The following is a 144179-nucleotide window of genomic DNA, read 5'->3' on the forward strand; positions in this document are numbered from 1 at the left end:
GGAGGGACTTAACCTAACTTTTGACGCATAAGACAGAAAGCCTAACCTCATGGAAGGACATAACCTCAGTTTTACGGCTGGATGCCCTTTCCGAAGCCAATTGCACACGATGCGGCTATACATGGCTGCTTATGAGACACCGCCTAACCTCACATCCGCTATCTTAGGGGTCTTAACCTAACTTTAAACGCACAAGACAGCAAGCCTAACCTCATGGAAGGGCCTAACCTCAGTTTTACGGCCGGATGCCCTTTCCGACGTAAATTGCACAAGATGGCGGCTATACATGTCTCCTTATGAGACACCTTAAGGGTGCTTGCGCAAGAACTTTTGACATGGAAGACAGCAAGCTAACCTCATGGAAGGACCTAACCTCAGTTTCACGGCCGGATGCCCTTCACGACGCCAATTGCGCAAGATGGCGCCTATATATGACTCCTTATGAAACGCCTTAAGGTTGCTACGCAAGATGGTGGCTGCAAGATGGCTGCTATACATAGGCTATTATGAGACGCCCTTGGGTTGCTTGCGCAAGATGGTGGCTATACATGGCTCCTTAAGAGGCGCCTTAAGGGCGCCTGCGCAATATGGCGGCTGCTCCTATGAGGCGGCATAAGGGTGCTTGCACAAGGTGGCTTGAGACGCCCTAAGGATGTTTGCGCAAGACGGCGGACACAAGACGGTGGCTATACACGGCTCCTTATGAGACACCTTAAGGATGCTTGCGCAATATGGCTGCTGCCCTCATCAAGAAGGCTAGCTTAGAGGCTAACGTGCCGTGCTGGTTCGATTCATTAAATTTAGGACTTACATGCAAAACGTTAAATATCTCGAAAACGGAGCGTCGTAGAGCAAAACGTACAATATTTTTCTGCCTAATACTTAGGTTCGCAGTATAAGGAACATGATACCATAAGAAGAAAGTAGTCTAATGATGGGATCAACGGTTCGGGTACTACTTAAGCCCTTTGGCATTTAGTCAGTTTTTAGCTTGTATTGAAGCAAGTTTTCGTAACTTGATTAGGTCTTGGTATGGTAGAGAGTATAACATGCGGTGCTGGTTCGATTTATTAAATTTGGGGCTTAAATGCAAAATGTTAAAATATCTCGAAAACGGTGCGACGTAGAGCAAAACGGACAACATTTTTCTGCATACTACGTAGCTTCGCTGTACCAGGAACAAGATAGCATAAGAAAAAGTAGTCTAATCATGAGATCAACGGTTCGGTTCCTACTTAGGCCCTTTGGCATTGACAGCTATCTAATTCTACAAGATGGCGGCTATACATAACTTCTTATGAGACTGTTTATGGGTGCTTGCACAACATGGCTTGAGAACCCCTAGGGATGCTTGCGCAAGATGGCGGACACAAAATGGCGGCTATACATAGCTTCTTATGAGACTGCTTAAGGGTGCTTGCACAAGATGACTGCTGCTCTTATGAGACTCCCTACGGATGCTTGCGGAAGATGGCAGTGACAAGATGGCGGCTATACACATCTCCTTATGAGACGGCATAGGGGGTGCTCGCACAAGATGGTGGCGGCTATTATGAAGAAAGCTAGCTTAGAGCCTACTGCGCAAGATGGCGGCTGCTGTTATGCATGCGGTAGAGGGCAATTTGAAATTCCATGTAATTGTGGCCATCCTTAATCAACAGAGCACCGTGCTGCCACCTTTAGCTACTACCTCTGAAATGTGGTGGCGGCAATTTGAAAAGTCTACGTGGTTTTGATGGCTATCGACCACCATCTTTCAACAACAACGCATCGTGCTTCTATCTTTACGACACTAAACCTCATCCTTATACATGTGGTGGTGGGTAATTTAAATTCCATTTTTTTTGACAGCACCCATCTTTAATCAACAGAGCATAGTGCTGCTATCTTTACAGCACTAAACCTCGCCATTGAAATGTGGTGGCGGGTAATTTAAAAAGTCTACGTGCTTTTTTGACAGCTGTCATGTTTAAAGAATGGCGGCTATACATAGGCTGTTAAGGCCTCATCATTCTCCTCCTCCTCCACTTCCTCCTCATCCTCCGCCTCCTAAGTCAAGGCATAGCTTTATCGAACAAGTTTAATCCTGCATCGCGAAGGCAAGAGTGTGCAGCGATAACATCATTGTGCATGTTTAGACTTGCAGATCACAAAAGAAACATAACAAGACTAGAATTAAACACTGTACTCGATGTCGTTAACCTCAATATGTGATCAGAACATTGATTGATGTGTTCAGAACACTACATAAGTGATTAAGACTAGAATCGAAAACTGTACTCGATACAACGTGTGTTTAGAACATGTTAGGGGATACCTTTGTTCTAAGAAGATCAGATTGAAACATAACAAGACTAGAATCGAACACTGTAATCGATGTTGTTAACTTCAACATGTGTTCAGAAAATATTTTGATGTGTTCAGAGCAAAAGCACAATTTCAATGATTTGCCTAGTGTAAAAATCAAAAACACACTGTGCACATATCGCTTAGCTAACTCGCTCAGTAAACGATTTTGCAAAGGTACAACATCAATAATTTGTCTAGTGTAAAAATCAAAAACACACTGTTCACACACAGCGTAGCCAACTCGCTCGGTAAGCGATATAGCAAAAGTACAACCTTCTATCATTTGTCTTCTGCGAAAATAAAAAAGCTACAGAAGAAACTATACTGCGTAGCCAACTCGCTCGGTAAACGTTAATCCGATTTAGTTACAATAGAAAGAACATAGATTCAAACCCTGTTCTATTATCGCAAACACGGAAAGTAAAATTAAACAGAACGATTGGTGCTATAGGAAATACATTGGTTACATTTAAGTCCCTAGCAGTCGAACAAGTTATCGCATAAACATGTAACATGAAATATCAGTCAATCTGTTGGCATTGGTTACAAGCATGTAGCTCATGTGTAAAGTAAAATTAAACAGAACGCTAGTGCTATAAGAAATACACTGCTTACATTTAAGTCCCTAGCTGTTGAACAAGTTATCACATAAACATGTAACATGAAATATCGGTTCGGAAACATATTATTTCAATCTTTTGGCATGGGTTACTACCATGTAACGATAACTTGTTATATGTAAGCAGCATATTTCTTATAGCACTAGGTGTTCTGTTTAATTTTTAATTTCCGCATAAGTTACATGCTTGTAACCCATGCCAACAGATTGAAACAATATGTTTCCGAACCGATATTTCATGTTACATGTTTATGCGTCGTTTCCAATTAAGGTTACGACCTATAAGTATGCCCAAGTAGGTATGTTGAGTAGTGAAATGAATACTGTATCCATCAAAGGTGGTAGGTGTATGATCAAACGAGCGTCAGTGTGTAAAAATCATTGCAGCGCACTTTGACATAGAAAGTTGTAAGCCGTGTGTGTTGAACCATGTTAATACGTTACTCATAACAGTTGCCATGGACTGTCAACATTCATCTATGCTAATGTGTGAGGTGTAAATGGCGAAATCATCCGCAAATGTTAAAACTCGAGCAAATAGTGTTATAATCTGTTCTAAGTCACTCGTATAGAGGGCAAATAATGTGCCGCTTAACATAGCTCCCTGTCGTAAGCCATTCGTTGCCTGTCGACTACGAATATGGTAATGTGCCGATTTAATCATTAATGTATCATAAGAAAACAATTGATGTGGCATAGATAAAAAATTAAAAGGCATTCCCTTTGCAACCAACTTTTCCCACAGGAGGTGTAACGGAACTGAATCATACGCACATTTTATGTCTAGAAATATAGCGATAGTGCTGTATTTTCTCCAGCGGGCTAATATCAATGAGAAGGATACTGATTGGATCCTGGGTACTACGACCTTTTAAAAAGGCATATTGAAACTTTGGAAGAAATGTAATAGTCCAAAGACCATATTAGTCCACGTAATAGAATCTTACAAAAAATTTTACGTAAGCATGAACCCAGGAATATTCCACGGTAATTCTCGGGGTCGTTGGGAGTTTTATGTGGTTTCAATAATGGTTTTAAGTGAAAATCATTCCAGTGAGGGGGGATGCGCGCCGTATGCGAAATATTGGTCTAATAGTTAAGTTGTACAAGTTGTGCTTGATTGAGTAGTAACCGAAGCATTGTGTACGTTACTGAATTTGTACCTGAGGAGGAACTGTTAGCAGTAGACAATACGGCTCTTAATTCAGTTAATTGTATAGGTTGTAGTAAAGTAGAAAATTTGGGTTGAGTTATGTAAGAGGGAACCGAGAGTTGTGGTACCATATAATCAGGAGTAAGGGAATTAAGAAAGGCACAGAGTATTTCACGAGATATAGGTTGCTGTTTTTGATTTTGTGAGGCTCTTGTAAGTATTCGTGCCGCATTCCAAAAATGGGACACCGGGACATGAGCGGTTAAAGACGATATGAATGCTCTCCAAGCAGCTCTTCTTTTATCATTAAATATATTTTTAGTTTGAGCGATATGACGCTTTATATTCAAATAATTCACTTGCGTTAATGATTGACGTTAAGTTTTAAATAAAATCGTACGCTGTCTAATCAGATCATGGCACTCTTTGTCCCACTATTGTATAATTTTAATGGGCCGGGGGAGGAGACAGGATTATTGGTTTATATGGATGGAAAGTAGAAATATAATTATTAAGGATTGTGGAAAGCATCGAGTATGTCATCGTTCGTCCGTGAAGACTATTAAAATAATTGTTTAGGTATGCGACGTAAGTATCGTTATCAAAGTTTCTAAAAGGTCGTATGTTACCGTATTGGCTTGTTCAGCTAATCGCATGGAAGTGCGTAGTCTACCAATACCATATGTAATGACAACTGGATAGTGGTCGCTAGAGTAAGTGTCTGATAAAGTATTCCAAGTAATCATGGGGGCCATGTAAGTACGACACAAGGTTAAATCCACGCCGCTGGGAGGAGATCCAGGAGGGGATAGTCTCGTGGGGGTCCATCATTGAGGATCGCAAAATTATGTTGTTGGCAAGTAAAAAGGAGGTGTGAACATTTAGGGGTATCATTTATACTTCTCCATATAGTATGGTGGCAATTGAAGTCCCCAAACACAATGCTATGTGATAATGAATCAAATTGAGTAAAGAAGGACGACCATTGTGTTGTCGAAATATATATATATCAGGGGGACAGTATAAGTTAACTAAATGTAAATTATTACGTGTAATACCAACAACGTAAGTTTGCGGGATTGTACGCAAGCAGGATAAGGGTTAATATGAAAATGAATTATGTATACTGTACCGGGAAATGATTGTGGGGCTAGAGCATGGGAAGGATCTCAGGTAGTGTTCGGTTTATTTTGGAGCAGGTACAGAGACGGATAGTATCGCAGGGCGAATAATAGATGGTAAACCTTTTTGATAGAATTTATTAAAATATTCACAGCATTATCACCCTGCAATTGGAATTTCAAATTTAAATTTCCAGCTAATATTTCACAAAAAGTGCAAAATTAAAGATTGATGTTACTATCTTCTGTGACGTCTATTTGCTTGAGGATGTCCAAAATAAATATTACTCTTTCATAGATCATGTAACCCAGTTCATCTAATATAAATGCAAACACAAAATATCACTTAGTACCTTGAATATTTTCCACTTCATCACTTACGGTGCTGACCTACAGTCTTTCTAATATTTTGAGCACAAAATGAACACACACTATCATAAAAATTTGATAGATTAAATAAAATATTTGATCACTTGCTGTATGTCTCTACAGTTCATTTGAATTGAAAAATGAAATTGATAGTGCACTTGTATACCTAAAGTTCATCTAGGTGAAATTAATTTTATTAATGAATTACTTTAAAAAGGAACTTACAGTTTAAAAGCAAAATATGAACTTCTCTTGAATGATGATAAATTATGAGTAGATATTCACACGAAGCATTTGTTAGAGCACTGTAATGAACTAAGTGCTTTGTAAAACGTCAGTCAGTTGGATTACTCACTCGGAATACGAGAAGATCTGCTTACAAGTGTTGGAGTTGTGCTGTACGGCGACTTGGTGTCTGGAACATTCCGCAGCATGCGGCCAAGGCTCGAACTCAGCTCCGGCGATGTTCAGTGAAGATACCACCTCAATCTTCCTCGTCGACGTCCCTCGATGGGTACCATAACTGAAGAAACCACGTAAATCCCTCGTTGGAAGCAACGTTCGATGTAGCAGAATCTCGCAGCACTTTGCCAAGATTTCTGTTGTTCTTGGAAGCAATGTCGGAACTCGGGAAGTTCAATTGGTACCTTAGAGCTCACGAATATCACGGATATTAGTACTACACACCGACATGAGTTGTAATGGACAGATATATTCTTATATTAATTTTACTGCGTTGAATTAGAATTCACAGTCCATGCTACGGAACACGCAGTTTTTATATACACAATTCATGGAATTGAGATTTAACACAGTTCATAAATGTCAATTGTTATGTCTGAGATTCGACTGTAAAGTAATGAACACAGTCCATAAGCAATTGAAAAATGTTATTTATAACAGTCTCTGAAATAACATTGTTCACGGATTAAGGCGATTTTATGGCTGCATTTACAACACACTAGTCTGTACTACTTAATATCATCATAAAACGTCCTTAATGTTCACTGGGTTTCTCACAGTGGTGATCGAAAAATCGAGAAAGTGCACAAGAAAATAGCCAATTCTAGCCCTGTTATGGGACGAATGTCGAGTGAAATAATGTCTCATACAGTTCACTGTTATACTATCGTAGGAGAAATACGTCTTAGATTGGTTGAAATAGTCTCTAATTAGGGTTTCAGTTCACCACGCGCAATGACTTAGAATATTATCACAGTTCAAAATTACGTGAAATTGGTAAAGTTCACGATGTCGTATAATGGTCAGTAAAATATTGGACACCTCAGTTTACACTTCCTATTATAGCTTCACTCAGTTGACAAAATTACAAGTATCATATCACGACAATTTAGTTTGAGAAACTTTCAGAATATTTCCGTCGTCGCGGCGCGGCAGAAATTTTACGTACGACGTCGTTGTACTATTTTCACAGCGTTCGAGTGTGGCCACAACTATGTCCTCGCGAATCGCAGTGGAGCATACTGTCCTTACGAAACACTTACTGCACACATATACTTACGGCGCACTGCACACTGGCTATAACCTTGGTCCACTGACCTATTTATACAGGTCTTGCGAGCAGCGCTCGGAATCAGGTGAAGAAGGGGCGAGAATTCCTTCCAAATGTTAATTTATTATATTTTGAAAACCACTGGACGGATTGACCTAAAATTTGCAGAGTTTTACTTCCAGAATATTAGCTAAAATTCAGCGTTGGTCTCGTGTTGATCGGCCCAGGCGTTAAAAAGTTCATAAAATAATTTTCGAGAATATTCCGGAGGGGAGGTAAGCTATAGGCAGCGGTGACGTCACTTGACCTTACTCGACTTGCACTCTCCCTCGTGCAGCGCAGTGGGAACGAGAACCTTCTCTCAAACAGCTGTTCATGCATCGGAACTCAATTGTATGCTCAAAAATGAAATTTATAACTCGTATGAGCCAGGGCCTGTGCCTTCTGGTACAATACATATCGCTACACCAGCACAGCCTGGCCCATCTTGTCACTCGTTATTATATCCCAGGGGAGAGAAGGTGGTTTGAGCGGTAAACCATGTTTCTTGAATCATCAGAATGTGAGCAAAAGTTTCTTGAATAAGGAATTGCAGTTCATATATTCTTTAGGAATTACACTCCTAGCATTCCATTGTAGGACTTTTATCATAAAACTCAAGGATATTAGATATAATATCCCGTAATTGATGAATGACATGAATAAGTTCCAGCTCATTGCCAAGTGATTGTAATAAAAATATTAAAATGTGGTGAATTTCTTTTTGGAGATGATCCTTCTTACTTTGTAGCTGGTGTTCCTGATGTGATGACATATCACTTTTGCACACATTTTGCGTAGCAGATGTTGGAGTTTGTGGTGTTGAAGGGGCTGATGCAGTAGACGGCATAGAAACGGGTCTTTCCAGAGGAATGTTTTCGTTACGAAGTAGAGCCATATACCCTGTTCTGTAGTAACGTAGGGGAGGAATAGGCTTAGGGGAGTCCATGATAACTTGTGTGAATTCTCTCTTCCTGTGATTTTCAGGAGGAGGATGGGTATTTTCTTGAGACAAAGGGGGGAAAATGTTGTGGAGTTTGTAGAGGATAATATACGGAAAGTGCTACTTTATACTCCGCGTCGTTAAAAGTGATATATTCAGTACTCAATACTTTTTCACTTGCAAATGATATTTATATTCTGGACACACTGTAGATCTAGTCAACTGGTCCCGTTTGCAATGAGCGCATTTTTTAAAATGTTAGGTACAATGGTCAGTAGAATGTTGTTGTGAACATTTAACACATCTGTAAACCTGTGCCTTGAAGTGTCTTTCGGTATGGCCATATCGCTGGCATTTCCGACACATAGCAGGGGAATAAATAAAAGGCTCAACATCTAAATAAACTCTGTACAAGGACACTTGTTGTGGCAAGTTCTGCGCACGAAAATTACTTTGATAGATCCAATGGGGAGGTATTCGATTTTATCGTTTTGTACTACTTTTCGATTTGGCATTTGAACTGCCTTAATCGGGACAGTCGATTCGAGGTGTTGGAGTATTTCTTCGTTTGTCGAATTCTTATCAACTCCCCGTATTAGTCCGACACGTAGGACGTTGGATGATGGAATAAAAGCCTTCACTTTAAGAGTTTCAAGAATAGGATTACGCTGGAAGCCATTTGCCTGTGCGGCTGATTGAAGAGATAACTGTATACGATTTTTGCCCTTACGTGATACGGATTTGTCACATAGGTCATTCTCGTAGAAATTTCTGCCTAGTGCCATGGGATGCAAATGATCGATGTTTTTGTCATTAAAAATTCTACGAACACTATGTATGGGCCATAATGAACCTTATTATAATACTCCTGCACGCTTATCGCCGGAGCCACTTTACCAAGTTGAACACTTTGTTGAACTGGTGGAAGTTCCTTATTATGAGGCGTTTGACCAAGCTGATCACTTTGTTGAACTTGTGATTGATCCGTATTAGCATGTTCTAGAGAAGAGTTATCCATGGATTCCTCGCCCATAGTAACCTCAATCTCTTTCCCTACTACTAATTGTTCACCCGTAAGTAGCCTGTTCCCCCCCGCTGGAGGCGGCCATCCTTCACTCGTAGCACCACAGTACACACGAGAGAACACAAGTAGCTAACTCGCTGTTCACGACGTCTCACATAAAACAACCTTCGTGCTTTACGGCGAGCGCAGAACTCGGTATTATTGCGTGTGATATTTTTCGTGCCATCCACTTTTTCTCCTTCCTTAAGGGTGTGGTTGGACCACTGCTTGTTCGATCTGCATCCGATGGCTGCTTATACTGCCTATTCATTACAACATTTTAACATGGCACTAAATGAAACACTCCGTTTACAAATACCACAGCAGGTTGCAGCACCAACCTGCTCCAGACCTGTCGAAATGAAATAGCGGGAAATAGGGTAGTAATATACCTGTTTTCAGTGAAAACGGTGTACTGCTGCGTGTCTTTCTGAAAATCAAAGAAAGCAAAACCAGAATACCTTCAAGGACATAATTGCGTCGAAAGTGATTAAGTATTCTATCCAGGGAAGGAAACAACAAGGTAAGTAAATGGATTCCTTCTGACTATTCTGTGGTTTGCAGTCTACATTTCGTAAATGACGATTTCAAAGTGACCAGCAAAACTTGAAAATTAAAATCAGGATCTCTACCCAGCCTTTTTCCTGATTATCCAGTTTATAAAAAACCGCTAATTTCGGAAGAGGAAGAGAAGGGATTCAAGCACAGAGACATCTAACAAGAGCTCTTCAAACATCATTGCAGAAAATGATAAGCGTTATATAAGGTTTGCAATATTTCATACTAAGTAATATAATTTCTGACACGACTTTATTCTACTAAAAATGACTCGTAATGGAATCCATGACAGCATATTATTCTGTTTTTCAGCTTCACATTAACAGTACAATTGCAGCATGGAAAGTCTAAAGAGAACAAATAAAAGTCTTCGTGTTGCGCTATTCAGAATGAAGAAGAAAATAGTAGATCTAGAAGAAAAATTACACCGATCAAGTAAAAAAGCTTGAAGATTATAATACGCAACTGAAACCACTGAACATTATAAAGAAAGCTGCAGGTGAGGGTGTTGAAAAGGCCATTTATCTTCAAGATCAAGTGAATAACTTTCAGCAACTGCGCCCCGTATGGTCTGAAGAAACTGTACGGCATTGTATTTGTTGACGGATTGCTTCTCCAAAAGGTTATGAGTATGGGCGGAGATCAAAATTAATACTGTCACCTTCACGTAGTACAGTGGACAGGTATCTAGGGACTGGAAAGTGTGGAGCTGGTATTTCGCCACTAGTAAAGGAAAGACTGCAAGCAGCTCCCTTATTTGAGATGGTGGTGGTGGTGATTATTGTTTTAAGAGGAAGTACAACTAGGCAACCATCCTCTATATAACACTAAGCAGAGGGAACATATGCAAGGGGTCCGACACTTCGAAAAATGAAGATATCGGTCAAAGGAAGACAAGGGCCACGAAGGGCATGAAAATGAAATACTCCCTAGCCCTCGCAAACCTAATATAATTGGGGTAGGAAGAGAACAAGAGTTGACCAATGGAGGTCGGATAGGATAGCAGAAAGCGAGGAGCCTGGCACAAGTAAGTGGAAGCAATGCCAGGACACAGCTGAGGGCCCCGTGGTCGCCAACCCATGCACCAAAGTTCAGAGCCTCTGGGGCCCCTTTTAGTCGCCTCTTACGACAAGCATGGGATACCGTGGGTGTTATTCTACCACCCCCACCCACAGGGGGACCTTATTTGAGACGAAATGGCGTTAAAGAGCGACTGCTATATAATAAAGAAGAGGACAGATTCTATGGACTGGTCGAAGCAGAGGGAATCTATAACGAAATTTATAATTACGGCTGCCTACTTCACGGTGAAGGCATTACAAAGACATGAGCTTTTCCTCCTGGTTCAGTAGGTTTTGAAAGCAGTAGAAGAGCGTGGTTTCCATGATTGTCCGTCACAAGACTTCACAATACTTCAATGTTTAAGAAATTTGGTGATGGAGAATTAAAGTCGTGTGTAGTTCATCCATGCAACGCCATGCGACAACTATATTTGTCTTTCGATTATTGTCATATTATTAAAAACATCACATCTCAGTTTCTGGAGCATGATATGGCAGATAAAGACGGCATTATCACTGCATCTTTCTTAAAAGAGCTGTATCGTCTTCAGAAGTATCTCGTAGTGAAACTGGTCCGGAATTTAACGAGGAAGCACGTTGAACTAAGTTCTTTTGAAAACATGAATGTGCTCTATGCTGTGCAAGTGTTCTCGCCGCCAGGCACAGCAGATTTACAGTTCCTAATGGAAAACTCATCACGTCTTACGGCAAGAGTCGATTTTTCGGAGGCTAGACCTACCATACGATTTATGATATCTGTGTATAAATTCTTCAGTGTCCATGATACTAGCGATAAAACACAGCACTTGAGGCAAAACAATCCGGACAAAATGAATTTCTTTTCTCCAACAGAAGAGCGTCTCCAGTGGCTGAAAGACGATTTCTGTCAATATCTTGAGGAGATACAAGGAGCGTCCAAAGCTCTCAATAAAATGGGACTTACCAAAGAAACACATCAAGCTATTATTTTTACTGCTTTATCTACTTCCTCGTGCATTGTTTATCTTCTGCAGAATTGATTATTTTATGTGCTGCCACGGGCCTTTTGAGGAGATCCAGTTGAAGCCAGGTTTAGTGCTATAAGAATGGGAGGAGGGTGCAATGACATGACTGACTCCCGGGCTGCTCAGAATTCCATAAAGATAATTCTAAAATCCGGTATGTTAATGTCCACCGATGGTGCTAACGTTATCCACAAGCAAAATTCAAAAATTTATGCCTCAGTATCCTCTCCCAGACTTGACGAAACAGAACCAGTGTTGCTCCCTGGGTATGTACTTGATTTAATGGAAGATATTCCTGAACTCCCTTAGTCAGTGCGTGTCACTTTGGAAACTGCTTCCCAGGCATTAGTGTGTAGTTATTTAGTGCTTGTAATTGAAGAAAAACAGAATGCAGCACGTGCTTGCATAACGTTTCCACCTCCGTTAACGCATCCCCATTGACGAACTTAATCAGACAGTCGGATAGAGGAGGCCTGCGCTAAACCCAGACACGAATTATTGGCCTAATTATGGGGCTACAGAAATTTGTTGGGGCCGCTGTACCGTACTGCAAGAAATCTGCAAGTCTGCTCCAGACTATAAAAAACTATGTTCTACCTTCTTTGTGCTAGTGTAACATTTTGAAGTGTTTTGGTAACAATAAACACCAGGAACTTGTGTCAGAAACTGTGGTGGCCAAATTCGTGAAACTTCTACTTAGTAATGTAGGGAAGTACCATACAGACGAAGTTTCTAGGTTTTCTTGTTCGTCGAAATCTCTTTCTCGAAAAGTCCCGAAGCTATAACTCTCTAGAGCACCAAATTGTACGTAAAATTTTCTAATTTTTCTGTTACATTAAGATTTTAAATTTTGCTTGTATGCTTATCTAGTTGTATTCACGCCATAACTGGGTAAGTCTGGTGCTGCCATCTAGCGGCAGATTGTTTGTAAGTCTTGTTACACGTTTGAATATGGAATGAGCAATGGTGAGCTTTGTCGTGTTGCAGTATGTAAAATAGTGACAATCCATATCGTTTTTAAAGCCATTCTGTGTTTGTAATTTTCAAATTGCAGTAGTTTACGGGCGCAGCATGATTTAGTTAATATATTTTACGTTGCACAGGTATGACAACCACAACTAAAGCTAGGCTTAATTTCAGATTTCCTTCGTGCTCCAGCAACTGTCTTTCTGATCAAGAAGGATACATTTCAGTGTTCAGATTTCCTAAGGGTGATGCAATGAATGCTTCGTGGTTGAAATGAAACCCTACTTTATCTAGTGTTGTCTGTGCAAAACACTTTGCTCCTGAAGATGTGGAAATATTTGAGACTTACATTGATCATGATGGTGAAAGTAAAACAAGGAAAAAAGGCAGGCCTACATTAAAGTCTCGTGCTCTCCCTAGGATTTTCCCAAACGTTTCCTATTACTTAACCAAACCCAGTCCATCCACAAGAAAATCTCCAGATGACAGGTGTAAAGAAATTCAGAAAAGAGAGGAGGAAGAATTTCAGAAACTTAAAAGATTGTAAAACACTCCTTGCTGACCATTTAGGAAACAAATAGTTGACTGAATGTAGTGAAAATGAATTTGTATTTTACACCTTGTCAATCAATGAGATACCATAGTTGAGGTAGCAATAAAAGTGTCAGTGTTGTTGGAGCTATCAGTGTTTGTGAAAGGGAAAAATGTAGGCAAGGATGATCCCTTATAAAAGGGAAAAATCACAGAAATGGTCACAACTCAGGGACATTCTGAACAATTATTGTTTATACCATGCAAATAATGAGCTGGAACCTCAGGTGCATTACAAGAAAATGGTTAACCATATCAAAGGTCATGTGTCAGATCCTGAGACTTTCATTTAATCTCACTCAGATGAAGAATTTCCAGACTCTAAGCAAGCAGTTCTTTTAAGCCAACTGTCTTAACTCCTGTCTGTGTTCAAGAAGTTATATTCCTGCCTTCTCTTTCTGTTTCCTTTTATAATTTATTAGACATCTTCTTATTATGATGCTATTTACAATCAAAATATTTTGTTCCTTCCTCACGATGATCTGGAAACAACGAGGTAACCTTTCCTTGTGTTGTACCCACTTCAATTCCAAGCTTTCTTCTCTTATTTCAAATTTTGTCCTTGCATAACCAAACCTGGATCCTGAAAACAAATTTCTTAAAGTAGAGGAATTTAAATGTGAAACCCTAAATAATTATATTATAGATAGAGTTTTAGAAAGTAGATCTGCGAATTGAAAAGCCTACACATAAATGCACAAATTTGTTCATATCCAAATTATCTTAGATCAGATTAAAGGATTAGATATTCTTGCAATATCCGAAAATTGGTTAACCAACAAACTAAACCACGCTTTTGAAACAAAAAACTGCATTTCTCACCATGTGGTAAGAGAGCAGATAGGTCGGGGTGTTTCGCTTTATGTTTCAAACAAATGTAAAATCAATATCATAAATGAAGTAAATAAATCTCATAGCATACTGCAAGTCATGATTACAAAAGGAAATCTAAGATATGAAATCATTACCATCTATAACCCACAGGAAAGTAACTTGCAAAGTTTTATGTTCAATCTAGAAAATATCCTAAATAGTAGTTCAGGGCATACTTCAATAATACTTGGAGATACAAATATAGACTTGCTCTCAACCTCCAGTAACAGAACTTTGTATGACAATTTAATAACAACTTACGGCTATATAACATCTAATAACAAATGCCCAACTAGAGTAACGAAAACAACCTCCACATTAATTGATCACATACTTGTCATAAACAGTAGTAAAAATGTCATGTATTCAATATAACAAATAACTTAAGTGATCACTACCTACTGGTGTTGAAATATCTAGTGAAAAATCAGTTCCGGAAGTACCAATAATCAAAGAAAGTGGTAAGCAATTTGTAAATTACAACAAATTAAATCAGTACATCCTACAAAATACATTTAACTGTACGGAAATGGACATAAACACTTATTATAATAAATATATGGAGTATATTAGCACGGGAATTGATACCAGCTTAATTTCAATAAAAAGAAAGAACCCCAATGACATTCCCCTAAAACTTGGGTTACCCAAGAATTTCTAACACTTATTCACACGAAAGACTCAGTGTTTACAAAAACTAAACTAAAAACCTTCTCTGTCGAAGTAATTGAAGAATACAAAAGTATCAGTAATAAAATGACCCAATTAAAAAGAAAGTTACAAAAAATGGTATTATGAACACAGATTACAGAACTGCAAAAACCAAAAAGAAACATGGTATGTATAAAATGAAGTGTTAAATAGGAAGCTTGGACATAAACATGAAATCAGCCATCTTGTGGTAAATGATGTCAGCATTACAAAGAGGACATGTGCAATTATCTAAATGAACTATACGTTAACGTAGCAGAAATTATAAGAAAAGGTCTTCCTGAAGATGAATAAGTTCATGGCAGCACAACATCTGAAAGTCAAACTAATAGTATTTTCATGTCTCCAACGAAGTGCTCAAAATTATCACTTCTCTAAAAAATAAAAATAATTTAACAGAAGATAAAATAACCAATGTGAACCATGCTTATCGCATGTTCCACGTTTTGACATTTAATTATATAAATGGCTTCCTTCAGTTTTGTCTTTCAATGTTTACATGTGTCAGTCTAATGACGTCCAGTAGGGAGCAGCACACGCTATGTTTTTATCTGTACCGGGCGAGTTGGCCGTGCGCGTAGAGGCGCGCGGCTGTGAGCTTGCATCCGGGAGATAGTAGGTTCGAATCCCACTATCGGCAGCCCTGAAGATGGTTTTCCGTGGTTTCCCATTTTCACACCAGGCAAATGCTGGGGCTGTACCTTAATTAAGGCCACGGCCGCTTCCTTCCAACTCCTAGGCCTTTCCTATCCCATCGTCGCCATAAGACCTATCTGTGTCGGTGCGACGTAAAGCCCCTAGCAAAGAAAAGAAAGTTTTTATCTGTGAGGTCGTTCGTTTTGCCGGGGGATAATTTTTTACTCTGTGGAGTTCTTCTGCTGTTCTATGTGGGACGGATACTAACAATGGCTGCCGCTATGTTTGGTGTGGCATTTTTATGCTTTAAATATTCATTTAATGTGTTCAAGCCTGGACCTTTCACGCTAACTGCTATCCGATTTTACCACTGATAATCGCCAGCCGCATAAAGGAGCGATTCGGGGTATCTGATATGGACTACTGTCTGAAGCAGGAAATCTTCCGTAGAACACAAGGAGTAGGTGAAAGCATCGACGACTATGCCACTGGGATTTTGACGTTATTTAACCGCATGAATGTTAAGGTGCCCGAAGACGAGACTTTCGACCAATTCTATAGAAATCTTGCCCCCGACTACAAGCTACACATTAAGCGGTAATTGAAAAAGGGTCTCTCTGGTTATGATTTGGTGCTTTAATACTGCGTGATCCTCATGATGTGCCCCTTGTCTCGACCACAGGAGATACCAATCCAGGTTGTACAAGGCGCAACATGCCAGTGATGTGAATAAAGTAATGTTCAATTCTGACCTTATGTGTAATTGCACGCCGCACGCAAACATTTGAGTTCGTGAGACCCGCTGATAATGACCGTGGAGTCATAATTTATGGTTTGTATAGCGCAGAGCTATATTTATTTATTATTCATGGCTGACGCTCGGCTTGAGTACCCGCCATGTTGGTTTCATATTTGCGCATGGGCGTACCTATTGTATTCTTTGGATCTGTCTTGGCTTTGATTGGTCCATGGAGGCTGTGCTCAGTCTCATCTGTCGTTATTCTTATCTGCCTTTTGTTCTCCGGCACGGCTTATTGTTGTGCTAACGTTTCTCATTGTTAGTTGCCTGATGTAAAATATGGTGCAGTGCCTTGGATATGTGTATCCTGGTAAAACGGGCGACCTGGTTGAATTTTTAACGATGGAAAGGAAGCCGCTGGTAATGTAAGAGTGATGTGTTGAGAGGCAGTGAGCATTTTAAATTACGTATCAATATTTTTTTGAAGAGTATTAGCTTGAGTTCACACAATGTTTCAACTATGTGAAAAAGAACAAGCTATGTCCATGAGTATTACGATTAATTTCCCTATTTATTTTGTGTGATTTTCTTTTCTTGGTTTAAATTTTTTTCTCTCATATTTATTTAATAAATCCCCTGGTTTAAACCATTTCTTCTTTTATTTCAAATAGATGTAGTCTTGCCCTTGTTACCTGATTACAAGGGGGGGTTTCCAGCTCAGGGTTATGTCTGTGCCTTGCCCATTCGACACGACCCGGGCCTCAAATATTGTTACCCATGAATATTACACTAAGGTATTGCTTGGATCACTGATTTATGTAGTGATAGATGGGGTGGGTGTGGCTCAGTAAATGGTAGCAGAAGCGTGCTCGACTGGGATACCTCCTCTGAAAGGAAATCGGGCGAGGTAGAGCTGGAAACCCATTCGAAGTCAGTTCTTGTCGCTTTAATTTAATCTCATGATTCAGTTAGTCTCTGGCCCTAATTTTAAGTGTGATCTATAATTTATGTGCATTGTTGAATTCAAATCCATTGTTGTTATATTGTGTATGTATCTCGTGTTCAAACCTTTGAAACTTGCGTTGCGATATGGATAATCAGAAGGCTGTAGAAATAAATAATCGTAACGATAGTGTTACTAGCGACATGCCTAACCGGGAAAGCGAAATGGAGCAAGGGACAAATGAACTCCATGCTACGTCCGCGGGAAGCAACCGCTGTAATTCATGCCCTGACGATATCAATGTCATTACCTTTCGTGGTCGTATTCCTGACGAAAATCGTGAGCGATTAACTTCCCTTTCTCCTAGGCCCGGTTCCGACCGTCATGCCGAAGTGAACCCCGTGTTTGAAATTGTGAGAAAATGGAGGTTAAATTTCTCTGGTGAAGGGAAAACCTCCGGTGTAATTGTTTTTTTGGAGCGAGTTGACGACATAGCTGAGTGTAGCTCGTTACCTCTCGATTTGTTTGTGCCCGTCATCCCGGGAATGCTAGAAGGGCCGGCTCTAAAATTGTATAGGCTTATTAAAGGGAGTATCATAGCGCGGAGTGAATTCGCCAGCCGCATAAAGGAGCGATTCGGGGTATCTGACATGGACTACTGTCTGAAGCAGGAAATCTTCCGTAGAACACAAGGAGTAGGTGAAAGCATCGACGACTATGCCACTGGGATTTTGACGTTATTTAACCGCATGAATGTTAAGGTGCCCGAAGACGAGACTTTCGACCAATTCTATAGAAATCTTGCCCCCGACTACAAGCTACACATTAAGCGGTCTCTAGTTCAGAGCGTCGACGACATCATCAACCTGGGTCGCGAATTCGAGGGCGTAGTTAGCCAAAACAAGCAATACCGTCCGCCTCCCATTCCATCCGAGTGCTCTTTTCCTGACGTCGCTTGTCGTACGCCCATCAAATCTGTTAGTTTTGGTACCTCCCCTCCTCCGTCTCGTCTCGTCCGTAGCCCCGAACGCAGGCCCAGCCCTCAAACTCCACCCCCGCTTTATGTCAATGCGACCCAACCATCCAACACGGCTCCTGAAAAGGGTGGTAGAGACAAGTCGTGCTCTAATTGTGGTAAATCAGGTCACGTCTCGAAGAACTGTTGGTCCAGGCCCCCTGCAAAATGTTCTCAGTGTGGTCTTGTTGGTGTCGCAGCGCGCGTATGTCCTAGTTGTAACCCTCAGCAGGGAAACTAGAGGCGCGCCGGCGTGATGGCCCGCCGTTGGCGCCTAAGGTCGGTCTCAATAAAGGATCTGGGGCCTTCCGTCATCTACCCCATGAGCCAAAGTTTATATTGGGTCTCGTGTATTGTATGGCTTGTTGGATACCGGCTCGTGTATTTCTCTTGTAGACAAATCCCTAGTGCTTTCTATGAAATTAGAGTATCTTCCTGAAAGTGAGAACCCGAGAAAGTACGTGTCTGTCGATGGTCGTGAGGTGTGTCCCGTTGGTAGAACCAAGTGCCATATCAAGATACATGGTTTGTCGTGGGATTGGACGTTTCATGTTGTGCCCAACCTGTCCGCGCCGATCATACTAGGCACCGATTTTATGTTGGCTACCGGCTTGACCCTCGATTTCATTAATCGATCCTTTGCCTTTCGCTTTAAATCTGATGTCAGTTACCCCTTTGAGACACCATTTCAGCGTCCCACTGTGTCCGCTCTGACGGAACCTCTTCTTATCAATGCCTCATGTGAGCTCAGCGAAAACCAAAATCTCATGTTGAACTGCCTGTTAGAGGAGTTTTCCGACGTCTTGAGCGATAAGCTTGGGTGTGCTAAGAATTTCTCATAGGCATCGAACTCAAAGATGACACTCCTGTGAGGTCCCCTCCGTTCAGTTGTTCGCCCCCGAAGTTGTCCGCTATGAGGGAATATGTCAACGACCTGCTAGATAAGAAGGTCATCAGTCACTCCAAGTCTCCTTTTAGTAGTCCCGCCTTCCTAATCCCTAAAAAGGACGGCAAACAGATTCGTGATAGACTACAGAAAGGTCAACAAGAACATTGTCTTCGACAGCTTCCCATTACCCACCATCGAAAGTGCCTTCCAGCATTTTCATGGCGCCAAGTACTTCACTGTATTTGACTTCAATTCCGCATATTATCAGATCCCCTTGGACCTTAAAAGTCGCCCCTGTACTGCCTTCGCCACTCCGTTTGGATTGTTCGAATTCAATAAAGTCCCGATGGGCATTTCTGTGGGAGGACAAGCGCTTAGCCGCGTGATGGACTCAATTTTCGGTGACCTCAAATTTTCCTGTGTATTTAATTTTTTGGACGATCTTCTGATCTTTTCGCCCAGCTTTGACGAGCACCTGGCCCATCTTCGCGAAGTTCTCAGTCGGTTGCGCAAGCACGGCTTCACGATCAACCCAAAGAAGGTCTCTCTTTGTACCAAACGGCTAAATTTTCTAGGTCACGTTGTATCTGATTCTGGCATCGCTGTAAACCCTGACCGGGTTAAGTGCATCAAAGATTTTCCCCCGCCCAAAAACGTTCGCGGTGTGCGAAGATTTCTTGGTATGGTAGGATTTTACAGCCGGTTCATCAAAAATTTCTCTCAGATTTCGGCCCCTTTAAGCCTGCTAAAAAGAAAAGGTTGTCGCTTTGTCTGGAGCCATGATCAAACCCAGGCCTTCGAACAATTGAAACAGGCACTCTGTGAAGCCCCTGTATTGCATAGTCCGGATTTTTCCCGCGATTTCATCTTGCAATGCGACTCCAGCGAGCTCGCTTTGTCCGCGGTGCTCAATCAAGCCGATGAGCAGGGTAAGCCAGTCCCCGTCGCGTACTTCAGTAAACTACTGCATGGAGCTGAACTGAGGTATTCCATTTACGAAAAAGAATGCCTAGCAGTAGTTTTGGGTGTCGAAAAGTTTCGCTCGTATCTTGGGCACCGCCATTTTTACATCCACACGGACAATCAAGCTCTCTCGTGGATGAGCGCTAATGTGAAAACACTTGGTTGAACCGTCAGATGGATTCTCCGATTATCTGCGTACAAATTTACTGTCGTACATGTCCGTGGAAAGGACAATGTTGTAGCCGACTGCTTGTCGCGCATGTTCGAGGGAGTGAAGGAGAGTGAGGTCGAACCTGAGGAAGACCGTGTCCCAACCGAAGAAGATAACACCATTAATATTTTGCAAAATTTCCCATGCTCCTTCACGGATATCTCCGAACACCAGAAGGACGACTCCGAGTGTCGTGAGTTGTTGAAACGAATCGCGGATGGCTCTCTCGAAGACGAGTCGTATAGTGTTAAGAGAGGATTGTTGTCCCGTAGTGACAAAATTTACGTACCCTTGAAATTGAGGCCCATGCTACTCCAGTTTTTTCACGACTCCTATCTGGATGCGCATTTAAGTCAATATAAGACTCGTGACTACTTCTGGCCTAATTTGAAAAGAGATGTTTTGGAGTATGTAAAATGTTGCGATGTTTGCCAAAGGGCTAAACCCGCACAGTCTTCTCTCGTTTGACCCCATTCTGCTGACATAGCGATATGCCCCGGGTAAAGGTTATACATTGACTATTTTGGCCCCCTCACCAAGTCCAAGAGTGGCAACGTTGGGATCTTGTCCGTCGTTGACGCATTTTCAAAATTTGTTTGGCTATTTCCCGTGCGCAAGATAAATTCGAATAACGTTGTGCATTTCCTATCCCGGCACATTTTTGGAATTTACGGACCCCCTAAAACGATAGTGACCGACAATGCGTCCACCTTTAACTGTCGTAAGCTCCGAAATTTATGCTTTGGGTGGGGAATCAAGCATGTGTTTTTGAGCCCTCACTATCCCAGACCCTCGCACGTTGAAAGGTTCCATGGAAATCTCAAAGCTTGTTTGACGGCCTTTAACAGCGCTGACCAGCGCAACTGGGACTGTAATCTTGATTTCTTTGTTTTAGCATTCAACAGCAGTGTACATGAGTCGCACCCGGCAAGCCCCGGCTGCTCTATTTCTAGGTAGAGATCTCGTCGACCCACTGCAATCAAGTGGAACATTGGGTATCTGTCCAAACCGTCCAGGACGATGGACGTAGAGGCCAAATGGAAAGAAGCAGTGGCTCAGTTAACCAAGGCTCGAGACCGTGTGGCCAAGAGGTACAATCGAAACAGAAAGAGAGTAAAGCTGGAAGTTGGAGACTTGGTCGTAGTGAAAGTTTTTCCATTGAGCTCAGCGGCAAATCAAGTCACGGCCAAATTATGTAATAAGTGGTCTCAGCCTAAAAAGGTAACCACATTCCTGGGACCTGTGACAGTAGAACTGAAAGATGTAGTAAGTAAGAGGGTGAGCAAAGCTCACGTCTCGATGGTAAAGGCTTACCATCAAAGAAGCCAGTAAACCTCGTATATTTACATATCTTACGTATCTGTAGTGGTGTATATTAACCTTCACCTTAATGAATTCCCAGTTTTCTAACATGCCTTTTCTTTCAGGTAAAAATCGTGTTCCATGAATGAGAACGGAAATGAAGGAAAGGAAAGAAAGGAAATAGAAAAAAAAGGGAAGTGGTTCGAATTGCTGGAGTTGAACTGAATTCACATCCAGATCCCTCAGTGCATGGAAATATTATACCCAACCGCCTTGACTTTTTGAATGCCTAGATTGAGTGCGCGAACGAAACAGTGTAAAAATGGACTGATGTAAGTCAGCGTTGCACGTGACAAGCTAATACGGACCTCCCGTGGGGCAAACTGTCTTATTTAAAATGTATAATATGGTGACTGTTCTTGTAAATTTCGTGTGTCTGTAAATAATTGTAGATATCAGTAGTTCATAAGTACCTAGGTTAAGTGGGCGCGCGCTCGTAGTTTTAAGTTATGGACCTCTTTTAAAATGCGTCCACCCGTCTGATCAACGAGTTTCGGAGCTTTTTAAAAGACGGTGCCGCTGGATATTTGAACCATGCTTATCGCATGTTCCACGATTTGACATTTAATTATGTAAATGGCTTCCTTCAGTTTTGTCTTTCAATGTTTACATGTGTCAGTTTAATGACGTCCAGTTGGGAGCAGCACACGCTATGTGTTTATCTGTGAGGTCGTTCGTTTTGCCGCGGGATAATTTTTTACTCTGTGGAGTTCTTCTGCTGTTCTATGTGGGACGGATACTAACAATGGCTGCCGCTATGTTTGGTGTGGCATTTTTATGCTTTAAATATTCATTTAATGTGTTCAAGCCTGGACCTTTCACGCTAACTGCTATCCGATTTTACCATTGATAATCACAGGTATGTGATAGTTCGGTTTACATTTAAATTTGGTGACGAGTTATTCCCGTATGTTACGGTCGATGGCATACAACTTTCCGCTCCGTCGTACGATGTGCTTTGAATGAATGTGTTCGTGGTCTTGTTGTGGTAATTGAAAAAGGGTCTCTCTGGTTATGATTTGGTGCACTGCGTGCTTTAATACTGCGTGATCCTCATGATGTGCCCCTTGTCTCGACCGCAGGAGATACCAATCCAGGTTGTACAAGGCGCAACATGCCAGTGATGTGAATAAAGTAATGTTCAATTCTGACCTTATGTGTAATTGCACGCCGCACGCAAATATTTGAGTACGTGAGACCCGCTGATAATGACCGTGGAGTCATAATTTATGGTTTGTATTTGACTACGAAATCTGAACGGCCGTTCGTGTTTTATTTTCCCGATACCCTCATTGTGTGTGCGTGAATGTGGTATGCATGTGAGTTCGGATGTGTGGGGGAGAAAAGGGTGATATGCCGATCGACCTGTTGTATTTGTCTTTCAAATTCTGCGCCTTGTTTGGTTTTCAGCGCAGAGCTATATTTATTTATTATTCATGGCTGATGCTCGGCTTGAGTACCCGCCATGTTGGTTTCATATTTGCGCATGGGCGTACCTATTGTATTCTTTGGATCTGTCTTGGCTTTGATTGGTCCATGGAGGCTGTGCTCAGTCTCACCTGTCGTTATTCTTATCTGCCTTTTGTTCTCCGGCACGGCTTATTGTTGTGCTAACGTTTTTCATTGTTAGTTGCCTGATGTAAAATATGGTGCAGTGCCTTGGATATGTATATCCTGGTAAAACGGGTGACCTGGTTGAATTTTTAACGATGGAAAGGAAGCCGCTGGTAATGTAAGAGTGATGTGTTGAGAGGCAGTGAGCATTTTAAATTACGTATCAATATTTTTTTGAAGAGTATTAGCTTGAGTTCACACCATGTTTCAACTATGTGAAAAAGAACAAGGTATGTCCATGAGTATTACGATTAATTTCCCTATTTATTTTGTGTGATTTTCTTTTCTTGGTTTAAATTTTTTTCTCTCATATTTATTTAATAAATCCCCTGGTTTAAACCATTTCTTCTTTTATTTCAAATAGATGTAGTCCTGCCCTTGTTACCTGATTACAAGGGGGTTTCCAGCTCAGGGTTATGTCTGTGCCTTGCCCATTCGACACGACCCGGGCCTCAAATATTGTTACCCATGAATATTACACTAAGGTATTGCTTGGATCACTGATTTATGTAGTGATAGATGGGGTGGGTGTGGCTCAAATGTCATGTTAAAAACCTGTGTTGAAAGTTTAGTGCTATATATTGTGGAAATTATTAACTGTTCAATTCTCAGTGGAGAAATAGCCCAATTACTCAAATGTGCCAGAATTGTACCTATCTTTGAATCAGGAGATAATACAGATCCATCCAATTACAGGCCAATTAGTATATTTTCTGCAATTGGAAAACTCATAGAAATGGTAGCCGAAATTAGATTGTTAATTTTCTGTGTAAAACAAATTACTTTTCCAATAATCAACATGGGTTTCTCCCAGTTAGGGGAGCTGATAATGCAGTATTTGATACAGTAATAGATGTTCAAAAGATCCTAGATTAAAATAAATTCGCAGCAAGGCTACTCATAGATCTTAAAAATGCATTTCACCTGGTTGAGCTCAATATACTGCTGAACAAGTTAAACATAGTAGGAATTAGGCGTTTAGCACACAAATTGTTCCAAAATTATTTCTTCTTCAAATTTCAGTATTACTTCCTACCCAAACATAGTACACTTTCAGTAGCTTTTGACATAGTGTCCCGTACACAGAATGCATTAGATAGTAATAAAATAGTAGCTGGACTTTTCATAGATCTTGCAAAGACATTTGACACTGTTAACCATACCGTACTACTTAATAAACTAGCAAGTGCAGGAATTATAGGAATAGCCTTTGAGTGGTTTAAAAATTACTTAACTGATAGGAGGCAATATGTTAATATCAATGAAACTAAAGGGCCAATCTACAATGTTAAACATGGTGTCCCACAAGGGTCAGTGCTGGGACCATTACTGTTTTTAATATTTATTAAAGATGTAGGTTATCTTGAGTTTACTGGTAAGATATTCCTGTTTGAAGATGATATATTTATATCTTATGACAGCAGTTGCGAACAAACGATTGTGGAGTATATGCAAAAAGATCTGGACATAGTCTACTAATATCATGGATGAACAAAAATAACCTAGTTGTAAGCACCTCAAAAACAAAATACGTGATATTTCATAAACCAACACAAATTATCAATACCCGCAATGTAGTAAAAATTGGCAATGAGCCAATTGAAAGAGTAAAGCAGTTTTCATATTCAGGCCTGGCTTTGGACAATAACTTAAGGTGGAATGAGCATATCTTAAATTAAAGAAAAATATTATGTAATTGAAGTACTAAAAATATTGAAAGACTATGGAATAAACAACCAACACTTAAGAAACATATATACCTCCCTCATACATTCACACCTTGTGTACATGAATATAATATGGGGAAATTGTACACAGGAAGCTATAAAGGGACTAAAAGTATTCCAAAAGAGAGCTTTAAAAATTATGTATGGATTTGATTTACTGACACCATCTGTGGAAGTTTTTCAGGAAACAAACACATTACCACTACAATGCCAGATTAAATACTCTCAGGCTTTATTTATATTCAGGTATCAAAATGATATGATTTCTGTTAATACAGAACTACGATACAGCAAAGACATTCACACCCATAACGCAAGATCAGCAAACCAGTTTTACAAAGATTCCACTAACACTACCAAATATGGTGTTAAGAGCATTTCTTATTCAGCAATCTACCTCCCAAATTAAAACAAATCAAAAAGTTGTACAGATTTAAGAAAGAAGTACGTAGGTACTTCCTTGAACAATATGTTGGAGAATAAATCGATAGCCACTGTATACCTATTTTTCCACCTAAGTTTAGTTTATTTTTAATATCTTCTCTTCTCCATGTAAAATAATATTATGATGTAAATCAATAATTGTAAAATATTCCTTGTTATATATGTAGGCCTATGCCTTATTTGTTAACTGAAACTTAAAGTTGCCATGCAGTGATTGTAAAGGGCAGTCCCTCCTTGAGCCACTAGCTCACTGGGACATTATATAACCAATAAATAAATAAAAACAGAACACAATATGTGATGATTAATGATACTAAAAGTTCTAAGCAAGAAACAAAAACGGAAGTACAGCATGACTCCATACAAGGTCGTATTCTATTTTTGATTTATATTAATGACATACAATCTTTAACACTAAAGGGAATATGTAAATTATTTGCCGACGATATCTTAATAACTTATAAAAGACTAAGTGAAACGCCAATTATGGAAGATACAAATTGTGACTTGAACAAGTTATCGGACTGGGCTTTATCTCAAAAAATTATCATAAATGTGATTAAAACAAAATATTTAGTCTTTCATTAAAACAGCCCATAAGATCACGGTGGCTAACACTGTTACCCTAAAGGACCCAGTACCGAAATAGAGCGAGTCAACTCAGCTAAGTATCTTGGTATAATATTAGAATCAGCACTTCCCTGGAAAAGCTATATTGATTATGTTATCAGCAAAATTACCCCTTGGATAGAAATAATGCACCGATTAAGGCACAGTAATTTCTCTCATCAACAATTGAAGTGTATATATTATGCAATGATCCAACCACATCTAACATACACAAGCTTTATTTGGGGAAGATTTAGGAAAGATTATATTAATAATTTGGAAATCCTACAAAAAAGAGCCATCAAAATCATGTATGGATTCCCCTTCCTCAAACCGCCACGTGAAGTTCGTTTCAGATTCAAATATTCTACCATCCCATAAACAAATTATATTTTCATATTCACTCTTTATGTATAAGCTAGACAAAAAATTAACCCACTCTACTGTTAACTTCTCCCATTTTAGTGAAATTCATAGATATGAAACTAGAGGATCATTAGAGATATATCCCTCTCACTCTAATTCAGTAAAGTATGGAGTGAAAGGCATAGAATCATCAATGTTTAGGGAATATGATGTGTTGCCTCCTGTTATAAAGAACTCTAAATCGGTTATATGTTTTAATATAATTTCTATATAACTTGATTTAATTAATATAATAATATATTGTCCATATTTAATAAATTATAGCCATGCAATATCTGAATGTACTTGTGAAAAACTATGATGCTAGTATGTTAAAAAGGGTATGTCTTAGTTATGAAAAAATGTACTTGTCACTTTACAGAAAAAGCTATTGTATATGAAATGTAATTATTGTGTCGTCTTAAGAAAAGCCAGAGGCTCATGGGACGTTTTGTCACAAATAAATAAATAAATAAATAAATAAAAATAAATAAATAAATAAATAAATAAATAAATAAATAAATAAATAAATAAATAAATAAATAAATATCTCAAACACCTAGCAAATGCATTACATGTGTCACCTGAACAAGGTAATGGCAGTTTTCTTAAGAGTATAGCACGTTGTCTTTCTGTAAGACAGCGATACGTAAATCTCCTTTTGGACGAAATCTACGTGAACTCATATTGCCAGTTTAAGTCAGATGCCCAATCCAAAGTGTGATTCTTTTATTTATTTTTCATTTGATGCTGTTCATCTCCTTAAATCTGCCAGAAATAATTGGTTAAATCTGTGTGATGAAGCTAAAACCTTCCTTTATCCTAAATTTGATCCTGTCGTCGGTCATGGTTGTTCTGTTTTCAAAGCTCAGTTTTCAATTTTGAGAGAACTGTACAAGTTAGATTCCAACAAGTTATTGAAGTGTGCCTCTGGGTTTAAGTACAAGTCAGTGCCCATCAGTCATAGAGAGGCAGAACGTGGCTCTTGATTGTAACATCTTGTGTAATGGGACGTTACAGCAGTGTCTACAAGGGGCTATATGAAATAGAAAATTTTCTTATCTTGATTAATAGATGGTGGATAGTTATGACCATTAAGAGCAAGTCGATTGGAATCAGAAAGAGAGAAGTGGATGCTTCTCCATCCACATCATGAGATGATAACATATGACAGTTTCTTGAAGAATTTGTGATTTGGTTAAGGACATGGTTTAATATGACCTTGCAATACGACCGCCTTTCAGTAGGCACTTTCAGGGCTCTCATAAAACTGATTGAGTTGATAAGCTTTTGTTTAGATCTATCTCAAGTGGAGTATGTGTTGCCAGTGACGATTCAAACCGATAACAGTGAGCAGAGATTTAGTTCTTATAGACAGCTGTGTGGTGTCAATTATAATGTATCTGTTTTACACGTTTTTGAAACAGAAGAAGATAAGAGTGCAGTGTTTGCAAAGATTAAGGTCTGCAAAGTATAAAGAAATATCTGTAAGCAAGGACATGTTTGAATTAGATTCCAATTCATTGAACATAACTGACGAAACAGATAAATGCAGTGAATTTTCCAGTGTGCTAGTTAAAGTAGGATGAAATAGAAGTAGACTTCTATAACATGTTTCCTGTAATTTACATTTCAGGTTATGTAGCTTTTAAGCTAGCCAGTAAACTTAATTGCAGGTACTGTAACACGAACATATAAAATGAAGCAGTGGAAATGAGATGTTTAATGGCTTAAACAGATATGGGTTATCGGTCCCATCAGAAGTGTGTACAAGTGTATATAAGATCATGCGGATTTTAATCCTTGAGGAATATGAAGAGGCATTCCTTCGGAGTAAGAATCAGAAGTTGTTGTTGTTGTTGTCGGATGACTTTTTGGGCTTTTTTTATTGAAGGAATTTCACCCAGTCTACAATCCCTTTTTTGATGAACAACACTGATACAATTGAACACATCAATCCATGAAGGGGTTTCTTTTTTGAAAGGAATACACTCCACTATATTCCACTATGTCACTATCACCGAATACTCCAAAAATATAATGAATCACCCCAATGGAATCAGAAGTATATGAATACGATCCAACAGACACCACATAAAATTTTATAACACAATATTTGCTTCATCCAAAAACGTATTTATGACTTTGATTATATCAGCAGAAGGATTATGTAGCAAACAAGAAACACTGGTTGGAAAACCATGCTTAAGGCGCATTAGACTACTAATAAGCTTTCCACGAGAAGGCATATATATAGGACACTGAAAAAATAGGTGATTCGCATCGCATCACTAGAAGCACACAAACAATTTGGCTCCTGCGTCAAATGGAACCGAAATTTATATTGGGGCGTTAGGGCATGATTAAATCGTAATCTTATGATGTTTGTAATATGTCTCCTGAAATATCATCCTCTCATATACCATGACTTCACCGGGATAGTTGTTTGTAGTTGGTAATAAAAGGTACCTTTGACTCGTGCAGTCTGGTGCCATTCGTTTTGCCATTCATTATGAGCAGAGTGTTTAATCATAGCTAAATAATCTGACGAAGGAACAATATTATTAGAAGGCGGAGCAGGGAGTCGAGAAGCTTGTTTTGCTAGGAAATCCGCTTGTTCATTACCCAAAATACCCATATATCCGAGCACCCAGACTAATATTATATAAATACCTGAATTATCCAGCAAGTAAAGAAGGCTTTTTACGTTATAAACATACACGTTATGAGGTACAGCATAGGAGGCCAGAGACTGCGAAACGCTCTATGCATCCGTATATAACGTAACTCGTTTATAGTTATTCCGCTGAGTAAAATGTAAAGCTTGTTTTATAGCGAATAATTTCGCGGTAAAGATCGAACAATCACTAGGTAAACTATATTGTTGCTTGATATTTATAGATGGTATACAAAATGCGGCTCCAACTCCAGTGGTATCCTTGGCACCGTCTGTGTATATGTCTATGCTTGGAAGAATACAAGAAATTTTAAATTTTTTAGCGGGAAAATGATCTGGTTCCTGAGTACGTAGACAGCAGAATAGCTACTGCGGAGAGGCCAGATTATCTGTGGCCGATAATGAAGAACAGAATACGGCAAAGTGTAGGGTATTAAGGTTACGCTTTGCTGTAGGCCTACTGTATCTTGTAGCGACTTTAAAGCTTCGAAAGCATAATATAAAGCAGGCAGTCTTCGCAAAATTTGACGCCGGTTGGGGAAAAACTCGTAGAGGAGTTGCAATTTCGGAATTAAAGGGTCCCTCCTAAGCGAAATTTTTAAAAGTAAATATTGCATGGAAAGCATTTTTCGACGAACATGTAAGGGAGGTTCGCAGGATTCCACCAAAAGCGCATTAGTAGGTGTCGATTTCAGAGCTCCTATACATGTGCACAGTGCTTTATGTTGACATATATTGAGAGTATTCAAATTCGTACTCGCTGCCATGTCAAAAATATGGGCTCCATAGTCCAGGAGCGATCTTATAGTGGACTTGTACAGTGATACAGCCACGCACTGGTCTGCTCCCCAATGTCTACGGGTGACATATTTTAGTATCTGTATATACTTATCACTTTTCGAGCGTAAGTAGAAAAAATTCTGCTTCCATGTAAGCTTATGATCTATAAATAATCCTAGATATTTATGTTGATTAATGATAAGGATTTCATACGCATCAAAAGAAATCGGCGAGCGATCATAAGTACGATGGTGTGTGAAGATCATCGCACGACATTTGACGATAGAAAGATGAAGTCCATGAGAATCCAACCAGGCTAAGGCCTCTCTAAACGTGTATGTGATGTACTGTCTATAGACCTGTAGATTCTCGTGCGTATAATAAATCAAGAAATCGTCTGCGAACGCCTGTATACGAGCATAGCGGAGAATAACTGTTTCAAAATCCTTCATAAATAGAGGAAAAAGAATGCCGCTCAGTATATCTCCCTGAGGCAGCCCTGTACTCACCTGGCGAGACGGTATTGTGTATTGGGACGGTTTGAAAGACAATGTTCGATATATAAGTAGGTGTCTAAGAATGGTAATAATCCCCACAGGTATTTTAAGAGATGCAAGTTTATTCCATACGATATTCAAAGGTCCAGAGTCGTAGGCCCGTTTGATATCCAGAAAAATTGCAATCGTGCTGTGCTTCCTATGTCGGGTTAATAACAAGTCAATGACAAACATATTAAATGCATCATATGAACTTCGTCCCTTGAAAAAGGCATATTGATATTGCGGCGTTAAACTCTAAGATCCATATGAGCCTCCGAAGTAAAATCTTTAAAAATACTTTACGAATACAAGATCCCAAAATTATACCGCGGTAATTATGCGGTTCAGAGGGTATTTGCCTATTTTTGAGAATAGGATTGAGGAGGCGGAATAAAAGTTCAAAATATATCATTATATATCTCTAATAATGCTTTCTTGGCTCGAATCGGTAATAGTTTAAGCATCTGATACGATGCATTATCAGGACCTGGAGATGAATTCGAACAAGATTGAAAGACCGCTTCTAATTCCTGGTGGTCGCACGGCTGTAGTAGTACTGAAAACCGTGTGTCATACGTTTCTTGTAAAGGGACATAATCAGAGACGACATAATCGGGAGTCTCACGAACAAGAAAATCTGATAACACCTGTCTTGGAATTGTCATTGAAGGGGCATGCTGCGTAACTCTTGTTAAAGCCCGTATAGCATTCCACAAAGTTGTGATAGAAACTTGACGAGTGAGTGAAGAGATAAACTCTCGCCAAGCTAAACGACGTTTGTGATGTAAAATTTTTCGAGTGTATGCTATATGATGTTTAAGCCGGAAATAATTTTGAGGTGTGGGGTGTTGCCTATATTGGTAGAACAAACGTTTGCGAGCTTGGATTAACATATGGCATTCTTCGTCCCACCATTTGATTTTCTGACGTCTCCTGTAAGTGGGGGAGGGGGATTCTATTATGGGATGATGCAAATTGATATAATCTTGCAAAATTTGAAGTAGTGATTGATAAGTTAAGAGGTCATTAGGTATTCGTCGAAATCTATCTTTAAAATATGTGGTATATAACTGCGAATTAAATCGTCGCAACGAACGCACAGCATTATTGACAAGTAATTGCGAGGTTGAGGAACTAGGTCGGCCTAAACCATATGAAATCACAATAGGAAAATGATCATTTGAGTAAGTGTCAGCTAAGGTGTGCCAGGTGGTAATAGACACCTTACTCCTCTTACATAGAGTTAGGTCCACCGCGCTAGGAGGGGCAGAAGGCGAAGTAAGGCGAGTTGGTGACCCGTCGTACAATATTGCAAGAGAATGCTTGTTAAAACAGCATTGAGGAAATAATTACCTTTAGGTGAATCCGTACTTCCTCCCCACGCCGTATGGTGAATATTATAGTCACCAAAAATAAAAAGGTGTGTCTCTGCGGCAAATTGCTGAAAAAATTGATCCCATTGCCTTTCGGTGATGAAAAACGTCTGGTGGACAATAAATATTCACAAGCATGATATGCTTATGATGAATTCCTATTACGTACGTAGAGGGTATTGTCTGAAGATGCGAATTAGGTCTATATGTCATAGAAGAGTGAACCAAAAAGACAACTCCTCCATATCCTGGCCCGTCGTTACGAACAATAGTATAATTAGGATATGCAGTGCTCTGCGAAGGGTCAAACCAGGTTTCTTGTAGTGCTATAACATGAGGTACCGTTTCCTGAATAAGTGTATATAGCTCGTGTCGCTTATTCATAATACTCCTAGCGTTCCATTGTGTGATTCTGATCATAGAACTGTATGAAATTGGTAACCTTGTCCCTTAACTGATAGATAGTATGGGCTATTGTTGGGTTATCACCCAATAATTGCACTAGTTGAGTAATAGTAATAGTAATGGTACGAGGTCTGGAACGGGTTCCACTCAGCCTCGGGAGGTCAGTTGAGTAGAGGTGGGTTCGATTCCCACCTCAGCCATCCTCGAACTGATTTTCCGTAGTTTCCCACCTCCTCCAGGCAAATGCCAGGATGGTACCTAATTTAAGACCACGGCCGCTTCCTTCCCTCTTCCTTGTCAATCCTTTCCAATATTCCCATCCCACAACAAGGTCCTGTTCAGCATAGCAGGTGAGGACGCCTGGGCAAGGTACTGGTCATCCTTCCCAGTTGTATCACCCGACCTAAAGTCTCAAGCTCCAGGACACTGCCCTTAAGACGGTAGAGGTGGGATCGCTCGCTGAGTCCGAGGGAAAACCAATCCTGGAGATTAAACGAACTAAGAACGAAAATAAATAAATAAATAAATAAATAAATAAATAAATAAATAAATAAATAAATAAATAATAATAATAATAATAATAATAATAATAATAATAATAATAATAATACTTGTTATGGGGATACCCGTGGAGCAGAAAGAAGTTAAAGAAGGTGCCGGAAGAGAAACAGGTTAGATGACTGGACCAAACACAAAATGAATGGAGGCGTACACTGCGCTCCAAGATAATGAAAACTTAAAAACCTAAAGGGATCTAGGCCGATGGAACAGGGGCTATTCCCAAACTACTATTCCCCTCGGAATAATTTCCGGAGGTAGCAAGAAAGAATGAAGTTATGTGGCCATTACCTTATAGATGTTCTGCTGACCGAAGAAAGAGTCCACCCGCCTCCTGCTTAAACACACACACTCAGAAACCCGACGATCAATTGGCAAGGAAACGTGAAAAGCCGCAGTTTATAAACCCTCAGGGAAGATTCGAGATCATTCAAGACTAATCAGGACACACCCTCTTGATTTTTATTGGCAGGTTCAAAGTGAACAAGAAATGCGGGATTGGTTGAAAATTAATTTCCGAAATTTATGATTGGTCCGATTCAAAACTGGCGGAAAGAAAAGGAAATGTTGCCAATCCAAAAATAAATGAACATAGATTCAGTTATGGACAACCTAGAAGTAAAATACTTCTTTAATTGTAAGCTCTTCCACCTTGCACCATGGCGCATGATCATAGTTTTTAGTAGTGTCATCTGCAGAAAACTGTTCAAACGTCTTGATGTATAGCAAACAAAACAAGGAGAAATTCAGTTAGTTTAGGAAACTGCACAATAACAAAATTAGTTAATATTTTAGTGGAGACATCTGATTAAAGTTCCAACTTGTTGTGTTATAAGTTTCACTTTTTGATCGATAGATGAGTAGAGGAGTTCCTTCAGGCGCTTATTTTGAATGCGCGGCGTTGAGGTGTACCTCCCGGTACAATAATAATAATAATAATAATAATAATAATAATAATAATAATAATAATAATAATAATAATGCCGCCTCTGTGGTGTAGTGGTTAGCGTGATTAGCTGCCACCCCCGGAGGTCCGGGTTCGATTCCCGGCTCTGCCACGAAATTTGAAAAGTGGTACGAGGGCTGGAACGGGGTCCACTCAGCCTCGGGAGGTCAACTGAGTAGAGGTGGGTTCGATTCCCACCTCAGCCATCCTCGAAGTGGTTTTCCGTGGTTTCCCACTTCACTTCCAGGCGAATGCCGGGATGGTACCTAACTTAAGGCCACGGCCACTTCCTTCCCTCATCCTTGCCTATCCCTTCCAATCTTCCCATCCCCCTACAAGGCCCCTGTTCACCATAGCAGGTGAGGCCGCCTGGGCGAGATACTGGTCATACTCCCCAGTTGTATCCCCCGACGAAGAGTCTGAAGCTCCAGGACACTGCCCTTGAGGCGGTAGAGGTGGGATCCCTCGCTGAGTCCGAGGGAAAAGCCGAACCTGGAGGGTAAACAGATGATGATGATGATGATGATAATAATAATAATAATACCTCCAATCTGCAAACAACAATAGCCACAAAGATATCAAAATACACAGAACTGGCAATAGAAATACAACGCCTGTGGAAACTAGAATCAGTCACCACAGTTCCAATAGTAATATCATGTACCGGTGTTATTCCAAAATGCTTGCACAGCTCTCTGGCCGCATTAAACCTGCATCATCACACATACGTAGAACTACAGAAAGCCACCCTCCTGAGCACTTGCCACATTGTGAGGAAGTTCCTAGGAACGACTTTTCTTCTGACTCACGCCAAACAGCATGAAGATCGAGGCCGCAGTTCCAGTAATACTGAAGAACAGATTCCCAAAACGGGGACATAAGAAGTCTGAAGTTGTTTGTATTTATTGTATAAATGTATATTTTGTAATTATTTCTATTGTAAATATTTGTACATATATGTACCTGTAGTTTCATAATCAAGAGGGCGACTCCTTGCTTAGGCCGAGTCAGCCCATTATGTTACCGGCACAAGCCGAGCCTTCCTAAATTGATACAAATAATAATAATAATAATAATAATAAAATACAGATTATTCCCTGATGCACCTCTGACTTCTGGCCAGGATGTAATAGTGTCGAGGATAGTAACAAACGTATGTTCCTGCAACGGTACAAATTACTCGCACATACACAAATAATGTTGCCTCAACATTGTAAGAAGAACTTGTTGTGACGCGTCGTCTTTGTACTGTACATTCAAATGTCCGGCTCCATGGCTAAATGGTTAGCGTGCTGGCCTTTGGACACAGGGATCCCGGGTTCGATTCTCGGCAGGGTCGGGAATTTTAACCACCATTGGTTAATTTCGCTGGCATGGGGGCTGGGTGTATGTGTTGTCTTCATCATCATTTCATCCTCATGACGACGCGCAGGTCGCGTACGGGTGCACCTGGAGAGCTGAACATGTCCTCGGACACTCCCGGCACTAAAAAAAAACCCATACGCCATTTTTTTTTTGTACATTCAAATGAAGTTATGGAGGCAGTCTGTATATTCTGGGGAGGCATTTGCAAGGAATCGTTGCACATACACAGATTTTGGCTGTCTCTAAATTGCAGATACAGTTTGAAGGGATTATAGGCTCAAAATATACAGAAGTACGCAGCAAACACAGGACGAGGCGGTATGGCCTAGCTCAGTAATCTAACACAGCCTTCTTGAGGTTTTTGGCTGATAACAAGCAAGCGGCTAGGTCGCCGCGTGCCCAGAACCTCGAGCAATGCTCGAACTTGTTCGAACTCTGACGTCATCTGTTTGAGCAGCTCGAGCCGGGCTCAAGCACATCGCTACTTTTTGGTTCCTCCCGATTGCTTGTTCCTGTAAGTATGACTATCACATTTTGAAAATTTAGGTTGGTGAATCTGTTGAGGATGATTCTAACTTCAGTGGTTTCGTTGTTGAAATGGTTGAGGTGTAGTTTTCGTCGGCGAAGCTTTGTTTATTCTTTTTTTACTTTTTGCAGTCGAGACTAAGGGAAGGCAGGAGAAGGGACTAACTTCATGATTCGGCTGGTGCTGGTGTGAAGTGAACACGCGATTAACTGATCAGTGGTGAAGTGGAAGTGGATCTTGCCTGTAGATAAGTTGTGGCTGTTTTTTGTGTGTGTGTTTTTGTATTTAATTAACATATAGAGGGGAACTTAAATTGGTGGAAAATGTCATTCGACAATTTAGGAGCAAACCTATGAAGACCTCTCAAAAAGGTAAAGTTTCGAAGTGTCGAATTATTAATGGATGATACAAATACGGATACCCAATTTTGTATTAAGAATGCTATAGTTCAAATCAAATATTAAACTAAAGAAGTTCAATTGAACACGTACCCTACACATCACTTAGGTCCGTGTAACATACAAATCAAATCAGATAATTCAAATCATAAGATAGGACATCATCTCATGGTGGGTCCGGTAAGATTACACAAGCCGACCATTGCCAGTTCGAGCTTCAGAAATTTTGTAACCTAAAGGGCGAATTCTGCAATGTCCAAACCCTGTAAGAATATTTATAGCTGAAGATGTTCAAAATATGAACGAAACATGTCCTATGATTTAATATTTAAGCAATAAAATAAGGATGAGATCCTAATTTGGTATTAATCCAGCCCGGGAGGCACTACATTTGTAATGTTATAAGTGAGTGGAAATTAATGCAATCTTACTTGGAGAGCGTCCGAGAGGAGAGATGTGTTCATTGCGATGTCCAGGAACCCGCCAACCCACCCCAAAAACTACATTTACTTTTATAACCTAATGAAGATTATTACACGCCATATTCATTTCTCAAGTAGCTTCTTGTATTCCTATTGGGCAATGTAAACTGGCACGTGATCTCCTTCCCGAGAAAGAACTTCATCATAATGTGTTACCAACCGCAGCACAATAAAAGCACAAGTAAATGTCTCTGATGTGTCGTCGTCCCAGTCCATGAAACTAGAGGGCTAGGGTCGCGTTCAGGAAAGTAGGGGCCTAACGCCGCTTCGCGGCTTCTAACCGTCCAGACGAATGGTCTTGTCCACGGCAAGAATCCTAACTATCCAGACCAATGGTTTTCTCCACGGCAAGAATCCTAACTGTCCAGACCAATCGTCTTTCCTCACGAAACTAGGGGCCTAACGCCACTTCGCGGCTTCTAACCATCCAGACCAATGGTCTTGTCCACGGCAAGAATCCTAACTATCCAGACCAATAGTCTTGTCCACGGCAAGAATCCTAACTATCCAGACCAATGGTTTTCTCCACGGCAAGAATCCTAACTGTCCAGACCAATCGTCTTTCCTCACGAAACTAGGGGCCTAACGCCGCTTCGCGGCTTCTAACCATCCAGACCAATGGTCTTGTCCACGGCAAGAATCCTAACTATCCAGACCAATAGTCTTGTCCACGGCAAGAATCCTAACTATCCAGACCAATAGTCTTGTCCACGGCAAGAATCCTAACTATCCAGACCAATGGTCTTGTCCACGGCAAGAATCAAACTAATAATCACCGCCACCACCACCACTACTACCAGCTATCGAAGCAAGCATAGTTCCTAAGTACAGAGGTTGGCAGCGCTGAGCACTGCTAGAGAACATCCTTTCCGAGTAGGCCGCGAGCGAGGAAACAAACGACAGTCGCTACGCGTGAGTGCCTCCCGGGCTGGACTAATGATCCTAAGTTTATAATTGCTTTTAATGTATTGAGTCATGGTCAGCGCTAAGGATGTTTCTGCTAACAGATACACTAACATTAGTAACTGTAGAGAAGAGGAGGTCCAATGTTGCCAGATTTCAGGTGAGTTTTAAGCAGAACTGATGTAGATGAAGACCGTTTATGAAATTCGACGGAATGAATGAGTCCGTAGGTTTGGTTACTGTTCCGTTGGTTGTAGATTGCCAGGATATGAGTGAATTGAAATCACCGACTTGCACAATATCGTTGGATTTATTCAGAGCCAAAACTGTTGAATTAAAGCAATCTTCTAACGCAGTGATATATCCGGAGGGTGGGCGGTAGAAGCAGCCAACTAACAAGTTTTTACTTCTGGAGATCGTCATTTCGACCCAGGTTATCTCACATTCGGTTTCTAGATCGGGTCTGTGACGAGCTTTAAGTTTATTACTAACTGGAATAATTACACCACCGCCATGCTTACCGGTACCTCTGTTTATACGGAACACTGAAAAGTTAGACGAGAATGGAAGTTCGCTGTGTAAGATAATATCAGGTAATCAAGTTTTGGTGAAATATAAGATATGAAACTTGCTAAATTCAGGTTCACTGAGTACACAGTCAGTTAATTTGTTTTTCAGACTCTGGGTATTCTGATAACAAACATTAAGCGGTCCTGGATTTAAATGAACATTGCGAGAAAGAAGAAGTAAGAAAATGAACACAGCATGTGAGGAAGCATGGCAACCTTTTGTCCTTTCACTAGAAGAGACAGGGGCATGGCAAAGCACAGGGAGATCAGAGACAGACAAAGCAGAGAAAATATAATGCCGTTCAGTGAGGCACTATTGTAGTATTGAATCACATGACACTTCACTTGCTGCAGGGATGCTTGTAGATATGAAAGCACAGTATGACACACTTCTGTACACAAGAAGGACTAAGAAAAGAAAGTAATATGTTGAGGTACAAAAACATGACTGTTACCAGTCATCTTGGTATGAATGCAAGTCTGAATCCAAATCTTGCTATACAAACTATGTCTCCAAATGTGAAAAAAGTAAGACTTCCAATCCACAGAAATTCTGGCAATATCTAAGTTCTGAAAGGTCATGTAATAATATTCCTTCAACAGTGCATCTTGATGAAGTTACAGCAGATACTGGAGGAAACATTATTCATCTTTTTACTAAACACTTTAAATCTGTTCATTCTTCTTATCAGAAGAGTAATAGTCTGTCGTATGCTTATTCTTTCTCTGTCAATCTGTCAGTTATAAACATTAGTAAGCATGACCTGATGGTGTTTCATCTTGCCTGATGAAGCTCATTTATTTTATGTGAAGAATACCAGAAAATTGGAAAAATGCTGAAGTGATACTTCTCTTCAAGAAAGGTCATAAGGAAAATTTAGAGAACTATCGTCCTGTTAGTTTGTTATCACACCTTTACAAGCTCCTGACTAAAATTCTAACCAACTGCCTCACAAGAGAACTGGATTTTTATCAACTTGCCGAGCAAGGAGGATTTCGTAAAGGTTTCTCAACTGTTGAACACATCCAGACTCTTTGTCGTCTTCTTTAAAAAAACCGCTGAGTACAACATCAAGATTCATCTGGCCTTCATTGTTTATGAAAAAGCTTTTGACTCTGTGGAGATTTGGGTAATCATGAAGGCACTTCAAAATGCCATGATAAACTCGAGGTATATAAAGTTCATGGAAAACATTTATGATCAAGCAACAATGGTTATCAGAGTGGACGAAAACCTCATCACCAATAAAATCCCAGTTGGCAGAGGAGTTCGACAAGGTGACACAATCTCTCCAAAGCTGTTTACCCTTGACTTGGAAGATGTATTCAAAACCCTTCATTGGGATAATAAAGGAATAAAAATTAATGGGTTATATTTGAACCAGCTGCGTTTTGCCGATGACATTGTGCTCATAAGTGAAAATCTAGATGTGCTAGAAAGCATGATCCAAGAATTAAAAACTGCCTCTGTTAAGATTGGTTTGGAAATTAACCACTTGACGTACTTTGACGGATCTCTCCGTCCGCGCGTAGTGTTTATTTCCGGACCCGCTCCAAGCCGGTTTCCTTTGTGAAAGGATTTGATATTAGTAAGGTAACCTCTTGATAGATGGAATCACTGTTTAATTCCATTGATGTATTCAATAAACACGTCTGTGCAGTTATTCCGCGGAAAGAATAACCAGTATCTTAAAAGGCCGGTCTCCACTGATTAACAATTAACAACAACATGTTAAATGTTAAAAGAGTTAAAATGTTAACTGGTGACACTATCAACATGTTAAATGTTGAATACTGTTTCATTTAACATTGTGTCCACACTTAATAAACATGTTAAACTTAACTTTCTTTGTTTATATGTAGGTAGTTCATCATATCAGTTTGCGGTATTAAATTTAGGTGGTGTCTAGTATTTTCAAACAAGGACAATGGACTCAGATGAAAAAGATTTGGCCTTTGTTATTGCCACTGTTGCTTCTTGTTATGATTTACAAATGCAGTTTTATTAGACACATTTCCTCCCCTCATCCTGCTCATTGCTTCAAAAGCAAAACACTATGAAGTATAAACTTCGTCCGTTCCCGCCCCCCCGACTTCAGACTTTTTCTGAATTTTTGCAATACTCGACTGTACTGGGAGCGGAGGTACGCTAGGTTTTTTTGATGCACTCGCAGGAATAATTATAATATAGAGTTCCTGGAAACTGTCGTCTTTCTTCGCTTTATGTCTGTATTCCTTTGATGAGACATCCCACAAACAAGGCCTTTCTATTATATCATTAATTAAGTCCAAAGGAATCTTGCTCACCTCCATTTCTGACTATAAATTTTAGTATAGTGCAGACAGAACGACACGCGTACCGGTATTGTTACTATATTTGTAGCTTATAACAAAGAGAATGACTGTTGCGGAGTGTTGTAACTATATCCTAGTTAACGAGAAGCACGTCGTTTGCATCGGTTGGCTATCTGTAGACATGGAAACGGCAAGGAAGTTGCCGAAGCTGTGCTAACATCTCACGAACAACGAATTGACTTGACATGTTTTCCACTTGGAGCGGAAAACACGCCAACATGTTAAAAGTGTTAACCTCAACATTCTGAGTTAACATGCAAAGTCAACTGGAAGACACAAACACAATATACATGTCAACTGTAACATGTTAAATTTAACATGTTGGTGTTAAATGTTAATCAGTGGAGACCGGCCTTTAGCAATCTCATCGTAAGCGAAATCATGGCTGCCTCCATGTTGAGTGACGAAGCGATTATATGGGAATTTTTAGAAGAGAATGACATTGATATAGATATAAGCGACGAATAATTTGGTGGATGTGGAAAGTAGTGAAAGTAGTTTGTGTGATAGAAACTTTAGCGCTGGTAGGGGTGAACAAAGTGCTGTTTTGTCGTCAAATATGTCACTGAATTTTAGGCCTACAACTGATGCCGCACCAGTGGCTTCTAATCATGTTTTACGCGATAGGGAATGGAGCTGGGAGCATGTAACTAATACTCCAGAGTATCATTCAAGCATCGCAACTGGTGAAATAGTGTTTTCCAGAGGCAGCTAGGACAATGCCCGAACGAACTACAATTGTGAACGAATTTCTAACAGCAGACTTTCTGGAACATCTAACCAATGAGGTAAATGCTTATGCAGGTAAATGTCTTGTATCGGCTGCGGAGGATATAAATAGGGTAATGTCATCTGGAAAGGAACACTGGTTTCCTGTATCTGTGGATGAAATAAAGGCCAGATTACCTTGAAGTGGTAATGTATGATGGAAAAAAGACGTTCAGACCCAATCTTGTTGTTGATTACAACTGCGGAAAGGGTGGTGTTGATTCCCATGACCAGGGACACGCATCATTCCCCTTGATGAGGAAGTATGTAAAAGGATACAAAAAATATACTTCTACATGCTAGACATGACACTTCTGAATTCCAACATCATTCATCCTGTCCTCAACCCTGAAAAGAATCAAGTAGGCTTTACCACCTTCCGTATCAATTTGGCCGAACAGCTGTTGGCAAGTGTGACCTTGCCTGACTATCCAAAATAAGGCACCCAAGCCCTGGGGATACACCACTGAGACTTCAAGATAGGCACTGGGGTCACTTTCTGACCAAAATACCCCCAACAACGAAGAAGGTTATCCCGTCACGGAGATCCAAAGTCTGTGTAACAAGGGGTCTGAGGAAGGAATCTTCATTTGAATGTCACCGGTGTAAGGTGACAATGCAGGAATATGACTGTTTTATGATATACCATATTCATAAAGACTTCACAAAGTACATCTGACAGTAGTTGGGATATTTCCTCTCATTACGTTGCTGTAAAGCATGCTTTTTCAGTGTCGGTGATAATATGATGTAAAGTAATGAAAATAAATGGTACACCAAGGCATAAATAAGTTCAGTTAAATGGTATGTGAATGGGTTAACATTAATAAAACAAAATTTTTAACAAATATTTGGGTTGCACCAAAATTTCTGAAAACAGATATTGGCCAAATAGAGAGGGTAAAAAAATTCAAATATCTAGGGGAAATAATCCAAGAAAATGGTTTAGAAAAATCTGCAGTAGAGGAGAGGGTACATAAAATGGAGAGAGCTTATGGTGTCACCAAAGATATCTACAATAAAAGATGCCTATCCAAAAATGCAAAAATAAGGCATTACAACACAGTAGTGAAGCCAGAATGCCTATATGCAAGCGAATGTCTGGCATTAAACTATAATTTAGATAAACTAGAAATACTAGAAAGGTGAATCATGAGGAAAATATTAGGCCCACAAAACACAGCAGAAGGTTGGAAATTACAAAGTAATGCTGAAATATATCAAAAAATAGAAAATATATCAGATGTAATGAGGAAAAGGAGACTTATGTTTTTTGGACACTTATATCGAATGTAAGATAGTAGATTAACCAGTAAGATTTTCAGATATTTGTGGGGTAAGAAATCAACGACAATCTGGGTCAATGAAGTAAGAAAGGATTTAGAAAAAAACAATATAACAACAGAAGAAATAAATAATGGAGAAGGCTTTCGGGAAAAAGTATTGAAAATAGAAGGATTCCAAGGTAGGAAAGTAAAAAAGACTGGTTCAAAGTGGTCTGAAGACAGAAAGAAGAAACATAGTGAACAGATGAAAGCGTACTGGAAGAAAAGGAAAGAACAAAGAAGAAGGAATTGAAATTGGCACGTGGTCCTCTGGTGGCCCATTCGAAAGAAGAAGAAGAAAACAAAAATACTAAGCCCAGACAGTCAACCACTTAAAATGGGAAACCAATACACAGAAGCTGTCAATGAGTACATCTATCTTGGACATGAGATAAAACTTGGAAAAGACAACCAACTTGCAGAATAGGCATGAGTTGGATAGTATTCCGAAAACTAAGATTCATCCTGACCAACAAGGATGTTCCAATTAACCTGAAGACCAAGGTTTATAATATGTGCATGGTGCCAGTTATTACTTATGCTCTGGAAACGATGACCCTGACGAAGGAAAGTGCTCGCAAGCTTCAGCAAACATGAGCCATGGAGCGACAGATGCTAGGGATCAGCCTTAGGGATAAGATCCATTCAGAGGACATCAAGAGAAGAACAAATGTAACAGACATTCTAGAGAGAGTAGCAAGACTAAAATGGCAATGGGTGGGACACGTAGCTCGACAAGACAACAGGTGGACATCTAAGATTGTTGACTGGAGACCATGGGAACACAAGAGAGGCATTGGAAGACTCCAGAAGAGATGGCTCGAAGACTAAGCTGTTGGCTGGAACACACACATTCCAAGTGGCTCAAGACCGAAGACGATGGAAGCATATGGAAGAGGCCTATGTACAGCAGTGGATTGAAATAGGCTAGAAAAAGAAGAAGACTTTTATCTGCTCAACTTATCATGAAACCTAGGTGTTTTCCCAGAGGAATGAAAGAAAGAATTTGTTAGTCCAGTTTTCAAAAATAGTGGTAAATCTCACATAAAACAATATGGACCAGTTACAATTTCTTCTCATATTTCCAAAATTTTTGACTCAATAATTCTTGACAAGATAACTCCTCTCTTTAGAAACATCATTGATGAGCAACATGGATTCTTTTCAGGACAGTCAACCTTCTTTTATTCTATCAGTTCCTCTTGGATGCAATAGAGAACCACTCTCAGGTGGACTGCATTTATACAGACTTCTCAAAAGCTTTTGACATTGTTGACAATAATATCTTGCTGCAAAAATTAACAGGTTATGGAATTTTTTGCTAGTTGCCTTACGTTGCACCGACACAGATAGGTCTTATGGCGACGATGGAACAGGAAAGGGCTAGGAGTGGGAAGGAAGCGGCCATGGCCTTAATTAAGGTACAGCCCCAGCATTTGCCTGGTGTGAAAATGGGAAACCACGGAAAACTATTTTCAGGGCTGCCGACAGTTGGGTTCAAACCTACTATTTCTCGAAGGTTATGGAATTAATGGGGCTCTCCTCTCCTGGTTTGAATCATATCTAAAAAATTGCCTGCCGATTTTTAAAATAAGGAATAATTTTTCTGCGCCTATTATTGTTACCAGTTGAGTACCTCAAGGGTCTCACCTTGCACCCTTACTTTTTACTCTCTACATCAGGGTCATCCAGTCATTGTGTTCCGAGAACATGCCCACACTTTGGGAGCACTGGGCAGTCAGACTAGCGCTCCTTCTCCAACCACCACTACGTTGTGGCAACGAGGAGACCTGAGACAGACAGATGATGTTCGGACTGCGCTGCCTAGATACGTACGTACAGTCGTGCGGCCGACGGCTTTTGTGGGTTTGTTGATATATTTATAGGGCTGTTTTGCCATAACAAATATACTGCGTATACAAATCGAAAGGTACTCTGATGTATAGAATGTGCAGGAAATGAAATCAAGTGTTAAGTAAAGAATAATGTGATTTATTCAAAGCTGAAATTTGAACATATTTGAGAGGAAAATTCAACAAAATTTCACCAATATGAATAGATAGTACAGACCTTGAGTGACTTTCACTCAGTCATTTTTACGAGCTTTTAGTTTTGGAGCAAACAATCTTCTCCAAATTGGGTATAGTATTTCTGGACACAGCTATTCTTAAACAATCTTGCAAGTTTCTATCGCTCATTGTTGCATGATGTTTACTTTTTGTAAGCTTAAGAACTGAAAAGAAACGCTCACAAATGTACGTTGAGCCGAACATTGACAGAACTTTACATGCATGTTTATACAAAAGGGGGGGTATTCTTGCGGAAAGCCACTGTAAAATTATTCTAACGTCATGACATTAGAAAGCGGTCTTTAAGATGAACATTGCACTGCAGTTAAATCAACTCTAATTGAAATACCTGTGGAGCACTGTCTGCACTAAGAGAAAATGGTCAAACAAATACATCTAACACCGCTTGGAGTTCTGATAATTCTGAAAATCTCTTTTCAAACTCTTCTTGTAATTGGCGAATTACCTGCAAGTACTCATCAAAGTTCACATCTTCTTTCACTGTTTCAAGCAAAGGAAAATGTCTTCTGTTCCTTCCATGCAACTGGTTTTCCCACAAAATCAATTTCCTTTTGAACGCTTGAAGTTTTCCCACCAAATCGCAGATATTGTGCTTTTTGCCCTGAAGCGAAGTGTTCAAAGTATTCAGATGGGCAGTAAAGTCACTTAAAAATGGCAAGTCCACCACCCACTTAGGAGCACGCGAAAGAACTTCAGGTATCTATTGCGTTCTGCAAGCAAAAAACATGATGAAACACCTTTGCCATGCTCAGCCATCTTACTTGTGCATGGTACGAGATATCCGGATACTCCGCTTCGATGTCATCCAAGAACTCTTTGAATTGAGGGTGCGTGAGTCCATGGGAGTGAAGAAAATTTACCATTTGCACAACTGTTCCCATTACATCTGCTTGGTGACTTTTGCACAGATTGCCTCCTGTTGTATCAAACAATGGATCGCCGCCATTAGGGTACTACCACTCTCAGCCATTTTAAATTTTACACAGCTGAGGAACCCTGTGCATAGACCACGTAAAGCAGGAACTCTGTCCATCGTTACACTCGCCAACCGCTCCCATTTTAATCCCATTGCCTCAAAAACACCCTCAACAGCTTGGAAAATATTGAAACTGGTAGCAGTGTCTTTGAGAGCTACCAAGTCTAGGAAATCCTCGGTGACCCGAAGATTGTCATCCACTCCTCGAATGAAAATAACGAGCTGAGCTGTGTCCGCAATCTTGGTTGATTCGTTGAGGACGATAGAAAATGATTCAGTATTTGCTGCCTTTTCCATTAATTGCTGTTCCATATCAGCGACCATACAGTCTATTCTGCGAGCCACAGTTTGAGGAGAAAGAGGGATTTCATCAAATTTCTCAACTAGCGCCTTAGGACAAATGAAGGGTTTCCCAGCGTTGGCAATTTGCAGCGAACATTTGTAGCTTGCTCGTAAAATGGATTCACCAACCTCACTCCCCTCAATGTCCTGTCGGACAAAAGTACAGCAAATCACAATTTTAGTGTTTTTCAGACAATTCAATCATTTCTTTATTCCCGTTTGTATACAAGCATTTAAAAATTAAAACAATAATACTTAGAGAATACTGCTGCTTGAAATTTTCTTTCAATTCTTCCAACTTTGATTGGTGACTGGCGCCTGTCAAATCACCGTAATCATCCCTGTGGTTGGCTCTGTAGTGCCGTTCCAAATTTTTTTTTTAAACACATTAAATCTTGGTGGCACACTAAACATTTGGCATGCCCTTTGTAAGCTGTACAGAAAAATTAAATTTCCCATTCTGCTTTAAAGGCTGCTGCTTCACCACTCCTGTTTTAGTATGATGTTCAGTCATGACAGCTGCAAAACTGATTTAGTTACACGTTGTCAACAAAGCGCATTGGACTAGAGTAGCGACTGATGGATCAGCTGCTCGCTTCAGCGCGGCGGACCGCTCGCTAAGCAAGCCAAGCTCTTCCCACCACTACTGAAACTACCTTCCCCCAAAGCGCTCAGAGCACTGGCATAGAGAGCGGCCAGAGCACTGTTTGGGTGGCCCTGCTCTACATAAATGATATTAAAAATATACTTAAGAATTCTGAATTGCTTTTGTTTACTGACAATGTAAAATTTTTATGCAAATTAATTGTTCACTGATTGTTTAAAACTTCAAAAGGATTTACATCATCTGGAAAAGTACTGTATTCAAAATGGGTTGAAATTTACATGAAAAATGTAAAATAATGTCGTTTTTAAAAAAAACAAGAAGAAAATATCATTTCAGTACAAATTTAGTAATAACATTCTAACTCCTGTTTCACAAGTTAACGACCTTGGTGTTTTATTCAGTTATAACCTATCATTTAATGAACATAATGTAGACTGAGTTGCATTACTGGATATTCCAGAGAATTTTCAAACTTAGCTAGATATCAATTGCTGTTTGTATCTATGGTACGCCCTATACTAGAATACTGTACACCTGTATGGAACCTTTCTCATCAGACCTCTATCCATAGATCACAGTTAGTACAACATAAATTTCTTCGTTTATATTCTTTTAGAGCAGGATTCTCATACAGTGCTACAACGGTCTTTAAATCTGTGTAGTCTGTCACAATGCTGTGATTTTTGGACACACTTTTCATTTTTAAAGTGCTTCACTCCTTGGTGAATTGCTCACAATTCCTTGAAAAAATTAACCTACATGTACCAGACAGATGCACGAGGTTTAAGAATACATTGTCTATAAATTGGCATAGAATTAATTATGCATTCAATGGGCCAATTGAACGAATGTCAAGATTTCTAAACAAAGTGGATATTGATATATTTAACTGCTCATTGTCAGAATTTAGAAATCACTTACATAATCTTCAGAAGTGACTATTACTTTTCTGTGATTACTTGTAATATAACCTGTGTATACATCTTTTTCTTCTTATACTCCACTGATCTTTCTCTTTAGTTAATGTGTTTTGTTTTGTTTATTTTTCTCTGTTGTATGTAAAATGGTATTGCCGTTAATAAAGTATTATTATTCCTCGGATTAAAATCATCCCTTTGAATATACCATTTCAATTTCGTTATCTGCAGTTCCTTGTTTGTTTGAGTTATTCTATGTGCATCAATAAGGTACAAGGATAATCTTGTTAGAGTAAGCTAACTTGACTCGTGCTCTTAAATTGCTATTCAAGAATGAAAACAGTAAAAAGCAATGATTTATTGTTAACACAGCACCACACACAATTAACAACCCGATATAAACAAACCTACATAAAACATACATTCTACAAGGAGGTTATACAAACTTAAAAGGAGCAAAGAGAGAATGTAAAGATTGGTCACTAAGACTTTGGAGTCATTTTAATGTAGTTGGAGCCACCACATACTCTCTCCCCAGTGATAATGGACAGGTATTTAGCTGGAAAGTGAACAGTTCGTCCAGAACGGGTACACTTCTCTTCTATTGCAGGAGATGGAGGGTTGTTGTTTTCTATTTTGTGAAGATAATTTGTCATCTGGAAGGAAAGCAGGTTTCAGTCTGTCTATTAATACAGTCTGTTCACCGTTGGGTAATTGAATCACAAAATGTTTCTTTCTTCTAGTAACTACTTTGGAGGGTCCTTCGTAGATTGGTTGTAATGGTTTACAAACTGCGTCATGACGAACAAATACATGAGAACAAGTTAGAAGGTCAGAGAGAATGAATCTTTCTCACTGAGTGTTGTATTGGTTGAACTGGACGTAAGGACTTGATGTTCTCTTTGAGTTTCAAGACAAAGCAAGGTACATCTGTCATTGGTGGCATCTCCTCCACGAAGTCTGCTGGTAACCTCACTGGTTCTCCATAGATAAGTACACCAGGGTAGAACCTAAGTGAGGTATGATGTAGATGGAGCCACCAAAATCTCTTAAAATTATAGGACCGTGGTTCTCTGATGGTCAATTTTAGGTGGGTTATTCAAGAGTTAGGAGCATAAAAAATCTCAACATCTTAGCTCCGAATGGATGGACACTTAGGCCTAATATAGTTTGTCCAGCAGCTCTGTAAGGAAAAATTAGTTTGTACTTTGTATATAGTATAATCTATATTAATATTATAAATAGGAAAAATTTGTAAATGTGTTTGTAATGGATAGACTAAAAAAAAACTACTGAACTGATTTTAGAAATTACTTCACTGATAGAAAGCTACATTGCCAGTGAGTAACATGGGCTGTATTTTATTTTCAAAACAATTCGAGAGGGGATGGGGGAAGATAAAAAAATATGAAAATAATAGGCTAATACAGGCGAAATCGAATTTGTCATACAAGGACGAGACAGAGCTCATTTTAAGCCCCTTGACACTAAGAACAAAATTCAACAAGCCCTACGGGTCTGAAAACCATGTTTTAAGGCCCTAAAGCCAACTGTTATGGAGAGATTGGCACCACACTACCCCTGCTCTAGGAATCGGATAAAGATATGAACTGCCGTAAGCATGGCAACGTCAGCTCCAGGATTCTACAGCAGGAAAATTATCTACAATATATCACAAAAACATAACATGTTACAGACATGAAAATTGGTATTTGGAATCTCCTTTAAAATAAAATAACAACAATTTTTGTTTTCAGAATATACACTTAAGGGGAGGGGGGTGAAAAGATGTGAGGAAGGAGTTGAATTATTTATATGAGGATACGTATATCTCAGAAACTGAAGATGTTACAGATGTTAAAATTGGTACTTGGAATCCCCTTTAAAAATAAATGAACACACTTTTTTTTTTTTTTGAAAATCCAGGTAAGGGGGTGAAAAGAATAAAGAAGCAGGTGAATTTTTAAAATGAGTATCTTCTTCTTCTACTGCTTTTCCCACACCTGTGGGGTTGCGGGTGCAAACTTTGTCGCACACACACACACACGTGGATTTGACCCTGTTTTACAGCTGGATGCCCTTCCTGATGGCAACCTTGTATGTAGGGATGTAATTACTATTGCGTGTTCCTGTCATCGTTGGTAATGTGGTGTGTTGAGTGAATATGAAGAGGATAGTATTGGGACCAACACAAACAACCTGTCCCAGAGCCAGAAGAATTAACCACACGCGATTAAAAACCCCGACCCAGCCCGGAATCGAAGCAGGAATCCTGTGAACCAAAGTCCTCAACACTGACCACTCAGCCAAGATGTGGGGCAGTTTTTAATATGAGTATATCTACAGTATATCTCATAAACTTAACATGTTACAGATGTGAAAATTGGTATTTATAGTCACCTTTAAAAATAAAGAAACATGTACTTTTTGTTGTAGGGAAATCAACTTCAGCTGGAGATCGAAAATAAGTGAAGGAGTTGAATTCTTTTTATGAGGATACTTATATCTCAAAAACTAAGATGTTACAGACGTGAAAATTGATATTTGGAATCTCCTTTAGAAATAAAGATTTTTTTTTTTTTTTTTTTTTTTGTCGACATAAAAGAGGACTGTTTTTCACATATAGAGTTCCATATCGCATGTTCTAGATTTAGGTCTACCAGTAGCCTGGTCATCTTAGCCCCGAGAGGCAATGCCAAAAACATGGTTTACAAAGAGTTTCTGGGGTAAACGAAATGCATTTTTTCGGTGAGTTTTTATACTTAAGGGATTTACAGATAATGTCTTAGTGCAGTACCGAGGAATAAGTAATGTTTATCAAATTACGAAATCCCCACAAGCGAAGCTGTGGGTAACAGCTAGTCTTTTATATATTTTTAATATTATTTGTACCATCCACCAACAATATAATTAAAAACAAAGTAATGTGAACTACTTTACTTTTAAATAAATAGTTTAAACGATTAAATTAATGAATCCAGGTGGTGCTGTGGGTACCTGCTAGAATAATATAAGCTTAATTATATTTCAGTATACTTGGCAATAATGCACGAACCAGAGCACATCAAGTGTGAGCCTTTGTCTCTGCCTGAAGAAGATGAACCTCATGCTCAGGTGAGTGACATGTTTTGTTTAGTGTATATGACTCGTTATCACCGGCTGTGTCCATTACAGATGCCAGAAACCCCTCATTTACCCTCGCTTGTTTGTTCCAAGACAAATTAATTCATAACAGTATAAGATTTAACTCTAAGAAAGAAATGGATTGATTTCATTTGATACATTGGTGGTGCTTTAATAGCCATTTCTTTTGTTTGCAATCATAGAAATATGAATTTTTATGTTACATGAAGTAGCAGAGAGGAGAGATCTTTCCTCGATGCTTGCCAGGGACTCACCAACCCACCCTGAAAAACATTCTTAAAAATGAACAGCCTGAAGGTACAAAATGCAAATGTTTTTTTTTTATTTCTATTGGTCAGCTGTGACCAACTGTGATCAAGGTAATGTTCATATTGTCGCTGATAGGGTTGGTATGATACGTGGCCACAGGGTTTCCACATTCAGCAAAAATGCACTTTGAAACAGTTACAGCCACTCCACCAGTTTTTTTGCTTGGAGCCAGCACATGGTATCCCCCGCACTGATAAAGGCAAGTCATTCATTATTAAATCTCATTTTGTCCTGTGTCCACATCAATCTCGTCACAAAACAGTGCCATTTGAGAGGCTATTTCTATGGCCGTGGCGCATACTGTCTGAGACGTTATTAAAGAACTTGGATTTCTTTGGCAAATAATTTGAGATTCGTGTCACGTTCTGAATAGAAACGAGTGTGCATCCCTGCGCACTCTCTTGGCGTGTCTCGTTAATAAAGGATCGCCCAGTTGGTGGCGCTCCTAGCGGCTGCCAAAATAAACTGCGACAATATAGTAATTATTGAGATGGACAAGTGAAAAGTGCTGTGATTACTCGACACTTTGATGGAGTCAGCATCAGATGGAATGTTGTGTTTCTCGCTAAAAAGGATGGCAAGAAAAAAGAAATATGATCCTGGTTAAGGATCACCTTTGGATTATGGGTTGAACACCCTTTCTGGGATCGGCGCCAGCCGCCGAAGTTATTTTTTCTTCAGTATTTAATGTGGGATAAGCTTTTTCTTCTACGTCAATTTTGATGGTGATGATGATGCTTGTTGTTTTAAGGGGCCTAACATGGAAGGTCATCGGCCCTACGCCAATTTTAGGCCTAGTAGTGTTTTAATTTACATTATTCTGCTGTGTTTATTCCAGAACCTCCAACTAAATGAACTGATATGTAACGCTAAATTTGGTGTCAATTTTATTGCACTGTGAACTATATCTGAGATTCAGTTGACTCAATTTGAAATCAGTGAAATTAGCTAAAATCTATGTTTTCTTATGCTACATCATTATTAGAAAAGTTGAAAGGCTGTTTCCTTGTTTAATCTTGGTAAAGTTATTTTTAAGGCCTATTAACGTCCTTGTATAAGTGAGGTTAGATCTAAAATGGATCGTATTGTACAGCCTCACATTTATTTCTTCTTATGTAACTGTTACCTAAAAATTATTACGGTGCCTTGCCTTAGGCTTGTTTTTCGATACGTTACATTTGGTCTTGGCTATTGTTCCTGTTGTTGCCAGGTTCTTACGTTTTTTTGATGATAATTTGTTTTTTTATGCCTTCCCTTGTTTTTTTTGTCAACAATGAGTGACTTCAGATGTTACCAAAAAGATGATGACTGGATAACCTTTTCTTGTGGTCCTTTAGCTTGTGACTTCGTGGCAGAATCCTAACTGATCATCAAATTAGATCTGACTCAAACTTAAATTATTTTCACCTGTATTCTTGAACCTTAATTTTGTGATATTGTTTCCTTAATTCTGATATTATATTACTAGTCTCACTGAACAGAAATAATTTTGGGGTTCCGAATATTATTTTCTGTTTAGTAATAACACTAGCCAACATGATTTTGCGGTAAAATAGAAAATATGTAATTCTGATGGAAATTGCTGCCCTGATTCCGAAAATGATGCTATTTTTTTCCTATCACGTCTAGTTTTGACGCAATTCAGTGTTTTAGTATCTGCATGAATTCGTACGATGTAATGTTGAGAGATGTTCTCGCGCAACTTTTTTTAGAATACAATTATGTGATTTGATTTGTTATTGTTTGCATTTTATTATAGGTTTATTGCTGTCTAAATTTTCATTTTGTAGTTGGGGATTTCCTGGTAAATTCATAACAAATTCCCCCAGATACGCAATAGACCACGAGGTATGTAGGATTGAAGATAAGACAGTTGAGAGTTTGTCTTTCATCTTAGACCACTTGAATAATCAGACGTGTTTATGATGGACTGATAAAGCAGTTTCCATTCAAAGATAATAGTCCGAAAGTATTATACTCAAGAAGATGAAGTTGTATTTTGTACAGATGTTTCAAATCTTCTACATCGATTGGGAGAGAAAGAGTATGATCCTGGTAATTGGCGTGTTTTTATTGACTCTTCCAAGATAAGTTTAAAGGCTGTTTTGCTTCATAATACAAATGTTCTGGCATCCATCCACTTGCACACTCCACAAAAATGTCTGAAACATACGAGACCTTAAAGTTGGTGCTTGAAAAAATTAAATATCATGAGCATGGGTGGCAAATTTGCGGTGATTTGAAGATCATTGCATTGTTGCTGGGACAACAAAAAGGCTATACAAAATTTCCCTGTTTCCTATGCGAATGGGATAGCAGAGCACGGGATAAACATTGGGATACAGTGAATTGGACAGAAAGGAAACAACTACAACCAGAATCCAAAAATGTCTTGAATGTAAGTCTTATTGACCGTGAAAAAATTCTACTTCCACCCTTGCACATCAAATTTGGATTGATGAAACTGTATGTCGAGGCATTAGATAAAAGTAGCCTATGCTTCCAATATTTATTCACTAAATTTCCCTCATTATTAGATGCAGAAATCAAAGAAGGCGTATTTGATGGACCACAGATTTGTAAACAGATGAAGGATAAAATTTTCACAGACACGATGACCAAAATTGAGAAAGAGGCATGGAACGCATTCAAAGATGTAGTGACTAAATTCCTTGGCAACATTAAGGACCCTCAATACAAAGAAATTGTAAGGAAAATGTTGGTAAAGTTTAAGGAACTCGGTTGTAATATGAGCCTTAAGCTTCATTTCTTAGCTTCGCATCTGGATTATTTCCCTCTAAATTTAGGAGTTGTCAGTGAAGAGCAAGGTAAAAGGTTTCACCAGGATCTCAAAGATGCAGAATGACGCTATCAGGGACGTTGGGATGTGAATATGATGGCCGATTACTGTTGGTCGATTGCACGAGACGACCCTTCTAGAGATCATTCAAGAACTTCAAAGATCCGGAAATTCCACGGAAAACAGGAAAAGACGGAGGTGTGATCTAACCCGCACATAATGTAACAAAACTATGTATGTTTAACTATGTAATTTTTATTCAATGTACGGTTATATTAATTTAAAATCAACTGTACAGTCGAAACTAAATAGGCGCTTTATGCTTCAGTTTCACGAATTTCAATATACATTAAAAATATAATACATACTATCTACTTGCTTACAAAGCAGCATTTATGTGTATTCAGTGCATGAAAAATATGATTACGTTTTGCAAGCTGAAATTTACATTAATACATCAAATTTAATCAATACTAAGTATCAACAATTTTACGTAAGAACAAAATAATATTTTGTAAAATTGCCACCAAACCAGACGTGATTCGCCAAAACTATTTTTTTCTCAAATTCTGCGTTAAGAAATTCATAAAACCCACCTAGTTTCGTTTTTACTGCACAAAAAAGTTTTATTTTGCAGGCTAGTGTAATCTATTTCTTCTACTTGTAATTTAAGTAAATGTTTTGTTTTTTGGATTGAGAAACCTCACTGAAGTTTTTTAAATTTTGATTATCAGCAAACTTAGTATCCCTAGTTAATCAGTTGAGCTCACTAATTTTATTTATCAACAGATATTAACATTTAAAGCTGTTCATCTAACTACATATGTGATACTTAAATTCAAATAGATTTATGAAGATTATTTATTTCAACTGTTGTTGCTCATTTCATGAGACATAGGCAAGAGAGCTGAAATTTTAATACTAGTTCCAGGTCTTTAATAATCCACTTTTGGAGTGGGCTTCTCCTTTCCACGATAAATTATTGCCACTGGTGAGTATATTTCTTAAGTGACACTGTCTGCATCTTTCGTGTTTGTTATTCAGAAGTTTTTTTAAACAAAATTCTCTCAAACGAAAAATATGCATATTTTCCACTCATTCAATACCAATACCTTATATACTTACCTTTTAACAAGTTGAAGTTCTTAATTGTTATTTAAGAATTCCAAACAGTAGATGTTTCAACTCATTTTAGTCATCTGCAGCGGCAAAAAAGCATGAAGTACATACATTCAGGGTTCATCAGAACAATAATCTAGTTAAATCTTCTTGTGACATTTGAAGGTTAATAAAAGATTCATGTTCTTAAAAAGACACAGAGATAAAATATTCTTTACAATGAAGAAAATCTGTGCTGATGACTTGACTAGAATATGTTTATGATGTGAACGTCCAAGAAAAGATTGTTCAGCCATCAGTAGAAAATTAAGAGTGATTACATAAAAAATATAGCTGTATTATGCATTTTTATTTTATTTTTAAAATTTGCTTTACATTGCATGAACACAAAGGTCTTAGGGCAACAGTGGGATAGGAAAGGGTTAGGAGTCTTTGTCAATCAGTCCCAGCAGTTGCATGGTGTGAAAGTGGGAAACCACGGAAAACTATCTTCAGGGCTGCCGAGTGTGGGGTTCGGAGCCACGATCTCCTGAATACAATCTCTCAGCGGCGTGACTCAAAGCAAGCAACCACTTGCTCGGTGCAGGTCCAGGTTACAATCAGGTGGGGAATATGGAAAAAAAAAGTAGTACACAGATATTTGTTTTTATACAGTTAACAATTTGGAAGTAATTCTGTACAAATTTGATATTGTCAGTAAGTCACCAACATTCGCAGTGTTATTTTTTCATTTGGTACTTCAATTTGAGATGGAATCCTGTGTTTCTTCGGCAGATTGCACAGAAAAATGACTTCTACCACCCTCCACTTTCCTGTCTGAACATATGGCACAATCCTTTGTTTTTTGTTCACTCGGGCATTAGTAATGTGTTCGTCCCTTTGAGATGAAAAATAGACATGAGAATCACTATCACATAACTGGGTGTAGATATTGTTGGTTCATCCCATGGCATAGAAAATGCCATGTTACTGCAGAACGTAGACATTATTCCACAGATAACTCTAAAACAAAACAAATGAAGAGAGTAATATTTATGCTGTAATGAGTATAAGGAAACAGTGTTATCACTTCCTCCCTTATCTATGGTTATTAGTGGGTCAGCTGGCAGTTAGCAATACTGTTGATCCCCTGACATGAGTTTGCATTTCCTGGTAATAAGTTAGTGCACGAGATGAAGGCATGAAGTACGTTCAAGCGTTTTTCTATCCAAATCAAAATACAAATACAGCGATGGTAATGTTTCTTGTGCATGATATCAAGCAGTAAGACTGTTATAAGTGTCTGTTAATAATAATCATATTAATAATAAAAATAAAAATGGTGTTCTGTTTTGTTTTGGATTGTATATTGGGATACCATAAAATGTATTTTTTTTTTTGCTAGCTGCTTTACGTCGCGCCGACACAGATAGGTCTTATGGTGACGATGGGGCAGGGAAGGGCTGGGAGTGGGAAGGAAGCGGCCGTGGCCTTAATTAAGGTACAGCCCCAGTATTTGCCTGGTGTGAAAATGGGAAACCACGGAAAACCATTTTCAGGGCTGCCGACAGTGGGATTCGAACCTACTATCTCCCGAATACTGGATACTGGCCGCACTTAAGCGACTGCAGCTATCGAGCTCGGTATAAAATGTATTGATCAGAACTTGTGTTTAATACACAATGAAGAACTAATGAAATTAGCATGTAATTTGTTTGCCAACACATCATTTTGTCTTTAAGAGTCACAATCAGAGGAAGCTGTTGCAATCATGTTTGCTCAGGGTAGTCCAAACTCCAACTACAATGTACGTAAAAGATATGAACTTTAGAAGAAACTGAATGACAGGTCTGTAATGCCATTATGATGGGTCTGTTACTGGATATTAGAAATTTTCCAGCTAACTCATTCTTGGTTGCCAGCGTTTTGCTTCAGTGTGCCAATTTGGGCTCATCAGTTGGCAAACAAAAATGAGTCAGCTGGAAAATTTATGATGTCCAATAATGGACCAATTATATTGGAATTATGAATTTACTTGTTCAGGACAAATATTTTAGGTTCTCTTTGGGATATTTCTGTGATATTTCTGTATTATGACAGGTCTGTGTTGGAAGAAAGAGCAATAGAGAGACAAGACGAGTACAAAAATGAAAACACAAAAAGACAAGGACAAGTTTTTCTGAGCACACAGATGATGAATAATACTGTGTATTATTTTAGGAGTGTGCAGATGATGGAGCTTTGGAAGATACAGTTGTTGTCAAGTGTGAAACTGTGTGGCTGCCAGAAAATGAAGGAGCAGTTCCTTCGGTAAGTTACTTCATTGTTTGTTTTCTTAACCTGAAGACTTATTGAAGTTTACACAGCTTCAACAACGTTACATTTCTGTCTAGTGGAAAAAAAAATTCTGAATTGGTACTCTGATTTAGAAGCCCACTCTACCTGTGATGGTTATGTTTTTAGTAGTGGGGGGCGGGTGGGGGGGGGAGGGTGATTATTGTTTTAAGTATAACTGGGGAACTTTCCTCAATTAATCTTTCCAGTGACATGCCTGATAAATTCTTGGGTAGAGTGCGCTTACCTGTAACATGATTGCCTGAGAAATTCTTGTTTCTTCGCGATGGTTCAAAATTTCCTCAGGTATTGTTTTCTCTTTGAAAATATTTTCCTCTATTCTCTACAGATGGCAAGAGGTTTTTTTAGCTGCATTCATGAAGTCTTTGGCCTAAAATATGCCTTATTTTCACAGTGGAAGTACTTTTTTACAGCTTAAGTCATTAATCCCGGTCACTCCATGTGAGATTTGTGCTTGATAAAGCAGAGGCAAGACAGGTTTTCACTCCTTTGCATACAGTGTCTGACTAGCTGAGGAGGTAAACAGAAATGGTGCATGTGAAATGAAGAGTTGTTCGTTTGAAGAGGATATCAGGGATTGCATGGAATACGGATATCTAAGTATTATTTCTAAGTAATATTTCTGATATTAGTTATATTGATTTAAATGATTCTACTTTGTTCATATTTATAGTTAACCCATCCACGTCATATGACGAGCTGCGGTTGCGCGAGGTGTTTTGGAACATGAATCAAATGACAAGCTCAGCTCGCAATATCGCAAAGCTACGCTCATGTTCGTATATAAGATTCCCTTTGCAATATCATTTCTAACAATACTCACTGTAGGCAACTAGATGCATGTACTGTTGGTAAACAATGCTGTCTGTATTTCTGTGTGACACTGGAATTGTTGAATAACATTTTATTTTCATTGGTATTCAGTATTCATTACGCAGTAGAAACGGTTTCGTGGTAATGTGGACGACATTGTTTTAGATAAAATAATTTAGAAGCCTCCACCTTATCAATACAATATTTATTTACTATAAAGTAGTAAATTCAGTCAGTACCGGTTTTAATCCCTATGGGGTCATCCTTAGCTGACACAAATTGAATTAGTTTCAAAAACATCATATGTAAAACATTATACCTTCATATAACTGACTCAATTAAACTAAACATTAAAAAGTTGCTTATTAACACGTTGAGTGCCGAGCCGATTGTAGCACACTATTCCACTGGTGCCAGGCATGTTTTTGAATTGCATTCCGCTGGTGCCAAAGCAATTGTACGCGTTGTAGCCTGTTTATATAATCTTGGGATGTATTTATATGATGTACTAAGTAAATTTTATCTCACCATATCATGGTCATGTGTGATGCCATATGGTGTCACATCAGTTTTTAGGAAAGATAAAATATAGCGTGATGCCATATGGTGTCACAGAATTTTTTGTCATGGAATGTGCAATACGAATTTCAAATACGGGATATTTACTTGCTAATTCAAATTAACGCAATATTTATGAAAACCTAGTAAAATGCAAAACAAGTACTTATATTACATTACATATTGTTGTGAACAGTTTTCTGATAACTCTAAACAATGAAAGTATGCGTCTCGGCACGCCCGAGTTCTTGTTACTCGTTGTAATTTTTCAAACCTTATTGGCATCGTTGTACAAACATCGTCCTTTGTACACTTGTTTCATGTGCTATTTTCATATTTACATTTTGCACATCTGATCGGAAAGTTAAGGGGAACGCGCTAACTATACGCTACCTCGCTGCTAGCGCAGCTCGACGCAGCCCGGTTGGTTCACGTCCGCTGCTTCGCTCCTCCCTACCTCTCCGCCACACCCCGATACTCCCGCGGCACTTCTAATTTTACGACTATTTATTTGTTCAATTTTGGCGTTTAAACTTGCGCTGGGTACATGCAGTTTTCACCTGAGCATTCTACTGCATCCCACGAATATTCCTACCAAATTTCAACCGAATCCGAGTGTAACACATGTATGTGTTCCCTCGTAAGATTATTACCAATATCTTCCATTATTTATATTTTTGCACAACTATATAAACTGAGTGATAATACGTAGGTAAATGAGGAATAAACAATGCCTGGTGCGCTTTCACCTGTGACAATGATCACTGGCCAGTCAGTGGCTTCGGAAGAATACTGTGGCGCCACATAGTGGCATAGAGTAAAAATACATAGCTGGAATAGACCCTGAAGTTCGCCCTTCACGTAGTACCAATTTTACGCGCATAGATGTCACAGCTGATTATCTATGGTGCATCGCCTGAAACTCAACTGTGCCGCCATATGGCATCACGCCAACTCTGATTTCAAGAACGGTGTGCTGCCATATGGCGTCACGCCAACTCTGATTTCAAGAACGGTGTGCCACCATATGGCGTCATGCCATCTCAAATTTGAAGACCACCGTGATGCCATATGGCGGCACGTGGCACCCAACGTGTTAAAGTAGTGAATGGATCTTATTCTTTGGCTTGAAAAGTACTTGTTATGTGAGACATGTGACCTCATGTACCTAATCTATTAAACATCAAATGAAGTTTACACTTGTTTACACTAGTGTTTGTAAAATTGTTACATATTTACAGCATTATCGTCTTCAAGATATATATACATAAAAAGTTTTAGACCCGATGTAACAGGCCAGTTGAAAATAAATGAAATGGTAAAAACAAGTAAAATGGGTTCAATTTTTTTGATTTGTACTGTTTGTTATTGCTGCATTGTACTTGTAAATTGGTGAGTACACGGTGTATTTATGCTAAAGTTGAGGCTTGTAGTTGTTTTCATTCGTTCCAATGTTCCTTAACAACTGCTAGTATGCAGGTGATGAAGTTTCCTTGTAAGTTTTCACACTAAAAGAATGTTCTTCGCCACATATAATATTTTATCGGACTTAATTTAATTATTATTGAAATATAATTGAGGCTGTGTTCCCAAAAGCAGGCCAACCTTCTTTAAAATGCTAGTCTACGACAGAGAATAAACAGATGTTGAAAATCTGAGTTTTTTCAGTGGGGGCTCCAATGTGTTCTTGTAGTGTTCTCTTCGTACTCTACCTACACTGGTCTCGTTCTTGTCTTTAATGGTGTACATTCTTTGACTTGTTTCCTTTCTCGCCTTTGCTGATGGCCCTTGCTAAGCTCGAAGGCTTGCAGATTACGCAGTGACACGTGGTGAGGATGGTGAATCCTATTGGCTGTTATTCATTGTTTTCCAGAGTATTGCTGCCATGTGACTGTCATTTAGTTGTTCTCACTTAGGCTCAGCCCTCATATCCAGGTTATAATATCCTGATCTGCCCAGGAATCAAATCTTCTTGTGTCTGGCAGACTGATTATCCCAAGATGTCAGGGTCAGCTGTATCAGAGGAACATTGTTGAACTGTAACCTATGGTGGTGGTGATGATGAACATTGTTTTTAGAGATCAAACAATGTGATGAACAACCTGAGAATGTGGTAGTGGTGATGATGATGATGATGATGGCTTGTTTGTTCCAGGAAGAGGCAGAAGAGAAGGTAGCTGCAGATGATGTCAACAAAAATGTTAAGTAAGTTTTCATTTACCCTGCATTATGTAGAGAACCTCTCAAAAGTTTATATTCTAGGTATAGTGGGCACCCTATTGACCAGCCTAGGGTTAAAGCAACCAGATGAAAAATATCGCTTCTAGTTCCTCATGGTCATAAGCAGATCATGTGTTAGAACAGCCCTTTCTGTGATGTCCCTGGTATTTGTAGATGGCGGATTAATAAAATCTCTGTGGAAATTTATGGACACTTTCACTGACTCCATAGTTGTTATCATTGGGTTAATAGCTGTGCCCAGAACCATGTATTAGTTCTAGAAATTCCTCTTCCAAGTGACTTACCTTGTATACAAGCAAAGTGTCTGATTCCTCAGGATGACACTTCCTTGGAGGGGGAATAATTTCCTGTGCTCTGCTCTCTGCAGTGCATACACATTCTCATTATATTCGGAACATTCTTCCACAAGATTAATGGCAGCTGTAGAGGACAGATTGTACGGAATATACCTAATTACAGCGTAACACTAACAATACAGTCTTAAAAGAGATAATGAAATGTCGCTTAGCAATTTCATGTAGAACTCATTGTGGTATTTCATGGTTTTATCTCATAGCCGACTGATTCAGTACTATTTAACCAAGATAAAAGGGATGACACTTAAATTTTTCTGTAATTTTAACTTTTAATATTGTATTAAAAAATACATTAATTTACAAGAAATTTGGAGTTCCATTCTGTACACTCCAGATTGTGCTAATAAAACTAATATCCAAAAGTTGGCACTTAGCCATTTCATGCATAATGCTGCCTGATTGTACTGTAATTGAAGGTGCCATTGTGGCTCTGCATATATTATCATACACAAATAACCCAAGTACCAACATGAAAGAATTGTGGGTTAGGTATCTGACTGTTGTCTGCTACTCTCATACCATTCTCCACTATTCTTAACTTAAATGAGTTTTATCTGCTACAATATTATTACAAGTTAAAACTTTCTTCAATGGTGTTTGTATTTTATTACCACAATGAAATAAATTAATCGGTCGGTCAGAGAAGGAACTGTGTTCAACTAACTATACCTGGCTACTGCATTTGGAAGACACATCAGGTGGTTTCACTGTATACTGTAGAGAAAATAAAGATGTCTGGGAGATATGCGAGGTGATGTTGCTCCATGCTGAGAAGGAAAGACTAGGGAGTGGGTGAGAAGTTCCTGTACACATATTTCCTATCTACTACACGTACATAATTAGTGTGTTCTTCATCAAGCCTTTTTCTTGATTAGGACATCGTAAATTCAAAGTCCCGATTCCCATCTTATTAAATACATACATTATCATTATAGACTGTTATGCCTTTCCGCGTTCAGTCTCCAAGCAGCTGTGAATTTATTAAACGTCGCCACAATCCTCGATTTGCAACTACTGTTGTGGCCTCATTTAGTTCTATACCTCTTATCTTTAAATCGTTAGAAACAGAGTCTAACCATCATCGTCTTGGTCTACCTCTACTTCTCTTACCCTCCATAGGAGAGTCCATTATTCTCCTAGGTAACGTATCCTCCTCCATTCGCCTCACATGACCCCACCACCAAAGCCGGTTTATGCGTACAGCTTTATCCATCGAGTTCATTCCTAAATTAGCTTTTATCTCCTCATTCCGAGTACCATCCTGCCATTGTTCCCACCTGTTTGTACCAGTAACCATTCTTGCTACTTTCATGTCTGTTACTTATGAATAAGATATCCTGAGTCCACCCAGCTTTCGCTCCCGTAAAGCAAAGTTGGTCTGAAAACAGACCGATGTAAAGATAGTTTCGTATGGGAGCTGACTTCCTTCTTACAGAATACTGTTGATCGCAACTGCGAGTTCACTGCATTAGCTTTACGACACCTTGATTCAATCTCACTTACAATATTACCATTCTGGGAGAACACAACCTAAATACTTAAAATTATCGACCTGTTCTAGCTTTGTATCACCAATCTGACATTCAATTCCGTTGAAATCCTTACCTACTGACATCAGTTTAGTCTTCGAGAGCCTAATTTTCATACCATACTCATTGCACCTATTTTCAAGTTCCAAGATATTACACAGCAGGCTTTCGGCACAATCTGCCATTAAGACCAAGTCGTCAGCATAGGCCAGACTGCTTATTACATTTCCACCTAACTGAATCCCTCCCTGCCATTTTATACCTTTCAGCAGATGATCCATGTAAACTACAAACAGCAAAGGTGAAAGATTACAGCCTTGTCTAACCCCTGTAAGTATCCTGAACCAAGAACTCATTCTACCATCAATTCTCATCGAAGCTCAACTCTCAGCATAAATGCCTTTGATTGATTTTAATAATCTACCTTTAATTCCATAGTCCCCCAGTATGGCGAACATCTTTTCCCTCGGTACCCTGTCATATGCTTTCTCTCAATCTACGAAACATAAACACAACTGCCTATTCCTCTCGTAGCATTTTTCAATTACCTGGCGCATACTGAAAATGTGATCCTGACAGCCTCTCTGTGGTCTGAAACCACACTGGTTTTCATCCAACTTCCTCTCAACGACTGATCACACCCTCCCTTCCAAGATGCCAGTGAATACTTTGCCTGGTATACTAATCAATGAGATACCTCGATTGTTGTTGCAATCCTTCCTGTTCCTTTGCTTATAGATAGGTGCAATTACTGCTTTTGTCCAATCTGAAGGTACCTTACCAACACTCCATGCTAATTTTACTACTCTATGAAGCCATTTCATCCCTGCCTTCCCACTGTACTTCACCATTTCAGGTCTAATTTCATCTATTCCTGCTGCTTTATGACAGCGGAGTTTATTTAACATCCTTTCCACTTCCTCATGCATAATTTCACCAACATTATTTTCCTCCTCCCCATGAGCTTGGCTGTTCGCAACACCACCAGGATGATTTCCTTTTACATTGAGAAGATGTTAAAAATATTCCCTCCACCTCTCCAGTGATTTCCTGGGATCTATTATGAGTTCACCTGTATTACTCAAAACACTGTTCATTTCCTTTTTCCCTCCCTTCCTAAGATTCTTTATTACTGTTCAGAAAGGTTTCCCTGCTGCTTGACCTAGCCTTTCCAGGTTGTTACTAAATCTTCTCATGACTTCTTTTTGGATTCAACAACTATTTGTTTCGCTCTGTTTCTTTCATCTATGTACAAATCCCTGTCTGCCTCAGCCTTTGTTTGGAGCCATTTCTGATAAGCCTTCTTTTTACATTTACAAGCTGCTCTCACTTCATCATTCCACCAAGATCTTCACCTTTTCCCATCTTTACATACAGTTGTTCCTAGGCATTCCCTTGCTGTTTCTACTACGGCATCCCTGTATGCCACCCATTCACTTTCTATATGCTGAACCTGCTTACTGTCTACTGTTTGAAACTTCTCACTAATCATATCCATGTACTTCTGTCAAATTTCCTTCATCCTGGAGATTTTCTACCCTTATTCGTTTGCAGACAGATTTCACTTTCTCTACCCTAGTTCTAGAGATACTTAGTTCACTACAGATCAGATAGTGGTCTGTATCATAGAAAAATCCCCGGAAAACTTGTACATTCCTAGCAGATTTCGTGAATTCGTAGTCTGTTAAGATATAGTCTATTATGAATCTGGTACCCTTAGCCTCCCATGTGTAGCGGTGAATAGCCTTATGCTTGAAGAATGTGTTTGTAACAGCTAAACCCATAATAGCACAGAAGTCCAGCAAACTCTTCCCATTCGCTTCCATATCTTCCCCACATTTACCAATCACCCTTTTGTATCCGTCAGTTCTATTGCATTGAAATCGCCCATTAGCACTATTCTATCCTTGCTGTTGACCCTGACCACGATGTCACTCAATGCTTCATAAAACTTGTCAACTTCATCCTCATCTGCACCCTCACATGGTGAATACACGGACACAATTCTAGTCCTAATTCCTCAAACTGACAAATCTACCCACATCATTCGCTCATTTACGTGCCTAACAGAAACTATGTTGCTTGCAATGGTATTCCTGATAAAGAGCCCTACCCCAGATTGCCGTTCCCTTTCTAACACGCGTCAAGTACACTTCATAATCTATCTCTTCCTTGTTATCTCCTCTTACCCGAATATCACTTACTCCTAGCACATCCAAATGCATCTTCTTTGCTGACTCAGCCAGTTCTACTTTCTTTCTTCCACAAGCCCCTTTAATATTGATAGCTCCCCATCGAATTCCATTTCGTTCGCCAAGTTGTTTCCAAGGAGTCTCTCGCCTGTCAAATGGGAGTGGGGCTCCGTTACTCCCATAGGTCCGAGGCTTGCTTAAAATGTTCTGAGCTTGATAAATTCATGAAGCAGGATGCTACCCTACTTGCACATAGTCCAAGTAAGGATCTCTCCTCTGACGGGTTATGGACCACCCGTGAATTGTATAGTCCTAGCCGCCTGAGCACAAGGAGGGCCATGACTCAGAATATGTATGAGATGCCCACTCCCATTCCATAGCAACTGGTATCCTGACTCTCGGGACCACTTACTAGGCCACTCAGCCATTGCCCATGGTTCACAAACTAGGACGTGACTACAGTAACCCACAAACATGAGCCATCATCTTATTAAATCCGTGTAAAAATATCTCACATATCATGTTACTAAATTTTGCTGTCACCTTTTAGTACAGTCATATTTGTCCAATCCTGAATATGTTGTTTGTCTTTGTATGTAATATGATTTCCTACTCAGATTAGAACCTCTTGAGTCTGCAAACAAGGTAATTATCTAGTTCTTCTTTTCAGATGGTCCGGTGTAGGGTGAATGAATTCCAGTAATTCTCCGCAAGTCCTTGTCCCATTGGTCCATTGGCCTTCCTCTTGCCATCTGATATTCTCTAAGGCTTCAGTCAACAATAAGAATGTACAACATGTCCAGCCATCTGCCATTTTATTGTGTCCACCCTTGAATGATCTCAGCAACCTTAGTAACTCAGTGTATGTCATCTGCTCTCTTCTTGAGAAACCAACCATTAATCTTTCTATGCCTCTTTGAGCTTTTCAGAGTTTTTGATTGTCATATTCATTCAGTGTCCAGGTTTTAAAGATTTGATTAGGCTGACGTTAGGTCCCTTTAAATAACAGCCATGATCAAAGGTTTGATACAGGTTGTAGCTAGGAAAAGCCCCTGTGTAGTGAAGTGTACACTAAGGAACCTGTTTCAGGAGATGGGCAGAACACCCCTGTAAGGCAGGAGTGCCTGGAGTACTGTAAAGAGTGAATTTGCCCCATGGTTTTTATTCCTTATTAAATTGTATATTCAGGAGGTTGATCTTTATTCATCCCACAGTTCTAAATTTTTTGTATGGATTGTAGTAAAAGATTTTAATACATGGAGAGTAGAAAGGAATATGTTTTAATGTAAGAATTTTGTTTTGCAACTTCATTGATTGCAAGCTTTTGCTTGTGAACATTACATACTAGTCCGAGAGTTTGAAGGCGATGAGTAGACAGATTTTGTGACATGGTGATATATGTTTGATACTGGATATAGTAGAATTTTCCTGTATAGTTTGAATCTTCACTTAGTGAACAGTTACATTAGAGGTAGTATGGATGCTCGTTGGTAATCATTGGCAGTTGAAATAGTGTGATTTGTTAGATGTGACTGTAGTTTCATTGATAGTGTTGGGATATTATAAGTTAATTTCTCAGTTTTACATTTCATTTTAAAGTTATTGATTATTAAGTTACTGGGCAAGTTAGCCATGCGGTTAGAGGCGCACAGTTGTGAGCTTGCATCTGGGAGATAGTGGGTTCGAGCCTCACTGTCGGCAGCCCTGAAGATTGTTTTCTGTGGTTTCCCATTTTCACGCCAGGCAAATGCTGGGGCTGTACCTTAATTAAGGCCACGTCCGCTTCCTTCCCATTCCTAGGCGTGTCCTATCCCATCGTCGCCATAAGACCTATCTGTGTTGGTGCGACGTAAAGCAAATAGCAAGAAAAGAAAAGATTATTAAGTTCATACAGGGAGTGAATATTTAATGTATATTTCATTTTCACAGTCGCATTGTACTCGAAATAAGCTTTCCAGGCCTTGTACTTACAGAACGTAAAACATTGAAAGTTTACTTCTGGTACAGGGATGTTACTCTGATCAAAACTATTCTCTTCAGATCTCTGGAATTTTAAGACATCTGAGTACCTCGCATACACTTTCCAACCCAGCTTGATGTGATGACATATTTCTGGCCTTAGATCTCCCTTTTATGTTGAAAATTTGACCAAGCTAGATGTATTCATTGACATTCAAGCAGGATGTTTTATACTTTCAACATCCCTTGTTACTGTTGGGACCCATTTGTTACCCATAATTTTAATTTGTGGAAGGTTTATTGTTAAACCTACTTCTCAGCATATTGATGCATGGTCATTGACTAAGGAATGGAGTTCCTCATCGCCATTGGCCAGTAGTACAATGCCAGTTGCAAACTTTAAGGTGGTTTAAGTTTTCTCCATTGATTTGGATTCTTTTGTGCCAAGTTACTTTTGACATAGGCATTTCTAACATTGCTGTGAATAGCTTGGGTGATATATAATTGCCTTGCTTCACACATCTTTCAATGGGGAACTCATCTCCTGCTCAGTAAACATCTAGGGAGGCTGATGAGATTTCATAGGTGTTATGGAGGACTTTGATATAGCCTGTTTTTATGCAATGGTAATTAAAAGCTTGTATCACAGCTGCAAGACAGAAAGAGACAAGTGCCTTTATGAAATCAACAAAAGCTAAGCAGAAACGTATTTGATATTCACTTCCTTTAATAATAATTTTCTTAAGGATAAGGTTGTGGTCAATTAATAAATCTGCTGTGGAAACTAGTTGGTTCAATAAGTTGGCCTGAATGAAGGGTAAAACTGATTGGTGGTTGGTTTATTTATTTATTTATTTATTTACATATGGTGAAGTTAAGATTCACGGCTCTCTCTTACACTTAACCACTATGTATAATACATAGTCACATAATTTGAAAAATAACACTGTATACAATCTCTAGAAACTACCTAAGTAGGTGGAATAAAATAGTATTACAATAATTAGTTTGCAAGATCTTAGCACAAAAAGCAACTGGATAGGGCAGTAGTTCTTAATGTTGTGAGTACTTTCCCTTTTTATTCAGAAGATTTACTTTTGTTCTAGGTTTGTGGTATTGATGCTCTCTGTAAGCCGGAAGTGAAAATTTTAGCCAAGAAAATTAGTTTTCTCAACAACGAACTTCAGAATATTGACCAAGAATCCACCATATCCAGCAGCTATTTGTTTTTCATGCATTTGATTTTATTTCAGAAGAAGGTATTTCTGCAACTTCAGGTACCTTGTCCAGATTAGGTATTGACCCAAACAGAAATTTGTTTGTTATTCCCATCTATTGCTATTATTTGTTTTTTGCTGGTTGTGAGCATTTGTTAGATTGTTTTCAAGCATTTCTTGTTTTCAAGAGTGGCTCTTGAAATATCCTCTTTAAAGTTCTTGAAATCTGCCTTCGTTCTCTAAGTAAATCTTTGCACAGTTCAGAATTTTCTATCCTGTTATAGCTGGATTGAATTTGTATTTCTCTTTTCTTTTTCATAAGTCCCTGGTTTCATCACTCAGGTTATTCTGTTGCCTGTTGCTACAGCACAACCCATCAACTTTCTTTGGCAGTTGTAATAATAATTCTGTCAAGTCGTCTTCACCTATTTCACCTAGTTTATATCAAGGATTGCTGTTAGTAAATGATCTCAATAGGCCTAATATTTTTCATAGTATTGTTTAAAATATGATGAACTACCATAACCTTTAGAATGTTTGGTACATGTGCGTGAAGTGCCAGCAACAATATATCGTTGTTTGAACAGCGCCACTTACTATCAGCATTTAGCACGACTGAACAGCAGATGGCAGTAGCTTGCATTTTGTTTCCTTGGAGTAAAGGGGTCATTGTTCATTTATATACGCACATTAGATTTCTGAATTTCATATGTTTCTATGGTAATGTGAGCGTTGGCAGTCATGTAATGGTAATTACCTACTGAATTACCAGAAAATACTTTTAAAAATTTTCTGTGCTTATTTACTTGGATGGATGAATTGCAAATGGATTACCTCATTTTATCTGCAAGTTTATTGCTATTTTTTAAATTTGATGTTTTGTTTTCAAAGTGTTCAGGAAATAAAAAAAAAGTCAAACTTTACAGTATTCTCTACCAAGGTCAACTAGATAGACAGGCCATAAGGCTCCCCCTCCACTTCGGGCGCTACGTCACACAAGTAGCCAGCCGCTTCACTTCTCGCCAGTGACTTGTAGGCTGATCTGAACCTCGCAGCAGTGAGGCTATCAATGGTGTTGAATGATTTAAACGTGTGTGAACATTGTGAATTATGGCCATGTCGTGTTGTATACCTGGTTGTAGAATCAACTACAATTCAAAACAGATAAGACAGTCAACGTTTCTTACAATGCCTCACCCGGTTATTTACAGTCTTTTACTGCAAAACTAGGCACGGGAAATTCGGGTATTGATGATTCACATTGGAATTACTTGAAAAAGAAACTAAAGTTGTTAAAGGAGCATAAAAGATTTTGTAACTTGTTGGATGGAGTCTACGTAAAACGTGAGCTGAACTATAAAGGATGAAAGGTTTTTTTTTTTTTTTTGTGTTTGCTAGTAGCTTTACGTCGCACCGACACAGATAGGTTTTATGGCGACGATGGGATAGGAAAGGCCTAACATCTGGAAGGAAGCGGCCGTGGCCTTGACTAAGGTACAGCCCCAGCATTTACCTGGTGTGAAAATGGGAAACTATGGAAAACCATCTTCAGGGCTGCCGACAGTGGGATTCAAACCCACTATCTCCTGATGCAAGTTTACAGCCGCATGCCCGTAACCGCATGGCCAAATCGCCCGGTAGGAGGAAAGGTAGAGGGAGTTGCTTTTAGTAGTAAAAGCGGAGAAAATAACACTGCATTAGCTACAACTGCACAAACTTTTATGTTGTCATCCAGTCTTTAAAAAAATAAAGACGTTGTTGATTTGTTTCCATGTAAGAACCTAACATGAAATTTCTCAGAAGAACTAACTTTGCAAGTCTTTAAAGTATTAACAAATAGGCCTATAGCTTATAAGGTAGCATGCATAATTTCTAATGATAACAGTGTTAGTAGGAACATGTTTGAAAAGCTGTGCAAAAGCAATTTACAAACCACTTTTCAAAACCCATTTGACGAAATGCAAAAAATAAATCATTGTTTGATAATGGTCATTTATTTAAAAGCTTAATAAATAACTGGCTTAATCAAGCTGGCAACTTATCCTGACTTTGACAACCCTGACTCAGACAAAAGAATGTATATCTGAGTCTATATAGTACGGCCTTGGCTTGCTCCTGCCCGGGACCAAAAGATGTTGTACCAGACTCTTTTAGAGCTATAAAATGTAAACCTGTATACGAATGTTTTTACATGAGGATTCTCAGAGAAAAATTCTGATTTCGCTTGTCAACAATGTTCTGGAAAACGAAAACGTCATGTTTAAAACATGCAGTGATTAAATAAATTGTTTTAAACATTTCGTTGACAAATGTATATACCGTACATCTTTTGTAATATAATATTGAATAACAATAGAAAAGTTACCGTAGACAAACTCATGGCTAAGAAGAAGAAATCCTGAGGAAAATAAAACTGTATAAACTGAAACCTTTGGAATTGTTATGTAAGTTTTAAGTTGCAGCTTAATTTCTAAGAAAGGTTTCAGGGTATTGTTGTGAATTGCCATCATGTATTTTCCTAGTAACATTACAACTATTTGTATACGTATTATGTGTTCTAATCTTTCACATGATACCGTGTTCAGTTACAAGTGACAGATGTCAGCATAATTTTATGTAAAGAAATGTACATATACTCCCCAGCCAGTTTTTTCCCCGTATAAAACTCGTGTAGTATACAAGCCTAAGTAAAGCCACAACTGAAGGAGTGTTCAATTATGTCATTAAGGTTGAAAAAATTAACAATATAATGGTGAAAGTCAGAGCGGGCCCTACACTGCTATGCTGAACGCCAGCCACTCTTGTAACGTCACGATCCGAGCCTTGTGGCCTGTCTATCTAGTGCGGCCTTGGCTCTACATACCATCCTTAACATTTCCTGCAATTTTAATGTCAAAATATTTAAAAATTGTAAATTATGTGGCACTTTAAACAGAGACTTGCAAAATGCTAATGATCATCCTAACATTCTCAGCATGAGAGCATGGCAAAAAGAGGGTCAAGTTATATTTACATTTTATATTGTTTATTTAACTTGCTGTTTTGTTATCAAACCAACAATCTGGTCCCGAGCAGGCTGGTTAAGACGGTGCCCACTGAATTTGACATTCTCAAACTGCTGTTTTAAACCCCTCTCATTTCCCTTTTTCCTAGTGCTGAGGAGAACAGTATGTGCCTCATGACACCAAAAGTGAAACGCTTCACTTGCAAAATTTGTTCAGCTAAGTTCTCATGGGAAGAGGACCTCAGTCTTCACTTACGTCTGCACATGGGAGAGAAGCAATTTGTGTGTAAATTATGTTGCAAGAAGTTTTCTACGAAAGGCAGTTTGAGCAATCATGTTTTGAAACACAGTGGTGAGCGACCTTACGAGTGTACGATATGCCGGAAAAAATTCTTGGAGCGTGGTGCTTTGAAGACGCATGCATTAACTCATACAAGAGAGCGGCGCTTCGTTTGTCACATCTGTATGAGGACGTTTAGTCTGAAGAGTAATTTGGTAACTCATCTGATCAGACACTCAGGTGATCGGCCATATCAATGTAATATATGCCAAAAAACTTTCTTTACTTCGAGTAATCTCGCTAAACACGTGATTATACATGTTTTGGCCAGGCAATACCAATGTGAACTGTGCCTGAAGCCTTTTTCTGAAGTTAACGACTTTAGGAAACATTTACTTCTTCACTCAGGAGTCAAGGATGCCCATTCGGCTGTGAATGTGTATAAATGTCAGACATGTTCTAAGGTGTTTTCTGGTCGTAGCGGCCTTTATAAACATGTTCGAAAACACGCTGAGAAAGATCGGTAGTCATGATGGGAAAGTTACGGATGTAAGGCTGTAGGATTTGTTTGAGTGAGCATTGTACACTGAATGGAATAACATTTATTTCAGTCAAAGTTATGGAACTTTGGTGGTTTTACTTTGGATTTCTGAAATTTGATTACTATACTCAGTTCACAAAAAAAAGTGATGCAGGGGTGTGCTTGCCCCTAGTCCCACTGGTAGTAACCAGTTGGCAACAGTTTGTGTTGACACTTCTGTGCTCACAAACCTCACTGCTGCGCTTACAATACGAAAATCTTGGCAGATGTCTGTCATTGTTCACACGATCATTGCCACCAGCATCATTGCATAACTGACATAGCATGTCCAACTCCGGAAGGACCATCCCGCCACTGGGAAGGCCTCAATTTGACCCCTGTCAAACTTGCTCAGTTGGCTGTAGGAAGACAAATGCATCTCCATGATATGGCACCTGTTAGCTTCACACGTTTACATCACTCTTAGGCTTATGGCAGTAGGTAAACATTCCCTATTAAAGGATACATGCAGATGGTGCTCTGGCAGCTATGTCACTATGCTATCTGTTGCTGGACAATGTTGAAACCATTAGCAGTACATCTACTATCCCCCAGGTGGCATCTGCCCTCATCGGATCAAAACTGATGTCGTCTTTCCATGTGTACTCATTTTTTTCTGGCAGTGCAGTAAGTGAGATTGTATGAAGGTGCAGTAAAGCTAATGCAGTGAGCACACAGTTGCAATCAACAGTGTTACATAAGAAGGAAGTCAGCTCCTGGATGAAACTAACTTTACACAGGTCTGTTTTCAGACCAACTTTGCTTTACGAGAGTGGAAGCTGGGTGGACTCGGGATATCTTTTTCGTAAGTTAGATGTAACAGACATGAAAGTAGCGAGAATGATTGCTGGTACAATCACGTGGTAGCAATGGCAGGAGGGTACTCGGAATAGGGGATAAATGCAAAATTAGGAGGCATAGACCAACTTCAGTGGTGGGGTCATGTGAGTCAAATGGAGGAGGATAGGTTACCTAGGAGAATAATGAACTCTTTTATGGGGGTAAGAGAAGTAGAGGGAGACCAAGACGACGGTGGTTAGACTCAGTTTCTAACGATTTAGTGATAAGAGCTATAGAACTAAATGAGGCCCCAGCACTAGTTGCAAATAGAGGATTGTGGTGACATTTAGTAAATTCACACAGGCTTGCAGACTGAATGCTGAAAGGCATAACGGTCTATAATGATGTATGTATATTGTAACCGTAAAAGTTTATTTTGATGGCTAGCTCGAACATAAGACTCGGCCCAGGTGGTGACCGGTCACTATCTGAATGGTTACAGAGGAGAGGGAAGTCAGATAAGTATAATGGAACACTGATTGTTTAAAAAAATGTATTCATGAAAATACAGTCAGATTCCCCACATCACCTCAGTGTAGTAGTTATGAGTTCTTCTAGTTGTTTCCATAGATAGTCCTTGTGAAACGGAGACCCACCCATGGGAACATGATACCTCAAAGGCAACAATCAAACCATGGAAACACGATCCTTCGTGTTCAGCAACCGAACCATGGAACACGATCCGTTGTAAGCTGGTCGTCGTTGATTCTAGAAGGTCTTGGTTCGAGGTAACCACTCACCGATTATGTTACGCGAGTGTCCACATTTGACAGTCCGAGTAATGGAATGGTTTCGCGTAAATCACAGCACTTCGTAATCGTGACGTAATATTTAATAATTGATTATGCTCTGACTTAGAACAAAAATGTTAGTTTAGAAAAATAGCATGTACTTCTGTAAAAAGATTGTGGTCGTTTGCTTACACACAAAGGAAAAATCAAGTTTGAATCCCTACACTTGCGTGGTGCCTTCCCATGAAACTAGAAATTAACACTGTTTCTTTACACTAATAAATACACAGTTTATTCTTAATCACATCAGAAAATATAGCGTCCGATGGAATTACTTCATTTTGAGATAATTCCTGAATACTCTAGAATGAAATTAAATGTCTGCAGCGACCGACCAAAAGCACTTGTGAGATGACGTGACAATTAGCACATCACAGTTCAAAATGGAAATATCACTCGTAATTACTGTATTCTATACTAATGTCTAAAGCGATTTAAGACTGCATTCGTGTCATGGAATGTCTATTCGTAAAGTGTAATTCACACGAAGCACTTTTATTATTCTTCTTCTTATTATTAATATCTCCTGTCAGCAGAGTTCAATTCACTAAAACATGTCACTTATAAGTACTGCATTCTTCTCAATGTCTGAAGTGAACTACTAGAACACTTGCAATACGTAAAGTCCATTACAAAGTACCTGGATATTCTATCACTCAAGTTGAAACGTCAAAGTTCAATTAAATTCACTTTGAAACTGTTCTGATATATGTAACATACGTAAGTGTTGGTTATACTATGATTTACAAGTTTCTTTAATAAAGTTCTACTCACTGCAAATGTAAAAGTTCCGTAACAACGTAAGTATTCTATGTCCAAAGTTCACGCTTCACTCGGACAGAGTCCTGTCTTGAAAATACGATTCAGTGAAGCAACATCGTCGAGGTGTAGACTGTAGCTGAACTGTTGATGAACTGGCGGCTAACATCACCAACAGCCGACCGACCGGCCTCGACTGTGGCACAAGGCAGACTCATCTGACAAGCGAAATGCTTGCCTATTTATTCATTATTCCCTGGAAACCGTAATTGCTAATATCTTTCGTACATTTTAACGGATCTCCATGAAATTTAGGGATTATGACTATAAAAAGTCAGGCTACGCAGTGATGTTCGTTTTTTTATATCATTAATCCGTCTGAAAGAAATTAACGATGGAAGAAAATGGAACATTCCATCTGATGTAACACAATGTTGGTCATGTTACTCAGTCGTGACGTTTCACTTCCCCGTTGCTCGCAGCTGACATGGTCGCAGGGGAGCGTGTTCAGCGGGTAGCATAACTCCGCATACATCGGGACTTTGATTGAGAACCGTGTTACGGGTATAATATGTAGTTATGCTAATGGTGATTACATGTGCATGATACTACATATGGTAAGTTACTGTGGAATACCTCACCGATCTTGTAAGAACCTTGTTCATTTTATATTTTGGTTATGAAATTGTATTCTTTCATGATTCTTGCTGTTTCTATTTTTCTGGGAGCATTGTTAAATGATTTCTGGTGTTCCTCTCATAGTGACTTCTTTTGAGTGCCATTTGGTTTTTAAAATGTGATATTGCATTATTGTGGTTCGGCTTAACTAAATTTTACTTCTACTTTTTAATCCTGTTTGGCTTGATTATCCATGATTTCAGTTTTATTTTTCTGCCTTCAAGGTTAATATTTGTTGATTCATTTATATTTGGGGGATGGTATTCCTTGCCCTCGTGTATCTGATTTTTTTACTTTTCTTCCTCCCTTATTTTGATTTTATTGTTAATTCTTTCCCTATATTTGAGACTGTACTTTGCATTGTTTTTTTAATGCATTGGGTAGTCATCATTTGCATCGCGATACTAAGCTTTATATTTTATTATTATTAACATTATTATTTGTGATTTCTCATGTATTTTGAAAATTGTCAGTTTTTCTTATTCCTGGTTTTACTCTGTTTTCCATTTTTATTATTATTGGGTTACGTAACTTTAATTGCCGTTATTAAATAGTTTTTGATGGAGTGTTGACGTGTTTAAATTCCTTCTTTGGTCTTACATTGTTGCATCCCCTCTATGTTCTTTGTTTTTTGCGTGTTTCGGTTTCTGTTCTGGTCTTTGTCGTTCCTTTTTTGTGGGGATGCTAATTTGTTTTTGTGGGTAATTGTTACTATTCTGAGAGGCGCGCGGCTGTGAGCTTGCATCCGGGAGATAGTAGGTTCGAATCCCACTATCAGCAGCCCTGAAGATGGTTTTCCGTGGTTTCCCATTTTCACACCAGGCAAATGCTGGGGCTGTACCTTAATTAAGGCCACGGCCGCTTCCTTCCAACTCCTAGGCCTTCCCCATCCCATCGTCGCCATAAGACCTATCTGTGTCGGTGCGACGTAAAGCCCCTAGCAAAAAAAAAGTTACTATTCTGGTGAATGTGAAATTTGGCTTTCTGTTTTGCTGCATGAATTATTGTTCTCTGTCCATGTGATGTAATATTGTCAGAATGCTGTTAGTTCTGATTTAATATTTTTCTCTGTGGCTTTTCTTGATCAGTTTTCTGGTGTTTCTATATTATTTATGGGGTAAGACCTTGCATCCATACTATATATTTTGGTTTCCTTTGTCTACCATTTGTGATATTATTTCTGGTGTTTCTTCCTCCACTGGGAACTGTAATGAATTCCTACAAAACCTTCACCCAAATTTGATGTTTTTCATTGTGATTTGACTGCACAAATTTGCTATAATGTTCTTAAAACAAATCAATTAAAGATCCTGTCAAGTTTGTTAAATTTTGTAATTTTTGTTTGTAAGCACATACTTTCGTAAATTATATTTTATTTCTTAAAGGAATATGTGTGTTAATCAGTATTGATGCTGCACTACCCAAGGGTAACTCCCTTTTTTCATGTGGGTGGGTTTCAGTCCACTTCCTGACAGACTTATTGTTTCCTGGGTAAGTTTATTTCTATGTTCCTGTGTATTATCTATTTGTTTATTTTGTTTTTCGCTATCTGTCATTTATCCTCGTACCCCTTATGATGTACGTTTCGAGCGTTATATAATGGGTGAAAAGGGGGGGTTACGTTGCAAAACGAAATCGCAAATAAGTCACTCTTAACTCAGAAATTACAGGTGGTGAAATGACTTTTTCCAGTAACCCTAGAAATTATTATATGCTTTAAAATACTGGGACACCCTCTCTCCAGGGGTCACAAATATTGAGGGCCCAAGGTATGGGTGAAGACCCCAACGCATCAGTGGCAGAGAATGTGGACTTCGGTATGGCATTGGTGGTGGAAGAGGGAAACTTGCGTCTCTACTCCAGAGGAGCAGCTACAGAAGGCGTCTGTACTCCTGTGGAGCAGCCTAAAATTACATCTGGCAGTAGGTATAAAATTATTTTGGAAGTAGTGTCCCCATCGTAATAATAGCCTATATATATAGTATGGTATTAGGAAATCAACCTCGGAAAAGGCTAGGGCGTTCCCTGCTTAAAGCGACATGAAGTTTTCAGGATACTGGGGGAACTGTGAGAAATGGACGACCAGTAACCAACATTGAGATAGCAATAGTAAATTTTATGACTATGACAGGAAGGTGGAGGAAGTAGTAGATTTCATGGAGAAGGAGAAGGTGGAAATGATGGGGCTGAGTGAAGTGAAATGGAAAGGTAATGGAAGGAAGAAATTGAGGAAAGGATACACATTATACTGGAGTAGTGGCCAAGAAGCAATTAAAGGAGTTTGACCAATCATTTTGAAGCAATTGGAGGAGTATGTTGAAGTGGTAGAATGTGTGAGTGACAGAATAATGAAGATTAGATTAAAGATGAAGAATGAAGTGATGGACTTCATACAGGTGTATGCACTGCAGACGGGAAACAGGGAAGAAGATATTGAAGGATTCTTGGAGAAAGTAGAAAAAGGAATTTCAGATGTGGATGTGGTTATTATGGGAGATCTGAATGCACAGGTCAGAACTGAGAGACAATGAAAGGAAGAAGTCATTTGATCACATGGATATGGGAGAAAGAATCATAAAGAAGAGGAATTATTGGACTTCTATGAATGGACTTTAGTGGGAAATACATGGTTTCGAAAGAAAAACAGCTGGGAAATACAAAATATGGGTGGGGTGACAGGAGAACAAAATCAGTAATTGACTACTTTTTGGTGGACAGGACAAATCACAGGAGGTTGATGGATGTGACAGCTTTACCAGGAGAAGCATTTAATGGGACCATAGAATTGTAGTGGCAAAATTACGGTTGGGAAAAATGGAAAAACTAAAAGAGAGAAGAGAAAGCAAAATAAAAGTTAGGAAATTGAAAGACAAAAATATACAGGAGTAATTTCAGGAGAGATTGAAGCAACAAATCCCAGTTACTGAAGTGGAAAATGTAGAAGAGGAGTGGGCCAATTTTAGAAAGGCATTTGTTAGTGCAGCAGAGAGTGCTTGTGGCAGGACATCTGCAAGAATGAAAGGAAAGGAGATACTGTGGTGGAATGAGGAAGTGAGGAAAGTGGTGAAAAACAAAGACAGCCTGGCGAGAATGGAACCGAGATCAAAGAGAAGAAAGCAGAAGGATGCATCTCAACAGTAAATGGAGATGTAAGAAGGTGGTAGGAGAAGAAAAGAAGAGGAGTTGGGAAGAATTTACACAAAAAATGGAAGTGGATATATTGTAACTGTTCGCTTTCGTAAGCTTCACACTTGAGGAGACGAAAGTTGATAGCTGGAGACACATGAATATAAATATAAACTATATGTGGCTTGCCCGCAAATTGCCATGCAAATAGAATCAATTATCACTCCATGCTTTCCCGTTTCTCTATGTAATGTTTGGGCACCCGCTTTACAGTTTTAAACAAAACTGTAGAGCAAAATTTATATTTACTAGCATAACGATTTATACTTAAATCACAGGGGTAGGATTTTGAATAATTAACCATTATGTATCGCTTTGAGAACGAAAATTAACGCAATATCTGGTCAAATGAATTTATTAAACAAAAAATGAGATGAGTCAGAAAAGTACCTTTTAGCTAGGAGGGAATTAAGAATTTAACGTTACTGTAATTTACTGTTGCTTGCATTGTCTAATTGTGGCTCACCAATTTGTAGCTTCCGTTGAGGCCATCTGTATTCCGTGGTTACTCGTTCCCCTTTGCTCGTTGCAGACTGGCTCCTTGAACATCCTACCTTCCTTCTGCAATATGGTTTGGGCTATCTGGACTAGCATTCCCTAACTGCCTAGTCTTTAAATTAGACATTGGCCCTATACTTGTGAAAATGGATCACCGCTGATCATATACACCCCTGCGTCAGTGGGTAGGGTCTGACACGTCCCACTCTGAAGAGTCTAGTGTCAGACCTAAGACGAAACGCTGGTTAATAGAGCAAATGCCTGAAAAGCCATACATCTAATTTTTGATCTGATTTTTTGATATGCTCTATTGGTGGAAAAATATCTAATTCCCTCCACGGGAACTTAGAATTTCCATTTACACAATATGAGATGAAATGCACAAACTCGGAGTCAACATATTGTCCATATTTATAGTATATAATGAATTCCTATTTTATAATTTAAATAATAAATGATGTTCTAACATATACAATATGATTCCAAAAGCCTTATTTACAATTGATTGAAGTTAAATTAATATTTGTTAATGAATAATTGCCGATGGCAGATAATCTTGATATTGAGTGATATCACGTAATAGGACTGTGCAATAAATTAGTATGGCTGGAGAAGCCTGGACAGTTACAATATTTGGCAGTAAAAGGATGCTGTATGGACTTATAAGAAGTAAGAGGACAGAAAGAGTTACCACTAAGCTAGTGAAAAAGGAAAAAGGGAACTGTTAATACACTCAGAAGAGATCAAGAGAAGGGAAGGCGTATTTTGATAAGCTATTAATTGTGAACAACTGTTCAGGGGAGATAGAAGCAATGCAGTGTGAGTACTCAACAACAGAGGATGATATAACAATGTGGGAGGTGGATTTAATGGTACAAAAATGAAGATGGGAAAAGCAACATGGATGGATGGATGAAATCAGTGTGAAGATAATAAAGGCTGCTGGACCTGTTGGTATGCATTGTTGATACCAACTACTAAAGTGTATATGAAAACACAAATGTGTACCAGAAGACTGGAAAAAGGGATAAAATACCAGTATTTAAGAAAGGGGACAAGAAAGTTTGTGGTAACTATAAAGGCATCACACTTATATCGCAGGTAGTTAAAATAATGGAAAGGATATTAGAAAGAAGAATGAGAAGAAAGATTGAAGGAGAGTTACAAGGGGAACAATATGGCTTCAGGAGTGGAAAATCTACAGTGGACCCAATCTTTAGCATGAGACGGTTGATGGAAGAGAACTGGGAATTTTGAAAGGATCTGGTCATGACTTTCATAGATATAGAAAAGGCATTAAATAATGTACCCAGAGAGAAGGTTTGGGAAATCATGGTTAAAAAGGGACTTGGAAGAGAAATGTTAGAAATGGTGCAAGCAATGTACAACAAGTGTGTTAGCAGAGTACTGACCACAGTTGGAAAGGCAGAATAGTTTAGGAATAAGACTGGACTAAGACAGGGTAATGTGCTGTCACCTCTTATGTTTATTATGGTCATGGATGAACTTTTGAATGAAACAAAGGAAGCCTATGGAGATAAAGAGATGAAGATACTGCTATTTGCAGATGATGTTGTGATCTGCGGAAAGGACAGCAAGGAAGTGCAACAACAACTAGATGTACTGAACAAAAAAATTGAGAAATAAAACATGGAAATTAGTACAGAAAAAAGCAAGACTCTGGTGATGTTGAGAGGGGGAAGGGCAAGGAAACGGCACTGTGATAATTGGAAGACAGAGGCTGGAAATTGTGGACAGCTTTAAATACCTAGGAAGTGAATTAATGCAAAATGCTAGGGTAGATATGGAAATTAGCAGGAGGGTACAGCAGAGTAATGCTTTCTACCAAAGTGTAAGAAAACTTGTTTGGAGCGAAGAAGTACCAACGAAAAGTAAAGAGATAATGTACAAGATGTACTATGCACCCATACTGACTTATGCAGCTGAGACTTGGACTTAGACTAGTTGGCAAGAGAGTAGAATTCAAGCCAGTGAATGACATTCCTAAGGAGTATGATAGGAAGAACAAGGAAATACAGGGTGAGAAATGAAGATGTTAAGAAGGAATTTGGGGTAGGAAAGCTAAAAGAAAGAGTTGAATAGAATAAACTAAGGTGGTTTGGACATGTGAAGAGGATGGAGGAAAATAGAATTCCAAGACAGATGCTGGAGGCAAAGTGCGAGGGAAAAGAGCAAGAGGAAGACCTAGAACAAGATGGATTGAATCAGTGAGGAGCGGCGTATGAGGACGAAATTTAGAATGGGAGAAGATCGTGGAAGATGAATGATGGAAGGGAGGAGGAAGATGGGAAGTACCATAAATACCCCGAGCCAGCAGGAACTGGATAAAGGGAAATGATGATGATTAATTGCATCATGTGTACAATTATTTCTACTATCCACAAATCAGTAATGTAATGCATGTTTATTTATTACATAATGATAATATAGTGAAATAATTGGACGTTCCAATACAAAATGTCTTTAAGTCCACTTTTTGGCCAAATGAGTTTTTGAATGATCTGTGCAGGGGGTCAACCACTTGTATACATATTTCAAACATTAAACTGCCATGTCCACTTTTGAGCTATTGACAAATTGTGACATTTCAGCATTTTCAGTACAAGAAGTCAGTAAATCATATTACCAATCAAGAAAGTAGGTAAGTCCAGTATATCCAGTAATAAAATTGATAAGTCCAATAATGCAATCGCTCAGCCACTTTCCTCCTTTTCACTGTCACTGAAGTCTGGGAACAAGAAGCCAAAAGATAAGCAATAGAAGGGTGTTCACAGCCAAGAATAAATGGTATGAATTATACCAACATATGTAAGAAAATAATTTAATTGAAATTGCTGTTGTTTGAGTCATCAGTCCATAGATAAGAGTGCAGTCCCACAACAATGGTACTGGAGGTAGTTGCTTCTCTGATTTTTAATTTAGCTGTCCTCAGCATACGAGGGTCATTTACAGGTCTAGTCAGCATTGTGGATCAACATGAAACACCAGGTACCAGAATAAAAAGAGTGCACCTGCCCAACATCACATTATATAAACGGTGTATACAGTTACTTTTATTGAATAGTTCCATTAAGGATAGTTAAGGGAAGCACACAGACAGAATGAAGATAGGAAGGGTATGAAGCATACCACCATTTATTTAGTTTTGCTGGTACGGTATTCGTTATTAATGTAATATACTGGTCTCTTTTTTGGTTGTCATGGCAACAAGTATTGTGAAAACCATGCTCTGGTACCAATTACTTCCTGTGGTGTACCAATAATTGAACACTACAGCAGCAACACTATTGATGGTTCTCAGCACAACCGTATGAAAGTTTGGTAACCATCCCAGAGCAGAAACACACCAACTACTGAGTGAAGGTCCCGAAGTACACGAACAGGAACTAGAATTCATTACAAGATATTAGAGTCATTCCGTATTGTCGGTTTTTCACTTTACAAAGGAAAATTTAATTTGTTGTCCTATTCAATAACATAAATCCATCATTAGATGGGGTAATAAAAGTCAAACATGTTTTGACTCGATTGGGCCATCTTCAGTTAAAAAGGGGGTTAATGTTATTTACGTAATATAAACTAAAATGTGTTAAAACATAATGAAGGAAGAAATGAAAAACAAAAGAGACATGACTGAAATAAAACAATACAGTTTCCATCATTAGATTGAGTAATAAACAACTCGTTTGAGACATCTTCAGTTAAAAATTTAACTTTTTATATAATTGAATCTAAAAAGTGTGTTAAACCTAAGAAAAAGAGAATGAAAACAAAAGAGAGAAGACGGAAACGAACAATAAGTGTTTATAGTGAGGCTGAGGACCTCTTAGTGTAAAACATTTGCAGTGTGATACTATTTTAAAACAGGACGAAATCACCGTCTTAAAAATTCAGAATTGACAGTCTGTCTTTATAGTCACCATCACCACGAATTCATTCACCTTATGCCGCTGTCGCTCGCTTAGCACCACCCGGGGGACACGTGCAGGGCAATCAATAGTTACAATCCTGTGGACGTGAGCAACGGTCATTCCCATACGTTCAAATAAATAAATCACCACGAATGCTTAAGAGGGGAGCGAAAAACTTGAAAATCTAAGTTTGAGAGGGGACACGTGCCGGGTGAAATGTATGCGACACGTGATGGAAAAATGGCAATGAATTTCAAATTTTAGAATAGCACCCTTGAAACTCCTGATCTCAGTTTTAGTGGTCCTGTTCTCGATGATTGTTTCCAATGTTGACTAGGTGTGTTTGCCTTATTTTAAATAGTCGGGATGGCAGCGAAGAAATTGAGTTATAGTCGGGAGGCAGGGAAGGAATTGAGAAACTGTGTTAGAGAAGATAGGTTCAACACACTTTTTAGATTCAATTATATAAAAACTAGCTGATATACCCGTGCTTCACTACGGAATTCTACATTGTATACATAATTCTAGGTTAGGTAGTGTACACGTGAGTAAGATTCTATTAAATTGCATAGCTCTTAACGTAACCCTAGAAACGCAACGGGGAGGTCACCAAACGTCTTTTCTCATATGAAGGCTGGATTATGGAATTATCATTATAATGCTAGGCCTGCTTGTTTACCATCAGTCACAATCAGGTTGGGGAGTTTTCATTATAATGACAGACACTAACACTACACCTGCCTTTTTACACCCTCAAACATATCTTTTAGTGGGTTTCCCAACTGAAATGAACATAGGTCATTACAATGACGTCAGTAGGAATGGCGCACCGAGCACAGAATAACATAGAGATGGCAATGCCTACCGCAACGCATTGGCTCGCTGAAGCCGAGTTTTGCGCGCATCGCCATGTTGGTATTACCCGCAGTATTAGTTAATTCTTATCCGAGTCACGTTAATTCCTATCAGAGTCTGTCATTTTAAAAGATTTCTGTAACATTATTTCATTGGTTAACATATCTAACGCAGTAGAGAAGCGCCTTAGTCATAATTATAAGCACGGGACAATCCAGAACACTGTTTTAATCGCAGTAATGGTAGTTAAAAATTCGGAAATATGAGCACAAATAGCCTGTTATTATATCAGATTGTATTCAGCTCAAACGAATCGCCGATTTGCAAGTTGCAGCTAAAAATAATGGAACATTTTCATAAAGACCTATTTTAGAGATACCATATACAGTATACATCCACACACAATATCATACCCAATAAAAATATACACAGTCTGTCGGCCTATAAACAAAATAATACACGGTCAATAATAAAGATATCCTGGAAGACCAGAAGTATGAGGTAAATAGGCCTAATCATTATAGAATTGTTGAGCCAAGTAAATCATATCAAAAACAGGGAAATATTTCTCATTAGTACACTTGATGAAATGAATTCATTCATCTCATGGATTGAAATGGAATTGGCGTATGGCTTTTAGTACCGAGAGTGTCCGAGGACAAGTTCGGCTCGCCAGGTGCAGGTCTTTTGAATTGACATCTATAGGCGACCTGCATGTCGTGATGAGGATGAAATTGATGAAGACGACAGATACACCCATCTCCCGTGCCAGCGGAATTAACCAATTATGGTTAAAATTCCCGACCCTGCCGGGAATCGAACCAGGGACCCCTGTGACCAAAGGCCAGCACGCTAACCATTTAGCCATGGAGCCGGTCATCTCAAGGATTATTTTGTAATGTATACACACATACATTATCATTATAGACCTATGCCTTTCAGCGTTCAGTCTGCAAGCCTCTGTGAATTTACTAAACGTCGCCACAATCCTCTATTTGCAACTAGTACTCTGGCCTCGTTTAGTTCTATACCTCTTATCTTTAAATCGTTAGAAACCGAGTCTAACCATCGTCGCCTTGGTCTCCCTCTACTTCTCTTACCCTCCATATCAGAGTCCACTAATCTCCTAGGTAACTTATCCTCCTCCATTCGCCTCGCATGACCCCAACACTGAAGCCGGTTTATGCGTACAGCTTCATCGAGTTCATTCCTAAATTAACCGTTATCTCCTCATTCCGAGTACCCTCCTGCCATTGTTCCCACCGGTTAGTACCAGCCATCATTCTCTCTACTTTCATGTCTGTTACGTCTAACTTATGAATAAGATATCCTGAGTCCAACCATCTTTCGCTCCCGTAAAGAAAAGTTGATCTGAAAACAGACCAATGAAAAGATAGTTTCGTCTGGGAGCTGACTTCCTTCTTACAGAATACTATCGATTACAACTGCGAGCTCACTGCATTAGCTTTACTACACCTTGATTCAATCTCACTATATTACCATCCTGGGAGAAAACACAGCCTAAATATTTGAAATTATTGACCTGTTCTACTTTTGTATCACCAATCTGACATTCAATTCTGCAATTTTATACCTTTCAGCAGATGATCCATGAAAACTACGAACAGCAAAGGTGAAAGATTGCAGCCTCGTCTAACCCCTGTATGTGCCCTGAACCAAGAACTCATTCTACCATCAATTCTCACTGAAGCCCAATTGTCAACATAAATGCCTTTGATTGATTTGAATAATCTACCTTTAATTCCATAGTTCCCCAGTATAGCGAACATCTTTTCACTCGGTACCCAGTCATGTGCTTTCTCTAGATCTATGAAATATAAACAAAACAGCCTATTCCTCTCGTGGCATTTTCCAAGTAACTGGCACATACTGAAAAACTGATCCTGATATATGGTCTGAAACCACACTGGTTTTCATCCAACTTCCTCTCAACAACTGATCGCACCCTCCCTTCCAAGATGCCAGTGAATACTTTGCCTGGTATACGAATCAATGAGATACCTCGATAGTTATGATGTAATGAAATAAAATAACCATATCTTAAATAACTATATAACTATATGGACTTCAAGTGAGATAAAATAAGGTACATACAACACTCACAAATATTACACTTTCAATGACATTTACATCATATAAAATAATGTACACATGACTAGGCCTAATATTTTACTGGTCAGAACACACAAAATACATTCTAATTAAATATATTTCAGTATGTGTGTCGCATACCAGTAGACAAAGAATTCATTTTTCCCTATTGTCCAGAAAACAATACCAGTTGGGTAAAATATTGGCAAATTTGAGAGGGATGCATTTGATCATTGTAGTTTCTACAAAAGTGGTGAAACCTTATGGTCAAATATCTGTTGGCAACTGCTTCAATTAGCAATGGGAAATGATTAGTTTCAAGTTCCTGGTCAAGAAAATGGCTTTTAATATCCTCAAAAATGTCAGTTCCTATGCACTCTTGTAACACTTTACAAACCAGATGCTTAACCTTAAATGAACTCTGAGCAAAAGGAACTTTAACATCCCTAATACTCATACTTTGCCTGAATGCAATTTCACAAAATTTACAAATTTTGTAAAAATTTCTTGATGGTTTCACTAAACCACCCCTATCTTTGACTGAAATAAGGCCATTTAACTTGTCACTAGTGTCTATAAGGATGCTGAGACATTCTGGACAGAGAATCTTACTTTCTAAACTCCTGACTACAAGCCCTTCAATGTACTCAGAGATGTCCCACGTTATGTCATTGTAGTTTGTTTTTCCAGGTAATACAATATAGTCATGATCCAGAAGGCAATGTTGAAGAGATGTTTGGGACAATACCTCAGATGAATACTCTAGCATTCTTGCTTTAAGGAATGATGCATTTTTCACATCCTCTGCTCTGAGCAGTCAAAATACTGATTTTTGTCCAGTGGGAGAGCGTTGCCATTTCTGAATTCATGTAACTCAGAACTAATTAATATTTTCTTCAATGCAGCAGTGAATTGCCTAACAGCGGGGTTATTATTATGTGCACCCTGAGATCTAAACTAAGCAGTCTCTCAAAATGGTCTTGACTTACTTTATACAAAGGAAAATACTTCAGTGGAAAGTTTTCTGATGAGTACCCTACAAAGGTATCGTACATTGAAATGGTGCTCTCAATATCAATTAGAAACCCCAAAAATCCTGTTTTTCTGGTAGATAAGTACACGGGCTTGTCACTGAATCCCTCCTGTAGCTGCATAATGTACTGTTTGGCCCTCAAAAGGAAATCTTTGATTTCAGAAATATTCTGTAAATTCAGAGCTTTCTTAAAGTATTTATCCCTTATACTCCTAGAATTTAGAACATCAAAGAGAATGTTAAATATCTGTATAAATTCTGCTGTAGCCTCACAACTCTGGAAACCTTCAATATGTTTACTTGAACAATACAGCAGAGCATCACAAACAGACTGACTTAAAACTTGTGCAGCTAATTTGACCTTCATTTTCATTTTCCTATAATGTATGTGTGAATTCCTGACTTTGTTCTCTAGATGCATACCTTCCTTTTGTTGCAACTCATTCAACATCTCAATAAAGTTCCACTCTATTACCTCACCTGACCCATTACGTAAGTATTTCTTGTCACCTAAAGTATTCCTAACCAATTTCAACATGTGACAAGCATCCAGAAAGAAATAAACTGGCTGTTTGGTAACTGGGTGGAGGAAATGAGTAACCATGTTATTTACATCGAAGTTACAACCCAGGTTTTCAGCTGAAGCAATATTTGTTGCAGCACCATCACAAGTCAACGAAGTCACTGTCACACCAGAATCATGCAGCAATGTTAAACACTGTTCTGTAAGAGCACTTATTTGTGCAGCTTTTATGCCATGCACAAAAAAGTATCCTAAAGGAATCTTCCAGGAATTGTTCACAAATACTAAGTGAAAAGCTAAGGCTTCTGAAGCTAATGGTGCTGTGTCATCTTCATTATTAATCCCAACATTTACAGACCCATGAAATTTATTGCCATCCCATTCCAAATGTTTCCTTATAGCCATGGAATCAAATAAAAGGGAACAAATCTTAGTGCCGGTGTATGATTTAAGTACCTGAAAAGCTTCAGCACAGAACCCAGGATTAGCATCTACACTTTGATACCATCGAGATAATGTTCTATCTAGGGTGTGGAAGACAAGTGTCAAAAGTGTTTCTCACAAATGAATATGCCTTTGGAGAAAGAAAATGAAGAGTAATGTCAAATGCTTTTAACTTCTCATCATACTACTTTTACACTTTGTTACATGAAGCCTTATCTTGTTGTCGTTTATACAAACACAATGAGGTATCTGACAAACCACTTAACATTTCACAGTACTCATTATCTATCAGAGCCTTCTTTTTAAGACTATCTACAACAGTACTTAATTCAGCCACCTTTTTCTTCATTCGCCTCTTTTTCTGGTGCAATAATTTTATTTTCTTTCTGTACGCAATTTCTTTGGTTTTCATATGATCTATTTGAGCACTAAAACAAGTTTCTGCACTTTTATTACAGATAGAGTTTTCCACAACAGGTACTTCCTGGACTGCTGTAGAGGAGTCTAATGAAGGCATTTCCACAGTCTTTATGATTTTAAGGACCCTCCTCTCCTGTAAAATAAATTGAAGAAATAGTAGGCTTACTCTATAAATATGTATTTCGACATATTTCTCAATCAAATGCTAAAATGAAGAGAAACTAACCTTTGATTGTATTTGTAGGTACTTTGGGAAAGCAGCAAACACAGATGGCACAGCCCATTCCCTCAGCCTTACGACACACAATGAAGTACGATCAATGCTTTACTTCTCGCAGCCCAGCACTCGCTACATTCAGCTGTGCGCGGAACGACTGTCGTTTGTTTACACGCTCGCGGCCTTCTCAGCTATGCTCAGAGCTGCCAACCTCTGTACGGAGGAACTAATGTGTGAGGTGCTTCGATAGCTAGTGGCAAGACGATTAGTCTGGACGGTTCGGATTCTTGCCGTGGACAAGACGATTGGTCTGGACGGTTAGAAGCCGCGAAGCGGCCTTAGGCCCCTAGTTTCATGTGAAAACACGATTGGTCTGGACGGTTAGGATTCTTGCCGTGGACAAGACGATTGGTCTGGACGGTTAGGATTCTTGCCGTGGACAAGACCATTGGTCTGGACGGTTAGAAGCCGCGAAGCGGCCTTAGGCCCCTAGTTTCATGTGGAAACACGATTGGTCTGGACGGTTAGGATTCTTGCAGTGGACAAGGCCATTGGTCTGGACGGTTAGAAGCCGCATTGTAATTTTACATGGTGTTCTTTTTTGTGCTTTTATTCAGCCGGGGTTGGTAACGCAATGTATTTATCAGCATTGATGGCAATGACGTCACATTCCGTTCACCATGACCAATGAGAATGCAAGAAACTACTTGAGCCATGGACGATGGCGGCTACTGTTCTTTATTAGGTTATAAAAGTAAATATATTTCTCGGGGCGGACTGGTGGGTTCCTAGACATGGCAATGAACACATCACTCCTCTAAAAGCAATTCCAAGTAAGATTTACATTATTTTCACTTCCCTATAATGTTATAAACGTTGGGCTGCGAGAAGTAAAGTTTTACCTGAAGTACGATCAAAATCACGTTCAGTAAAATGAGCTGAACATATAGTGCTGAAAGGTGTGGGGGACCAATTTTCCCTTCGTATAGCTCTTATCCATTTCTTCCGTCGTTCATTATCTTTAGGAAAACTGTAAATGATAAAGGGGCTTGTTAACGTATACTGCATGTGCAAGGGGAAAACAATTCGGCACTGAATATTCGCAAAAACATATTGCTTACCTGTGAAAAGTTATCCCTGGTATTTTCTTTGAAGCTCTGTTTGCACATCCATACGCTACACAAGTCGGCATTTTAAAACCATAACACAAACTTCCTTTATTTACTTCACACGTTGTGCACTGTTCACTTAGTTACACCATCGCCCTCTACTATAGCTGCGCCAAGGATCGAGCTGCGCTAATACGCCTTCCCAATACAGCGATATGAGCGATATGGGCCTAGTTCCCATTTTTACCGCCGAGCGCTGCTTCGCTGGCATTGAAACACGATTGTTCATTACAGCACACGTTAAGTGTTTTGTAAATTTCTGTTTAAATATACAGCCAATCACTCGATAAATACATTTGAATCACACCTTACACCTTAATAAAGAAGTTCAGTGAAGAACGTATCCCTCCGCAGCGGAAAAACCGTACAAAATAATGTTAACCGTAGGTAGTAAATAGGGGCTGCCTGGTCGAGGCGGTAAAGGCGCGCTCGGTTCGCCCGGAAGGATGTGGGTTTGAATCCCCGTCAGAAAGTCGTAAAAGTCGGAGGTGCACATGGCCCCGAGGTTCACTCAGCCTACACCCCTACACCAAAAATGAGTACCAGGTTAATTCCTGGGGGCAAATGCAGCCGGGCGTAGAGCTAACCACTCTACCCCATCACGTGCCGAGGTTAACAGTGGTGGAAGCCTTTACCTTCCACTCCCCCAAGGGCCTTCATGGCCTGTACGGAGGTGACTTTGCTTTGCTTGTAGGTAGTAAATACTGTAGAAATAAATAATTGCACACACTTTTCTGTTTAAGTGTTTTGCATTCTCTTTGTTATTTATGTGGTTATTTAAGAATAACTTCACTCATTAACTGTGAATGTCCGATTTTAGGACAACTGAAGTGAGGAAAATCACGCAACAAGGACATTAAATAGTCACCATAGACGCAACAGGATTTTTATGAACAAATGGTTGAGCTTTCAATACAAAATCATGAATAACTTTCAAAATCCACATTGGCAAATCAGATGGATACTGCAGCCTGCTGTTTTATTCTCTTTTATAAATCAAGTCCATTAGCACTGTTGCACACCTTGGTCTTGTCAAAAGAATCAAGCATTTTGTCCGGATGCAATGTTGCTACATTTGTGCTACTGACATGTATGTCGAATCATTTTCTTATGATAACATGTATTTGACAGTGGTACCTCCATTAAAAAGTCGTGTGTATCTGTATACGAATGGTCTTTTAAATATTCTAGGCCTGTTATTACTTCAGTCGCGAAAATATATTTCGCGCACCGCACGTTCATTTTCTTACACTTAGACGGTTCGATATTTTTGCGTGTAAGAAAAATGAACCGGTTTCACAGTTTCATTTGATTGCATCTGATACAGTTTCTTGATAAAATCACCATTTATATCCTGGAAACCATCAAACATAGATTTTTTTTAGTACATAATTTCTTACTTCTTCAGAATGTACGATTGGTCGAAAGCAAGAAGAGGCATTTCACTATCAACAGGATGACAGATCTTCGGTTTAATGTGTTTTGAAGAAGACATTCTTCTTATCATGCTAACATTAGTCTTACGATTGTCACTCACAATGCGCAACACGAAAAAACCGCAAGCTTCGACTTCCTTTATTGTTGTGTTAAAGTATGTAGCTCTGTCCCTAAAAGCCTCTAAAAAATAGTGCTGGTAACCTTTATTTTGTAGCCACAGCGGAAATTATAAAATGGAGAAGGTTATTGACCAGGGTAATTCGATTTCTACTTTCGCTTGCATGACAGTCATCTTTGAGTAGTTTTTATTTGCTCAACATGGAACGAAGCGTCTTTCTATTCAAAGAAGGTGTCCAGTTTCTTGTCATATAACATCTGCTGTTCGATGGACTACCAACACAATCTCTCTGCTTCAGTTAGGCGCTGACTTTCTGCTAAAAGGCGCTCCTTTACTAAGAGGGTTATTCCAGTCTCGCAGTTTATATCTCCTACGTAGCGTGAAAGTGTGGATTTATTCAGTGTGGCAAACATATGACTTCGAATTGAAATTAAGAGAGAAATTCTTTCTTGAGGTACCATTCAGCCATTTATGAAGTTGTTACTCGTTGAAAGGAAATTCATGAAACGAATCCCACTTCTCGATCTGCTTTTCATCTTACATCAAGGCACACAGCAGTAAACAATATTATGTACATAAACATTAAAACGATTCACGACCAAAGAAACAAGCCAAATAAGGCAAACAGACAGTGGCGGCCGGTCAGTACGTGCTACCGGGCTCCAGCACGTAGCTTGGAACTGTAAGGAATATTATTTATGTACAGTACAATTATCCTGGTGCCTTTTCGTTGTTTTGAGTACGATATGAATTTGTGTTTTGTGAAAATCAGGACGAGATCTGTCGAACACCTAGCGCCGTTCTCCCGGGGAACAAGGCTCGTGCTCATGTGAAGTGAGCCCTTGCCTGTAGCCTGAAGGAAGCAATACGCAGGCGCAGCCAAGCTTGCAACACTCCCCCTAGCCGGCGAAGTATACCGTAAACCGGGATCAACTTTCACTGATCCCGTCTATAGTTACTTCCTCTCCCGCAAGGGGGTAGAATTACTCGATGTCTCCTGCTACCCGGAGCGCAGCGAGGGATCCAGTCGGCCGTGCTTATGTTGAACGTGGTAAGCGAATCTGCCACTAGAGAGTAGCATCGTCTGGGTTCGAAAGTAAAGCGTAAGTGGAGGCAATCTATCTCACACATGCTTATTAAAATATCCATCTTCCTTTTGTGTCAAAAATAAGGAATTCGTAGGTGAGTCAAAGAATCTTTGACTGACCCTAAATGTTATCCCGCATTACAATGTAATTTACTCTGGTGAAATGAAATAGCGTATGGCTTTTAGTGCCGGAAGTATCCGAGGACATGTTCGACTCGCCAGATGCAGATCTTTTGATTTGATACCCGTAGGCGACCTACGAGTCGTGATGAGGATGAAATGATGATGACGACAACACGTACACCCAATGATGGTTAAAATTCCAGACCCTGCCGGGAATCGAACCCGGGATCCCTGTGACCAAAAAGGCCAGCGCGCTAACCATTTAGCCATGGAGCCGGACATTTACTCTGGTAACCTAATAAGGGAGGTCTCAATGAATCAGTTGGCAGCTCTTTCAGTTGCTTTGTGCAGTTTTTAATCTCGCGGTTATATTACTGGTGCGTGTTTTTCCTGTCATTGTGTTAGTGCTAAAGTTTATACGAAGATTTATCAAATTATTTATCCACTGCAGTGTATATAAAGAGAAATTAAATTAGTGTTCTTAGTGGGGATCTATATTCCCACGATTCTATTTGCACTGATGTAAGTTGCGCCATTAGGTTAGTAAAAACAATATTTCTTCAATGAATTATTTATCTCGCAGACAGTTGTCGAAGAATTCATCTGCTTCCAAATTAATGTTGTTTTTGTTTGTTCTGAGTAATAAATTGCGAGAAAAGTTGTATTATTATTATTATTATTATTATTATTAGTAGTAGTAGTAGTAGTAGTAGTAGTAGTAGTAGTAGTAGTAGTATTACCAAGTTTGAAGTATGCGTTGTTCATCATGGCAATATGCAGATTTAAAACAGCGTATTTAGCTTGTTTTTTGTAGCACGTAGGACGATTTTTTCACGAGCCGCCACTGCAAACAGAGGCTCAAATTACGGCAGCAGTCTTAGCAATGCCAGCTTCCCAGCGCTCCAAGCGCCGGAACTGGTAACTATGACGTGTTCGCTCGTTTACATGTGTGACCGGACGAATGGGAAGGCGTATTAGCGCAGTCATAGTAGAGGGCGATGGTTACACTAACTGGTCTCCAATGTTTTGGTACAAACAACATGGCGGCCGCTTTTGTCCACTGACTTCAACTCAGACGTCACATTGCCATCTCTATGTTATTCTGTGCTCGGTGGAATGGCGTAACTAAGAATATGTCTCAAACGTGTTGTTTATTACTCCATCTAATGATGGAAATGTGTGTATATCGTATTGTTTTGATTTCCATCATATCTCTTTTGTTTTTCATTTGTTCCTTCATTACTTTTAACACATTTTTAGTTTCTGTTATGTAAATAACTTTAACCCCCCCCCCATTTCACTGAAGGTAACTCAAACGAGTCGAAACATGTTTGACTTTTATTGCTCCATTTCATGATGGAATTATGTTATTGAATAGGAGGACACATTCAATTTTCCTTTGTGAAACAGGGATTAGGAAGCGATGGGAACACTGGGAAGATTACCAAGGTCGACTGGAAGATAGGTGTGGATCATGGACAAACAAGATAAGAACAATTCATCTGAAAGAAAATTTAACACGTCATAATTTGAAACCGAAAATAACGTTTAATAAAATGATAGAGGTAAAACACTTACAAATAAGGTTTGCAACCCAAAGAACGTTAAAATGGAAATCTTATAAACAGAAGTACAATGTAATGCGAAAACTAAAAATGAATACATTCAATTTTTAATTAGATGATATTAAATATTCTATGTTAGGGTAACTAACGCCCCTTGTAAGAACCCAGTAATATAGAGCTCTTTTCGGACATGAATTTCATTGATGGCTATTCGCTAATAGCATAATCTAGTAACCACAAAGAGATTGTGCTCCATGTCTCACCCAGAAAAGAGTGAGGGTGTACCCTCAATTCAAGTTAGTTAACTATTTGAAATGAACGCTGAAGTGTCCTTAAAACCATATATCAAAATCTCGGAAATAGGCATTAAGAAGTATATAAAGAGATTGTAGAAGTAAAAATACCCAAAGGAGGGTAAAATTGAAGGAAATCAAATTGTGGAATGCAACAGAGCAAGCTTGAAATATTAAAACCACATATCACGGCCCAAAGAGGCATGAGCGACAATTTAAATAAAAAGGAAATCAGCAAACAACATAGGAAATGAAAATTACATAGTCACAAGGTATATAACTGAGACCCATATCCTTTAAAATGTAAATAATTTCCATGAACACGATCTAGCCAGTGCAACACCTAATTAACAGTCACCATCATAATAGGTTACTGGTACCCAGTGTTATCATATCACATGGAAAACAATGCATCAACGTTCATAAGTCATGCCATAGAAATAACAATGGCTAGAGCAAGCTATATGACAATAAAATGTCGCATAAAATATGCAAAAAATTCAATTTAAAATGCACGCCCCAAAAATAAATCAACTCCAGTATCCAATAGACATGAATGGGATATATTAAAACCTACCTAAGGAACTAAGTTAATACCCATTATTTTCAGTGGTAAAATGCATAGTGTCTTGAGCAGCAAAAAGATTTGGCTGATGGTCATGAACATTTGAGTTTTAAATTGGTGTAAAAATAAATTCTTTTACACATTCAAGATTTCAATAATTTCCCTTAGAAACCTCTTGCTATATTGAGGAGTCTTTAAACATCTTAAAATATGGTTGAATACAATTCAGCTTGAGTTAAAGATCCACGAACACGTTTCCAAAAGTTCAAATATTTGGAAGTTTCAGATTTTGCTATGAAACTTTTTAAAAATCCTTACCTGAGGATGGTATCACTGATATCTTCAGGGAGTTAAACATCAGCAATATATTTGCAATGGGGAAATAGTCTTTCTCAACATACTAGTGATTGAGATATCCAGCAAAACAAAGTAGTCTAGATGTAGTGTCGGGTGACATGTTTAGACGAGACAGTCACCACGTGTCGTAGCAGCACAGTCAAGAATAAAGGGTTTCCATAAGTTCAAATGTTGAAGTAGTGACTTACCAATTTCAGGATACATTCAATACTGCACAGTTTAAGACACATATTAATAATACATACTTCACGAACAATAAATTCAGTATACCGTAATAAGTGACGTAAAAGGCACACGAGTTCACTGAAGATGATTACACAGATACTGTTAGTTTTGAATTCCACCATAGTTCAGTTCATAAATAACCAAAGGATGAGGCTGTAAAAGCCTGTTACACTCCGTTTTACGGTGGTCTGAAGTCGTCCTTCCTAGCCATAAAGTTCTGGAAGAAGAACGACATCAGGCTCGCTATGCTCGGCAGACGCCGGTCAAGTCCAGTTTACAAAGAAGCCCGCTCAAGAGCGCTGCGAGAAACAGTAGAACGTCTAGAAGCGGTAATCAAGAAGTTAACAGGTACACCTTTTAAATGGTAGGATGTAAGGATAATGGCACACTGTAATTTATAAATTACAGCCAGTAGCTGGTTAACGGTCAATAGTGTATTGTGAGGGCCGTTGACTTAAACAACAAACATCAGCAACAACAAGCAATAGTGTATTGTTAAGTTCCAATTAAATATTGGTGGGAAATATTACTCACGAATATAATAATAATAATAATAATAATAATAATAATAATAATAATAATAATAATAATAATAATAATAATAAAAAATAATGTTATTTCTCTTGCTGTACATTCATTATCAGAGCAGATTCATGCATAGGATTATGTATTCACACTAAGCCTGCTTTTATGAGGAAAATGAAACTAAAGATGTATTAAATTGATTTCGGATGAGGAAATTAACACGCCTATCACGCTCGCAAACTTATTGCCTGTAAGAGTACCTTCAACTACAGAATGAGGAGAATAATAAAACATCAGAAAAATCAATATCCAATAATTAATTTGTTTTCCTATTCTTTTCATTTAGGGCCATTAGAGACCACGTTGTAAGGCATTTCTAGAAGCCTTTCTTGCAGCCCAAAAACTTTGCATTCTTTCTCTGGCCGTCTGTCTTCTGTCCAGCCGGTGTTCTCCTTTTGACTAATCGTGGAAGCCATTAAATAGGTTGATCACTCATCTGTATTTCGATCGGTTAGAGATATCCTCCTGATTCTGTCCCATGCTCTTGAGGTCCTTCCTTACTTCCTTGAACCATTTGTCTAAGACGTTAGGTGTGTTGTCCAACACATTAAAAATTTGCTTTGTTAGTCAGACTGCATCCATCATTATCAGATGTCTGTAGAACTTCAGTTGTCGTTTCCTTATTGATTCCATCCGCCGTTCATTATCCCTGTAGATTATGTAATCTCTCCTCGGGAGTCTATACCGTCCATCTGACATCTTAGGACCCATTATTTTGCAAAGGGTCTTGCGCTCATATTATTCTGCAGTAGGCTCTCCTTGATGTTATAACATTTAAAAAACATACAGGTTCAGGTAGGGTGTCCCTTAGGTCACTGGGCAACGAATTCCATGTTCAAATTGTAGTGACAACAAAATAATTGTTGTAGGTGGATCTCTGATTTGATATTTTGAGAGTTAGGTTAGCAGCTCTGATCGGGATTTTATGAACGGTTGAGTGCAACTGGAAAGAATCTGTTAGATACGAGGGTGTTTGCTCGCATATTATTTTGTGGAGTAGGAGCAACGAATGATAGCTACGATGCTGATTTAGTTTAAGCCAATTTAGCTAATGGAATGCAGGAGTTCTATGAGGAAATTTTGGAATATTCATTACAAAGTGGACGCAAGCATTCTGAGCTCCGTGAAGTCTGTTAGAGAGGGTGCCATTTAGGCTGCCGTACACGAAGTCACAGAGGAATTATTAGTTGTTGAACCAATAGCTTTCTGACTGTGAAAGGAAGTAAATCCTTCATTCTTTTAACTGAGTGAAGGGAGAAAAATACTCCCTGGCACAATGCGGTTTCGTGTTCTGTCCAGTCAAGAGTTTTGTCCAATATTAATCCTAAATCTTCAACTTTGTTTTCCAAAGAGATAATGATTCCATTTAACATTCTTGGGGGATATGTACGTTCGAAAGTGATAATAGGTCCTGCAAGTACCTATCATTATAGATTGGTATTTCACGGGGTTCATTCCGAGTCCATTTAGTCTAGTCCACATTGGAATACGCGCAAGGTTTTGATTAAATTTTACATATAGCTTCGTGAATACCGGTTACTTTCGTTACAAGAAGAGTTCTTCATAAAAGCTATCCAAGTTAAAAGCTGGACAAATTTCAATGAATTAATCATTTCTTGAAAACCAGAAAGTGTAAAGCTTCTAGTTTCTTAAAAATATTGATGTTACTAAAGTCAAAAACTTTTTCCAGATAAGTAATTGCTGCATTGTAAAAGCTCTTTAGGTTAGATTTCCATTCTTAAGTTGCGGAAGGATTTGATCTATTATGGACATAACTTCCCCACGAAAGAAGATCATCTTTCCAACAAACTAACTTGGATCTCAATTTTGACATTTTATCATAAGTTTCAGTAATAGCAAGTTCATTTTTCAAGCTCAAGTACTGCTTCGTTAAAAAAAGTACAGACATTTTAAGGAAGGGCAAATAAAGCTTAGAAGGGATTTACTTATCGCAGTTGTCTGCATGTGCCTGAGAGTATTGCTGTAGAAATATGGGGCAATCCGGATCTCATAAACTTTTGAAACAATCAGTTTTTCCATTCCAGTTTCGTAAAAGCCTGTTTTTAACTTTGCCTTAAGATATCCACCTTGTAGGGACATATCTAAGAAGTTCAGAAAACTCACCAGACTGCAAATTCAAAATAAGGATATCAACTTTCGTTGCCGTAGGGGAAACAGTTTAAGTTTTAACTGTTTCATCATCCACATCTAGAATATCACTGGCATATTTACATTATTTCCATTTCTTCTTGATCTAATTATTTTCTAGTCCATGTTTTTGTTCCTTTCAAGCTCTTTACACTAGGCCTATCCAAAATTTGTCAGGCCTTCAAACTTGATACCATACATTCGCTCACTGGTCTTCTTCCCATATTTCTCCCCAATCGAAAGGCACTTTCAGTATTTCATTCCACTTGACTTTCGATTTCTCCCTGATTAATGAAAATATTCTGTCTACCATATCATTAAAGTTCTCTTTGACTGTACCAGTCCATATATTATTATGTTTCTCTTCCTTCACTGGTGTCTGTTCCTTTGCTTTGATTTTTCTTAGCCTTTCTTCAAATCCAGGACTTTATTCCTCATTTCATCCAGCTTGTTCTTATTCTGCAGTAGGCTCTCCTTGATATCCTTGAGTTCTGTTTGTATGAAGGTCTTCAAACCTTTGAATTCCTTTTCCTGGTCCATTAACATTTTGTTGGTCTTCTCCACTTGACATTCTTGCAAGACCTCTTTCGGCTTCTCTATATCTACCTGTGCACGATATGCACTAGCCATGCGTCTTGGTAGCTGTGCTAGGTACCAACTGACGAGTCCAACCTAGCACACGGGGACGAAACGCTGGCAACCAGGAATGAGTTAGCTGGAAAATTTATAATGTCCAATAATGGATCATTTATATTGGTATTAAGGTTTAAGAAAACGCAATTTTGGCACATTGTCTCCCAAAGAAATAGACGCAGCATTGAAAGATATGTTAAGGGGACCCGTACCTTCCTATATCCCCAATATTAAACATAAGGAGCATTTCTTCCAAACTATTAACACCAGAATGATGAAACTTTTACAGTAGTATATTACATTTATTTGCAATCATGCCTCGTAGGGATTTTAATATATTGGTAATTTCTGGGAATATATTAATTATTTTGTTACTGAAAATAATTGACACATTTTTGACATAGCATCTTTGACATAAAATCTGTCATCAATGAAGTTGGACAAAAGGGCTGTGATAGAAAGTGTAGATTGACATTGTTTTCAATCCTTGAAAATTTGAGGTCTGTATCTCTGATAGTTTATGAGAAAATGTTCTTTATATTGCAGAAGGTAAACTTGTGGAAAACGAGATTAGAAGTTTAACTAATTCTCTAGTCGACTCCAGCACCATACCCCATTTAGTCTTTTTACACCTTTCGTTCTTTGTCTGGCTTGTCTCTTACACTCCTTTCCTTTCATTCTGCACTCCGTTTCCTCTCATTTTTTATCAACGTCATAACAGTGACCATGTATTCTCCAGGCATCACTCCCTTCTTCTGCAGCACATCAGACTTTATAATGTTACTTTTGTTGTATATAGCAATAGCATCTTATAGTTCAAAATGAAGAGTACCTATACATTTCCACAAACACATTTTTGGGATTCTCATTTTGATTTTGAAGTCCTTTGTATCGCTTGGCATTTGGTCATATTGGAACATTCATTACATAATACTGAATTATCTCTCAACTTTTATAGTAATGAAATGTTAATTATTTGTTCACATTATCATCAATACATTGATCCAATAAATGGGAGTATTTTTCAGTTAAAAATGCTATGTATTCGGGGCGTCGACCTAGAAAGATCTTTTGCCCGTACTTTGCACCATATGTTTTCAACTTGCGTGTATATGGAAATTGAGGCAGTGTAAAGTGCTGAATGTGAGGAAAGGAACATTAAGAGAGACACAGACACCCACTCCCCAGGCCAGGGGTATTAATCATTTGCAATTAAAAACCCCTGACCCGGCCGGGAATCGAACCCGGACCGCCGGGTGACAGGCGGACGCGTTGTCCCCTACACCGCGGGGTCGGACTATTTTTCAGTTAATTAAGGTGACTTCTAGCTTATGCTAGGGAAAGGACTAGTTATCACTTCATGTATAACCTCAATATTTTCAGAATCATTTCGTACTATGATGGTATAATTTAAAGGGGACTGGTATAACTACTGCCATCTATGACTGTTAGTACGTGTGAAATTTAAAATGTATCATTTAACAATGTTCCATGAACTGCTAGACAGCAATTGGCTGCACTTTGTTAATTGTGGTACATCTAATTTTTTGATTGGACAGCGTGGAGTAATTTCTACGGCTTTTATTCCTTGACTCCGCAGGGCGTGAGTCAATTGTCGACGTGCGTTGATTTGTGGTCCTACTCTGCGAACAGGGAGTCGGCATCTGATTGTCTCCAAGATGGCTGTGTTTGAAGAGACACTTTGTCTAGCCATTTCGGCTAGGGAAATGATTACCGCCCACACTAGTTCAGGGACGGAAGTGGCTGTGGAGCCTTTATTTGTCTGAACCTACCTTGCTAAGTCATCTTGTTGTTTTACCGTTGTAATTTATTAATTCACTCTTAAGGTGGCTGATTAGTGCTGTGTGATATCAATTCTTTCTTAAACTAACAGTGTGCGGTTAGACTTATAAAATGTGCCGAAAATGATTATTTATGGACCTCCTCTTCGTCTATAATTTTGGTAACTTGACAAGGTAGCTTGTCTACCATCACTGTGTTTGTACAAGCAGTTTCCACGAATTTATACATGTCTGACTGAAATATAGTTGTTATACAGCGCAAAGGCGATGCGTGGATAATGTCTGTGGTATTGTGTGAAAATGCCTCAAATTTGGTATTCATCGGTCAAAATAATTTTTGAAGCGGTTTAAAAATTTTCCTCTCTAAATTTCAAGGTGATATCCGGTATGTACTTTGACGGTCTTAAAACTAAACAGCTGTGGTCTCCGTAATTAAGTGTTCTTTCAGTATTATATTTAAAGACTGTTCTATAAAGACTTTTGTATATACTATTGAAGGTGCTATTATCCTTTTGGAGCTTAATTTGCTTTAACGTTACGGATTTATTCTACGTCTGGTAACCTTAATTCTTGCTATTATTGTTGTTGCTCCATCTTACAATGGTTATGTCATTCTTATGTCAAGATGGTATTGATAAGATGACATAATTTTTATAAGAATTATATCAGTGTTACGGTTGATTGTTTTTCGAGTAGCGTTGTGGATCAGACGCTTGCGTGGTGTAGTGGTCAAGTAAGACCTGATTGATAATGATTGTGGTTTATTGTACCTCATGTTAAATAACATTGGTGATGTGATTTAAGGAATGTGATCGCTACGATATTTCTACCGTTTAATGTGTGATGTAATGTGAAATTATTTTTTGTATGAATATGTAGTGGTTTGACATGTGGCCGACTTGTGGATTTTTCTACTTCCTACTTCGCCTTCTACCACTTGTGGTGTTTTGAATTAGTTGACTGGGATGTGTTTTTCTTTCCTTCTGCTTTATCTTTTTAATTTTATTTCTTTTGTACCTTTAAATGGTGTAGTTTTTAAATTCTCTTCAATATTGTAGTAAAAATTTGGTCTACTAAAAGGGTTACCCCGTTCTTTTAAAAGGTTTTTCGAGAGCTCTCCACCTAATATAGTTATATGACCATTGATTTAAAGGTTTCCTTTAAAATGGATTGCTAACCCCTCTAACTCACAGATGGAGTATTTACTTTCTAACGGTGACAAGCATCGGGAAGCATAGGTGGTGGCTCTTCGACCAAGATCGGAATCTTGCAATAGTACGGCTACGACGGCTTTAGCTGAAGCATAGGTTTGAATAATAAAGGTTTTGGAGAAGCCAGGAATAGCCAAAATCGGCGCGTTAGGTAGTGCAACTTTTAACTGATCAAAAGCGTTCTGTTGGGGTTCCTCCCAGATGAATTTTTGCTTCTTCGTTCGAAGTAAATTTAGGGGTGAAGCAGTATCTGCAAATTTAGGGATGAACTTCCTGAACAATAAATCTGCTTACACATTTAGCGTCTCTCGGAGGCTTGAAGTCCTGAATAACCTTTGTTCTAGACTGATCAATTGAGACAACGTTTTGGGATACATTATGCCCTAAAGAGGAAATCTGACTGCGAGCGAAGTTAACATTGGAAAGTCTGAAAGTTAACCCAGCCTTCCTGAATTGCTCTAACACTTCCTTGGTGTGTATGAGATGATCCTCAAAGGTTTCACTGTACACGATGACATCATCCAAATAGTGGTATACGTAATTAAATTTAATGTACCCCAGGATAGAATCTAGGAGTCTGGTAAGGACAGCAAAACCCGTGGACAATACGAACGGCAAACGATTGGATTCATACAAGTTCCAATCTGTACAGAAGGCAGTGAGATATTTTCTTTCCTCGCCGAGGAGGATCTGATGGTAGGCTTTATTCGGATCAAACACGTTAAAAATTTAGCTCCATGAAACCATGCAAAACATGAATGTAGATCATGAAGGGGTACTGACTGAAGTATTACTTTAATGTTCAACTGTCTATAATCAATTACTGGACGGAAACCTCCAGAGGGTTCCGATACTAAGAATTTTGGGAAAGCATATGGTGAAGTCGAGGGCCGAATAATGCCATCGAAGAGCATATCATCAATAATATCCTGTATAATTTTCATTTTGGAAGGGGACAAACGATATAGAGCAGTTCGAACCGAAATATTATCAGAAACATCAATTTTGTAAGTAAGTACGTTGGTACAACCTAAACGATCAGTGAATATATCCTTAAATTGGTAACACATTTCACGAATTTTACTAGCCTGGTTATCATTCAGATGACTTAAATCAAGATTCGCCTCAACACAATCATGGACATTCATGACAGACATAGCAGTACACGAATATGTGGCACGCATGGGAGAGCTAAGACATGGACAGAATTTGAAACTAAGTCACTTGTATTGTAAATTCAACAGCATCCCCACTATGGATTTAATGTCAGCCCCAATGATAAATGGGCAAGACAGATCTTACACGACAAACTTTTTAATTTTCCAAGAAAAATTGAAGAAGCGAACCTTAATTAAAACAGATCCCCGCATTTTTAACTGTCTACCGTCAGCACTAACACAATTGAGGGCCTCAGAAATTGAAGGAAGTTTACATGGATTTGACATCCTTTCATACCATTCAGCGTCCATCAGACATACAACGCTACCTGTGTCAATAAGAGCATTAAGAGGTTCGTTATTGATTTCAATATCTACCATGGGAACACACACAGATATACTGACAGGGATACGATTACAGTATGGGGGAAATTTGGTTTTCAGAGGTTTGAAACCCTTATTAGTATTTCTCGAACCCTCACTAGGAGTTACAGGGTTAGAGTTTTTCAGATCTAGCGATCCTTTTCCTGCACGATCAAGAGGTTTACCATAGTTGACCCTTTTGGAAGGACAATACCTTTGAAAAAGTTCCAGCGAACCACAAACATAACACTCAGGGTTAGGGTTGGTAGGAGATGACACAGTAGTACGTCGAACGTACGGGCAAATATTGCGCAAGTGGTCCCGCGCACCACAGACATAACACTTTCTGACATGGTTAAGTTTGGTTGAAGCTAGAAGACGGTCCTGACTGATTTTGACTAGCTATGGAGTAGGTGTACCAACTACACGTCGAGTGTCGGCATACTTGATACTGTCCGTTTTCACGCACACAGCTCTAAGATCCGCAAGAGTATCGGGAGTGTTAATGACGGACAAAGACCACATATCCTCAACCATCTCAGCCTTTGGAACAGACAGATTGAACACTTCGTAATAAAAGCACAAATCAAGGATATAGTTTGTCGATGACTCATTCATCGCTTGGACTCTAAAGCAATACTTAGGAATCAAGGTTCTTAACGCTTTAGCAGGGATATAAGTTCGCAGAATAATATAATGGAATTTATCGGTTGACACTGAGTTATCAAGAGTCCGAGCAACTTAGTAAGTTGTGTAACTAAGTACTAATTTGTTAATTAGGTAAATTTAGGGACGGCCATACCCAGGAATTGTGCACATTATTTATAAATTATGAGAGTACTCATTATTCTAAATTTTATTTTAATACCGAGCTCGGAAGGTAACATTATTGAAATAATTTTTTAATTGCAAGCAAGTGTGGATTTTAAAACATCTTTAAGCCTTGTTCATTCCAGTGGGTTTAGGGACCTTCAAGGTAATGGAAATGGTTTTAGTAGTTTCTCGGAGAACTACTTGGTAAATAGGTATATAATTTTCTGTGTATTGTGTATTCTAGTCTTATTGTTAGTCCACCCACCCCTTTTGTTTTTCTCCTGAATTTATATTAATGTTTGCTCCTTAAAGTGTGATAGTGAAATGTTATTATAGTGAATTGCTCTTCCCCTTTAACCTTTTCCACCCTCTGTTATGGTCGTTGACCTGTTGGCTTTGCCCAGATTCTATCGCTTCCGTATTCTGTGTTTGTGTTTTATCGAGGCCCTACCGTCCGTAGTTGGCGCCTCTTATCTCTTTAGTGGTAGTGCTGACAGTCGAAGACTTGGGCTGCGGTATTGTGACTTCAGTTGTTTGTTGCCCGCTTCCTCGATTGTTAGAATGCCACAATAGCAGACTAACCGACTTATGCAATGAGGATGTTGGCCAAAGCCAGGTTTGTGCTTGCAAGTGTAGATTGCCATATTTTGCCAACTCTGCCTATTATTGCCTTAGTCTAAGTTATTATGTTACATGATCTCAGTGTCAAGTTTAGTGTCATTTGGCAATTTCGCCATTATTCATTTGTTACCTAGTTTTGTCGTTCAGTCTTTATAATTTTAAAGTCAAAAGGGAGGAAACTCTGTAAATACTCAACGAAATAAATAAATAAATAAATAAATAAATAAATAAATAAATAAATAAATAAATAAATAAATAAATAATTGTATTGCTCTATCCTTTTTTCTCATGATCCACCCTCTGTTGAGGCTCCTTTTTGACCTTTGGTTCTGCCCGTATTCCACCGCTTTCGAGTCCTGTGTCTTGTGTTTTGATCGAGGCTCACTCTAAGTAGTGTAGCGATTTACGCCTAATCAAGGTAAATTTTGTGTTTTCTGCACGATAAATTTTTCCATCACTGTTAGAAAAAACAAGACGATTTCAAAGTGTTGGCAACACGGTACCAAGATATCGATCGCATCAACCAAAGAGAACAAGCAAAGTGACCAGGAGCAGTACTGGGGAGATAGTGGGAGAGGTTTTCCGCGGTAGGTACCAAACAACAAAAAAGATATCACCTTTCGATAGTTTTAGATGAACAAGTGTATTGGAACAGTAACTTTAGCAGAATACACACAGATTAACATGCGAGTAGGAATAGATCCTAAACAAACCCTGGATATATAAAACACCAAAGAGATATTTAAAGTTCCCTTAAGAATTAAATTAACCGTTTCACAAATAACGAAGAGATAAGAAGGAACTGCTATGCAGGACTTAATTACAGTTTTCAAATGTTTCATAGGTGATCATCTCAGATGATAATTCTTTGTAGAGGAATAGTTATAAATCTTTTGAATGAACAACTTTTTTTATTGATAATAATAGGAATAGTATGTTTCACCACACTACACATAGATTAATAGGAGGAGAATAGGTCCGAGAGAGATCCCGGACATTAATCACAAAAGCAAAACCCAAGCTCCCCTTAACGGGAGGAAAGTAAAAAGGAACTACCGCACGGGATTGTTGACAATTTTCAAATACATTTCATGGATCACGATCTCAGATAATAATATTCACTGTAAATCTCAGCAATATAAGGGAACCAGAACACAGGATTAGTTTACAATTTTCAAAAAAGAAGGAGTGACATACATAATCATCTCAGATGATTTTCTTCGTAGGGAAATAGACATGAAAGAACTTTTGAAAGAGCAACTATCCTTTTTCTACGATGACCGTAATATTTGGCCACACTTAGAAAACCAAACACCTCCAGGACACTTTATTATAAAAACCAAATGAACCAAGTAAAAGAGAAAAGGGGAGGGAAAAGAGGAGGATCAGAACAACAATGACATGTAAGGAAGAGAAAAAAAGGAACTCCGACTGCGCGATACTGGAGAAAGCTCATTCGCCAATTAATGTCCGAATCACGAAAGGTTGAGAAAATTCTGTTGGCGATGTTTACCCTCAGTCCACATCAACAATTTGCAGAACGTTAAAAAGAATGATTTTTAATAAGTTGAAAGTGGTAAGAAGTTAGGCACGAACCAAGGCCTTGAAGATCAAAATATGTCATCACTCAACACGCCAAACTGGCAGAGTTAAAGTTTTCCAACAATTTTGTATGTGAAGTGTTTTAGCTCATCGAAGTCCGACGAGGTTAACTTCTCCAGCTGGACGGGAATGGAATACGCACCGCAGGGCGAGCTGTGCGAGGTCAGTGGCCCCTTCACACACACACACACACACACACACACACACACACACACACACACACACACACACACACACACACACACACACACACACACACACACACACACAAAATATCTCTCTCTCTCTCTCTCTCTCTCTCCAAGTTGATGCCAGTCTGCCCAAGGCGAGCGAAGCAGTCCAATATATACACGCCCGAAAGCGAAGACCAGTCTATTCGAGAAGGTTTAAGTGACGTGGCAAATGACGTAGTTAGTGTAAAGCAGACAGGAGGGCGACAGTCAGTATGTCGAGAGATACCGGAGCGGAAATGTGGGTGAGCACAAAGCAAGGTTTATCCAATAATACATAGAGGTATAGATAATAATAATAATAGTAGTAGTCCAGTAGAAACGTAGATATTGCAGAGGATATGGAGACGTAGATGCGACGATATTTCCAGAAGCTTTTAGAAACGTAGATCGAGGGGTTATGGCAGCAGGACGTTACAGTAGTTGGCGTGATTTCGCGCTGGGCTGGCCTCTAGTTTCCCATGTGGTTGTGCTGACAATCGAAGGCATGCCTTACGGTGTTATGCCGTCAGTTGATTGTCTTGGTGTTCGATTGTTAGTACGCCACAGTACTATACGAGAAGTTATCTGAGTTCCACTAGCGTACCTCTAAGGGAGCCTTTTCTTCTTATAAACTCTATTACTAAATCGAGGCATGTTTATTAAGTTCCATTTACACAATATAAATAATACAATACAAAACTGAACTAACCACCAAATTCATCTTATTTATAATTTAATGGGCTTCACTTAATAGCGGTTTACCCAGTCACTGGCCGTATAATGAACACCAAATTATGGAGAAGACGAAAACACAAGGGATAAAGTTAGGAATAGAGGATAATAAACCTACTACGAATATATAACACACAGAAATTGCACAAGCACACAAGGTACAAAGCTTCACGCCAGAGCGACACTTCTCGGCGACTTTCTACCACACGAACATGACCGGATCAACATGCGAGGGAAATACAAGGGGAAATGATTAAATGAATGTGTTGGTTTCGGAAAGGAAGTTAGATAAAGCCACCACCGTACTGCGCGTGGGATTTATTATCCAACATGATAGCTGAGTGGATTAGGCGAATTGTTGCCTAAACAGCGGGTGCGACAGTTTTGTTCTGCTAACTTCGAGCAGCGGACATTGAAACAAAATGTGATAAATTGTATCGACCGAAGTATGATATTTACATAGGTTAAACTCGACCAATTTCATACGATATAACTTATCAGGTGTGCACATTTGATTGAGATGCAAACGAATAATATTAGTGATATGACGTTTAGAATAATAATGTTGTTTAAACTACGGAGTTTTAGCTATAATCGGAAGGAGCGTTAACAAACTTCGACCCGTTTCACTCGAGGGGTGACTCCAGCCATCTTGCCATAATTGTCCGATCGTATCTTTACAACTGCTCCAAAAATCAGTAAAGGGTAATGTCAAATGGTATGCAACACCCTGTCCCTTAGCCGCCACATTGACCAAGGCATTAGCCTGTTCATTCCCTTTAATATTAGAACGACCAGGAATTCAAAGTAATGTAACCATTATAACCACAAAATGACTGAATGTAAACAACGATATCCAAGGAATAGAGCAATGCTGACAAAACAACAGCCTGTTAAAAATTAAAAACCAGCACTAGAAACATGCCCTACATACTTAATATAACATCTTTGGAAAGACCGAAAATTTGAATAAAGATGTTTTCACTCAACGCATATCCATGGAAATTGCATGTGGTGATACACCAACTACAGCACATTATTAAAAATATTTTAATGCTTGGATTTGAGATAGTGGAAGGATTAATGTGCCATTTAAAAAGGAAAAGCTGTGGTATTTCATAATACATTGAAAATTCAAAATGTCATCATTTTCATGGTCCTTGTTCCGTTAAGACAGTTCATTCCCTTTCCTATGCTACAGAAATAGATGCATTGAAGAAGTACGGTACAATAAATGTGCATATCTTGCACCTACTCTTGATCAAGGTGATTCCATTCGTGTTGGTGGAAGACTTATCAACGCTCCTCCATCCTATGAAGCGATACATCACTTAAGTCCGGCTCCCTATCTAAATTGTTAGCGCGCTGGCCTTTGGTCACATGGGTCCCGGATTCGATTTTCGGCAGGGTCGAGAATTTTAACCATTATTGGTTAATTCCGCTGACACGAGGGTTGGGTGTATGTGTCGCCTTAATGACCATTTCATCGTCATCACGGCGCGCGGTTCGCCGACGGGCGTCATATCAAGAGACCTGCACCTGGCGAGTCGAGCTTGTCCTCGAACACCACCGGCACTAAGGGCCATACGCCATTTCACTTCATCCACTTAACAAAACTGATGAGAATGAATGAACACAAGCGTCAACTGCATGCTGGTAATCACCTTCTGAGTTCATCATTGCGACAAAGATTTTTGATTCCCGCAATAAAACAGATTGTTAGAAAATTAATTTTCTCATATATAACATGGAGAAGGATAAGTGCTAAAATTGCAGAGCAACTCACCCAAAGTACCGGTTTCACCCTCTCGTCCTTTCACAAATGTAGGTCATGATCATGTTGTTCCTTGCCTAATAAAAAAACCGCAACAAGCGAAATAAGACTAATTCCAAGTCATACATAGCATATTTGTTTGTTTAGCAGCAAAGGCTCTACATTTTGAAATAGTAACAGATCTTACTACGAGTGCTTTCTTGGCAGCCCTGCATCGTTTTATATCATGAAGAGGATATTCCTGCAAGTATATACAGTGACATTGCAACTAACTTTGTTGGAGCTACTGGATAAATTCAAAGACATCGTAAGAAAAATTATCATACTCAAGAATTAAAAGGAATGTTACCGCTGGAATGGGACTAACATAGCACTTCTGCACCCTATTTGGGAGGCTTATGGGGAGGTGCCGTAAAATGTATGAAGTATATCAGACGAGTAATGGGAAAGAGTTCACTTACTTCCGAAGAGCTGACCACTTTAGTTATTCAAATCGAAGCATGTGTTAATTCGAGACCCCTAATAAGACTTACGATGATTCGATGGACTTTGCCTATCTTGCACCTGCTCATTTATTGACCGAAGAACCCCTCATATGCCCTCCTGAAATTGATATTGAATCACAACCAATTAATTATAATTTCCAGGTGGCAGTACGTGCTACAACTGAAGCTAAATTTCTGGCGGAGATGGGCGAAGGAATATCCAAACACTTTGCAGCGTCACAGAAGTTATCCTAATCGATGCCTTGGAGCTGTGGTTCTCATCAAAGACAAAAATCTACCACCACTTCGATGGAAATACGGAGTAATTGAAGCAGTTCATCCTGAAAGACGATCGAGTACGTGTATCAACAGTCCGACCTAACTCTGGTGTATTGAAAATACCAAATCATAAAGTGTGTATCCTCCCAGGAGAACAATAATTCGAATGCATCAGTGTTTGACTTGAATAAAAGACAATTCAGGAATCGTTCGTTTTCTTATAAGTTATTCAATGTACTTCTCTTCTTATTTTCTTGTTTGTGGACTGACATTCATGTTATCGTGTTATTCATTTATGTACATTTCTAATTACAGTTAATTATTCCCTTAAATCTTCTTCTGCCGTTCGAGTTGGCCGTGCGGTTAGGAGCGCGCAGCTGTGAGCTCGCATCCGGGAGGTTGTGGGTTCAAACCCCACTGCCGGCAGCCCTGAAAATGGTTTTCCGTGGTTTCCATTTTCACACCAGGTAAATGCTGGGGATGTACCTTAATTAAGGCCACGGCCGCTTCCTTCCCATCCCTAGGCCTTTCCTGTCCCGTCGTCGCCATAATACCTATCTGTGTCGGTGTGACGTAAAACAAATAGCAAAAAATCTTCTAAAGGCCAGGTAGCCTTTGTTGGGCGGTATTTTCGTGATTTATAATAGTAATCTTCCAGCGCCAGTGCCAATATCGATAATTTATTATTCACTATTCTCTTAAAGCAAACGGCGTGACAACATGGCAATTGTCATCTTGGTTGTACATAACAATGGGGCGATTCTTAATAATAAACACATCTTATTCTGATGATAATTACCATGTTCATTCTTTTCATCCTCACAAATATATTTGACATCCCACGATATGACCCCAACAAATTGTTTTATGGTGGTGCAACTTTGGGCTCATTTTGGATGAAGATAATTGGAATAATAGAAGATTGTGAAGAAAAAACTATATATTGTGACATTTTAGGTCTATTGTAATTGGCAGTGAATTTTATGAGACCGGACTGTACCCCAGGTGTCCCGCGCGGAGTGTCGGCAGGGGAATTCAAAGGGATAACTTTTTTGTTTATCTTCTGTGTAACCTGTTGAGGGCTGAGAAACAATGTTATCACCGCAAGAGAAGACGGGAAAAATTTAAATCCGGTTGAACTTTTCATCCACGAGAAGTATTGCATTCAAAATCTTTCGTCATATTACAACTTCAGATTCGACGTCCTAATAAACATTCTCTAACAAGTGTGCGTAAAAGCTGTGATATCCCATTTCAAGAAGGCCTGAATAATAATATTTGGAAACTAAATTAATTATGGAATTAATTAAATAATTAATTAACAAGAAATTAGGGGACATGTTCATTCACTAATTCAGGACGTCAATTGAATCACGAGGTGTGACGTCAGAGCTCAGAAGATAGGTGGCGAACCTGCACTATAATATTCTCACTCTCTCCTGTTTCTGCTGGCTGCGCGTGTTGCTCGGAAACTACTACGCAAGGAGGTCTTCTACAGACCTGGACAGTTGTTTCTCGCACCACGAGGAGATCAGTGTTATTTCTGTGCAGTTTAACAGACCATCTAAAATCATAACAGATGTCAATAGTGTCTGGGAAGAAAGTACGTATCATTACATGTCAATTGTGAAACCACGGGTGGGGAATTTGTACTAATATTTTTGTGAAAGTTTCAGTGCACCTCAAGCAATACGAGTTTGATACTAGCCAAGGCAATGAAGACCTACAGTAAGAAGTTCGTGTTCCCTGGAAACATCGCCTGGATCAGGATGCAGTACTAAACGCCAGAACCAACGCCAACAGCGTCCTAATGTCATGAATCCAACCTAGAAGAAAACCAGGGTCATCAAGACATCCAAGTTAGGTCGACGTTTCATTTATACTGGGTATTATCTGTTCTATGTAGTTGTAATAAGTAGTTAACTTTCTTCTTGAAGGATTATTAACAGTAGTTTGAGTAGATTTCTAGTATCTTTACCATGTCCTTTTCTTGTTTTATACGACGCTGGATTTGTATTTTTTCTCTTACTATGCGATTTTAAGGTGCGTGATGACAGTATCGACCACGCGGGTTTCAATAAGTCATGTCATCAGACAAGCATCTGATTTAAATATCAGCCATCAGCTAACCTTTAAGGAATTTTACGTTTCCATTCAATTACTATAATATTGAGGATTGTGTGCGTGTGATATTTTCATTCTTCGGAATGTATTTCTCTTATATTTTGCCAAAAGTGTTTGCTATATTTAGCACGAGGGAGCAGGCTCATCTGACATTTCAACTAAAGAGTGCGGGACTGCGCTCTCTTGATTAAAGATGGCGGATGACAGCTGACAAAATTGCTCGCAAGAGTGCGGCACGGTGCTCTGTAGATTAAAGATGGCGGATGACAGCTAACGAAATTACCCGCATGATAGCAGCACGGTGCTCTGTTGATTAAAGATGGCGTATAACAGCTGACGAAATTGTCCGCATGAGGGCAGCACGGTGTTCTCTAGTTTAAAGATGGCGGATGACAGCTGACAAAATTGCCCGCATGATAGCAGCACGGCGCTCTGTTGATTAAAGATGGCGGGTGACAGCTAACGAAATTGCCTGCATGAGGGCAGTACGGTGCTCTGTAGATTAAAGATGGTGGATGACAGCTGACAAAATTGCCCGCATGAGTGAAGCACGGTGTTCTGTAGTTTAAAGATGGCGGATGGCAGGCGACGAAATTGCTCGCATGATAGCAGCACGGTGCTCTGTTGATTAAAGATGGCGGATGACACCTGTCAAAAAAGCATGTCGGTTTGTTTCCAAACAAGAGCACGTGGAATTTGCTGCCACCACATTTCAAAGGTAAGTAGCTGTAGAGTGCAGCACGGTGCTCTCTTGATTAAAGATGGCGGATGACAAAAAAAGCACGTGGGTTTGTTTCCAAACAAGAGCACGTGGAATTTACCGCCACCACATTTCAAAGGTAAGTAGCTGAAGAGTGCAGCACTGTGCTCTCTTGATTAAAGATGGTTGATGACAGCTGACGGAACTTTTCAAATAGCCCGCTACTACGTGCTTAAGGTAGTAGCCATAAAGAGAGCGGCACGGTGCTCTGTGGATTAAAGATAGATAAGATAGATAAGATAGATAACTCTTTATTGCCACCCTAGTTTGTACCATCGGTTACAGACAATAAAGAGCATAAAATACACATGAACCCAAAAACCAAACAAAACAATATAAACCAAACAAAGCAAAACAATATAAACTAAAATACTATTATATATAATATAAAGCTCTAACTACTGCACTAAAACTATTAACTAAGAACCCAAAAGAAAAACCGCACAAACTAATATACAGTTACTATCTACTCTACTTATTTAGTGGTGTCAATGTCTGCGGAATCCAGCCCAACACTGCACCAACTTGTCTAAAACTATTGAGATGCCTCTGGTATGCGAGGAACTCCTCCGCATGTAAGGGCATCCCCTATCTACTCTCTACAACTAACTAAACAAAAATAAAATAAAATAAAGACCACGGCTGCGTGCGGCATTCCCTGTGAGGAGAGAGCCATCCCGCCCTGGCCGCTCAGCCACTCCTCCCGGGTTAGATATTACCCCCACCTATAACTCGTACTTCTCTCCTCATCTTACGTGGCGAATCGTAGAGGCGGTTTCCGATCCATCATACGATCCGTCACGTATTTATCTGCTGCTCCGCCTATAATCGTGTCGTCTTACTGCCGCCATCTTGATTCACTTGTTATTCTGTGAGCGGACTTGTTTCCTCTTTCACCTAGGGATGGGACTGTACCATCCCACCCGTCTGTCTCTTATACCCCTCCCCCCTTCCATCCCCAATCTTCCCCTCTTACTCTTCCTAGCCTCTGTCCATCTCTCTTATAATACTTATTCGCTAACTACTAATTACTTTCCACTATACCATATAGTTAATATTTATACACTATATACAAACGCACATGTTGACAATTTCCAGTTCCTTGCTCATCGCTTTTCTTTCTTATTCTTTCGTCTCTTAGACTAAAACTACTTGCTAATTGCATTTAAAAAAAAAATAATTTAACTTACATATTAAACCTCGGAAATGCCACAAAACGAATCTGTCTTTTCCTTGTTTCCTCACATCACTTATCAGTCCTTTCCATCTCTAAACAGTCCAACAGTTCCTTTTCCTCACGACCACTCATTACTTATTAAAATTTTTTAAGCCAGAGTTTAAAATTATCTACTATTATGTTATCCAAACACCTTTTCTTGTCCACTAACCCTATCATTCATATTCTATCACTGTTTACAAATGTATTTGTTGACAATTCTATAGCTCCTACGAGTCTTACACTAAAACTAAAAAAACTACTCTCTATTTTTTTTTTTTTTTTTTTATTAACTTAAATCTTAGACCATCGAATTGCCAACAATCAAACCTGACTTTCCCTTATTCCTTCTCTTTCTTCCGCTTATTTCCGTTTCTAAACAGTCCAACAGTACCTCTTACTCACATCCCTCGTTGCTTTATTATTCTTTTTTTTTCTTTTTCTTTTTTTTTTTCTAACATTAACTACCACCTCCGTTCTCTCACACATGCAATCCTCTCCAATATATACAAATCTTCTTTTCATCAAACAATCAGATTGTACTTCAAACTCCTCTTATTGTCTTCAATTTTTATATAACCTAGCAGTTTCGTCTACCTCCTTCCTCTCCTTCCTCTGTAACCCTTTTTTTACCCCTTATTCTCTTAGTTTCTTTATAAATCTCATTCTAACCATATTTAAATATTTCGAAATATTTGTTCCTCTTCCCCATTCTCTGGCCAGCCAAACCGTCATCTTTTCAATTCTTTCTACTTTTTCTATCTCTTTTTTACTCAACACTCTCTTTTTCAACTCTTCTAACTCCCTACATTCGATGAATATATGTAGGTCCGACCATTTTTCTCCACACAGAATACATCTACCTGCATTTTCTGTACCTATCCAACCCCTGTTTGTAGGAGTCCCAAAAACCCACCAGTATAGACCTCTCTTGCCCTTCCGGTCCTCCACTTCAATTTTCGGGTTCATGATTTCTAATAATTTATTAAATACTGATAGTGAGGCTCTTTTTCTACATTCCATTATTAAACTCTGATTCTCTATATCGGCAACTCTCCTTATAACCCTTCTCCATACCCATTCTTTCTTTTCTCTCCACCTCTCATATCCTATATCTCCTAACCCCAGTTTTCGTAATTTATTTTTGCACTTATTTACCCAATACCTCTCGTTCTCCATATTTTTCTGGAACCTATATGTGTCTTGAACTAAATCCCCTCCCTTCCCTTCTTCTAATCTCATCCAATACTTCATCACCCTCTTGGCTATAGTAGTGTCTATCGATTCTTTACATACTAATCTAGCCCCCACATTTGCAGTACAGTTTGGTACTCCCATAATAATCTTGCTAAATTTCGCCACCACCTGGTTTAGTTCTTTTCTATTTTCCTCTAATCCCCATATTTCTACCCCATATAACATTTTTCCTTTGACCATTGATTGGAACACCAATCTCTGTATTTTGTACTTTATATCCGGAAATTTATTCTCTAATATCCCCACTACTGCCAGTGCTCCCCTCCCTTTATATCTGGCTCTTCTAATCTGATTTTCCCACGTGCCGTTACTACTAATTATAACTCCTAAATACTCCATTTTTTTTTTTCTGGTCTGATTTCTTGCTGCTCGACTGTCCAGAATTTCTTTTCTTTTTTGGCTTTCCTCTTCCTACATATCATTATCTGCGTCTTCCGTACATTTATCTTGAGTGCCCATCTTCTAGTATATTCCACTATCTCATTTAGTCCCTGCTGCAACCCCTTTGCTGTTAATGCCAAGATCAATAAATCGTCTGCAAATAGCAGCCCCGGTATCTCCCTCTTCCCAATCCAAGGGCATTGCCATCTCTCGCCTCCATGTCTATCCAATATATTATTTATAAACAGTAGAAATAATATGGGTGATAGCTTACAACCCTGCCTCACACCTCTTTTCGATTCCATACACTTACTCAACCCACCCCCTTTTAGTTTAATCATCACCAATACTTTCTCATATATTCCTTCTATTGCCATCCTCATTTTTACCGATAACCCAACCTCTCTTAATCTAGTAAATAGCGCCTCTCTATTCACTGTATCGAAGGCTTTCTCTAAATCTACTGCTGCTACATATAATCTCTTCCCTGCTATTTTCACATACTTCGTAATTAAAGTATCCAAAATCCATATATTATCCACAGTATTTTTCTCTTTACGAAATCCATTTTGATAGTCCGAAATCCTTCCAAATTTCTCTGCCCAATTTATAATCCTATTAGCTAAAATTCCTGTATATACCTTTGACAGCGAGTCCAGGAGTGTTATTCCTCTATAGTTGTTTGGATCACATCGACTTCCTTTGTTCTTATATATAGGACAAAGTACTCCTTTTCTCCACTCGCTAGGGAATTTATTCGTTTCCCATATCTTGTTAAAAAATTTCACCATCACTTTCAACATTACTTCATTTGCTCCTACTTCCTTCCATATCCTGTTAGTAATACCATTTGCCCCACCCGCAGTTTTGGTTTTTACTTTACTTAACACACTAACTATTTCCTGGCTTGTTATCTCCTCATCTAATAACTGTACTCCTGTTTGTACTTCCTTTACAATATACGTCTTTTCCATACCCTCCTGGCCTTCTCCCCTCCCACCCAAAAGCTCTGCAAAATATCCTATCCACTCATTTTCTGTTATCATTGTTCCTCCCCCTGTCGATCTAGTTCTCTTTATCTTATTTATAGTTTCCCAAACCCTATCAAACCTTTTCTCTTTGCAATACCTGTTTACTCTCTCAGCTTCCGCCTCTTTCCAACACTTTTTTTTCTCATTTAGTAACATCTTGTAATCTCTTCTTACTTTACAATATTCCTCTCTTTTCCCTTGTTCCCCTCCTTTCTTAAAGTCCGCTAGAGCTGTCATTACAACCATTCGTTTCCTCTTACACTCTTCATCAAACCACCCCTCGCCTATGTTTCTGTCTATCTCTTCCCTTATTCTCACTTTCTTACCCACCTTCCATACTGGGCGTTCTATTAGTTTTAAAACTTCATCCACATCCCCTCCTTCCAACATCCTTTCGCTTTCAATCCTTATACTCTCTTCACTCTCTTTTAACTCTGTTCTCAATCTCTCGATCGTGGTATCATTCCAAATGTACTTCCATCCCTCCTTATACCTATCTCTTTTTCCTATCCTTCTCTTCACTCCATCATACTCCCCCCTTAATTTTATCTTGATGGGCATATGTTCTGTTATCACACATTCTGTCACCTCAAAACTTATTATCTTCTTTAGAGCTATATCCGTGCTAACTCCTATATCTACTACACTCCCGCCCTTCGATGAGATGAATGTCAGCTCACCATTACTATCTCCCTTCATCCATCCATTTAAAATATATAATTTTTCTATAGCACATAACTCTAATAATCTTACCCCATAGCTATTTATATCTTTGTCTTTACTATTTCTTCTGTACTCACTCACTTCCTTATCCTCTCTCCCATAATCGGGTACCCTATTACTCACTCTTGCATTCCAATCCCCTAATAATATCATTCCATCTTCCACATATAATCCTTTCATTTTGTTTATTTCTTCAATCAGTTCTTCAAAAAATGTTTTATTAGCATAAGTTGAGTCTTTAGGATGGTTGTATAATAGAGCCAGGCAAATTGCCTCCTTCGCATCATTTCCCATTTTAATTCTCAGCCATACCACCCCTTCTACCTCATTCTGTATTCTCTCTACTCTCTCTACTAACTCATTTTTTATTAAAACTGTTATCCCACCCGGATTTCTTCCCATTTTCCCCCTTTTTCCTTTTATCACGTTGACTACTCTATACCCATTCCATTCAATTTCTATCCCTTTTCCTAACCACGTCTCTACTAGGGCAATAATCTCATACTCCTTTACTGTTTTCTCCAATTCTTTATTCCCTATTTTCCCCATCAACCCCTCAATATTCCACAACCCTATCGCCATCTCTAGTTATTTATTCCCTCCCACTCTTTGCCCCTGTGCTTCTCCATTTCCACCTCTACTCCTTGTCACTCTTCCCTGTGAGTCCTCTCCAGATCTTTCCTCGTTCTCTTTTCTCCCGTCATCCTTCTCTTTCTCTATACCTACGCCTTTTTTCTTTCCCCAGAGATCTTTCAAACTTAATGATCTTTCCTTATTTAGCACCTGTCTTTTTTCCATTTTATTTTCAGTGTTCCTTTTACTCGGAGAGGATGCATTCTTACCCTGCCTACTGTTACCTTCATTCACAATTTTCACTGTACTCCTCACCAGTTGTGGCACTTTACTTGCTTCCTCCATCTCTGCGTTGTGATGACTCTTCAAGGACTCTCCATTTCCGCCCACCTGGTTGCTGGCACTGCTGTTCAGCACATCCCTGCTTCCCGCACCTGACGTGATGTGGACTTCGCTCACTTCCGTAATATCACTCCTTTCTACGTCACTGACCTTCCTTGCTACTTCCACTGTTGCCAAGGACACGTTCTGCTGCTGTTGGTGATCTTCATCAAGCTTTTTCAGCCTTCCCGCCCCCCACACTCGATTCCACCTTCCGTTTCCAACCACCAGCTGCTGCCCTCTAATATATGCCTTAAGACCTTGTTTTCTTGCCTCTCTTAAATGTTTATTCAAGATTCTGTTCTTCTCTATGGCTTCCCTGTCCATCTCCCGTTTTATCCACACTTTCTCTCCTTTCAGATTACTCGAATTTCTTATTACAATGTCCGCCATCAGTGTCGATAGTAATTTCACTCTAATTGGTCTCTTTCCTTTCACTCTCCCCACACGCTGTACATCGTCAATATCAACTTCGCTGAAGTTGATCTTCATCCTGTTCTGGATAACTTCTACCACTTTGTACACTAGTTCGACTTTAGACTCTCTTTCTTCTTCTTGGACACCGTATATGAAGATATTTTTTCTTACGTTGTCTTGTAAACTCCTCTCGACTGCTCTCTTCGTTTCTCTCAAGTCCCACTCCAGGCTTCTTACCTTCTGCTTCAATAGGTCTAATTCATCTTTATTACACCCTTCCTCTTCCACAAACTTCTTTACATCTTCTTTGACACTCAATTTTAGGTCCATAAATTCCCTGGATAACTCTCGGAACATTTCTTTTATTTGCTCCGTCTGACAAGCCTCTCTTATCATCTCTCTAATCGCCTCGTACTCTTCCCAACCAATGGAACCTACTGGACCTGGGCCGGGATTAATCTCTACTCCTCCTATTATCAGCAACACCATCACCACCGCCGCCACCAGTAACGTAGCCACCATCTTCCTTTTTTCATCCTTTAACTCCATTCTTGTTTCCATTCTGCTTCCCTTTTTACAGTTCCATCTGCCGATCGCTATCCTATATTGTGTCAACGTGATACCCATTGCTCCGCGCTCCACTCAGCACATCCGCTCAGCTCACTGTCTCACAGACGACGATGCTGTGGATTAAAGATGGCGGATGATAGCTGACGAAATTACTTGCAAGAGGGCAGCATGGTGCTCTCTTGATTAAAGATGGCGGATGACAGCTGCACGTGGCTTTGTTTACCGATTCAAATCTCGCGCTAGTAAGGTTAAGTTGGCAGCACTACGGTTTAAGCCCGTCAAGATGGCAGCACTGAGGTTTGCGATCCTTTATTGTCTGTCAAAAAGCACGTGGCTGTCAAAAAGCACGTGGATTTGTTTACCGATTCAAATCTCGCGCTAGTTGGTTTAAGTTGGTACCACTAAGGTTTAGGCCCGTCAAGATGGCAGCACTGAGGTTGGCGATGCGTTGTTGTCTGTCAGAAAGCACGTGGCTTTGTTTACCAATTCAAATTTCATGCAGGAGGAGGAGCAGGTTCCTGGGAGGAGGAGGAGGAGGAGGAGCAGGCCCCTGGGAAGGCCACCCGTGCGGAGGAGGAGGAGCAAGCCACTGGGAAGGCACCCTTGCGGAGGAGGAGGAGGAGGCCACTGGGAGCCGGAGGAGGAGGAGGCCACTGGGAGCCGGAGGAGGAGGAGGCCGCCGAACTGTCCAATTATACTACTAATAGGTAATGTGTGCACGCTTTGAAATATGGCTATTCTTTGTACCTTAAGTTCATACGTATAGACAGCAGTACAATCTAGTGAAAAAAGTTTAGTATGATAGTCGATTCATGCAAAATCAATAGGTAATGTGTACATGCTTTGAAACATAGCTATTCTTTGTACTTTAAGTTCATGCGTATAGGTTATGCTAAGATAGCGGAAGAAGTTTAGTACGAAAGTCGATGCATGCAGAATCAATAGGTGATGTGTACGCGCTTTGAAACATAGCTATTCTTTGTACTTTAAGTTCATGCGTATAGGTTATGCTAAGATAGCAATACAAACTAGCGGAAGAAGTTTAGTACGAGAGTCGATGCATGCAAAATCAATAGGTGATATGTACACGCTTTTAAATATGGCTATTCTTACTGCTGCTCTGTTCCCAAGATTTTTAAACATAGCTAATCCTAATGCTGCTCTTAAAGACGTAGAGCTAAGGATTGATTACATGACCGTGACGTCACAGCCACGTGCTCTTGTCTGGTAAACCAAGCTTTGTGCTTTTTGACAGCTGTCTTCTTGACGGACCCTAACCTCACTTTGAAGGACAATAGAGCGTCGCTAACCTCACTGTTGCCATCTTCACGGTGCTAAACCTGAAGGCTGCCACCTTATGCATGTTGTAGCGCGGAATTTAAAATCGAACAACAGAACATCGCTAACCTCACTGCTGTCATCTTTACGGCGGTAAACCTCAAGGCTGCCACCTTATGCATGTTGTAGCGCGGAATTTCGTATCCAACAACAGAATATCGCTAACCTTACTGCTGTCATCTTGAAAAGTTCAGTGTTCCAAACACTTAAAACAATCAAGCAGATAGTGATTTCTGTTAGAAAAACGCAACTCATCGCACCTCGGGGATTTTATTAGGTAATTCTGATAAGACGTGACCCCTAGGTTCCATTCCTTGTTCTGAACATAAAACCATTTACCAAGAAAGATTAATTTTCTATACTTACTAAAGTAGAAGCGTTCTTGCTGATAACGATCGATGAGGGTGTTAAAATGTACCTACTTCAGCTAACTCCTTCCTGAAGGAGAAGGGCGTGTAGAGGTAGTGGAGGAGCACTTTTGCCCTTTAGCCCATTAGCCCTAGGAGGAGGAGGATGCAGTTAGGAAGAAGAGGAGGTGGAGGAAAAGTCCTTTTGTTCTGAACACATCAATCAATGTTCTAATCACATGTTGAACTTAACGACATCGATTCTAGTCTTGTTATGTTTCAATCTGACTTTCTTAGAACAAAGGTATCCCGTAAAGTGTTCTAAACACATGTTGTATCGAGTACAGTGTTCTATTCTAGTCTTGATCACTTATCTAGTGTTCTGAACACATCAAGCAATGTTCTAAACACATGTTGTATCGTGTACATGCTTGTAACCCATGCCGACGGATTGACTGATATTTCATGTTACATGAGTATGCGATAACTTGTTCGCCGGCTAGGGACTTAAATATAACCAATGTATTTCTTATAGCACCAATCGTTCTGTTTAATTTTACTCTCCGTGCTTGCGATAATAGAACAAGGTTTGAATCTATGTTTTTCTATTGTAAGTAAATCGGATTATCGTTTACCGAGCGAGATGGCTACGCAGTATAGTTTTTCTGTAGTTTTTGATTTTCGCACAAGACGAATATCATAAGTTGTACTTTTGCTATATCGTTTACCGAACAATTTGGGTACGCAGTATGTGCACAGTGTGTTTTTGATTTTTTACACTAGGCAAATCATTGAAGTTGTACTTTCGCAATATCGTTTACTGAGCGAGTTAGCTTCACGATATGTACACAGTGTGTTTTCGATTTTTACACTAGGCAAATCATTGAAGTTGTACTTTTGCATTATCGTTTACTGAGCGAGTTAGCTACGCGATATGTGCACAGTGTTTTTTTATTTTTTACAGTAAGCAAATCATTGAAATTGTACTTTTGCTCTGAACACATCAAACAATGTTCTGATTACATGTTGAAGTTAACAGCAAGGATTCTGGTTTTGTTATGTTTCAATCTAATCTTCTTAGAACAAAGGTATCCTCTAACATGTTCTAAACACATATTGCATCGAGTACAGTGTTCGATTCTTGTCTTAATCACTTATGCAGTGTTTTGAACACATCAATCAATTTTCTGATCACATGTTGAGGATAAGGGCATCGATTCTAGTCTTGTTAGGTTTCGCAAGTCTAAACATGCACAATGATGTTATCGCTGCACACTCTTGCCTTCGCAATGCTGGTTTAAACTTGATCGATAGAGCGATGCCTTGTCATAGGTAGAGACCTTAACAACTTATGTGTAACCGCTATTGTTTAAAGATGACCGCTGTTAGCTGTTAAAAAAGCACGAAGAATTTTTTAATTACCCACCGCCACATTTTAAATGTATGAGATTTAGTGCTGTAAAGATAGCGGCACGGTGCTCTGTTGATTAAAAATGAGAGCTGTCGCAAATTGCCCTCCACCGCATGCATAACCGTAGCCGTCATCTTGCGCAGTAGCCTCTAAGCTAGCTTTCTTCATAAGAGTAGCCGTCATCTTGCGCGAGCACCCCTAGGCTGTCTCATAAGAAGCTATGTATAGCCACCATTGTGTGTACGCCATCTTACGTAAGCATCCCTAGGGTGTCTCAAGCCATCTTGTGTAAGCACCCTTAAGCTGTCTCATAAGAAGCTATGTATAGCTGCCATCTTGTAGAATTAGATAGCTGTCAATGCCAAAGGGCTTAAGTAGGAATCGAACCGTTGATCTCATCATTAGACTATGTTTTTCTTATGCTATCATGTTCCTGATACTGCGAACCTAGGTATTGGGCTAAAAATTTTGTCCGTTTTGCTCTACGATGCACCGTTTTCAAGATATTTAACATTTTGCATTTAAGCCCAAAATTTAATGAACCGAACCAGCACGGTACGTTATACTCTCTACCATAGCTAGACCTGATCATGTTACGAAGACTTGCTTCAATACAAGCTAAAACAGAGCAAATGTCTAAGAGCCTAAGTAGGAGCCGAACCATTGATCTCATCATTAGACTGTGTTTTTCTTATGCTATCATGTTCCTGATACTGCGAACCTAGATATTAGGCTGAAAAATTTTGTCCGTTTTGCTCTACGATGCACCGTTTTCAAGTTATTTAACATTTTGCATTTAAGTCCCAAAATTAATGAATCGAACCAGCACGGTACGTTATACTCTCAACCATACCTAGACCGGATCATGTTACGAAGAGTTGCTTCAATACAAGCTAAAACAGAGCAAACGCCAAAGGGCCTAAGTAGGAACCGAACCGTTGATCTCATCATTAGGCTATGTTTTTCTTATGCTATCATTTTTCTGATACTGCAAACCTAGATATTAGGCTGAGAAAATTTTGTCCGTTTTGCTCTACGATGCACCGTTTTCAAGATATTTAACATTTTGCATTCAAGCCCCAAAATTAATGAATCGAACCAGCACGGTACGTTATACTCTCTACCATACCTAGACCGGATCATGTTACGAAGAGTTGCTTCAATACAATCTAAAACAGAGCAAATGCCAAAGGGCCTAAGTAGGAACCGAACCGTTGATCTCATCATTAGGCTATGTTTTTCTTATGCTATCATGTTTGTGATACTGCAAATCTAGATATTAGCCTGAAAAAGTTTGTCCGTTTTGCTCTGCGATGCACCGTTTTCGAGATATTTAACATTTTGCATTTAAGCCCCAAATTTAATGAATCCTACTAGCACGACACGTTAGCCTCTAAGCTAGCTTTCTTCATAAGAGCAGCAGCCATCTTGCGCAAGCAGCCATAATGCGTCTCATAAGTAGTCGTGTATAGCCACCATCTTGTGTCCGCCATCTTGCGCAAGCATCCTTAGGGTGTCTCAAGCCATCTTGTGCTAGGACCCTTAAGCCGTCTCATAAGAGCAGCCCCATCTTGCGCAAGCACCCTAGGGAGTCTCATAAGGAGCCATGTATAACTGCCATCTTGCGCAAGCATCCCAAGCGTGTCTCATAAGAACCTATGTATAGCGGCCATCTTGCGTACGCACCCTTAAGGAGTTATGTACAGCCACCATCTTGTGCAATTAGCGTCGAGAGATGGCTGCTGTAGAATTTTCCTTTTTAAATTATCCGCCACGATATTTCAAAGGTATCTAGCTAAAGATGGCAGCACGGTGCTCTCTTGATTAAAGATGGCGGATGATAGGTAACAGAACTTTTCAAATTGCCCGCTACTACATGCTTAAGGTAGTAGCTATAAAGAGGACAGCACGGTGCTCTGTGGATTAAAGATGGCGGATGACAGCTGACGAAATTGCCTGCATGATAGCAGCACGGTGCTCTTTTGATTAAAGATGGCGAATGACAGCTGTCAAAAAAACACGTGGGTATGTTTCCAAACAAGAGCACATAGAATTTTTCAAATTATCCGGCACCACATTTCAAAGGTATCTAGCTAACGAGTGCAGCACGGTGCTCCCTTGATTAAAGATGGCGGATGACAGCTGTCAAAAATACACGTGGATTTGTTTACCGATTCAAATCTCGCGCTAGTAAGGTTAAGTTGCTATCACTAAGGTTTAGGCCCGTCAAGATGGCAGCACTGAGGTTTGCGATACGTTGTTGTCTGTCAAAAAGCACGTGGCTGTCAAAAAGCACGTGTATTTGTTTACCGATTCAAATCTCGCGCTAGTTAGGTTAAGTTAGTACCACTAAGTTTTAGGCTCGTCAAGATGGCAGTACTGAGGTTAGTGATACGTTGTTGTCTGTCAAAAAGCACGTGGCTTTGTTTACCAATTCAAATTTCCCGCGGGAGGTGGAGCGGGCCTCTGGGAAGGCCTGCCGGGTGGTGGAGGTGGAGGAGGCCCCTGGGAGCCGGAGGTGGAGGTGGCGCTAGAACCATCCAATTATACTACTCACAAAGAACATATAAATGCCAAAAAGTACGGAAAATATTCAGCTATATGCGAACACATGCATGAAAATAATCATTCATTCACCAACATCAAACAAGACATGAAATTAATACATTCAGCAAACAAAGGGAAATATATGGACGTCCGGGAGAAATTAGAAATTTACATAGAGCAGAGAACAAAATAGTGACAACAACTTAAATAAACACATTAAAGAAGAAAATCCGTTATTTAAGTTAGCTAACCAATATGTGATGAGAAAAGAAAAGGAAAATAGATAGCATCAATTATAACGTCAGCCCACTCCCCACCGCTCCCCTTCCCAATCCACTAAATTGTTAGGTCTTATGTGTAATATTCTTTCTGTTTACGGCTGGCCGGCAAGCGGATGTTTTCCTCCGCTTTATCATTTTATGTAAGTCCAAGTATTTTATATCACATAGAATCTGATTAAGTATTTTAACTAGGTAAAATAGCTTTTCTTTCTTTATTCTTTTCTTTTATAGTACTAGAGGAGCATTTGAAGAAACATAACGGGAGGTTTGCTCCGCTCTGATTCAAAAACTCCGGTCCTGCAACAATCGAACAAACGTCATCTGCCCGGACGGCACATGCATGGCTAAAACATTTTTTTAAGTATATATAATACAACGATGACCATGTTCAGTGCAACAAAGGGTTATAACTTCCAAGGATATCAAATTGGACGTAGGATAGTAGCTTCATAGTGTCAGCACAATGCAAGCAGTGACACGTAACATTTCATTAGTGGTCGACACAGCTAGTTGATCCAGGATGATGATACACGTGTATGAGTGCAAAGGATAGGAGGAATGTATGGACGATTCAAGAGTGTCATTAAAATGTTCCATGCCTTACGTGTCGGATACAACAGGCATTATTATACAAAAATGCAAAGTGTAGATATAGTATCTAGAGTTGAGGTTAGAAAGGACAATGCTGAATGTTAATATGATAAGATGTTATATCTTGAAACTTAGGTAAGGTAGATTTTGATGTAAATACGCTGACAAAGGGAGTTAAGGCTCCCGAGACATGTACGTATAAATTCTTCAAAATATATTGACAGGGTGGACCAAACAATCGCCCGTTGTACGTTATGTTATGTTGTGTTATGTTATTTTATGTCGTCATGTTATGTTATGTTATGTAATGTTGTGTTATGTTATTTTATGTCGTCATGTTATGTTATGTTTGCTATGTTATGTTGTGTTATGTCATGTTATGTAATGTTGTGTTATATTATTTTATGTCGTCATGTTATGTTGTGTTATGTTATGTTTGCTATGTTATGTTATGTCATGTCGTGTCGTGTTGTGTTATGTTATGTTTTGTCGCGTTATGTTATGTCATGTCATGTTTTGTCATGTTATATTATGTTATGCTTTGTCATGTTATGTTATGTTATGTTCTGTTATGTTGTGTTATGTTATGTCATGTCATGTTATGTCATGTTATGTTGTGTTATGTCATGTTATGTCATTTTATGTTATGTTATGTTATGTTATGTTATGTTATGTTATGTTATGTTATGTTATGTTATGTTATGTTATGTTATGTTATGTTATGTTATGTTATGTTATGTTATGTTATGTTATGTTATGTTATGTTATGTTATGTTATGTTACAGATCTAGCCATCACAGGGAACCAAGCGAGAGAGGACTGAGGGAAGAAACACACAATGACGAAGGCAACACAGACGTAATGAGAGACTACCCAATCCACCCCCGCCTCCTGCCAGTGACAAGGGAGTGGACAGAAAACGCACCGCTGCAGCTAATGTTTAATTGTTTACTTGTTGTACAAGACATGAGAGCTGAAGAGCGGCCCTCACTCTACCGAGAAACACATAAATGTATATATGATTATGTATGTATATAGTTACAGATTACAGAGACATGTGTGTGCCACTAAAACTGCAAAGAAGGGACGTCATCAGGCGAGAAAGAAGGAGTCCCTTACCCTAAGTAAGGCTTGGCTGTAACTCCCTTCTCCTTAAAGGAGACATGGCACCAGGGACGGCTGGCTGCAGGACCAAGGGACTAACCTGTTGCCCAAAGCCCAGACGCTAGCGGACCCGAGCCGTACCGGGAAGTGACAAGAAGGACTGATTCCCATAATAATTGACAAAAGCAAGGAAAATGGTTATGACTGCATGACACATACTCCTAACTAACATAACCTCTGGAATTTTCTAGCCGACATCCTTGAATGTGCTATCAAAAGATGTCAGGTTTTACATGTGGGCTCTTTTCTGTCTATGTGGTTTTCCCTGACCCTTAATACTGTTACCTGCGTAACAATTTTTCCCTCTTGGGAAATATTTTCGAAACTGGCCTCATGGCTGTGGAAAAACTGTGTCCTTAGAAGTGGTTCGCCGCTTCTTTACTTCTTCTTTTCTAAACTTATTGCCAGGCTGTCTGTATGCACGTCCTTCGGTGCCTGACTGTATTCTCCTGCACTCTAGTGGCGTAGGTATGTACTACCTCGCGAGCTACGTTACCACTCAGGCGTTTGCCCTCTGCGCACATGTGATCGTTGGGGCCGGCACTGCGGAATCTCGGGAAGTCGCCATTGCTGTTTGGTGAAAGGAAGAGATGGACGTGTGTGGCTTCTCTCTCCGTAAGGAGATCATTTCTCCGAAAATGTTCGAGCCTGGCTAAGGTTACATACGTGGGGCTTTTGCCCTAGGGATCTCTGCAAGTTGTTCTGCTTTATTATTCCTCGTCTGGAATTTGCATGTTTTTTTTTTTAAGTAAGTAAGTAGCATATTCTACCGAAGCCGTTCTCACAACCTTCCAACTGGATGAAACTGTAAGTGTTGTTGCAACTAAACCTTTACTGATTTTTGGTGAAAGACCTGAAAATTTTCCTATGTGAAGAAAGTGTGTGCGACACTACGTAACTGGCGTCATCTAAAGACTAGGTCTTGCCTTGTGGAATTTCATATTTTCGGCTTGTTAATTGGAACTTATACCATGTGTAATTATGTCTGTTAAATTGGGGCTTGCGTACTGTGTGAAAGAACGTTTTGGATTCTTCGAAAACATAATTGGGTAACCTAGTGTTTATTAATAACCTTTCTAGGCCTAAAGGTTTTGTGATGAAGGCTATCATTTTACTGGAATAATTTAACAAGCGAGTCGCTTCAGGGATGTGGGTGTTACGTGTACAGTGTGTCCCTGTGCCTTTCTTTCTTGCTTCTCTGGTTAATTTTATTTTAATTTAACTTAATTTTATTCTCCCTTTGGGTTTTGGGGTTATTTTCTGCGTCTGTTTTCTTGGCCCTTTGTTAGTTTTCGCCTATTGTTGTTTGCGGCCTGTGATTGGGCCCTTCCTTCCCTTGACCGATTGTTGGTCGTTGCCATGGGAATGCTAATGTTGTTGATGTTGTTGTGATGGGTTTGATGATTTGTATTTGATGTGCCGATGATGAATTCTACCTTCTCCGCGGATTTCCTTGGTCCATTTAATTTTTCTTTGAGATTTTAATTTTTCCTTCTGCTCATTTTTCCTCCCGGTGTTTCGGTGCTTATTATTATTATTATTATTTTAATTTCTTGAAAAGTGCACGTAATACCTACCCATCCTTACAGGGGGTCGTTTGACACATCCTAAAAAGGGGTTTTCAGTATCAATATCAAAAACTTTTTCTGTCAAGGTTGTTTCTCACGGTTGAAAGGAAAAAAAAACTTTTGTACTGTACAAAGAAAACCTTTGGTTGTAAGAAAAATTGAGAGTTGAGGAGCGGTTTCATAAATCTACATTATCTTGCTAAGTCTTTCAAGAACTAAATAATTATTTTCTTTATAAACGGTCGACCGTAGGGTTTTGGTTTGAGTTTAAATATTTTTAAGTTTTTAATTTTATTATTTTCCAGCGAGGATATTCCTTCCTATTTGTTTATCACTTAATTATCCTGATTAAATATCTTGTTCCCCAAGGTGTTGGTGTTTTCCTTTAAAAGAGGTGATAATTTGATATGACCAGGTGTATTTTATCCGCTCCTTTGGGGGCCCTGTTTTATTTTCTCATGGTAAGTGCCCTTTTCCTTTAATTTGTCTTAGTCTAGCACGTTTCCACGTATCTGAACCGTGCCTTTGGTACACGGTCAGACCCTTGGTGCTGTCACTTGGGGTAATTATGCCTTTTATTGCTCTAAGTGTTACAGTTCGTGGCAGCAGAACTTTAGTTAATTGATTTGTGTGCCTCTTACTTGGATCTACCTGTAGGTCTGTTGCATCCTCATTAAATTTATTTTGGCACTGTGTACTATACGCTTTATCTCCCTTTCATTAAGCTTTTCTATTTTGTTTGTGCCAACCACCTGAGTTTTTTTTTTGCATTGTCCCTTTAAAAAACCTGGTCATTGGGGAACTTTAAATTAATTGAGGTTTCAAAGAGTGTAAAAAACTGAAACTTGTAAAGTATCTTACTGTGAAAGGAACGCTTTTATTTGGATTAATTATTTCTGATTTATTGTTTCATGTACATCAACTATGGCGAGGGCTGTGCTGTTCCCATTCCAACTCAGGAAATCAGAGCTAGTTTATGAGCTCACTATCAGGGGTATCAATCCTGCTAACACTGTTGCCGAGTGCGCTGCTTTGCTGACATCGCATGTCCAGGTTCCTATTAATCTTGATTCTGTAAAGATGTGCTGCAACTTTGGTGAGTCCTTAAATTTAATTACTGACTGTCTCACGGAAATTGAGGTTGTCAGACAAGAATTTATTGAAACTTCCCCCACTAAGGGGCAGATTAACAGACTTAAGGCTAGGGTGTGGCATTATTTAGGCCGCATCCAAGATTTGATTACTATGTGTCCCCAACCTAGTCTTGTTTCTGAAAGTACAAAGCTGTTGACCATTGCTTCTAGTATTTCTGCTGAACTAGATATAATGCTAGCAAGTAAGGATATGGAGAATTTATCAGTTGTTGAGAGGGAAACCTTATTACCTTCTAGTCATGCTGATGCCTCACTTAATAATCAAGCTTCATGTTGTGCTGCCTCCCCAGTTCTTGAAAATTTGTTAGCCCGTTTAAATTGTGCTCCCTCTCACTCTTCACTGAAGGATCTTTTCAACGGAGTTAAAAATTTCTCCGTCAATTCTATTGAAGAAAGTACCAGGTTTCTGAGGTTCCTGGTAGAAATGACAGAGTCAGGTAGTGTTTATTCTGTCGATGACTTGGGAATTTTCCGTGCCCTATTCTCTCATTGTGAGGGAATTTTGAAACGTGAAATTTCTGAAGCAATTTCAAATAATTTAACCATTATGGAATTTCATGAACTTGTATTGTCTAAATTTATTCCTTCATTGGCATTGCAGAGTTTATTCCTCAGTATTGCTTTCGGACTCAATTGCTCCATGAAAACCTTTTAAACTATGTACTAGACTTGCAGTTTTATTGCAAGGTATTTAGAATTTCGGTGCCAGAAGAGGAAATGGTGGCCCGTATTCTGAAGGGTATTTCCCCTGCCTATCGCTCATACCTCTCCCTCACAAAGAGTCCGACTTATTTTCTTGAATTGGAAGCTGCGTGTACCTTTGCTGAAGATGTAAAGCACGGAGATGCTGCAAGACCTATCTGCCACCCTCCTCCTACTGTGAACCCTGTTTCGCCTCAAACTAGGGATAGTGGGTCTTCTAAAAAATTGTTATAACTGCGGGTCATGTGATCACCTTAGGAATGCTTGCCCCTCAGTCAAGCGTGGCTCTGGTCCTTGTTGTTATTTGTGTGGCTCGAGGCAGCACCTTAAAAAGAATTGCCCTACTTCGTTCCGAAAACGCAGTCAATGACTAAGGCCTAATGGTAATTCTGGTGAATCGCTTGCGCCAGAAATTTTTGTGGATTCTGAAAAGGTTATTTGCCCGCGGGCATGCAATAAGATTTCTGCTTTGGTTGAGTCTAAAAGTACCTTCGCGAAAGTGGAACTGAATAATGAACCCATTGTTGCTCATATGGACTCGGGTAGCGTCGTCACCTTAATTGATGCTAATTGGTATGATGAAATGAGGTCCCCTTGTAAACTGCCTGAGTTGAAGAAGGTCAATGTTGCATGTGTCACGGCTAATAAGCATAATATGAAAATTTTAGGGTCCGTTGATGTGAAATTGCGTATTGGTAATTTTACTTGGAAGGTTCTTTGCTTGGTAACTCCAAAGCTAGCGTGTAGCATGATTTTAGGTACGGACTTCTTGTCAAGAACTGGTTTAATTTTGGACCTCCAGGCTAGGAAATTTCACTTTAAATTTTCTCCAAATTGTAAATTCGATATTATTGATGCTCCTTTGGGTACCTTCAGTGTTTCTTGTGTAGGTAGGGCGCTACCTAGGGAGAACAACGAAATAGATCAGTTGGATCTTAGTCATTTGGATTATCAGCAGGCTAATAGTGTGCGTGACTTGTGCCACCAATTTCCCGATGTCTTCACTAGCAAGTTAGGAGTTACTGATGTTCTTGAGTATCAGATTGAGCTATCTGATAACACCCCTGTTAGATCTCCTCCTTACCGTCTTTCACCACCTAAGATGTTAGAACTCAAAAAGATTATTGATCAGATGCTTGCCGATGGGGTCATCAGACCGTCCACTTCTCCCTATGCATCTCCTGTTTTCCTAGTACCTAAACCCTCTGGGGGCTATCGTGCTGTAATTGACTACAGGGCTTTGAACCGCAAGATCATCTTGCAATCTATCCCTTTACCGGATTTGCACACTTGTTTTGGGTGGTTCTCAGGAGCCAAGTTTTTCACTGTGTTAGATCTCAATCAGGCGTATTACCAAGTCCCGTTGTCTAAGTCATCTATTCCACTGACTGCTTTCATTACTGATTGGAACCTTTACGAATTTCTGAGACTTCCGTTCGGGATCTCTTGTGGTGCGGCCGTTCTTACGAGGCTGTTAGATTCGATACTTTCGGGTATTAAATTCAAGTTCGTTTTTCATTACCTGGATGACCTGGTAATTTTCTCAAATTCCTTTGAAGAACATGTCGAACACGTTAGAGAAGTCCTGCATCGCTTGAGAAAAGCTGGACTAACTGTTAAGTTGTCTAAGGTAGCGTTTGCTAAGCCGAGTATGTCTTTCCTTGGACATGTGGTTTCCTCTGATGGTGTCTCCATCGACCACTCTAGGACTCAGGCTATTAGGGACTTTCAACCCCCTAAAGATGTCAAAGGCATCGCACGTTTCGTGGGCATGGTGAACTTCTTCAGGAGGTTCATTCCAAATTTTGCAGAGATAGCAGCTCCTCTAAATCATCTCAGACGTAAGGATGTCAAGTTCATCTGGGGCCCCTCCCAGCAAGAAGCCTTTGAGACCCTGAAGCTTGCCTTGTCAAATGCTCCTGTGTTGGCTATACCCGACTTTAGTAAACGCTTTATTGTACAAACCGATGCCTCTGGAAAAGCAGTTGCTGGTGTACTCTTACAGGAATATGAGGATGGTCGTAGACCGGTTGCCTATGTGTCTAGGATCCTCAATGATCTGGAGAGTAAGTACTCCATCTATGAATTAGAATGTTTGGCCGTGCTGTTTGCTCTTGAAAAATTCAGACCTTTCATTGAACATGTAAATTTTGATCTGGAAACAGATAATCAGGCTCTGTCGTGGGTCTTGAACCGTCCCAAAAGAACGGGCAGAATCACTAGATGGGCGCTTAGGATCTCAGCCTTCAGTTTTCAAGTAAAGCATATTAGGGGGTCGGAAAATGTCATCGCTGACAGCCTTAGTAGAATGTTTGACGAGAGTTTTGGTCTTGATGAAAAATCTAAGGCTGAAGAATATGATGAAACTAATATTGCTAGTGTGGGTGCCATTCTTTCGGACCTACCTCTGTTGTACCATGAGTATGCAGATCATCAAAAGGCTGATCCTGATTTGAAAGAAATCATCGACAAAATTAGTGATGGTATTGTGGTTAAACCTTATTCTTTGGTGAAGGGTGTCTTATGCTGTAAAGGTCGAAGGGACACTAATTTCAAAATTGTTGTACCCAAGGTTTTAGTGCCAATCATCTTCAAGTACCATCACTCTTGTCCCATTGGTGGCCATTTAGGCACCTTTAAAACTAGGCAGAAAATTAGACAGTTCTTCGTTTGGAAAAGAATGGATGGTGATATCCGAAACATGATTAGGTCCTGTAATATTTGTTCTATCAGCAAACCTAGTTTGAACAACCGTGTAGGTCTATTATCTTCTTCACAAGCTTCTCGCCCTATGGAACGGTTATTCATCGATTTCGTTGGTCCGCTCCCTCGCTCTACCTTGGGAAACACTCATATCTTCGTTGCTATTGATGCGTTTTCTAGATTCTCTTGGATTTTCCCCACTAGATCTACGACTGCTCGTGCGACTATAAGTTGCCTTAATTCTATCTTCGCATCCTTCGGCCCCCCCAAGTTTCTGGTTTCTGATAATGCCAGTGCTTTCACTGGTCACTTGTTTAAGAAGTACCTTTTTGAGCTGAGCATTTCCCATGTCACCACTACCCCATACTATCCTAACCCTTCTTATGCCGAGAGGATGAACAGAAATCTCAAATCTGCTCTAATTGCATATCATCACAATAACCAATCCAAGTGGGACTCTTGCCTGCACTGGTTGGCTCATGCTTTCAATTCTGCCACACACGAAACTCATGGTAAAACCCCCGTGTCACTTATGTTCTGCTACACCCCGTACTCTCCTATTTCCAATGTTCTGGGCATTGATGATCTTCTTCCAGACTTGTCTAAACCAAATGACGTTCAGAAAATCTGGGATGAAGCAAAGAAGAAGTTGTCAGTATCCTATGAGAAAGGCAGGGTTAAGTATAACAAGGGTAGAAAGTCACCTAGGTTGAAGGTTGGAGATCAAGTTTTTGTCAAGACCTATCCCATTAGCAAGGCTATTAACAAGTTTTCAGCCAAACTTGCTCCTCGGTATCATGGTCCCTGTACTATTTTACAGTTTTTATCTCCGGTGTCGGTACTGGTGAGTGACCCCATCGCCAAGAGGATTAGACGGGTTCATTTGTCCCAGTTAAAAACTGGTTAACGCATGTTTGGACTTGCGGATGAGAGCTACCTTTCAGTGAGCAAATTTGATTGGTCTCCGTGGGTTATTGTGTAATTATTCTGGTCTAGTGTGAATTTAATCATGTGATATTTTTCTCCCTTTTCTCGTGTGCTGTATTTATTTTGAGGAGTTTTGGTGTTGCTTGTCGTACTTAACTTCTTTTCCTGTCAACCATGGTTGCTTAGTTGGGTGAGAATTTTTACCACGTGTTTAAGCTTTGGTACCTTATCTGCTGCGTTCACGCCTCCGGTGATTCTTGGCATGACCATGTAGTACCTTCTAGCGTGTACTTGTTCTAAACATTGTATTTTGGAAAGGTAATTGCGGTTTGCGAGAAATGTGTGTACTTTCTCTTGCTCTATTGGCACCCAATTTCTTAATTGTTAATATCTAACTACTCTTTGGGTCTGGGTGCAGGTCTCTCCGTCTATCATAATTCGATTATATCCTGATCATTTGCGTTTGCAAAATTTCGATAATAAATTTATTTATTGGCTCTTGTACTGCTGTTGCCTTGGTTTGGTACTCATTTGGAAAATTCTGGGCAATTTCTGCTCTGTGCGTTGTTGTTAATCCGGTAGGAAATCTGTTAGTCTCCTAACCCCTATTTATCTTGCCCTGTCTTTGTCGTTAGTCCTAGTTCTTGTTATCTGTTTCCTTGCGGGCAATATTTCGGCTATCTATTCCTATTGTGGTTTGTTAGGTGTGCTTTGTTGAAACGAATTAGCTTTTGGTTTCCTTGTTGGTGTAAGTTGACTAGGATCTGGATATACCCGGTGTTATGGTCCTGTTGGTTATGTTTTGGATTGGATGTGGGTAATGGTAATGGCGGAACTCTGTCAATTGGAATTGGTGGTGGTTGGTTGTTTGTCTCTACGGCATGGACTTCACAGTCTTCACTGCCTTCTATCTCCAATTTCTGGTGACACGATTCCCTAGGTTGCGAGTGCTCTGATGTCCTTCTCTGGGGCATTTCTGTTATCTGTTGTGAATTCCCGGTTTACTAAGTTATCCGTTCCTAATCATTCTTGTACCGATGGTTTTCTGGTAAAAAAACCTGCCCCGGCTAACCTAATTTGGTAAATTTTTCTTTGGGTTTTCCTTCATGGTTGTGGCAGTTAACTAGGTGGTTTCTTAATGTATTTCTGCTTGCAAGTGGTATTAATTCTATCCTCTTCTGAACTCCTTACTTCCCTGGTTTGGTCTCTAAGTGGTGTATTATTCTTGTAGTATGTTATTTAAACGAGTTGTAGCTCCATGTCGTCCTGCCCAGTCTATTTGTTATTGTGGTGTTTTGCATGTGTTGCACTAATGGATCCTGAACCTGAGGAGTGCGGTCTCCTTTCGTGCCTTGTAGGTTTTGGTTTCGGTCCTGTCTTAGTAATGTTGTAAACGGTACCGTGGTTTGGTTTTAGGTTTGCCTTGTGAGGTAGAATGACTGCTTCACGACATGTTGTTGAGGGTAGTTGCTGTTTTTCTCCCTTTTAGCTAACGCATGTCCGTTGTGGTCCATTTTTGTTGTATTGTTGTCGTGTAGTATTGGTTACTTATTATGTTGCTTCGGTATGGGCGGTGTTGCCTTTAATTTACCCTGTGTCCCGGTAGATTGGGAAATAAACCCTGGCATGGATTTACTACTCTCTGTAGGTGTGTCTGATCTGCTTGCATATAATGTGTGATTTCTGTATGACCTGGTCTATTCTTTGATTTTAATTCTCTGCATACCCTAGTAATCTGACGTCATCATGCAATTATCCTATACTATAATGTTCTTCTCGAGATAACCTGCCAGCCTATTGGTCCTTTTCCTTCTGGAGTGTTTGAAAACCTTGGCTATCGTTCATTATCTTGTCGTCCTACGGTGCTCCAGTTGAGTATGGGATCAGCTGGTGCTTCATAGGCGGCACTGAAACCTTCCAACTCTCTGGTGATGTGTTGGTTTGGTGGTGTTTCTTATTTCTCTGTTATTTGGAGTGTTTTCTAGTTACCTGGTTCGTGGCCTACCTTTCATATCTTATTTCCCTCGTACTATTGTTGGCGAGCTACCTGTGACTGAGTGGCCACAGCGGGAGTCTCGGATATCACCTTGTTCTAGTCTGGATTTGTCCGAGGTTTCTGGTGGATAGCCGGTAGGGAATCTTGTCAGATCTGTGCTCCCATATTCAAAGGCGTTGGCTTGATTGAGGTGCTTTATTGAACCTTTTAAAAGATTGAGTCGCCCTTGGTTAAGGTATATTTTTGTATGTGCAGTAAAATTGTGAGAAATGTGTTTTTAGATTGGGTAACACTCCTATTTCCTTTTGGCCAATTTCTGTCCCGTTTCATCATGGTGTTAAAGTTTGTGTTTCATAACCTCTGCTACCCTCCTATTACTCTTTGCTTGGTGTTGTTTTGGCTCGTTGCTGATGACCAACTATACGCGTACCCTCCATCTGAAAGATCTTGAAGTCTCCAACCGCAGCCTGTACATTCATCTTGTCTTGAGTATTATTTACTGTAACCCATGTATTTTGATTCTTACCTAGTATCCTATTTCTGGGAGTTTCTCTTAATGGTAATAAAAAAATAAGGGGTAAACTATATCCTCAATCCTGTTTCTTGTTTATTTGGGTTTTGCATGGAATGTATACGTGGTATTAAAATTGATTTATTGCTAGAATTATTTCTTGTCCTTGGGCATGTACTTGTTAATTGGCTCACTGATTGGTGGTTCTATTCCGTTTTAAATTTAATTTAAGGGAGGTTGTAAGCTTAATTAACTTGTAGTTCTGTGTAACGTTTTTCTACATCCTTTTCCTTGGTCTGGGTCTTGGTTTCGTAATATTATGTATGGAAGGGAGTTTCTCTTAGCTTTTCTGTTATTGCAATCACTCAGCACCCTTGAGTTGGTGCTTGTCTGTAAGTTTCTGGGCTATGTAACGTTTGCCTCCTGGTTTCTGTTTGTCAAAGGTGACGTTATTGTGTAGCCATCCTGGTAGGATTGGTTGTATGCATTGAAAGATATTTTGTGGAGATAACTATCTTGGTTTCCTAGGTTATTGTTTTCCTTGTGTATTGAAAATTGTATCCTTGCCTATATATTTTTGTTGGCATGATACCTTAAATGTAATGTAATTTCGTTTTTGGGTATGGATTGTTTAAATAATTATCATGTTCTGTTCCTGTGCCATACCGTAATCTTAAGTCATGTTAATCTAGTTTAAGGTTAGGTTAAGTATTTTCCGCTTGGATCTTGTGATTGTGTTTTACGCTCACCAATGTTGTTTTCTCTCTTCCCTTCCCTTTCTGGGCGTTTTTACTTTTTGGGGTTGTCGTTACCATCCAAACCAAAGGGTGGAAACCAAATGAAGGCGTTTCTTATCTAACGCAAGTCCTATAATATTACAAAGTTAACAAACATGTAGTAATTTAAGTCTAGGTATGTGATCTGGTGCAGTTAAGACCTAGAAGGTCTAATGTTCTGAAAGCAAATAGTTATGAACTTTACCTAAAGGTGTGTATGTACCACAAGGTAGCGTAACCTCCGATCAGATGACGCATACTAACTTGCGGAATAGTTCGCATTAAAGTTTAGCAAGAAATCTAGAGAATTAGTGTTCCGTGTGATCTGGACCATTAATAATTTGCCTGCGACTTGGGTGTTGCACAGTTTGGTGCATGGAACTTCATTATTATTGAAAGTGGCTAGACATTTGGTGTCGTCTAAGTGAACTGTACTGTTTCTTTAATTTAAATCACATGTGTTTGGGTTCTTAGTGACTGTTGGACTCGTTCTGCTGGTGGTACATAAACTGAGGCTGGCGATTGGTGGTCATTTTCACATTCGGACTATTCTACCAAAAACTTTGTTTGCTTCAAGACCACCGCCTTATGATGGTAAACATGTGTGGGACATGTCAAGTTTCGGGGAGGGAGACTGTTACCTGCGTAACAATTTTTCCCTCTTGGGAAATATTTTCGAAACTGGCCTCATGGCTGTGGAAAAACTGTGTCCTTAGAAGTGGTTCGCCGCTTCTTTACTTCTTCTTTTCTAAACTTATTGCCCGGCTGTCTGTATGCACGTCCTTCGGTGCCTGACTGTATTCTCCTGCACTCTAGTGGCGTAGGTATGTACTACCTCGCGAGCTACGTTACCACTCAGGCGTTTGCCCTCTGCGCACATGTGATCGTTGGGGCCGGCACTGCGGAATCTCGGGAAGTCGCCATTGCTGTTTGGTGAAAGGAAGAGATGGACGTGTGTGGCTTCTCTCTCCGTAAGGAGATCATTTCTCCGAAAATGTTCGAGCCTGGCTAAGGTTACATACGTGGGGCTTTTGCCCTAGGGATCTCTGCAAGTTGTTCTGCTTTATTATTCCTCGTCTGGAATTTGCATGTTTTTTTTTTTAAGTAAGTAAGTAGCATATTCTACCGAAGCCGTTCTCACAACCTTCCAACTGGATGAAACTGTAAGTGTTGTTGCAACTAAACCTTTACTGATTTTTGGTGAAAGACCTGAAAATTTTCCTATGTGAAGAAAGTGTGTGCGACACTACGTAACTGGCGTCATCTAAAGACTAGGTCTTGCCTTGTGGAATTTCATATTTTCGGCTCGTTAATTGGAACTTATACCATGTGTAATTATGTCTGTTAAATTGGGGCTTGCGTACTGTGTGAAAGAACGTTTTGGATTCTTCGAAAACATAATTGGGTAACCTAGTGTTTATTAATAACCTTTCTAGGCCTAAAGGTTTTGTGATGAAGGCTATCATTTTACTGGAATAATTTAACAAGCGAGTCGCTTCAGGGATGTGGGTGTTACGTGTACAGTGTGTCCCTGTGCCTTTCTTTCTTGCTTCTCTGGTTAATTTTATTTTAATTTAACTTAATTTTATTCTCCCTTTGGGTTTTGGGGTTATTTTCTGCGTCTGTTTTCTTGGCCCTTTGTTAGTTTTCGCCTATTGTTGTTTGCGGCCTGTGATTGGCCCCTTCCTTCCCTTGACCGATTGTTGGTCGTTGCCATGGGAATGCTAATGTTGTTGATGTTGTTGTGATGGGTTTGATGATTTGTATTTGATGTGCCGATGATGAATTCTACCTTCTCCGCGGATTTCCTTGGTCCATTTAATTTTTCTTTGAGATTTTAATTTTTCCTTCTGCTCATTTTTCCTCCCGGTGTTTCGGTGCTTATTATTATTATTATTATTTTAATTTCTTGAAAAGTGCACGTAATACCTACCCATCCTTGCAGGGGGTCGTTTGACACATCCTAAAAAGGGGTTTTCAGTATCAATATCAAAAACTTTTTCTGTCAAGGTTGTTTCTCACGGTTGAAAGGATGTTAAAAAAACTTTTGTACTGTACAAAGAAAACCTTTGGTTGTAAGAAAAATTGAGAGTTGAGGAGCGGTTTCATAAATCTACATTATCTTGCTAAGTCTTTCAAGAACTAAATAATTATTTTCTTTATAAACGGTCGACCGTAGGGTTTTGGTTTGAGTTTAAATATTTTTAAGTTTTTAATTTTATTATTTTCCAGCGAGGATATTCCTTCCTATTTGTTTATCACTTAATTATCCTGATTAAATATCTTGTTCCCCAAGGTGTTGGTGTTTTCCTTTAAAAGAGGTGATAATTTGATATGACCAGGTGTATTTTATCCGCTCCTTTGGGGGCCCTGTTTTATTTTCTCATGGTAAGTGCCCTTTTTCTTTAATTTGTCTTAGTCTAGCACGTTTCCACGTATCTGAACCGTGCCTTTGGTACACGGTCAGACCCTTGGTGCTGTCACTTGGGGTAATTATGCCTTTTATTGCTCTAAGTGTAACAATACCACACCTTAACAGCAACCTACCAACACGAACTTGCCTGGTAGCGTGTCTAATATGCAAAGAGGCAGATACTCCTTGTATCTCTTCCCACTCTTCCCTGCTATCTCTTTCTACTTAGAAACTAATAGCATGTCGGAGGCAATGTAGATTTAGTCGATTACCACGCCGGGGGGTAGCGGGCTACGGGGACCCCTCGTAAAAAAGAGAGATCCCTGCGAGGACGAGTTTGGCGGTCACAGCGAGCAGACGTACGTGCTTCCCGCCGAGTCACTCTCCTCGCCAGGTGATCTGTACTTTCCAAGTACTAGTCATGCAACTGTACTAGTTGGTACACTTTCGAAAGAGCTTTGTCTGAGCTGCAGCACTTCTCAGTGCTGGATTTGTCTTTCAGGAGTTTCATTACAGAAGGACCAGGATGACTACGGCGGACAACGGCCTGGGCAGTCAGATGGAGAAGATGACGCCTGAGAAATATGCGATGGAGTGCGGACGCCTACTCCGAAACCTCTTCATGGGAGCCACACCAGCGACGGAAGACGGCACGGGACGGGAGTCACCGACACCTGTGCCTGAGCAAGAGCAGAAGGCGCCGGCAAGCAGGGGACCCCCTAATGGCTTTTTCTTCTCCGAGGGCTGCACGGAGGCGGAGTAGGAGGAGCTGCTCGTCTACTAGAGGCAGGGGCGCCCTGTACCTTCTGAATGGGGCTTTGTCCTGGACCTCTTCACGGAGGCAAGAGGATCTCGACGACCATGGCTGTCGAGAGCTTCCTACCAGGAGGCCTCATCATCGGGCATCACGACCAGGAACGGATGCGCGACTCAGAGAAAGAGCTCTCTGCTCTCTTTCAGGTCATCCGACTACCAAGGAGAGACCGCGTGCCAGGGACGAACGCCGGCGCCCTCAGGAGGAGGGCCGAGACGGAGACCAGCTCAGCTGCCGCCCAGACGACCACGAAGGACCGATGGACGAGAAATAAGGCGTTTAATACCGACTTAGTCCTCCCGTCCACGCCGGAGACCAGCGACGCCACCACGAAGGTGGAGCATACCACCCCCTGACGCCGCGACTGTGTGACCCACGCCGAGCGACTCTCGGCACTGCGAAGTGGACGCAGACCGCTCTTCCATGGACCACCTCTGCGAAGTGGACGCAAACCAAGTCCTACCAGGAAGAGCCTGTTACCCGGGTGCAATCTAGGAAAGCGCCTCAGACGGCGGACGGCGGTACAGCAATGGGGAGAACGTCCCATGGCGTTCGGAGTCTGCTATCAAGGCCCGGCCTGCCAGCGTGTCTGCCGAGGTGCAGACATCGATGTTCGCCCCACAGGACATAGAACGCAGTCGGGTGCCATCACCCGATGGACACCGCCAGCCAGGAAGAGGGAGACGCTGGAGCTGCAGTGGGGCCACCCGCTATCCCAGGGTCACAGACCGACAGGAGGACCACCAGGACGAGGCCTCTTCCGCAGCCGAGAAGAAGAGACCACCGCAGCGAGGAAGCAAGCGCCGCGCCCGCACCAGGAATAAGATGAAGACGCCACCGGCCCACCCGGAGAGAGACACCCAGCCGCAACCCAGGACTGCTCCCAGGACATCAGCCGACCGAGGAGCCAATCAAGAGAGAACTTCAGCGTGTAGCGTCAATCAGGTGAGATTGATACGTCCCCCTGAGCATCTCTTGCTGTGTTTCCGCTGTTTGAGGTGAGGCCACCGGCAGGAGAGTTGTGGGCTCTTAGTGAGATGCAACCGTTGTGGGGGTGATCACCATTACACGGCCTGCGCAGAACTTAAAGAGGCGCCGGTGTGCGGCAACTGCGCGGGGAGTCACCCGGCCTCTCATCGCAGTTGGCCTGTTTACCCGGCAATGGCGCGGGCAGAGAGGAAGGAGGCCCGGCGTCACGACCCACCCCCATCCAGGAGACCCCCGCCACGGCGGCCTTGGCCTCATTCTCTGGGATCGGAGACTGGGTACGAGGGACCCCAAGGAGTTGGCGCTGTGCACCGGGCCCTAGTGGTACTTGACGCATGGCTCTGCAATCGGCAAGGCCCGCGCTAGTCACGGCAGTGCCCAGACGGACAGATCCCCTGTGAGCTGGAATGGCGAGATTATGGTTCATGGCTGGTGCATGATACCTTTTCCTCAACTAACACAAACACCTGGACCTATCCAGAAAACACATCCTTGCATGTGCTATTAAAATTTGTCATGTTTTACATGTAGGCTCTTTCTTTTTCCGCTTATGTGGTTTTCTCCTGACCCTTAACACCACTCCTTAACACTACCTTACCAACACAAACCTTGCCTGGTAACGCGTCTGACGTGCAAACAGGCAGGTACTCCTGTAGTACCATTCCCACTCTTTCCTGCTATCCCTTTCCTTCTTAGAAATAATAGCATGTCGGAGGCAATGTAGATTGAGTCCATTGCCACGCGGGGAGGGGGGGGGAGCGGGCTTCAGCGCCCCGAAAAAAGAGAGATCCGTGCCAGTTCCCACAAGGGAATGCAGCCGTGCCTGGCTAAGAAGCCGGCAATATTTTGGGTGGAGGACCAGGGAGGTGGTCCTCTGGGAGAGGGAGAGAGAGCAATCTCTCTCTCACTCTTCCCCTATTTTTGGTAGCGGGATAGAAGGTACCCCCTCGGAAGGGAGGAGAGGAACTTCTCCATCGTTCCAAAAACCAAAACCTCGGTCCCTAACCTAACCCAATGAGGTTAGGTTTAGCATCCGTGGTTGCAGGTTAGTTTAAGACGTTCTTGTGACCTCATAACCTTACCTATCTGAGGTTAGGCCTGCTCACGTAGGTGAGGTTTGACATCACAATATCGTCATTGACCTGACATCATTGACTATGTGTCAATGACCTTGCCTGCACCAAAATGTTTTGCTGACTCGTCAAAAATTCAAATTTCCCGCCAAAAGCATGGGAAAATGCTGACACAGTGCCCATTGTTTTAGAACATACTTCACCCTTACTACTCGGATGTGTTAAAAAGACCAATTCATAAACTATGTATCCTCCCAGTAGAAGAATAATCAGTGCAACTGGTCATATCACTGAGATCAAGAATCATGTTGCCTGGCATATGATATTTCCTCACGAAATTATTATTGTGATCATAATTGACATAACCATTTTCATAATGTTACTCTCCACATTTCGTCCATGTAGGTATTTATTATGTCATGAAGTATTTGTCTAAGTGCTCTGTTGCAAAACTAAAATTTCTCCTCAAAAAAGAAAAAGGTTCGTGCCCGTATTCTCTCTCGTAAAATTACAGGCATACCCTTGTTCCGAAACCGCTCATAAGTGCTTTCTATGAAAGTGTTTCCACCTTTAATGAACAAATGTCGTGCCGTATCACTGCCCGTAGTATTAGAAGACGCCCGGCTCTGTATCTAAATGGGTAGTGTGCATTCCCGGCCGGTTCAGGGACCTTGAACTTAATTGTTTCTTTCCACAGGTTTCGGGATAAGGTTCATGTACAGTCTGTGTGTAGAAAATTAAAAAGACATAAGGGAGGAATAAGAAAAACCAGTATTTGTTCATTTTAAAAAGTAAAATGAATATATTTTATTCAGTAAATATGAAATGAGGTACAAATTCATCATTTCCGCTTTGCAACGGGCCCACACTCTTCTCTATCCAGTCGATGTAGGAGGACACTCGGGTGTGAGGATCAGGAACCAAATAAAAGGAATAGCCCATGGTATAGATCCCAACGACTTCACCGTTGACCAGCACGGGGCCTCCATAGTCACCCTGAAAGGAACAGATCAAACGTAAGAGACAAGAACAAAGGCAGTATTTCAGTATCGAGAAAATGTGACAAAAAGGGAGAAAGTGATGCACTCGCTTGACTGCATATAAACTGTGGGATTATTGAAATATAGGTTATTTATTGCGCGTGAGCTGGGGGATATATTTGATAGAGCCCCCATCACAGTATCCCTTGTCACAATACTACTTGTTACAATACAAGTTGTCACAGCACTACCTGTCACAGTACCACATGTCACAGTTCCACTTATCACAGCGTTACCTGTCACAGTACAACTTGTCACAGTACTACTTGTCACACTACTACTTGTCACAGTACTACTCGTCGCCATAAGACCTATCTGTGTCGGTGCGACATAAAGCCCCTAGCAAAAAAACAAAAATACAGTACTACTTGTCACAGCACCACTTGTCACAGTACTACTTGTCACAGTACCACTTGTCACACTACTACCTGTCACAGTACTACTTGTCACAGTATAACTTGTCAGAGTACCACTTGTCACACTACTACCTGTCACAGTACTGCTTGTCACACTACTACTTGTCACAGTACCACTTGTCACACTACTACTTGTCACAGTACTACTTGTCACACTACTACTTGTCACACTACTACTTGTCACACTACTACTTGTCACAGTACTACTTGTCACACTACTACTTGTCACAGTACTACTTGTCACACTACTACCTGTCACAGTACTGCTTGTCACACTACTACTTGTCACAGTACTACTTGTCACACTACTACTTGTCACAGTACAACTTGTCACACTACTACATGTCACAGTGCTGCTTGTCACACTACTACTTGTCACAGTACTGCTTGTCACACTACTACTTGTCACAGTACTACTTGTCACACTACTACTTGTCACACTACTACTTGTCACACTACAACTTGTCACACTACTACTTGTCACACTACTACTTGTCACAGTACTACTTGTCACAGT

General features: G+C 39.6%; 1 protein-coding gene across 1 annotated transcript; it reads left to right on the forward strand.

Moving 5' to 3' along the window:
• Positions 1–35505: 35505 nt before the first annotated feature.
• Positions 35506–109573, forward strand: LOC136883170 (uncharacterized). Its single transcript, XM_068229623.1, has 6 exons — positions 35506–35647; positions 35791–36030; positions 50423–50505; positions 56963–57052; positions 60624–60673; positions 109354–109573. The coding sequence occupies exons 2-6, from the start codon at positions 36012–36014 to the stop codon at positions 109571–109573; spliced, it is 462 nt and encodes a 153-aa protein (XP_068085724.1). The 5' UTR covers positions 35506–35647; positions 35791–36011.
• The last annotated feature ends 34606 nt before the right edge of the window (positions 109574–144179 follow it).

This window comes from Anabrus simplex, chromosome 11 (assembly GCF_040414725.1).
Source record: "Anabrus simplex isolate iqAnaSimp1 chromosome 11, ASM4041472v1, whole genome shotgun sequence".
Classification (NCBI taxonomy): domain Eukaryota; kingdom Metazoa; phylum Arthropoda; class Insecta; order Orthoptera; family Tettigoniidae; genus Anabrus; species Anabrus simplex.

Bases quoted from the DNA above. Each gene is read 5' to 3' on its own strand.
- LOC136883170 (XM_068229623.1), top strand. The intron at 50,506-56,962 runs GTGAGTGACATG...GTATTATTTTAG, and splicing joins AAGATGAACCTCATGCTCAG to GAGTGTGCAGATGATGGAGC. The intron at 60,674-109,353 runs GTAAGTTTTCAT...TATAATTTCCAG, and splicing joins GATGTCAACAAAAATGTTAA to GTGGCAGTACGTGCTACAAC.